General features: G+C 60.3%; 3 protein-coding genes and 1 pseudogene across 12 annotated transcripts; 2 read left to right on the forward strand and 2 right to left on the reverse strand.

The window, feature by feature from the left end:
* On the forward strand, positions 6,573–27,569 carry MAP2K3 (mitogen-activated protein kinase kinase 3). 7 transcript variants are annotated; one of them, XM_021068056.1, is made up of 12 exons: positions 6,573–6,808; positions 16,290–16,356; positions 16,595–16,643; positions 17,557–17,670; positions 17,743–17,862; positions 19,154–19,270; positions 20,086–20,137; positions 21,210–21,337; positions 21,718–21,795; positions 24,178–24,317; positions 26,129–26,174; positions 26,518–27,569. In XM_021068056.1, the coding sequence occupies exons 1-12, from the start codon at positions 6,760–6,762 to the stop codon at positions 26,599–26,601; spliced, it is 1,044 nt and encodes a 347-aa protein (XP_020923715.1). In that variant the 5' UTR covers positions 6,573–6,759; the 3' UTR covers positions 26,602–27,569. The 7 variants fall into 7 exon arrangements, with proteins under 7 accessions (XP_020923715.1, XP_020923714.1, XP_020923717.1 ...); XM_021068059.1 differs by lacking the exon at positions 6,573–6,808 and adding an exon at positions 10,721–14,492 and having other exon boundaries at positions 26,518–27,558; XM_021068055.1 differs by having other exon boundaries at positions 17,557–17,862.
* Positions 34,695–121,609, forward strand: KCNJ12 (potassium voltage-gated channel subfamily J member 12). Of its 4 annotated transcripts, XR_002337425.1 has the most exons (5): positions 34,695–35,569; positions 38,970–39,415; positions 41,418–41,683; positions 48,536–49,389; positions 75,529–76,717. XR_002337425.1 is itself a non-coding variant. In XM_021068062.1 (2 exons), exons 1-2 carry the CDS (start codon positions 49,368–49,370, stop codon positions 118,106–118,108), a joined length of 1,368 nt encoding a protein of 455 aa, XP_020923721.1. In that variant the 5' UTR covers positions 48,556–49,367; the 3' UTR covers positions 118,109–121,609. The 4 variants fall into 4 exon arrangements, 3 of the variants coding, with proteins under 3 accessions (XP_020923721.1, XP_020923722.1, XP_020923723.1); XM_021068062.1 differs by lacking the exons at positions 34,695–35,569; positions 38,970–39,415; positions 41,418–41,683; positions 75,529–76,717 and adding an exon at positions 116,763–121,609 and having other exon boundaries at positions 48,556–49,389; XM_021068063.1 differs by lacking the exons at positions 34,695–35,569; positions 38,970–39,415; positions 41,418–41,683; positions 48,536–49,389; positions 75,529–76,717 and adding exons at positions 82,248–82,827; positions 116,763–121,609.
* Positions 65,852–69,813, reverse strand: LOC110256151 (leucine-rich repeat extensin-like protein 5). Its single transcript, XM_021068065.1, has 2 exons — positions 68,802–69,813; positions 65,852–68,542 (listed from the first exon to the last, which is right to left on the reverse strand). The coding sequence occupies exon 2, from the start codon at positions 68,235–68,237 to the stop codon at positions 67,269–67,271; it is 969 nt and encodes a 322-aa protein (XP_020923724.1). The 5' UTR covers positions 68,238–68,542; positions 68,802–69,813; the 3' UTR covers positions 65,852–67,268.
* Positions 109,917–111,864, reverse strand: LOC110256152 (annotated as a pseudogene).

A 137,268-nucleotide genomic window follows, 5' to 3' on the forward strand; every position in this document is an offset into this window, starting at 1 on the left:
ACGCTTTCTGCGGTATAACGAAGTGATTCAGTTATGCACATATATATATATCCGTTCTTTTTCAGATTCTTTTCCTGTATAGGTTATTACAGTTTTTTTTGTTTTTTGTTTTTTGTTTTTGGTCTTTTTAGGGCCACACCCATGGCATATGGAGGTTCCCAATCGAGGGGTCTAATCGGAGCCATAGCTGCTGGTCTACACCACAGCCACAGCCACAGCACCTGGAGATCTGAGCCTTGCCTGCGACCTACACCACAGCTTATGGCAACGCCAGATCCTTCACCCACTGAGCAGGGCTTGAACCTGTGTCCTCATGGATGCTAGTCAGATTCATTTCCACTGAGCCACGACGGGAACTCTGGTTATTCAGAGTATTGAATAGAGTTCCCTGTCGTGTGCAGCAGGTTCCCGCTGACTGTCCATTCCATGGGCAGGGACGTGCAGATGCCTGTCCAAACGCCCCTCCCCTGTCTGCCCCTTTAGTAACCAGAGATTTGTCTTTGACGTCTGTGAGTCTGTTTCAGTTGTGCAAGTAAGTTCGTTTGTATCATTTTGGAAGATTCCACATATAAGCGATATCGTATGATATTTGTCTTTCTCTGTCCGACTTACTTCACTCAGCATGACAGCCTCTCGGTCCATCCACGTGGAACAGCTTCCAAGATTTGGGAGAGTCTCGTCTCTCCCATTGACTTTCCTGTTCTCTTTGTTCTTGGGAGTTTGGCCTTGACGTTTCCTTACGTTCCTTTGTTTTAGTGGAGCCTTGCGGGGGAAGAGAGAAAACACCTCTGTTCCGTTCACGGCTAACGAGACACCCCCTCAGCTTCTCTCTGAGCACCTGCTGTGGGCCATGGACTGTTTTGTTTCACATGGCTTTTTTGGTCACCCAGGTCTGAGCTCAGAAGACACCTCCTCCACGAAGCCTCCTTGGCCACCCATCTCATGTAGCCACCCCAGTGCTCTGTGCCATGTTACCCCACTTTACGTTTGTTTTTAGCTCTTTCTATTACTCCTTGAAATTTTTTTCCGTATTTCTTTCGTCAAAATAACAATTCCATGCCCCAGCAGGCTCACGCCACGAAGGCAGGGATGCCGCCTGCCTTGCCCCCTCAGCACCTGCTGGGGCATCAGGTAAAACTAGACGCTCAGGAAGTATGGGGTGCATGGACGGAGGGCTGAATCTCAGCCTGGGATGTCCAGGAGGGAACTTCAGCCTCACTTAAGGAAGAAGCTGGCAGCGGTCCGCGTTTCCTGGGAGCGGAAGATGCTGCCAGTGAGAGGGTGAGACCCTCATCGGGGAGAGATGCAAGCCCTGGCCAGGGGATGGCCGAGAGGGGACACACACACTAAGGGGAATGGCTCTGACCCCTCTGAGGCCGGGCTGAGGCCGGTGATGGGCTCAGGGTCACTCAGCTCCTTCCTGGGGAGGGAGGGCATCCTGGGGTCGGAAAGGGCCCTTTGCAGGCGGGCGTGGGGATGCGCCCTGGTCGTGGCCTCAGCCCAATCCCCAGGCACTTCTACTTCTCCTCTGATGGTGGGCATGCCACTTGTCCCCATATTGGCAGTGCTTCTGCCTGAGCCGTGGTGATAAGGCCATTTTCAGGTCCTGGGTTCTAGATGACAGGCTTGAGCCTTTAGATAACGCCGGATACAGAGCAGGCTGTTCCTGATCTGGGCTAAAAGCCTGGCTTCATCCTTCCTGGCAGCGGGACCTGGGCTGCAGCTTCCTTGCCTGTGAGGAAAGTCTAATTAACCACACTGGCTTCACCGGGTCACATCAAGTTAGGGACCCTGTCCTGCCTCCCAGCCATGAGGTGCTGTGCCTGGGGACCTGGGGGCAGACAGGCTCCTGGCCGGGGCTCCTGGGATGCCCAGAGCCCCTGGGCACCTGGAAGGTTCCTGGGGGCAGCCTCAGGCTCCCCACGCAGCCCTGAAGGGCACTGGGCAGGACAGACTGGAAGCCTCAGTCAGGAGCAAAGCACTTTGCATCTTCCCGCCAGCAGTGGAAGGAGTCCAAGGGCACGTGCCTTGCTCAGAGGAGGCTGCTGCAGGCTTGTCGAATGGAGGCTTGGGCAGGGAAACAGCTCTGGCCACAGTCTGGGGTGACCCGCAGCCTTTGACCCCTGGAGCCTGCGCTGCTCGTCCGTTATGTACAGATAATAATAAGAATGTGTATGCACCGTGCTTGGCTGTGAGCCCTCCTACTTCCCCAACGGCCCGCTGTGCACCTGCCATGTGCTGGGGCCCTACGGTGACCAGAGCAGAGTCACTGTCCTCATGCAGCCTGCAGCACCACCTCCACTGCCTGATGCTGGGCCAGAGGGAGCTCACCCCCTGCCTTGGGGCGGCTTGGTTCTGCTGCAGATGCAAGTGGGGCTGTGGCCACGGGCACAGCTGGGGTCCCTGATGAGAGGGGTAGTGCAGGGCAGGGGTCCTGGGAGGCAGCCTCCCCTCCATGTTTCAGAGCTGGGCTTTGAAGGGGGTAGGAATGAGTCAGGTGGGGAAGGCAGGGAAGGGCATTTCCAGCTGAGGGAACCACCTTTGCAAAGAAAGGCTCAGGGAGGAAAGCTGGGGTTGGGGAAAATGGCTGGGAAGCTATTCTCTTCGGGAGCCACAGCAGGGTGTGGAGCTTGGCCAGCCCTACCTGTTGGAAGGCCCCTGGCTTCACTGTGGAGGAACTGAGGGCAGAAAGAAAGCACAGAAGGGGAAGAGGAGTAGAGAAGTCACCGCAGCGCCCAGGGCGCCGCCGCGACCAGCTCTCGTCCAGCCGCCTGGCCAGAACTGGCCACCAGAGGGCACTGTGGACCCAGGCTGAGGAGGCCCTTGCGGTGCCGCGGCTGTGTGGGCGCATGCGCCTAGCTGTACCTGCGGCCTGTGTCTGGAATGGGCCTGAGCTTGTGCTCCGCTCACGGGTACCTGCTTGTGCATCCCCGCTGTGATCACGCGTTGTGTGCGTGTGTGTCTGGGGTGTGTGGACGGAGGTGTGAACTGGGCCCGTGGGAGAGTGTGAGTGAGCACGAGCAGGGGTGCATATAGGTGAGAGCAGGGCCCTCAGCTCGCCTTCCCCAGCCGCAGTTACTCCCCTCCCAGCCGCGCATCTCAAGGCCTCTGCACCCGCTGTTCCTTCCTCCCGCAATGTTCTTCCCCGACAGACTCACCACTGCTCCCTCACCCCCTCGGGGCTGTGCCTACACGTCACCTTCTAGTAAGGCTTGTCCCGACCTCCCTCTCTCTTTTTTTTTTTTTTTTGCTTTTTAGGGCCGTACCCCCAGCATATGGAGGTTCCAGGCTAGGGGTCCAATCGGAGCTACAGCTGCCGGCCTCCACCACAGCCACAGCAAGGCCAGATCCGAGCCGCATCTGCGATCTACACCACAGCTCAGGACAACGCCAGATCCTTAACCCACTGAGAAGGCCAGGGATTGAACCCGCAGTCTCACTGTTCCTAATCGGATTCACTTCCGCTGCGCGGCGGTGGGAGCTCCTCCTGCCCTCCCTCTGTAAGAGTACAGCCCCACTGCCTTCCCTGGTTTCTCCGTCGCACTTATCCTCTGGCCAGCTATAATTTAACTTGGGCATTTTGCTCGTGTGGTTCACCCACCGGACAATCCGTCATCTCCCCGAGGGCAGGGTGTTGCGTCTGTCTCTTCGACGTGGAGCCCTCAGTGCCAGGCACGCAGTCAGTGCGCAATAAATAGTTGTCGAAGGAATGACTGGCCGAGCTCCGGCCATCTCCCCCCGGCCCTCGGCACCCCAGGCCCCACCCACCTTGGCTCACACCACACCCTGCTGTGGCCACTCTCCTTTCTCTGTCTTCCAGAGGGTGTTTGGGATTCCAGGAGTCAGGGCAAGAGGCAGCCTGTTACAGTGACCCTGTCCAATGTCCCGCCTGGTTTCTGAGGGGTCATGGAAGCCCAGCCTCACTGGCTCCTTCGAGGCAGAGGGAGGCCAGCAGATGTGACTGCCGCCAGCAAGGAAGAGGGGAAGGAGCTCTGGGCGGTGCCCCTGCCCAGCATCAGCGTGCCTCTGCCTCCCACCGGGCCCTCACCCGTGGCCCCTCTCGCAGGTCCAGCCCTGTCTGGGGAGACTCTTGCCTTTCCGCCTGCTGAGCGCCTACGGGCCCTTAAAGGTCCAGTTTCAAAGTCACCTCTTCTGCGGAGCCTTCCTGACCTCACCCAGGTGGAGTCCGGCACCGGCCTGGGGCTTTTGCTCATGTGTCTATTTATAGCGCCCCACATGGAGTTTTGTGATTCTTGGGCTGTCAGGCTCCCTGACTAACCTCCTCCAACTGCAGGGCCTTGACTGAGTCGTAGGAGCAGCCCAGCACGGGACCGACCGGAGTTGCTTCCAGTGTCTGCGGCAGCGCTTCCGTCCTCCCTTTGTTCATGCCGCAAGTATTTATTAGGCACCTACTATGTGCTGGGCCCTGAGCGGTGCATCAGGAATTCCACAGGGGGAGTTCCCATCATGGCTCAGGGGTTAACCAGCCCGGCTAGCATCCGTGAGGATGCGGGTTTGATCCCTGGCCTCGCTCAGTGGGTTAAGGATCCGGTATTGCCATGAGCCGTGGTGTAGGTTGCAGATGCGGCTGGGATCCCGAGTTGCTGTGGCTCTGGCATAGGTGGGCAGCTACAGCTCCTGTTGAACCCCTAGCCTGGGAACCTCCATATGCTGCAGGAGCGGCCCTAAAAAGACCAAAAAAAAAAAAAAAAAAAAAAGAGAGAAGAAATCCACAGGGAGCCAGTTGGCAAGATTCCTGCCCAGGAGGGGCTGATGGTCTAGAGTGAGAGCCAGAGTAAAAGCAGGGTAAATAAGAAAGGCATTGGTGGCAGAGTGCTGTGCAGAGAATGAAAACTGATTTGGGGGTGGGGGGTGGCCAGAAAGGTCTTTTGAGGGAGTTCCTTTAAGAGGAGGCCTGCAGGATGAAAGCCCCGGGAATTATGGTGGGAGGTGGGGGAGAAAGAGGTTGTGGGCAGAGGGGACAGCAGCAGCCAGGCAGGGTGGGTAGTGGCATGTTCAAGGGGCAGCACTGAGACCCTTGCACATGGCACAGGCAGAGCAAAGCGGTGGGGGGTACCATGGGAGGAGCAGAAGTCCTAGCGGCCACTGGGGGCCTGAACCAAGAAAACCAGCAGGAGCAGGCCTGCAGTCCCAGGAAGAAGGTAGCTGCTGCCAGTGCCTGTTTCCCAGATGGATAAGCAGCAGGTCCTGAGGCCACATGACCCATTTGGGACAGAGTGCTCTGGGCAGCTCCAGACACCCAGGAGTGGTGAGCGCTTCCTGTAGGAGGTGTCCACAGTGTGTTTACAAACATCTCTTGGGCACCTAGTGAGTTCCAGGCCTGAAGCCAGGCACTTCCAAGGTGGCGGTCATGGACTAATTTCAGAGAGGCCTCGTTGTCCCCATGGGACAGGGCTGTAAGCAGCAGTGTTGGCATTTGAACCCGTAGCCTGAGGAGTCCATAGCTCATGCCTTTCTGCCCACTGCCGGGAAAGATGAGCCAGAGACACAGGAGGAAATAATGATAATTAGTAGGCCTCCCCTTATCTCATCTGACTGTGTGGGTGGGCCCCGAGGGTCACCTCTGTCTTAAAAGCAGGAAGGCTCCACGCCTTTCTAGCAGGTGGTGGAATCTGCTTCCCTCACGTGAGATGCCTGGCAGGTCACACGCTCATACCTGCCTGAAGCCAGGGGCTGACCCTGTGACCTTTGCCAGGCCGGCTATCCAAGTCCTGGTCCCAGTTTGCCAGCTTGGTCAGTGGCTCCTGAAATCCCAAGCTCCCACGTGGGAGCAGAAAGGGCACCGGCCCGACTGGACATTATACAGATGAGCAGACTGAGGCCTCGAGAGGAGGAGGGACGGAATCAAGGGCGTGGGAGAGAGCCAGGACTAGACCTTGGCTGAAATGCTTTGAGATGCCGTCTTACTCGCTAAGGCTGTTTCCGCACGTGTAGAACCGGGCGGGGGCAGGGGACACAGCCCTCAGAGCTACCGACGTTTGCTGACTTCTCCCCAGGTACCACCAAGCCGGCCTTTGTGTCCCCAGCCGTTGCTGAATACGGAATAAACATGCGCACGCCGGGCATTCAGTCAACAAACACCTCTTGCGTGTCGGTGGAAGCCAGGGTCTCTTCCCACCAGCAGCGCCGGGAGGCGGGGACGCGAAAACAGGCTCGGGTGGCCTGACTTGCCCAGGTCAGCCCCGCTATGAAGTAGTCGAATCGGGATCTGACCCCAGCTTCACCCCCGGGGCGCACTTCGAGCCCACCGGCGGCACCCGCCTTCCTGCTCCCCAGGGCCTCCGCCAGGCCGCCGGGGACACCCGGTCGCTGCGCACACTGCGGGGCTCGAGTCCGGGTGGGCGGGGCTTGCGCCTGGTCGGCGGGGGTGCGGAGCCTGACTGGTTTCCAGGTGGCAGGCGGGCTTGACAGGCGGTGGGAGGAGCCACATCCCCGGCCAACGGAGGGCGAGGCTTGAGCTTGACGGGCAGCCCCGGGCCCGCGTTTGATAGGCAGGGGCCGGGCCCCGGAGACCGGAGGACCAATGGGGGTGCGGGGCGGGGCTTGCGTCGGCGCCGTCCGGCCGGGGCCCCAGTCGCGCTGCCCAGTCTGGCCCCGCCGCCGCCTGCCGCGGTCGCGTCCTCGCCGCCGCCCTGGCCGCCGCCCGGGCCGCCCGCCCGCAGCCATGAGCGCGTTCCGCTCGGGCCCAGCCCGTCGCCCCCTGGACTAATCCCGCTGCCGCCCCGACCCGCCTGCACCATGGAGTCGCCCGCCGCGAGTCCTCCCGCCGGCGTGCCCCCGCCCAAAGGTAGGAGCGCCTGGACTGCAGACGCGAGTCTTGCGCGGTCCTCTGGCCCGGCCTCGAACCTCTCGCTCTTCGGTCCCGCGCCCATCCTGGGACCTCGACTGGGTCCCATTTTAGGCTTTGGGGCTGCACCCAGGCCCAAACTCAGGCGGGGGTCTGGTCCTGATCACCCCGCTCCGGGTCAGGAACGTCCATCTGACCTCCCGGTTTGGGCCTTAACTGCACCCTGGACAGGAACTCTCCCAATCCGGGTCCCTCAGCTGGACCGAGGTGGGAGTCACTCTGAGCCCGCGCCCAGCCCGCTTCCACTTCTGGATACCGGGGTTGCATCCAGGCTGGGATTTAACTGGCTCCACGTCTGGGCCCCAGCGGTGCCCCCTGCTGGGGATCTCCCGTGTGGGTGCCCTGGCTAGGCTCCAGCTCAGAACTCCCCGTCTCCCCCCCAACCCCCACCGCGCTCCATCCTCCTAGGCTCCACATTGTGCGCTCCCTGGCCTGCCTGCATCCCGCCCTGCAGCCCTGTCTCCCTGGGAACCTCCCTGAGCCTCCCACCTGGCTCTGCTGCACAGCCCCCTCTCATGGGCTCGCCTTGTCCCGAGTTGCAGCCTCCTCTGCACCAGGGAGCTCACCCTCTCCTGCGCATGTCTCCAGGGTTGATTGGTCCCAGGTCTGTCCCGCTGCCTGTGGGTCCTGGGCCACTGCCAGGCCGGGTGCTGGCTGTGCAATGGGCTTGCTCTTGTCTTCTCCAAGTAGCCGGCCTTCCTGGAAATTTTTGTGAGGTGGCGGCTGCGGCGGCCGGATTTGTCATGCAGAGGGGGAGGACGAGACTTGGAGGGCAAAAGGGGGATTTTTTTGGCAGGGAGAGGCAAGGATGTTTTGGCCTGTCGGAGTCTTGGCGGGCTGGGCTGCGTGAGACGTTTCCAAACCGGACACAGCCCTGATGAATGGGCTGCCCCCCCAGCCTGCTGCCTCATCCCAGCGGCAGGAGCGTCTCTGGGCCCCGGTGTCCTTATCACACCTGCTTCCGTGGACTGTGGACTCTGGGCATGAGACGGTGAACCCTGAAGAGTTTTAGGCCAGTGTGGGTGATGAGGCGAAGGGCTCGCGTGGTCACAGTTTTTCTAGCTGGAAAGGCCTCAGCCATGTGGGATCAAGGCTTTGCCTCTGTTTGGATTGTAGCTGCAGAGTGAGGGGGAGAAAGGCAACAGCTGGAGCTCAGCGGCCCGCATCAGGGGTTGTCCCTGCTTCTCTTTTTCTGGGTGTGTGTGTGTGGGGGGCAGGCAGCTGGAGGGCTTGTGGGGTCCTGGCGAGGGTGTGGGTCCTTGCCTGCCCCTGCTCCTGGCGGCTGCGGTGGCTGTGGGCCGGAGCCCAGCCGGCCGGGTGGGCAGGGTAATTACGTCTTACCTAAGTGGGAGGCCGGATCCCTGACCATTGCCCAACCGCTGTGAGTAACCCAGGAGGCACTCGAGGGGGAGATGGCTGGGGAGGGATGTGCCCTGTGCAGACCTCGTGGAGCTCAGGAACTGGGAAATCGGGCACTTCTCTTCCCCAGCTCCAGGTCGAGGCCTGGCCTGGCCAGGGCTGTGAGATCCGGGGCAGGTCCACGCATCACTCTGGGCCACAGTGTCTTTCAGGGGCAGAGAGAAGACGATGGAAGCCGTGTTTGTTTGTGACGGTCCTTCCAGGTGGGGAAACCCTCGTCGAAGTAAAAATTGCAGGTTGCATAGTTACGGAGGGAGAGGGCTCGTGTGTGTGAAGGGATAAAGCACTTTTGGCAGACGCGCGTGCTGTGTGACCTGAGCTGAGGTGCCGCCCTCTCTGAGCCTCTGCAGAGAGGGGACCAGGCTGGATTTTAGTGTGGGAGTCCAGGTAACAGATGCTGTTGGGTGGGTTGGATGGAGGGTCGGGCCTCCCCAAGGCCCAGGGACCTCGTCAGCCTCTTTGGGGTCCGGGGCGAAATGTAGTGGGGAAGCCACCGTGCCGCTCACCCAGGCCCCGAGAGCTCCCACACACCCGCGTTCCCATGAGCCAGGTGCTGCGCCATCAGTTGTCCACAGTGCTCTTCGCCGTCAGGGAAGCTGAGGCTCAGAGGCTCTCAGTGCCTTGCCCGAGGTCACACAGCTTTGGCAGTGGACCTAGTGTGTCTCTGCAGTGCTCCTCTGGGGGCGTGCCATTTCTGTGCCGGATGCTTGGGCTGAGCTGGTGGGGGACCCCCCCCCAATCACACCTCTGTCCAGAGGCATCTCCTCCAGCCCACGCCTGACCTGGAGGGTGGACGGAGCAGATGAGATGCTTCCCGCGTGCACAGCTCTGTACAGTTGGCATGTTTCATGCTCCCTGCAGTCTGACCCATTTGACAGGTGACAAAACTGAGGTCAGCCAGGAGGAGTGGCTGGACGGAGCCCTCCCCACCCTGGGCACAGGCCACAGTGTTGTCCTCCTTGTCACCTTCTCAAGGAATTTGGACCAGGCAGGGTGTGGTCAGCACTTGACCCTGGAGAGCGTCACCGCTGAGCTTCCTGCCCTGCCCTCTGTGCCACAGGCCTGGGGAGCTTCCTGGGAGAGGACGAGTCCCCAGGCCCCACAGCCCTGCAGTTTTCCCGGGGCCTCCTCGCCCACATGCCACCTTAGATCGGGGTCAGGGCAGGGGCATTTTGGGTTGGCACAGCCTGGGTCTGCTGCCTCTGGCCACGTTGTCCTTGGGGGGCCCTCTGCACCGTACCACCCCCGGGCACTTGCTAGTGATTTCATGTGGCTGCTGGTGGGGACACGGAGGCTGCAGGAGCACCGTGTCCTGGCCCTTCCTGCCGTGCAGCTGCCCCCCCCCCCATCCCATCCCCATCCCGGCTGTCGGAAAGATGGGAGGGTGGCACCTTGGGGACTTCCCCCGCCCCTGGAGTGACGCACAGGAAACTGTCTATCAGCCAGCGTGTGGCCGGGCCTGAAGGGAGCAAAGTTCTCCGTCGCTTGTGTGGGGAGAGGGCCGGGCAGCAGGAGGCTTCCGGCGGGTGAGTCAGCGGGCACTGGGCACTGACTCACCCGCCCGGCATGCCAGCCGGCTGGCTGCTGCTCACAGCGGCAGTGCCGGGCCACCAGTGGGTGGAGGGGCGGTGGGACCCTGCCTCACCGGTCAGCATCTGGCCCTGAGCTGGCCTGGGAGGTGGCCCCCCCCCCGGAACCTCAGACCAAGCTGGGACCCCTGCGTGGGCCCTCCTGGCCCTGTGCCCCTGCCCCCCCCCCCCCTCCCCGCCGGAACTTCCTCTGTTGGGCAAAGGCCCTGCTTCCTCTTGCTGTCGGAGCAGAGGCAGGAACGGGGCGGCGGCTGCTGACAGCCCTTGGCCCAGGGGCCCCTCGGCTCAGAGGTGCTGCCCAGGGCTCCAAGAGGCCAAGGCACAGAGGTGGTGTGGGGTCACCTGAGCTCCCAGCATCAGGGGTGCAGAGTGACTGCAGCCAGGTCCCGGCTCAGCCCCTTTTGCCCTGATGTTGGACGGAGGCATCTGGTGTGCCTACTGCCCGCCGGAAGTGCTTTTGGGCCCTGGCGCTGCCCAGCGCTCCTGTGCGAGGCCTCGGCTTCTTCACCTGTGGGATGGGAATGGGGACACTGTGTGGGGACCTCGCGGGCGGCCCTGAGGTGCCCGGTGTCAGGTGCCGGGGCGGCAAGGCGGCCCTCGCTCGGCCTGTGCAGAGGCTCCGTGACAGGAAGCGGGGGCAGAGCCCGGGCTCCGGGGTGTCGGCCTGTTCCCATTCTGACCTTCTTCCCAGCTTCCCACCTTCCTCACGCGCCCTCTGTGACCTCAGCCTCCCTTCTGCCAAGTGGGAGCAGGTGCTCGTCCCTCGCAGGGGCAGTAAAGGTGGCAGGTCGTGCTTGTCGGAGGACTGTCACCTGCGGTTATTTTCTTGCTGTTACGTTCATAGCGGTCGTTCGTTCGCTGGCGGAGGAACGAGCAGGGCTGGGACCTCTGAGAGTGGACGTGACGGACTTGCCGCTGTGACCCGAGGACTCCGGCTGCGAGGCCTGTGATGCCAGCCCCAGCACAGCAGCTCTTTGCCCACGGGTCCCCGGGCTGGAGCTGGGAGCTCCCGTTACCTCTTGGGCCTTCCTGGGGAGGGCCTGGGGGGACAGAGGGGACTGCGTGGCTGCCACTCTCTGCAAGTCTGCCTCCCCCCACAGTGTGGGGGGGTGTGGGACCGGGAGGAGGGTGGGAGCTGCCTAGGCCAGCCCCTCGGAGGGCGGACCTTTGTCAGTGCCAGGTGTGGGATCCAGGGGTGGGCAAGGAATGCCCTGACTCGGGACGCGTCCAGCTCCGAGGCCAGCTGTGTCGTGGACAGCGGGATGCAGGGCCTTGGCGGCCAGGGGAGCGTTGTCAGTGTCCCAGGAGGTCACTGTTGGGTCCCAGAGGAAGATGGCCACCCAGAGAGCCTCATCCTGGCCGGGCGGGTGATAAGGCAGCCCCCAAGGCTGGGGCCCAGGCCCCCCGGGACCACCCGTGCCTCCCCTTGGCTGGGCCTCTTGGAGGTGCCCACGTGAGTGGGGCCTGCTCGCCCAGCTGCTTCTCTAGCTGGTTCCCCAGCAGCGGCGGTGGAACCCCCCAAAGCCTCAGGCGGAGGCTGTAAAGGGGAGAAGCCTGGGAGGACCACCAGCCTCACCCTGAAGGGCTCCCCCTCCTCCCCAGTCATGGGAATGGGTCCCTGTCACCTCCCCCCGCGCTGGGGACCCCTCTCCAGGGCTGGCCTGGCCTCTCTGGGGAGGCCGTGTCCAACCGGCCCTCTTTCTGGCCCTGGGCGGCTCTGCGCCTGCTGGGCTGATACCCTGCCCCCCAGCCAGGGGCTGCCGTTCCCTTTTCATCTGTTAACTGCACGTGTGTCACCGACTCCAGAAGGACATAGAGAGCATACCTCTCCGTTTTAAAGAATAAAGTGATTTTTTGTTTCTTTTTGCCTTTTCTAGGGCCACTCCCGCGGCATATGGAGGTTCCCAAGCCAGGGGTCTCCTTGGAGCCGTAGCCATGGGTCTACGCCAGAGCCCCAGCAACACCAGATCCGAGCCGTGTCTGCAACCTACACCACAGCTCACGGCCACGCCGGATCCTCAACCCACTGAGCGAGGCCCGGGATTGAACCCGCAACCTCATGGTTCCTAGTCGGATTCGTTAACCACTGCGCCATGAAGGGAACTCCATCATTTCTTTATTACTGTTTTAAATCAAGCTCTAATGTGTGTGCGGTGTGTTTACGTTCACTGTCCTGCAGAATCCCCGGGCGGCGTCCACACTGTCCACGGGGCAGCACTGGTATGTGGTGGAGGGCAGGGACTAGAGCCGTTTGGCTGGGTTCAGGCTTGTCTCCTCCCGCCAGGAGCTGTGTGGCCTGGGCCCACTAGAACCTCAACTGAGGATTCAGTGTGCTAATATGTGGATGCACTCACTGTGGGGCTGCTCAGGGCTGGTGTGCACGAGAGTCTGCGGCTGCTGCTTTCAGTGAATCTTCAGTTCCCCAGCCCAGATTGTGCAGTGCTCGGCCTGCGCAGCCGTGCTGACAGCCCTGCTTCCCTCCTGTGTGTCACTGTGCAGCTTCGCAGGTTTGTCTTATGGATGCATGAGCCAGTGGGTATGACGTGACAAGTGGAGGCCCATGGATGTCGTGGGGGTGTTTGGGTGCAGTCAGAAGGGAGCAGGGGATCCGAGGGACATTGCTCTGCACCAGGTGAGCGGGCGCTTCCTCTGTGCTGGCAGCCAGCAGCAGCTGAGGCCTGGATGGGAGGCCTGCCCACTCCGGGAGCTTAGCCTTGTCTTTTTTTTTTTTGCTTTTTTAGGGCCTTACCCGCAGCATATGGAGGTTCCCAGGCTAGGGGTCGAATCGGAGCTACTGCTGCCGGCCTACACCACAGCCACAGCAACGAGCTGTCTGTGACCTACACTACGGCTCATGGCCACAACACCGGATCCTTAACCCACGGAGCGAGGCCAGGGATCAATCCCACAACCTCCTGGTTCCTAGTCGGATTCGTTTCCGCTGCGCCATGATGGGAACTCCAGCTTGGCCTTGTCTTAACAGCCCCTCACCCGTTCTCCTCCTCTTCTGTAGGTCAAGGCCTTTGCACTCACTGCCCAGAACGTCAAGGGAGGAAAGTAAGGCTCAGAGAGGGTTTGTGGTTTATCCACGGTCACACAGCAGTGCAGCCCCTGATGCCAAAGCCTGCCCTTCCCCAGGGTGGCCTGGGGACACTGTCGTGGCTGCTGCTGAGGTCTGAGGAGCCAGCATCCCAGAGGTTCCAACAAGCCGTTTTTCGCTTCTCTTTGGGACCCTCTACGAAGAGACCAGTGTCCGCTCGCAAATCTGGAGGCTGGAGCCCCTGGAATGCAGAGAGAGCGTCGCCTGCCATCCTGCCAGGGGTCCCCCCAGACCCTAGGTGTCTCTGCCTCCTGGGGTTGCCGAAGGGGTCAGAGGAGATGTGATTCCACTCAGACGGGCCCAGATAGCGCCAGCCCTTGATCTTTCTGCCTTGTCCCTTAGGGATGAGTTCGTGGGGGCGGCTTCCGGCCGGCGCGGCCTTCGTGCGGGCAGTGCTCACAGGCCACACAGCCCCGAGGGGCAGCCTTCCTGCGCCTGCCCCTCTGCCTGGACCACTGTGGCTGCAGAGCTTTGCAGGCCGCGGCCCCTGGCAGCTCAGATCTCACCTCCGAGAGGCCCCCGGGCCCTGCTCCCCTTTCCTCAGAGCACTTGGCGGGCGGAGACCCGCGCAGACGTGCACTCCTGGGCTTTGTCAGTCTGCGGGGCCTGTGGTCTGACTCGCCGCAGCCCTGGCACGTCGCGCCTTGCGGTGGTTGGTTCTGGCCTCTCCTCACCAGGCGCCGGTAGCGGCCCACGTTGGGACCAGCCGTGTCTTCAGGCTTTGCTGCAGGGCCTTGGTTGGAGGTGATGGGGCCGGGGCCCTGTCTGCTCCTTGCTGAGGGGCGATGCTGAGAACTGGGCAGGCGGGACCCCCCCACGTGCTCTGCAGACAAGAAGGGCCCCAGGAGTGGAGGGATGGGTGCCGAGGGCCTTGGTGGCCGGGCCCTGGCCCGGTGGCCACCATGCTGCTGGGAGGACCGGTCCGGCCTGTCGCTCCCCTGTGGGCTGGGTACTGAGGGCGCCTGTGGCAGGTGCCAGGCCTGGCGCTCGGAGGCTCTCAGGAAGTGGGCAGCCCTTCCCCTCCTTGGGGCCCGGGGAGGCTTGGTGGGCCTCTGGGAGGGGGACCCCCAAGGGGACGTCTCAGACATGTGCGGCCCGAGTGCCTGTCCCTGCTGCTCCTGCCTCACAACTCGGAGGCTCAGGGGTCTCTCGGTGTCCTCAGCTGGGGGCCCACAGGCCAGTCACGGTGAGATAAAGACACGGAGCATCGGGTGTGGGCCTTGGTGCGGCAGAGCCATGCAGGTGGGCCTCCTGCCCCCCTGGGGCCTGCCCGTCCCCTTCTCGGGACTCAGTTGGCCCACCTGTGCAGTGGGAGGGGTTGGCCTCGTCCATCTCCCACAGGATAGAGCTGACCTGCGGCGGGCAAGGCCGGCAGGGGGCGTGGGCGTCCTCAGGCATCTGCCCTCCGCGACGGACACGGGCCCAGGTGGTCCAGGATGTCTTCAGGAGAAACGGAAATGACCAGAAGCCCCCAGAATAGCCCAGAGGAGGAGTGGGAATAGTGAATTGGGAGAAGGTATTGCTTTTGCCTGGGAGGCCACGGGCGAGACGGACCGTGACGTGCTGAGCCCTGAGGGAGCGAGGCCTGGCAGGGGCCCGGTGCAGGGTGTCCGCCCCGCACGCACCCCGAGAGCGGGGCAGCCCGGCCGCTCCTGGCCCCAGGGCCCTCCCTCAGGCTTCACCTCTGCCGCCACCACTCACGGCGCCCTTGGCCCGGCAGCCCCCTGACCTGTGGAAGCACTTCTTCCTGGGCCGTAGGCCGGGTCTTATCTTGGGGCACGTTTCCAGGTGGTGCAGCCTCATCTTCCTCGCACCAGGCCTGCTAAGGCAGGGCCCCGAACCTCGCTGGACGGCCCTGATAACCGTGCGAGGTCGTCTGTTCGCCTCACGTCACACTTGAGGCCATGATGCCCAGAGAGGTTAGGTCACTTGCCTGAGGGCACACAGCCTGGAGGTGGCAGAGGGGCAGTTGGAGCCCAGGCTGTCTGGCCCCAGAGTCAGTCTTGGGTCTGAGATGTAACTACAGAGCAGAAGGGCAGGAGAGAAGTGGCCTCAGGAACTGCCCGCCCTGGCGTTTCCTCCCGGTGTGTAGAATGGGCTGGCTTCTCCTGAGGGCCTCAGAGGCAGGAACCTCGCAGGCGTGGAGTGGCTGCGGCCTCCAGGGTGCGCGGGCCCAGCCAGAGCCAGCCTGGGGCAGCCGGCTTAGGGGCCTGGCCTGCCTGTGCCTCTGCTGGTCCTGCCCGTCCCTGGGGCCTGGGCATCCTCCCCTGGCAGGTGGTGGCCTGTGGCCCAAGGCTGCATGTTGCAGGTGCTGGTGGCCCCTGCTGGCTGGAGCCGGTGCGGGGGCTCCTCACAGACGAGCCCCAGAGGGGCCCTGAGGTGCAGCGGGCAGGGGAGAGGAGGCCGAGGGGCCTGGGTCTGCCCTGCTTGGCCCCTGTGGGCCTGGCGGGCTTCCCCGGGAAGGTGGGACCCCAGGCACCCCCACCCCGCCCAGTCTAGCTGCGGGGGCCGGGAGGGTGGCTCTGGGCTCTGGCGCCTCGGTCTCCTGCCTCACCACGGGGAGGGCTGGCCCAGGGCACCGGCCTGCGTGGTGGCTGTGGAGGCGCACTCCAGAGGGGGTGTTCGGCCTGGCCCTTCCCCGCCTGGCCTTCCCGCCCCGGCCTGTTTTCTGATTGAGCCGAGGGAGCACCTTACTCTGGCGGCTCCAGCCGCAGACACCTGCTGTCCGACGAGCGGGAGCGCATGGAGGTGTCTGTGGGCCGGTCCGCGGAGGCCGAGGCGGGAGGAGCCGGGGCCTCGCCCTGGGGCCTGCAGGGGCGTCTTCCTGCGTCTCCTCTCATCCTCTGCCCTCCGTGCCCCTGTCTCTGCGTCCAGGTCCCCTTTACATGAGGACACCGCTGCCCTAATGGCCTTCTTCTCAGGGATCACGGCTGTGTCCAGAGACGGCCGTGGTCACCAGGGTCAGGACGCCACCTCCCGGGGACACGCTCAGGCCTTATGGAAACTTGGGGGCGCCGGCCTGCCTTGTGGGGGCGGGCGGGGCGGCTGTGGGCGCTGGGGCAGGCCGTGATGGAGCTGTCTCGCCTTGGGCGGCTGTGGGGGCACTGCCCCGGGCCATCTTCCAGGAAAACCGGCAGCGCTCGGGCCCTCCAGCCTGGGCTGGGCGCTTGGAGGCCCCAGAGCCCCGTCCCGGCACAGACCACACTGACCTCGCCGTCTGTGTGTGCCCCGGCCCGGGGCAGGCCGCGTCCTCTCCGCCCCGGGAACGTTCACGGACCAGTGGCTGACCCCACACTCACCTTCTCCCTTTTAGGAAAATCCAGGAGGAAGAAGGACTTACGGATCTCTTGCATGTCCAAGCCGCCGGCACCCAGCCCCACGTGAGTGTCCGTGGCTCCTCCCCTGCACCGCCTGGAGAGCTTCCTGGCGGCCGGCAGGGCTGTGGCCTCTCAGGCCACCTGGGGCCTCCTCGCCCAAGGGGCGGACGGATGGCGAGGCCCTGGCCGCGTGTGTGACACAGCCGTTGCGCAGTGACCGAGACGAGGGGCTTGCTGGGCCAGTGCCCGGGCTGGTCCCCTCTCGGGGGGTGCGGCTCACGGGCTCTGCTTTTCCCTGCAGGCCCCCCCGGAACCTGGACTCCCGGACCTTCATCACCATCGGAGACAGGGTGGGTGTGCCCAGCCCGCGGGGCCCTTGCTGCTCCCAGCTGACCCCTAGGGCCCCGGGAAGTGGCTGTGGGGGTGGACAGCACTCTCTCCCTGCTGTTGGCCGTGTGGCCCATCTGGAGCAGGGGGCGGAGGTGGCAAACCGGGGCTGCCATGGAGTCCCTGACCTCAGCGTGGGTGGTGTGGCCACCACGGTTCTGGCCCTTGGGGCCGGCGTCTGGGGTCGTGCATTTCAGTTGCACCCAAGAACCTCCTGAGGGCTTGGGGACCGTGTGTCGCCCCAGGACACGCCGAGGGTCTCTGGGCAGAGGCCTCACTCTGGAGCTTCTCCTCGACCAACACCCCCTCCCGCCTGGGTTCTGAGTCCCCCCACTTGTCGCTGTCAGTGTCCTGTTGGTTCACCTGCTCGCTGCCTTGCGCCTGCCTCTGGAAACAGGGCAAGAGACGGTGGGCGGCCCGGGCCACGCTGCTCCCTGGGAGGCGGGGCCTGTCTCTTGCCTCTTTTGTGTCCCCAGTGCCTCACCAGGGACTCGATGCAGTAGATGCTGAGTAAAAGCTGGCTGGATGCGTGGTCCGGTCTGGCTGCTGCAGCGGCGGGGGCCAGAGGGATGGGGCGGCTCGAGGGCCCCGCGCCTGCTGGGAGCATTTCCCGGGCAGCCCGCTTACCCTCCCAGCAGCCCTTGCTCGTTGGTGCTGTGCCTGTTCTGTGGAAGGCGAGGGGAGGCTCAGTGGGCGTGCAGGACTGGCCCCGGGGCACCCAGCAGGATGCGCTTGCTGCAGGATTGGAGCACAGATCAGCCGGGCTGGTGGCCTTCTCTTTCTGCTGCCCCAGCACCTCTGCTGGACGGTGTGTGGGGGGTGAGGGCTGGCACCTGTCTTGGCCCCCGTGGACCCTCTCTTTCTTCTGTCCCCAAGAACTTTGAGGTTGAGGCCGACGACCTGGTGACCATCTCGGAGCTGGGCCGGGGAGCCTACGGGGTGGTGGAGAAGGTGCGCCACGCCCAGAGCGGCACCATCATGGCCGTGAAGGTGAGCAGCCCCCGCCCCCCCTCCCCTGGGGGCCCCCCCGCCAGCCACCTGACGGCTGCCCTCGCCCCACAGCGCATCCGGGCCACCGTGAACTCGCAGGAGCAGAAGCGCCTGCTCATGGACTTGGACGTCAACATGCGCACAGTGGACTGTTTTTACACCGTCACCTTCTACGGGGCCCTGTTCAGAGAGGTGGGCTCTGCGGGGGCGGGGAAGGGCGGGGGGCGGGGCTGGGAAGGGCAGGTGTGTGAGGGGGGGCCTCTCTCCCGGCCCGATGGCGTGCAGGGCCGGCGGGGGCTGGGGACAGAGACCAGGAACCCACACTGGGCTCCTAGAGTCCAGGGGTGGAGGAAGGGCTCCCCTGCCTGGCCTTGCGCCCTTTGCTCCGGTGGGGTCCCCAGGCTTGCTGGGTGCCCTGGACCCAGGGGTGGGTCCCCGATTGGCTGAGCACCCGTGTCAGGCCCAGGTCCCATGCTGGGTTGGAGCTGGCGGGGGCCCAGGGCGGGCAGGTACCCCAGGCAGCCGGCGTCCTCCGAAGGCCGTCCCGAGGGCTGAGGCGTGGGGCAGTGCGTTGCAGGTGGAGGAGGGAGCCATCTGCCACGATGTCTCTGTGTCCCCAGTGCCTCAGCAGGGACTCGGTGCAGTAGATGCTGAATAAAGTCTGGCTGGATGCGAGGTCCAGTCTGGCCTCTGGGGTGAGCCCTGGGCGGGGGGCCCGGGGCTGAGGCAGGAAGGGTTGGCCAGGCGGGGTCGCAGAGCGGAGCTGGCACAGGAGGGTCCCAGAGCCCCTGCTGGAGGGACTCAGTCACGTGTGTGTTTTAGTCACTTTTCCCTGGAACCTGCCGTGTAATTAGGGAGGCAGGAGAGGCCAGATGGGGAGACCAGAGGTGATGGGGGGGGAAGGCTGCCCTGTAGACCCGGCAGTGGGAGGGGGCGGGGGCGGGGGGGGTTGGGGAGGCGGTGGGCCGGCCCGAGGGGTTTGGGAGGCAGCATAGGGGAGCTGGGAGGTCCGCGAACCCCAGTGTAGGGGAGCTGGGAGGTCCGCGAACCCCAGTGTAGGGGAGCTGGGAGGTCCGCGAACCCCAGTGTAGGGGAGCTGGGAGGTCCGCGAACCCCAGTGTAGGGGAGCTGGGAGGTCCGCGAACCCCAGTGTAGGGGAGCTGGGAGGTCCGCGAACCCCAGTGTAGGGGAGCTGGGAGGTCCGCGAACCCCAGTGTAGGGAGCTGGGAGGTCCGCGAACCCCAGTGTAGGGGAGCTGGGAGGTCCGCGAACCCCAGTGTAGGGGAGCTGGGAGGTCCGCGAACCCCAGTGTAGGGGAGCTGGGAGGTCCGCGAACCCCAGTGTAGGGGAGCTGGGAGGTCCGCGAACCCCAGTGTAGGGAGCTGGGAGGTCCGCGAACCCCTGAGGGCTGAGGGCCGCGGGTCTGTGGGGAGGCGCTGGCTCCGGGCGCGGGCGGGCGTGGCTGAGCCGGTGCCGCCTGCAGGGAGATGTGTGGATCTGCATGGAGCTCATGGACACGTCCCTGGACAAGTTTTACCGGAAGGTGCTGGAGAAAAACATGACGATTCCAGAGGACATTCTGGGGGAAATTGCTGTGTCTGTAAGTGGCTCAGGCCTGGAGGCGCTTGGGGGTTCTAGGGCCCAGAAGCCCAGGCCTGCTTCCGCAGCCACAGCCTGTCCTGATGTGGTGTCGTGGGCAGAGCTGGGCCCCTTCTGTGGCCCCCAGTTGTCCCCTGGCCAGGGTCTCTAGGCCTCTCTGGGCAGCTCGCAAGCCTCCGGGGTCCCAGACGAGGACTTAATGTTGACAACTTCTTGGTCCTAAAAACACTCAGAGGCGGCTCACGGGGCACAGGCTAGGCTGGGGGACATTTGGCGTCCATATGTTTGCCTTCTGAGCGTGCACGTCCCTAGAGCAGGGAGCAGTCCTGGGCCTGAGCAAGAAAGGGCATGGAGTCAGGGTACCAGTGGGTCTCGACCCTGACGGCACCTGCTGACATGTCCGGGTACCCCCGCCTGGGTGCTGAATCAGAATCTTTGGCCCAGTTCCTGTAGGGAACGGCTCCCAGTGTGCAGTCCACTGACTCTGCTGGGGGGCACGGGGGGAGGTGGCAGAGAGGCTGCAGAGCCTGATGGGGTAGGGGCAGCATTCTGGGCGTCACAGGTGTGGGCTCTGCAGGGGTCTTGGGCCACTCAGCAAAGCAGAAGGCTGGTGCCTCTGCACTGCGGTTACCAGGACGCCCGCCACAGCAGATGTGGGCGGGGTTGGGGGCGGGCGGGAGCTGGGGTGAGGAGGGCTGGGCTGGGTCCCTGGGGGTGGGTGACAGGGGCCGTGGGAGGGAGTTTCCCGCTCTGCCGTCACTGGCCAGCGGGAGTAACCGCCTCTCTCCTCCGCCTCCTTCCCGTTCTCAATGGCAGATCGTGAGGGCCCTGGAGCACCTGCACAGCAAGCTGTCCGTGATCCACCGAGGTCGGTGCCCCGGGCCCACTGCCGGGGGCGGGGGGGGGCGGGCCGGCAGGCTCCTCACGCACGCAGCCCACCCTGCCTGGGCCAGGCGGGCGGCCCCCATTCTCAGGAGGAGCAGAGGGGCGATGGGCTGCCACATGCTGCCTGGGCAGCCGAGTGGGCCCAGTGTCCAGGCCGCTGTCTGCGCCTCCAGGCCATTTTCTGCGGCCTCAGTGCTCAGAGCAAGGCTGGGGCGGCCGAACTGTCTTGTTTTGATGCATCTTCCTGCGTGAGGTGTGCAGAAGGGTGGGTCCCGGCGAGTTCTCAGCCCCTCCTGCTCAGCGGCGCCCCCAGCCCCCACACCCCGAGGCGACACTCCTCTGACCTGGCCACGGTGGTTGGTTTGCTTGTTCTCAGGCTTGTGCTCAGCCCAAGGCTTCTGAGACTCACCCCGGCCCTGTGTGTCGTGTGTCCTCTGCAAGCCAAGTGGCCTGCTGGTCCACGCGGAGTCAGTTAGGCTGAGCCCCCTTTAACCACTTGGTGGCCCTGAGGTCACCACCTTGGCAGGTTGTCACAGACCTCTGGTCCTCTTTCTGTGCCTCTGTATCTGCACGCACGTCTCCATAGGAGGCAGGAGGTGTGTGCGTCCTGTGTACGCGCCTGCGGGCGGCTCCTTGCTGCGTCCCCCGGCTCCGTGTCCACCTCGGGTCCTGGGGCTCCGGTTCTTTCTTGCGCAGACCCGCCTCCTGTGTCTCAGCTGCTGCCCTGCGCTTCCTGCTGAAGCTGCTGACCCCTTGGCGGGGACGCTGGAGGGTCCCTGGGCGCTCATGCTCTCAATGACGTGTCCCCCTCCAGCCTGGTGGACCCCGGAGCTAGGGGTCATGCTGGGCTGTGAGGCCAAGCCCCCGCCACAAGGCTGCACAGACTCGTCCCGGGCAAAGCCTCAGAGCCCCGACGTCCTTGCCCACTTGTGGCTGGAGGCCGGGGCTCCTGGCTCTGTGGCCGTCGGCTCTGTGACCTGGGTGGGGCAGCCCCCTGTCCTGCTCCCTGGGCAGTAGGGGCTGTGTAGCCAAGAGGGCGTGTCGCGTCCCCGCAGATGTGAAGCCATCCAACGTCCTCATCAACAAGGAGGGCCACGTGAAGATGTGTGACTTCGGGATCAGCGGCTACTTGGTGGACTCCGTGGCCAAGACCATGGACGCCGGCTGCAAGCCCTACATGGCGGTGAGTGGCTCCCGGGCCCTCCCAGGCCGTGTCCTCTGTCCGTCAGGGGCCCTGAATTTCCTGCCAGAGGAGGGACCTGCTGCGCAGCCCGGCCCCCCGGGGAGCAGCCTTCTCCTCCCGTTTGTGATTGGCCCCATGGGGGTGGGGGAGCTCCCCTCACGCCCTCCCCGTGTCCTGCGGGAGGGCCACCTAGGCAGGGGAGCTGCATGGCAAGACTGGGGCCTCCACCTGGAGCCCCCGGTCCTTGCCAGCATCTCAGCTTTCTCGTCCGCCTCACGGGAGGTGGGACGGTGAGCACTGGCCCCTCAGTTTGGGTGGGGGAGGCAGGACCCTGCCCCGACATGGGGTGGGTGTTCACACCTCCGTGGTCCCTCTCACAGCCCGAGAGGATCAATCCAGAGCTGAACCAGAAAGGCTACAATGTCAAGTCTGATGTCTGGAGTCTGGGCATCACCATGGTATGCGGCTGGGGCGCCCTCGCGGGCCGGGGGTCAGGGTGGGGCCTGTCATGTAATTTGCCCTTGGGAAAAAATGTTGGCTTTCCAATCTGAGAAGAAAATGTCATCAAAAGCTATGGTATCTTGGAGTTCCCCGGTAGTGCGGCGGGTTAAGGACCTGGCACTGTCACTGCTGTGACGCAGGCTCAGTCCCTGGCCTGGGAACTTCCACATGCCGCGGGCCTGGCCAGAAAAGACCCCAAAGGCCATGGTGCCTGTAGGGCTGTCTGCAGGTGCTGTGCCCTCGCCGAGGTGAGACGCAGGGTGAGCTGGCTCCTCACGTCCACCTGACCTGCCTGCTGGACGTCTCCCAGCGCTCCAGGTCTTGTCCAGAAATCGCAGCCAACCCTAGTTCACTGAGCTCCTAGACACAAACGATTTCAAAAGCTAAATGGCACAAACCTTAAAAAATGTTCCCACAAGAAGCACGTTGCCCGTGGGATCAGGGCACTCTCCCAGGGGCGCGGGAGGGTGGGTGGGGTGCATCCGAGGTCCAGGCTGGGCTGGTCCTGGGCCTCTTGCTCCTTCTGGGATCACCCCGCAGAACCCCCAGCGCTGCCTGAGCCGGGGCTCGGGGGAGGTCTGACTGGGCCAAGGTGGGTTATGTATTTAGGGTGCCGCCCGGGCCTGGGTGGAGAATGGGCTGGGGACAGGACGGACGACACTGGGATTTGAGTCCCCCCCAGTGCTGGAGGCCGTGCAGGAGACATGGATGTTGGCACTGGGGCCCCAGCGCTTTTTCAGGGGTGCTGCCAGTGTGGCCGTCATGGTCACGGGGAGACCTGGCCATCCCTGGCACTGGGCGTCCGTCCTGCTTCCTGGCAGGTGCTATTGCAGACAGCACCGTTCCCTGCCCAGAAGCTGTCATTTTTGTGCCTGGCAAAAAATGATCAGGAAAGGGGTTTCCAGGTCCAGGGTCAGGACACGTTCTGTTTTCCTGCTTATAAGCTCTGGTGGTCACAGGTCCTCCCTGCCCCTGCAGACTCCTCGCTTCTGTGTGTCAGAATCAGTGGGAACTAGGAGCAAAGCAGGCTGACCCCGCCCTGGGAAGGGCCAGGGTCACCCAGGCCCTCCGCGCGGCGCCGTCCGCATCCTCCGTCCTCGTCCGTGGGGCGCTTTCATGTCTTGGCTGGAAAGGGGCCTCTGGCCTGAGGACGAGTTGCTTTCTTAGCACAATAGTGGCCTGGCTGCCGTGTCACCAACACACAGTGTGTGCCGGAGCCGAGTCTCTCCTGCTCTTTTCCGTGATCACCGGGCAGGGCGAGGGGCCTGGGCCAGCGGGCTGTTTTCTCATCTTGGTGGCCAAGACGAGAACCTGGAGTTTGTTGTAAACTAGCCGGTCTTTGCCACAGGTGACTCCTGCCAAGCGCGAGCAAGGGGCAGAGTAGCCGGTGCTGCCCGCAGGGAGGTCCGGGTCTTGCGGGGGAGATGGGACTGGCGGCCTGTGTCCGGGGAGTCAGGGAGAAACCGTGATGGGGCAGAGCTGGAAGGCGGGCGGTGGGGACTCTGCGGAGGAGGAGGGGCCGTGGACTTCATTCCCTGATGGGGCTGGTGGCTTGTTGCAGGGTGTGGGCGGCCGTCAGCATGGACCTCAGGGTCTGACGTTTCTCCCGTGGGCGTGTGAGAACCCCTGCATTTCCCATTTGCTCTCCCCCCCTTTTTTTCCCGGGCCACACCTGCAGCATATGGAGGTTCCCAGGCTAGGGGGTGAATTGGAGCTGTAGCTGCTGGCCTACGCCACAGCCACAGCAACAATGGGATCCGAGCCAAGCCTGTGACCTACACCACAGCTCACGGCAACGCCGGATCCTTAACCCACTGAGCGAGGCCAGGGATTGAACCTGCGTCCTCATGGAGGCTAGTCAGGTTCATTAACCACTGAGCCACGACGGGAACTCCTCGTTTGCCCTTTCAGGGGTAACAACCCAGATCAGTGCAGCAGATGCTTAAGACATTGTGGAGGCATCGTGGCGGGTGGCCTGTGGCAAACAGGGATGCTGGTTACCCAGGTTCCTTTGCCGACTGCCACCTTGTGGGAAGGTGTCCCCACCGTTTCTCCAAAGGAGCTGGAACCTAGGTTTCCATGTAAAATCTTCTGAATCCAGATTGAACACCCAGCGTAGCCAAGCCAGTCACAACTCGGGGTGAGAGCTTAGTCTGCTGGCTGGGTCAGAGGAGTAGCTGCTGGGGTCCCCTGCCTTTCTCGCTTTGGCCTGACGGGCTGTGTCCGCCCTTCACCTGCCTCACAGGCCAGCTCTGGGCGCTGGGCCAGGATCCGCGAATGGGCTCCGGGGCTGCAGAGCTGCGGCTGCGCTGGACCCACTGTGGCTGTCTCCCCTGCAGATCGAGATGGCCATCCTGCGGTTTCCTTATGAGTCGTGGGGCACCCCGTTCCAGCAGCTGAAGCAGGTGGTGGAGGAGCCGTCCCCTCAGCTCCCAGCTGACCGCTTCTCCCCCGAGTTTGTGGACTTCACCGCACAGTGGTGAGCCTCAGCCCCGCCCGGACCTCTGGGCCTCCCCAAGCCCAGTCAGTACCCTCCCTCTTCTGGCAGATCCCAGCTCCTCCCTGGGTCCCGTCTCCCTCTCTGTAGGCAAATAATGCCCAAACAACATCAAAATATACAAGGCAGACATAATTGGAGCACAAGGAAATTTGACGAAAATGCTCCTGAGGATAGGTTTTATTTATTTTTATTTTGTTGCTTTTTAGGGCCGCACCCATGGCGTATGGAGGTTCTCGGGCTAGGGGTCTAATCAGAGCTACAGCTGCTGGCCTGCACCACAGCCACAGCAACAGCAGATCCGAGCTGTGTCTGCGACCCACACCACAGCTCATGGCAACACCGGATCCTTAACCCCCTGAGCGAGGCCAGGGATCGAACCCAGAACCTCATGGTTCTCAGTCGGATTCATTACCACTGCATCACAATGGGAACTCCTGCTGGGGGTAGATTTTTTTTTTTTTTTTTTTTTTTTGTCTTTTTGCCACTTCTTGGGCTGCTCCCGCGGCATATGGAGATTCCCAGGCTAGGGGTCTAATCAAAGCTGTAGCCACCGGCCTACGCCAGAGCCACAGCAACGCGGGATCCAAGCCGTGTCTGCAACCTACACCACAGCTCATGGCAATGCCAGATCCTTAACCCACTGAGCAAGGGCAGGGATCGAACCCGCAACCTCATGGTTCCTAGTTGGATTCGTTAACCACTGCGCCACGACGGGAACTCCTGGGAGTAGATTTTAATACAGTCCTAGAAACAGGAGGATGAAGAAGATCCAAAAAGGAAACGAGAAACTTGGGCGTTCCTGCTGTGGCACAGCGTTAAGGATCCAGCATTGTCTCTGTAGTGGCTTGGGTTGCTGCTGAGGTGCAGGTTTGATCCCCGGCTCAGCCCAGCCCAGTGGGTTAAGGATCCAGCATTGATGCAGCTCTGGTGTAGGTCACCGCTGTGGCTGGGGATTCAGTTACTGGCTTGGAAACTTCCATATGCTGTACTGTGGCCAAAAAAGAAGGAAAAAAAAAAAAAAAAACAACCAAAAGCTTAGAGAGGATTTAAATGCATAACAAATTTGTTTTTTGTTGATGTTTAGAACTTTGTACCAAATTAAAGAATGCCCACAGGATCCTTATAAAATTAATTTCCTTGAGGTTACAAAAGAAATAAGGGAAAAGGCAGAAGGCAAAGTCATATAAGCCATGGTCTCTGACTGTAATTAGATAAAACAGGAAATCCATAACTGAAAAGAAAATATCTGTATGGAAATTAAAAGTAAATTCTTCTTGGGTTATGAGAGAGACTTAAAAATAAAATTATAGACTAGTCAGAAGTGAAGACAATGAGAACGTAACATATCAACATCTGTGTGTTATGGCCAAAGAGATACTCAGAGGAAAATTCACAGCCTTTATTTCTTTAATTGGAAAATAAGAAACAAGTGAGCCTGGCTGACTGAGCCATTCTCTTCCAGAACCCATAGTAGGGCACTTCCCCTCTTGATTAGGGCCACCAAGTAAATGACCATTAATGGTACCATTTGGTGTGGGCTCATTGGCAATTCCTTAGATCACCATAGAGGCAAGAAAGCTAACACCCCAAGAAGCGAAGAAGCTTGGTCCAAATCTCTGTAATTTGCATCTTGGGATACTCCCAGAACAGTCCAGCCCCTTCTTCCTTGAGCCCCAGAGGCACATGTGTCCCCTTGCTGCCCAGGCAGAGGTGAGCCCAGCCTGGCCTGGCTGGCCTGGACTCGCTTCTTCCCTGCTAGCCTGGCCCCACACTGTCCTGTTCTCTCCTAGCCTGAGAAAGAACCCCGCAGAACGCATGAGCTACCTGGAGCTGATGGTGAGTGTGGGCGGGGCTCTGGGAGGGGCTGCAGCCTGGGCCCTGCCTCCATCCTTTCGGGAGCTCCATCACTCGTTCACTCGCATGTACCCAGGCCCTGTGGAGGGGGGCAGAGGGCGGCCAGGTGGACCGTGTCACGTGCAGGCGTTCGGGAAGGCTTTACAGGGGAACCGGGCCTAGAAGGATGACTGAGGATTTACCCACTGGTGGAGAAGGCGTTCCAGGTGGAAAGCTGGCGCGGGCAGAGGCCTGGCACAAGGGGGAAGGGACTCGGGGTGTTTAGGAGGGTGACCAGGGCCCCCCGCCCTGCCCCCTCCAAGGTGACGGCCTCTGTCTCCGCCAGGAACACCCTTTCTTCGCCTCGCACAAAACCAGGGAGACCGACATCGCTGCCTTTGTGAGGGAGATCCTGGGAGAGGACTCGTAGGGGCAGGGCCTTGGGCACCCCCGCCCCCGGCCCCGCAGCGCCCCCCAGCCTTCTGCTGGGGCAGTGCTTGCCCACACCCGTAAGCTACTGCCACCCTGGCCTTGGGCGCCCGAGAGGAGTCGAGGGGGCTGCTCCTGCCCGACATGCAGCAGGCCGCCGTCGGTCCCAAGTGCCAAAGAACCAGACCTCGGGGCCCCCCAGTGCCTCTGCCCCTGCTGCTCCCAGGACCCCGAGACCCTGGACTTGGAGGGGCTGACGCCCTCACGGAGAAGGCAGCGGGGCCTTGTGCAGGCTGCTGCCTGGGCCCAGCCCTGGACTCCATCCAAGTTGTATATTTTTTTAACTCTCGACTGAATGGACTTTGCACACCTGGCCCAGGTGGGCCACACCTCTGTTCCAGCATCGGTGGGGGGACGTCGTAGGGGGATGAGCCACGTGAATCCCCTGGAGTCCCCCGACAAGGCAGACGCCAAGCCGCCGAGGCCTTCACCCCAGCCCTGGCAGACAGGCCCTCGAAGGCCACCGGGGCCTCCTAGCCCCGCCTGCTGCCTCTAGGGTGTTGTTTCACTTTTATTTTTTTAATTTATCCTGTTGATTTTTTTTTTTTTTTTCTTTTGCTTTGTGGGTTTGGCTGGTTTTTCTTGCATGGTTTGGAGCCGATCACTTTTCTGTCACCTGCTAGGGGACCAGCAGGCTAAGACCCGCCCTCTCGCTCAGGCTGGGGTCTAAGGTGATGGGCCCAAGGTCTCTGCTCAGAGAGGTGCTAGGGGAGCCACCCAGCTCACTCTCCTTGGGGACCGGCTCGGTAGGGGCTGTGGACTTGCTTTTGGTATTGTTTAAAAAAAAAGAAAATATATTTTTTTGAAGAAAGGACTGCTGGTCCTGGGTCCTGTCCCTGATGGGTTAGGGCAGTTACCTGATTGCTGTTTTAATTTAAAAAAAAAAAAAAAAAAAAAAGTGGGACAAAAGATTGTGTGAGACTGTGTGTCATAGCGGCGAGCCCCCCCTCCTGCTCGGCGGTGGCTGGTGGCCCTGGAAGGGCCCCTTGCCCTGGGACAGGGACAGGGCAGCATGGTCAGGGGACAGGGCCACTGAGCTGCCGGGCCTTGCGTTTCCACCGGGGAGGACCTCAGGCTCCCCCAGGGGCTGTGATGCACCAGACCCTTGCTGAGCACTGGGCAGAGCAGTGACACGGGCCCCGCCCCCTGGGGGTGCCATCTGTCCCACAGCATTGAAGAGTGCACTGGCAGGTGCTGCGCCTGCGCCTGGGCTGTCCCCAGTTCCCAGATAAGACAGGCCCAGAGAGATGAAGTAACCTGCCCGAAGCCACAGAGCCTCTGAGATGGAGAAGTGGGCTTGGGGACAGGGAGTGGCCCTTACAGGGAGTGGGGCAGCTGGAAGAAGGGAGCCTTGCCAGGGTCTGGTCTGGCTCTGTGATCCCGGAGCCTGGCCTGGGGCAGAAACCCTCCTTTGTCAGACGAAAGCATATACATTGGCTCATATAAGCAGGACTGTGTCTGGCCTCAGGCACAGTGGGATCCAGGAGCCAGGGTCCTCTCCTGTGGAACTTGAGTCAGCTGCAGCTGTTTCACAGTCCCCCCCGGGGGGGGGGGGGTCGTCGCACCGGGACTAGGTGGCTCCCTGCCGCTTAGCAGAGGTGCTCAGGGCTCCCGCTGAAGCCCGAGGGCTGGCTCTTAGGGGCCAGGAAGGGTCATGGGCTTGTGCTCAATCCCTGCTCAGGCCGTTAGGATCAAGCCCGGAGTCAGCCCGCCTCCCTGCCAGGATCCGAAGCAGGGCCTGCCTCGCCCGAGGGAAACAGGCGCCTTCCCCCGAGACGCGTCCCCACCCTCACTTGGGCCAGAGGCAGCCAGATTCTCGACCCCAAGGCACAGCGCGGAAAAGTTCAAGGCGCTGTGGCGCCCTTCCCTCCATCCCAGTGAGAGCTGCTCTTACCTCAGGGCCTTTGCAGTGACTGTGTCTTCCGCCTGGAGAGTCCCTCTCCGTCCCCCTGTCACTTCCTCGGGGAGGCTGCCACCCGGTCCCCTCGGTGTTCTCTCTGCTTGATCTGGCTCGGGCTGACTCGCCACCATTGTGTCCCCAGTGTCCACACCCAGGGCGGGCTCATCCTGTGTTGAATGAAAACAGGGATGAATGAATATGCGAACGAGAGGGAGTAAGGCGGGGTCGCCCCGTGTGCGCGCGTGGCTGGGTCGCACGCGGCCTGGCCCGCGCGCGCACGTTCCGCCCTCCCGCGCGCGCACGGCCCTCCGCGCCCGCGGGAGCAGCGCCCCCGAGTGCAGGGCGCGGCCCGGGTCGCTCCTCCGCGGCCACCAGGAGGCGGCAGAGCCCGGACGCCGGCCCGGCGCCCGCCCGCCCACCGCCCCACCCTCCCTCGGTCCCGGCGGCGGGGCGGGCTCCCTGGATGGGTCCGGCGCCTGCGCCCGCGGGACCCCCGAGGGACCCCCGCGGCTCCGCTCTGCGCCCCGCCCCGAGCGCGCCCCGTCGCCCCGGCCGATGGAGGGTGACCACGGCAGGCCTGACTCACGTTCTCCTGGGCGCACGGCCCTTTCCAGCTGGCCAGTCGTCGACAGTTTACAGAGAGCGCTCCACAGTTTCCAAAGGACGTCGCCGATTCCCCAGCGCGGAGCTGCTCACCCAAAGTTTGCAAGGTAATCGACCATTTGCCGGGCCCTCCCCTGGCTTCCAGCTTTACAGCTCCGCGGGAGCTCCCAGGCTGCCGAGCACGGGCCCTACGCGAACTTTCGAGGTCGTAGAACTCCACCAGCAGGTTGTTGGCTTCCTCTTTAGGGGACCTTCAGCTTTTACAGAGGGTGTGGCGGCACCCAGGTGGGAGACGTGCGGCGGCGAAAGGGCCCCCTCATCCCTGTTCCTGGGCTGGGAGGTGGAGTCATGGGCACAGGGAGGCCACAGGGCGCCACCTTCCTCCAGGGGGCAGGGTCCTGCGGAGGGTGCTATCCCAGACCTGGGGCTAATGAGCCTCTGGCCTGACAGAAGCGGTGGGGGGAGGGTGGGGGTGGTGCATGGACTTTCAGAGCCTCCTGGGCCAGCATTAAAAATACAGCGGCCAGGGAGTTCCCGTTGTGGCTCAGCGGTTAATGAACCCAACTGACATCCATGAGGACGTGGGTTCGATCCCTGGCCTCGCTCAGTAAGTTGGGGATCTGGCGTTGCTAGTGAGCTGTGGCATAGGTCGCAGATGAGGCTCGGATCCTTCTTCACTGTGGCTCTGGTGCAGGCCAGCGGCTACAGCTCCGATTGGACCCCTCGCCTGGGAACCTCCATATGCCGCCGGTGCGACCCTAAAAAGATGAAAAGACCAAAAAAAATATACAGCCGTCAGGCCTGGTTGGGAGCAGCCGGTGGCCTTTGAGGGAGGATTTGGCCAAGTTCCTTCTGGAGGCAGGGAGGGCAGCTTCCTTGTTGGCTCCGCCTCTCCTGTCCTCAGACCCTGCTGTGGCTCCCACCTGCCCCAGTCCGAGCCCCCACGGTCCACACCAGCCAGCACTCCACCCCCCGCCCAGCACCCTCTCCCTGTATTCAGCCACAGTTCTCAGCCCTGCCTCAGGCCCTTGGCACCAGCCGTCTCCCCGGGCCAGGACCCTTCCCCAGGACATCCTCCTGGCTGGCTTGGGGCGTTCCTGCCCCTCTCCTCAGAAATGCCGCCTCCTCACAGGAGGCCTCCCCGACCACCCTGTCCCTCTGTCCCCTTGCCCTGCTGTATCTCTTCACATAAGTTTATTTACGCTCTTGTTCTCCTACCAGCTGGCCCTTCCACTGGACGGCGAGCGCTTCCAGGGCTGAGATGGGTCTGTCTTGCTCACAGCCGGGCACGGATGAGGGTCAGGCAACGACAGAGGAAACAGGGCAGGTGCAGGGAAGGCGCCGTCAGGCTCCAAGACCAATCCCAGAAGCAGTGGGGCCCAGAGAGCTGGGCCCTTCCAGAACTGTGCTAAAACTTGGGCTGGAGGTGGCCATGGGGCTGCGGTTCTATTTGGGGGGGCGCTATAGGTCCTGGGAAGGCTCCCTAGGACCAAGGCAGCACCTCGGCTGTACTGACTGGGCACTCTGTGCCTCGGAGAAGGAAGGCGATGAGCTCGTGGCCACAGAGCTGCAGAGAGGGCCTGCCTCGCTCTTTGAGGCAGGGTTGCCTGCCTCGTCGGCACAGCGGTCCCAGGACCTGTGATTAAAGTTTAGCCTGTAGGACAGCTCTGGTTCAGGGAAAGGGGAGGAGGCCAGCGAGCGGCTCCCACCACTGTGGTACCTCCGCCTGTGTCCCTGACCGCTTTGTGGCTGGGACAGCGGCTGAGAAAGTGGGGCAGGTGTCACCTCCTCTCCGGGGGAAGGCCTTAACAGCATCTGGCCAAGCCTCTCTGGGAGGCAGGGATCCCTCCCCAGGCACACCCCTACTGGAGGCCGAGCCCTCGGCTTGCACACCTCCCTGACGGGGAGCTCATTCTCATCCAGACGTGCTTCTTGGAGGGATCCGAGATTCTTGTCCTGGTTCTACTCCCCGAGGCTTGTGACGTCAGAGCCTCGTGTGTAAACTCTGGCACGCTCTAAATGTGCATCTCTTTGCCTCTTGAATCCTTTGGGAACCCAGGTGGGAGGATCTATATATATGTCAGCTGTGCTATGTTTATCGTAGCTCGTTTATTCTCAGGCCCAAGACGGGCGGGTTCTCCTAGAGGTCACAGGGCGCAGTGAGGCTCCAGCCTTGCCCAAGGCCCACCAGACACTGAGGCAGAGCCGGGGGAGCCACGTACCCCAGGGGGCCCGCCCCACCCCCAACCCTGAGCGAGCCACCCGCCCAGCTGGGTTTAGCTGCATCCACCCCCTCCAGCCTTGCAGAAGCCGTGGGCTGCTCTATTTCTGTCCTGGGCTGGGCTGGTGGCGGGACTTGGGTGGGGAGAGCTTGGGAGACAGTGGCAGCTGCCACCTCTGGTTGGGAATGCACAACCCAAGAAATTCTTCGTTTCCTGGCTCCCAAACCCTCCATGGCTCCCGGCTGCCCATGAGATCCGAAGAAGGGAAATCCAGCACCACCTTTCTATAGCAAAGCCTGCTCTGGATTATTCTCTGCAGGGCTGGGCACATGGAAGGTGTTACCTGAGCACCTACTGCATCTGGAGCTGGAGCCAGACCTGGACAAACCTGGCCTGTCTGAGCCTTGACATCCATCAGAGCATAAACTAACTTATGAATGCTTTCAAGCAGCGTTTTCCCCCTTTCCCCCGTTATTCCCTAAGGAGAAACAGTGAATTAAATTCATTAAATCATTCGAATTAATTAAACTTAATTATAATTAACTCAATTTAATTAATTAAGTTATTTAATTTCTCCCTAGTGAGAGATACACGACTAAAGAGCCAGATTTTGCCACAAATACTTGTAACACCTATTTTTTTAATCCCCCGAGAACTGACTTTTGCCTCCCCTGAAAATACCTGGCTAGGAGGATTTTATTCTGTGCTCAGTGTGGTCAAAAGGGGACACACAGGGGTGGGACCCTTGCTGGACTCTGGTCGTGGGGGCTTCAGCCTCAGAAGACTCCATGTAAATGGGGAGAGTGGCAGCAGAGTGATTCGGAAGCATGTAGCCGAGGAGTGGAGGGCACAGCCGGGAGCAGCCTGTGCAAAGGCCCTGAGGCCAGAGGGGATTCGGTGCCGCAGAAAGGAATCGGGGGATGGGGGCAGATGGCGAGAGGCCCTGCAAGCCATGGCATAGATTCTGCACTTGATTTTCAGGGCATAAGGGAAGCTGCTGCAGGGTGTTAGGCTGCGGACGGATGCAGCTGGATCGAATGAGGAACAGGGGTAACAAGAGCTCACCTTTCTGAAATGTCCTCACCCCTCTCTGCCTTCCGAGCCCTGCCCCAGGTCCCGCCCCCCAGAATCTGACGGTCACCCGTGCAGTGCGATTGTGAAGATGCCACCGCATTTCTCAGACCCAGTTTCCTCTTTTGCAGATTGAGGGGATGCGTGTCCGTCTTACAGGATGGCAGGTGGTTTCCAAGAAATGCCACAGAGTGCAATGCCAGTCGTGGTCCTGGCACACCGTAGGTGCCCAATTAATAGACCTGTCCCTCTGGTTCCCAGGCCACCCCTTGGGTGGGTTGTGAGATTCAGGGCCGTACTTCTCATCTTCAGATTCATCTCCTTCTCACAGCTGCCTTTGAAGCAAACCTCAGTTCCCCATGGTGCTGAAATGGGCCTGCCTTTTAAGCCTTGGTCTTAAGGTCTGTCCTGGGGCAGTGAGATTTCACAGGCTGCTGTGGTGGGGGCGCGGGGGGCAGACTTGCCCATTCAGTGAGCCGGAGCCCCCAGCTGGAGCAAGGGCAGAGCCTGGCTGGCGTCCGACCCTTAGCGAGTCACCACTTCTTTCAGGGCTCAGCTTTGGTGCTTGTGAGTCGGAGAGGCTGCCCCCGCAGCCTGTGTCCTGTGGAGTCTCAATGGGGAAAGCTTCGACGGGGAGGGCAGGGCTCTGGGGGCCAGGATCACTCATGCAGTCACCCCCTTCCATTCCTTGCTCATTTTGGTCTTTTTGCCAGGAATTCCCTTCAGAATTTGTGGTTTCAAGCAACACAAAGTGTCCACCACAAGTAAAGGGGGCATTTCTTGGTTCAGTCTCAGGGTTTACGGAGTGGACGAGAGAACATTTGGGGGCTAAGGGAGCTGCAGGAGCCTGGGCATCCAGTCCACTATGGTCAGGACTCCATTGTGGTCCTTACCCCAGATATTAAGCTTTAAAGTCCCAGGCAGGGCAGTTCCCGTCGTGGCGCAGTGGTTAACGGATCTGACTAGGAACCATGAGGTTGCGGGTTTGATCCCTGGCCTTGCTCAGTGGGTTAAGGATCCGGCGTTGCTGTGGCTGTGGTGTAGGCCAGTAGCTACAGCTCCGATTGGACCCCTAGCCATATGCTGTGGGAAGCAGCCTTAGAAAAGGCAAAAAGACCAAAAAAAAAAAAAAGTCCCAGGCAGAAGCGGCTAACTGACCAGACCAGAGTCTGGTCCTTTCAGCTTCTGCAGTGGGAGATAGGACGCTGCCCACCTGGGACTCTGCCCAGAAGGATCACTCCCAACTAAGACGGGGTTAGGATGCTGGACAGCCAGCCCAGCCCAAAACACAGTCACTCCACCCCTTTTTGCTAGTGAACTCCTACTCATCCCTCAAAACTCACTTCCACAGGTATCAGTCACCCCCCTCGCGTGGTTCCCACAGCCCTCTGCTTCCCTCTGTCTAGCTCCAGTCACACCAGGTGGCCATGTCCACGTCCGAGTCTGCTTCCTACACCAGACCTGCTCCCTTGAGCCTCAGGTTGATCAGCATGTTTTGAGCACCTGTTCGGTGCCAGGCACCATTCCATGCCCTCCGCATGAGTCACCGCATTGGATTTTGACAACACCTCTAGAAGGTGGCTTCTGTCACCATTCTCATTTCACAAATGGAGAGACCAAGGCACAGAGAAGTTAGGCAGTTGTCCAAAGTCACACAGCTGGTGAGGGGCGGACCAATCTAAACCCCAGAAGCCTGGCTCTACGGCTGATGAGTGAGGCTGACTCCATCACCGTGGGGTCTGGCTTCTGTGCTGCTCTTCCACTTTCAGGCCTTTGAAGACAGTGACCTTCCCTTCGGAAGTGGGTTAATCACATGAGTAGACACAATGCCATCGTCCAGGGAGTCCCCTTGTGGCTTAGCGGGTTAAGGGTCTGCTGTTGTCAACTCTGCTGCTCGGATTTGATTCCTGGCCCGGGAACTTGTCAAACTAATGCCAATGTCTAAGTGAAAAGCTCTGCGTTATTCGCATTTGAAGTTGTTCAAATAAAGAGAGTAGACAGGTCCCAAACACTGGCATTGCTATTTTCAGAAGTGAGCAGGGGAAAGCGCTGGAAGGAGTAGAAGACGTTATGTCTTAGGCCAGTGGGGCCAAAGGCAGTTCCTCCTTTTGGAGAAAGTACCAGCCTCACGAGCGCTGCGAGCAGGTTCGCCCCGCAGGCCCCGCCCCGCGGCCCCGCCTGTCGCCCCGCCCCACGGCCCCGCCCACAGACCCCGCCCCGCCCGCCTGGCCCCGCCCCCCCAGCCCCGCCGGCGCCTCCGCCGCGCGTCCCAAGCTTTCCTGGGCCCGCGCTGCGTCCTGCTTCCCAGCTGCGTCGAGCTCCCGGCGCCCAGGGGGAACCGCGTTGAGAACACGTCATGTCTCGCTTCCGTGTGGGCTTCTACGAGGATTTCCTTGCAACTAAACCCTCTCGGTGTCTGCTACCGGCAGCACCTCCGGGAAACAGAGTGGGGAACGGAGGCGCTGACAGGTCAGGTTTTCAGTGTGTGAGGTGCTCGGTGGGTGACGCGAACAGTGACTACAGGGGTCCCCCCTTTCCGCTGCCCCCTCCGCATCAGCTCTGCTGGCTCTGCACAGAGTCTGGGGTCTGTTTCCCCCAGGTTCTCGCAGGCTTTTCTGTAACACTGCTCCTCCCCGACCCACCCACCTCAGTCCCTCCCCCGTAGCTGTGTGGCCTTGGGCAAGTCACTGTGCCTCTCTGATTCTCTCTGTGCTGGGCTTATTGCCCTCTCAGCGCAAACGCCAGCTTGGCTTCCTTGGCAACCGGATCCCAAGTGGCCCGGCATCTGCCAGCACTCTTGGCTAGAGGTCCCAAGGAAGCAGCCTCGGGGTTGTCGCTCCACTCGTCTTGGGGGCTTCCTCCTGTGCGGAGCCCTGGTGGCGCCTTGCCAGAGCCTGCAGCCCTGCTTACGGAATCGCCTACCTGATCCTCCCCACCAGCTTGGCTGCTGGCCACTCCCATCTCAGACCTGCTTCAGAGACTCGTCCTCCGGCCCTGGAGCTGCACAGCACAGCCAGGGTGCCTGGAAGCTGACCTCTGCATCCCTGGGCAGCCCCAGCCTGTGCACCGCAGCTGGAGAACCCAGCTCCTGGCCTTAAGGGGCACAAACTCAGGTGTGTTCCACACTCCAGAGCTCCTGGGGGTCGGGCCTGGGCCGGGCCAGAAACCGCTGCTGGTCTGCTTCTGCTCTCCTGAAGCTCTTGCGTCTGAATCCTCGCCTCAGACTCTGCTTCTGGGAGAATCTGGCCAGACAGCTTGCTGGCACTGGGTGCCGTGGGTGCATTTTAATCAAGTTAGTTTGTTGGTTAGGATCTAGGTTTGGTGGCTTGTTAAAAACACCGACAAAACCAAACTCATGATGGTTTGAGGCACAGAGCCATTCTCTTCCCTCCTGTAACAGTGTAAGGGTCAGTTCCCTGGAGCCAGGCCCAGGTCCCTTCCACCCTGGGTGTTTGAGATCATGGTCCACAGGACCCATGGCCGTCCCAGCATCGAGCCCGCGCTCCGGGCGACGGGGTGGAGAAAGAGGTGGGGAGGTGGCACATCCCCTCTCTGGAGGGCACATGCATCCCTGGCTCACATCCTGGGGGCCATGTTTCAGTCACACAGTCACCATGCCACAGGGGAGGCTGGGATGTGAAGTCTTCCTGGGCAGACAGGCACGGAACCCAGGGGTCCCGTGGCCTGGGGAGGCCTCGAAATGGGGAAATCTGTTCAGTCCCGCCCCAAACAGGAGGACAAAATACTACTCTACAGCTGGAACCGAATTCTGCCTTCAGACACAGTGGTCCCTGTTTAGGCAGATATGCTCAGGATGCCGTGGCAGTGGAGGGGCTCCTGGCCGGCAGGGCCAGGGTGGTGCGGGGGAGCCAGGATGCGGGGAGCTTTCCTGGCGTGTGCAGTGCAGCAGCTGCTGGGGAGGGAGAGGCACGCAGTGGCCAGGAGGCGTGGCCCTCGCTGGGAAGGCCACCCTTGTCCATTCTTCTGTGGAAGAGTGACCTGCTGTGGCCTGGGTGGCGGCGGCGGGGGGGGGGAGAGTTGCCGAGCAAGGGTGGGGTGTTGATGTCTGAGGGGGTCTCCAGCAGGCGGAGGGCACAGATGCAGAGACGAAGCGAGCTGCGGATGAGAGACGCAGGACCCTGGGCGCACGGGCTCCGTCAGCCTCCTGGGGGTTTCTGGAGGGTTCTCCCGAGGGGTCAGGGTCAGGGCATTTGAAGGTACTCACAGGGTGTCCCATGAAGCCGATAAGGGTGCCATTCATTTTCCACATGTTTGCAAAGCTGGAATCCTGCCCGAGGTACAGCCGGGCAGCCTTGGCTCACTCAGCGTTAGGGCGGGGGTGTCCGGGCCCGGAAGCTCTGTCTTGGTGGTTGCCCAGCAGTCCATCGCCACGGTGCCCATTCGTCCCCAAGAGCCCCTGTTGCCGGAGGTGGCCTCCAACTGCAGGCTTTGGCCCAGTACCGGACCCCCCCTTGAGCGGGCAGCTCGGCTGGCCTTGCAGGTGGAGATAGAGTCGCAGGCATGGTTCCCAGAGCGCAGTGGGGTGGAGGGAAGGCGTGGTGTGTGCAGCCCAGGACTTCCTGGCCAGGTTGTGCCCAGCTACCCGCTGCCCGTGCAGCCTGGGGAGCAGGCAGCACTCGGATTCACTCTTTCATTCCCAGGCGTTTAAATCGCAGTGTGTTCCTTGTAGAAATTTTAGAAGATACTGAGTAATTTCAAGAGAAAATTCAGGGAGTTCCCGTTGTGGTGCAGTGATTAATGGATCCGACTAGGAACCATGAGGTTGCGGGTTCAATCCCTGGCCTTGCTCAGTGGGTTAAGGACCCAGCGTTGCCGTGAGCTGTGGTGTAGGTGGCAGACGCGGCTCGGATCCTGCGTTGCTGTGGTTCTGGTGCAGGCTGGCATCTACAGCTCCGATTAGACCCCTATCCTGGGAACCTCCACATGCCGCGAGAGCAGCCCTAGAAACGGCAAAAAGACAAAAAAGAAAAAGAAAAGAAAATTCGAGAGTTCCCTTTGTGGCTCCGTGGTAACAAACCTGATGAGTAACTGTGGTGTAGGTCACATGTGGCTCAGGTCCCGTGTGGCTGTGGTTGTGGTGTCGGTTGGCAGCTACAGCTCTGATTTGACCCCTAGCCTGGGAACCTCCATATGCTGTACATGCGGCCCCCCCGCCCAAAGACAAGCAAGAGAAAATACAAAAAGAAAAGAAAACTCATCTATAATCCCATATGCCAGAAGTATTTATGGCAAACATTTTTAACAATTCATTTTCATTGTGATACGATTGTCATATAACATTGTGTGAGTTTCCAGTGTACAGCTAGCATTTTGATTTCCCTCCTGCCAGCCTTTTTATATGTGTATATATATTTTATATGTGTATATATATTTTTTTTGCCTTTTTAGGGCCTCACCCAAGGCATATGGAAGTTCCCAGGCTAGGGGTCCAATTGCAGCTGCAGCTCCCGGCCTGCACCACAGCCACAACAACCCTGGGTCCTTAACCCACTGAGCGAGGCCAGGGATCGAACCCGAGTCCTCAGGGATACTAGTCAGGTTAGTTATTGCTGAGCCACAGTGGGAAGTCCCAGCCTTTTTATACATGAATTTTTTTTTTTTTTTTTGGTCTTTTTTTTGCTATTTCTTGGGCCGCTCCTGTGGCATATGGAGGTTCCCAGGCTAGGGGTCCAATCGGAGCTGTAGCCACCGGCCTACACCAGAGCCACAGCAATGCGGGATCCGAGCCGCGTCTGCGACCTACACCACAGCTCACGGCAAGGCCAGATCCTTAACCCACTGAGCAAGGGCAGGGATAGAACCCACAACCTCATGGTTCCTAGTCGGATTCGTTAACCACTGCGCCACGACGGGAACTCCTATACATGAATTTTAATTGTGCAAAAATGTATACACGTACAGTTTGTATTATGAAAGGTTCAAACATACACCGACTTAAGCTGAGTAGGGAGCCTTCAGGACACACGGGTCTGGTCTCATCTTGGGCCTTGTCACTGTTTCCCTCCCACATTGTTGGGACAGCGTGTACCTTCGCCCGCACGTGTCTCAGATCATCCACAAATGTGTTTCTGAAAGATTCTGACTTAAAACACAATGACAGGGAGTTCCCGTCGTGGCGCAGAGGTAATGAACCCAAATAGGATCCATGAGGATGCAGGTTTGATTCCTGGCCTTGCTCAGTGGGTGAAGGATCCGGTATAGCCATGAGCTGTGGTGTAGGTCGCAGACGCGGCTGGAGTCCCGCGTGGCTGTGGCTGTGGCGGAGGCCGGCAGCTGCAGCTCCGATTGGACCCCTAGCCTGGGAACCTCCATATGCCGCGGGTGTGGCCCTGAAAATAAAATAAAAAAGTTAAAATGCTGTTGCTCACAACGGTCTACATCCTTGTGGGCAGCAAAGACCTGCAGCCTGTTCTGCCACTTGTGCGAACGGCAGGAACCGCCGGCCGTCAGCAAAGACACACTACAGACCCCGGTCGGCATCTTCCCTCCCAGGATTCGGCGCCCGTGTCGGCAGGACGAAGATGTTGCAGAAGACGGACCCTCACCCGGAGCCCAAGGAAATGGAATGATGTTTCGCCACGTGGGGGTCTGTGAGCAGCTTTTGGCAGGAGGTGCTCTTGGCAGGAGGCCCCTTTGTCTTGTCACCAGCCTTAACCCAGGCGCCTGCAGGCTCTGCTCGTCTCTGGCCGGAGCACCCCTCTCACGTCTTTGGAGCACACAATCCCTTGCCCAGCCCGCCCGGCCTTTCTGTAGATCCAAGAAGCAGCGGTGAAGAACCAGTAGTTAGCAGGTGGCCAGAGCTCTTGCCCAGCATCCCCGCCAGGCATCTCATGAGCAAACAGCACATCGCGTGAACATGTCGACATCTGGAGGGGATCGCGAGGCGTGACAAGCCTGTTGGTGGTGGGGGTGCTGAGACTTTGACCTCAATCCCAGCGGTGAGCTTGTCCCTCTAAGCTTCCATGATCAAGTGGCATCTTCAGAGTTGGATTGCGGATGCCGTGCCCCCATCTCCCCGGATTGCGCACTTTCTGACCCAAAGGAACCTCCTCTTTTGTTCGTTCTTTCTTTTCTTTTTTCTTTTTGTTTTCTTTTTTTTTTTTTTTTTTTTTTTGCTTTTTAGGGCTGCACCTGCAGCATTTGGAAGCTCTCAGGCTAGGGGTCGAATCAGAGCTGCAGTTGCCAGCCTACACCACAGCCACAGCAACGCCAGATCCAAGCCACATCTTCAACCTACACCACAGCTTCTGGCAATGCAGATTCTTAACCCACTGAGCGAGACCAGGGATCAAACCCCCGTCCTCATGGATCCTAGTCAAGTTCATTTCTGCTGAGCCACGACAGGAACTCCTAAAAGGAGCTTTCTACTCACAATGGCTTCTCTCGAGCACTGATTTTTGAGTGGCGAGAGCTGGACCTGATTCGGAAGCCCAGGACGTGGCTAACCCGTCTGTGGTTGCAGACTGGCGATCTCCCGATTCCGCCATCCCGGCTTCGTTTGCGAGCTGACGTTTCTAAGGAGGCGAGTTGCTTTCTCGTGTGTGGCTTCCGGGAGGGGTGGGGGATGCAGTTCGTATGGGGAAGCAGGGTATATTCTGGCTTGTCCCTCGAACGTTTTTCTAAGTTAAGGTGGACGTCCAGTGGCCATCAAGTAGGGATTAAAAAGCAGTTATGGAAGTTCCCGTTGTGGCACAGCAGAAACGAATCCGACTAGGAACCGTGAGGATGCGGGTTCGATCCTTGGCCTCACTCAGTGGCTTGAGGACCCAGCATTGCCATGAGCTGTGGTGTAGGTTGCAGACGTGGCTTGGATCCCGTGTTGCTGTGGCTGTGGTGTAGGTGGGTCGACAACTACAGCTCCGATTCGACCCCTAGCCTGGGAACCTCCATATGCCGAGGGTGTGGCCCTAAAAAAAAAAAGCAATTACAACGCATGGATTCAAAGTTGTTTTGTTTATGTTTCAACTGATTGTGGTCATCACCCCGCGTGGAACCATTCGAAAGTGGTTTATCCTTGGTGGCAGTTAGGAAACACAGCTACGACTTCTTGAACGCACATCTCAGTGACAAGTATAGTTTTGTCCCCTCTTGACTCTGGGCAGCGTGTGGCAGGCGGGTCCCTCAGGGCCTGTGGAGCTGGATCGCGATGCGGCAGAGCCTGTGTCGGCCGAGTCCCCGCTGACCCAGCCTCCAGGGCAGCCCGTCCTGCATCCGGGGCAGCGGGACCTCCGTCAACGCCCGGTGGCCCTGCCTGGACTCCTGACCACGGGGTGCCTTACACAGTGAGTGACGGTGCCGGCGGCCTCGGGGTGGCCTGGGCCCGTGGATCTCAGAACCCTCCCCGCTCCGCACCCAGCACGAGGGCGGGGCCCACGGGGCACAGCCGCTTCGCCACCTCACGTTTCCCGGGATGGTGTGTCCTGGCCGCCACTCCGGAGATTTACAGCCCAGTGCTGGAGTTTCCTTTCTTAGGCAGCCTGAAAATCTATGTTCTATTAATAGGTGAGTTATGACCATAGGATCAATACGTTTTGCCTTAGTTCTGTCGTCCTGTTTTACACCTGCCCGTGCAAGTTGTTTCAACAGTGTGTCTTGCACTGTGGTTTGTGTTTTCTCTCCCTCTCGACGTCTTTTTGGGGCTTGAGAAAAGTCCCTGTTTTTCTTCCAGCTGCTGGTTTTACGTTAATGTCTGTCCATGGTCCGATCGGCCCCCCCGCTTTTCGTCTGTCTTCCCTGTAATGAGCAACCCCGGGACCTGCTCTAGAGCTCTTCCCACAGCCTCTGATTCGCGTCACGGTCCTTGGGCTCTCAGACATCAACTGCAAGGCTGTCGCTGAGCTCATCCTGATCTTTGGATGCTCCCCCCACTTTCCCTCCACCGTTGTATCTGGTGGGACCATCCTTTGGCCTTAACCGCACAAGTTCCCCTGTGTTCTGCAGGTTTAAAACTCCTACCAGACCCTCGGGTCATGCTTCTCTGGCTGTCGTGGTGGTTTGAGGCTCGTTGCCGGGTCAACTGCTCAGGACGTCACCTGTCGGGGTGACGGCCCCCCAGCTCCTGCTTGTTGACAACAGTTAGTTTGGGACCTTCACACGTGCGAGTCAGTTCGGCTGGACCTGCCGTCCCCCCGTCACCGCGGCCTGAGTGTCTGATGCGCCTTCTGTGGCTTCTGGCAGCGAGTGCTCATGACAACCCGATTTTCCTGGTAAGTGGCTTCATCTTTTTTCTGCCTGAATTCCAAAGGTAGCCATGGACTACGTCTCCCTGGTGAATGTTCTGGATCCGTTTTTCTAGACACCCAATGTTGTCTCAAATCTTTATACATTTCAGGAAAGTTTTTAATTTTTTTTATTTTTTGCTTTTTAGGGCCACCCCTGTGGCATATGGAGGCTCCCAGGCTAAGTGTCAAATTGGAGCTGTGGCTGGATCCTTAACCCACAGAGCGAGGCCAGGGATTGAAAAATAAAAAAAATAATTTAAAAAAAAGAATTGCTGGGTTATGTGGCACGTGAATTTTGACACTCGAAGAGACTGCCAACCTGTATTTCAAAGTGACTGTGCAATTTTGTGTCCCCATCAGCCATCTCTCAGTCTAGAACCTTTTTTTTTCTTTTTTCTTTTTTTTTTTTTTTTTGTCCTTTTAGGGCCACACCCGAGGCATATGGAGGTTCCCAGGCTAGGGGTGGAGTTGGAGCTACAGCTGCCGGCCCACACCACAGCCACAGCGACGCCAGATCTGAGCTGCATCTGTGACCTACATTGCCGCTCGTGGCAACGCCAGATTCTTGACCACTGAGCGAGGCCGGGGATTGAACCTGTGTCCTCTCGGACACTATGTTGGGTTCTGAACCCTCTGAACCACAGCTGGAACTCCTGCTTACGGCATTTTTTTTTTTTAATCCGGAGTCGTTTTAAACTGTTTTGGCATCTAGTCTGTCAGTGGATTCAGCTGTGACTTCCGTCTTTGCTGTTATGTTTGGAAATCCTTCCTCATCTAACGATTATAAAAATAGTCGCCTAGATCTCTTTATTTTCTTAAAGAGCTTCAGTCTTTACATTTAGCACTTTATATATTTATTTTTAACTGAGAAATCACTTAACAAAGAGTCTAGGACGCGCGTGGCAGGTTAGCAAATAATAGTAATAAAAGTGCCCAAAATAACCCAGAGGAAAAGAAGCCACAGAGGAGGCTCGGCATTCGCTTTATTTCATTTATGTGGAGTTAAACCTGAACAGGCCTGTTCTATAGATCCTCTAAGATCACGCCCGGCAAAGCTGCCAAGGACAGTGAGGACACGGCCAACACCGCGTCCCAGGGGTGGCTTCTCGGGGCGGACGAAATCAGGCAGGGACGCTCAGGGCCTCCAAGGGACGGTGACGCTCCATTTCGTCAGATGCTCGAGGGCCCACGGGGCTCGTCCTGCGATGCTGGCTTAAGTGGGACCCTGTCCTTTTGTATGCGCAGCTGTATGTGTATGTGCCACCTACCCTTTCAGAGTTCTCTCTCAGTGGTGGTAAAATACACACGATCTGAGCCATGTTTCCACGCGCATTTCATGCCTACCTTGACCATTTTTAAGTTGCTTTCATTACTGGTAAGTGATTCACAGTGTCGTGCAGCCACGCCAGCCCCGTCAGGGGTGCAGAGCCAGGACCCCATCCCCCCCCTTCCCCCCAGGCCAGGCGGCTGCCCTTCTACTTTCTCTGAATTTGACTCCTCTACGTGCTTCGTGAGAGCAGAATCATACAGTATTGTGTTTTTGCGACGGGCTTAACTTCACTTAGTGTTTGTTCTCAAGATTCACCCTCGTCGTAGCCTGTGTCAAAAATTGCTTCCATTTTTTTTTTTTTTTTTGCTTTTTAGGGCTGCACCTGCGGCATGTGGAGGTTCCCAGGCTAGAGGTCAAATCGGAGCTCCCGCTGCCGGCCACAGCCACAGCCACAGCCACAGCAGATCCTCAGCCTGCGGAGGAGGCCAGGGACGGAACTCGCGGCCTCATGGTTCCTAGTCGGATTCGTTTCCGCTGCGCCACGACGGGAAGTCCGTCCACGTAGACTTTTCAAGACATGAATAAAGATGTCAGCTCTCTGCCTCTGCGTCTGCCTCGCTCATTTGCTGGGACGTGTTGGGGATCAGGCGAGGGAGAGACAGAAGCCCTCCTTGGACCCTCTGCTTCTGAGAACTGGCAGAAACTCACTCTCGCGGGCCGAGCTTTAGTGCAGCTTTTCGCCACGTGTAGGGCGTGGCAGAGACGCCGAAATACAGCCTGCATTCTTTTGCTCATCAGGGAACATCGACTGAGTCCCTGCTGGGGGCCAGGCGCTTTTGCAGGGCCTGGGGGTACATTGCCATGAGCATGGTATCGAGCCTGTCGTCGCTCTGCCAGTGACCGGTGCCATGTGCTGGGGTCAGGGACCAGCTGGGGTTACAGGAGGAAGTGGGGGATGTTAGGAGAAGGTGGCCCTAAAACATGGTCGGGGTTTGGAGAGAGAGAGAAGAGGAAACAAGTCCCTCAGAGGCCTGGATTGAATGCACATGTTCCTCGCGTATCAGGGAGAGCAGAAATCCCCAGCTATGGTGGCTTGAATAATAAACACACTGAACCGGAGTTCCCTTAGCGGCTCAGCAGGTAACCAACCCGACCAGGATCCATGAGGATACGGGTTCGATCCCTGGCCTCGCTCAGTGGCTTAAGGATCCGGGTATTGCCATGAGCTGCGGTGTAGGTCGCAGACGGGGCTCGGATCCTGCGTTGCTGCGGCTCTGGTTGTGGCCAGCAGCTGTAGCTTTGATTGGACCCCTAGACTGGGAACCTCCATGTGCCTCAGATGTGGCCCGAAAAAGCAAAATAAATAAATATATAAATAAATAAAATAAAACCTAACCAAACAAAAAAAACCCCACACTGAATTATCTCATGTAAAGAAAAGTTCAGGAGTTCATGTCTTGGTACAGCAGAAACAAATCCGACCAGGAACCATGAGGTTGCAGGTTCAATCCCTGGCCTCCCTCAGTGGGTTAAGAATCCAGTGTTGCCGTGAGCTGTAGTGTAGGTCACAGACGCGGCTCAGATCCCAAGTTGCTGTGGCTGTGGTGGAGGCTGGCAGCTGTAGCTCCAATTCCACCCCTAGCCTGGGAACCTCCATGTGCCTCGGGTGAGGCCCTAAAAAGCAAAAAGAAAGAAAGACAGAAAAGTTCAGAGGCAGCTAGACCCACGGCTCAGTGGAGTCCCAATCTCCCTCCATTCTTCTGTCTTGCCCCCTGTAGTGTGTTGGCTTTGTTCTTGGGCTTATTGCCTTATAGCCGCAAGAAGGCTGCCTCAGCGCCAGCCTTCACACCCTTTCGCTTCAGCCTGCGAAGGCTGGAGGCAAGGGGGGACCAGTGTGTTCCATGTCTGCCCCTCCCATGTCTGCCCCTTTGTACCAGGAGGGTCATCTTTCTCAGGCTTCCCTGATGTCGCCCTGTTCGGTGGAGGTCACGTGACAACCGCAGACCAACCACCGGCAGTGGGGAGTGGGATTCTGTGGCTGCTTAGACCACTCGGGGCGCATCCTCTGGAGCTGAGAGCTTTCCGTGATGACGGAGCTGGTCTGGGTCTGTGCTGCCCAGCGTGATAGCCACCAGCCACTCAGTCTGTGAGCACTTGAGCCGTGTGGAGCTAGTGAGACTGGGGAACTGCATCTTTACTAAATTTAGCTTTAATTAACTTAAATTTAAATAGCTGCTTGTGGCTGGAGGCTGCGGAATGGAGAGCACAGCTTGGATGGGGTCTGGGTTCAGTATCCAAGGCGAGGGCAGACGCTGCTGAGCGCGTTAGCAAAAGGTCTGCCCGGGATGGTGCCCAAACCTGGGCAGGATCAGGGGTGCGTGACGGGGCGGGGGGGGGCTGGGAGGAGGCGGCCCTACACCGAGGCCTTGGAACGCAGTGTCTCCAAGGACTCGGATTTCCAGCCTCCGCTGTGTTTCGAGCGGGGTCTGGAGACGGAGGCGCTGACGCAGCAGCGCGGTCCGCGTGCCCTTTGTCCTCTGCTGAGCCGCCCTCAGCCCCCATCGCCCCACAGGCTGCGAGGGGCCCCGTGGGAGCGGTCACCCCTGCGCCTGGAATGATGCTGGGGTTGGGGGGCGGTGCCTGGCCAGGCCGGGCTCCCCCAGAGCCCGCAGTTCTCTGCTGAGGCCTCTGGAGACAGAGCTGGGAGCGGCCACAGGGCCCAGCCCATAAGTCAGGGAAAGTCAATAGAAACGCGGTTTGCGTGTATTTTTAGCCGTGCGCTGTGAGCAGAGAGGGCAGCCTGGGTCTGTGCCGTGGGGAGGGTGGGTGGCCAGGGGTGGGCAGGGGTGTCTGCCTGGCCAGGACTCCGGAGAGGTGGGGGCTCTGACGCAGAGGTGGTGACATGGCCAAGGTCACACTGTGGTGGAGGGACCACCAGACTCCAGTGCCCTGTGGTCTGGGGGCGCCCGGGGAGCACCTGGGCTCTGGCGGGAGGACGGAGCTCTGGTCCCAGCTCCACCTCTGGCCGCAGTGGGACCTTGGGCTGCTTCGCCTCCCGGTGCCTCAGTGTCCTCATGTGCGCAGTGGGGCCACAGCTCTGCCTCGTGGGGGAACATGAGCCCAGCCGTGGCCTAAGACGGATGCTGCAAACCGCCAGCCTCCGTGCAGCCAGGTCTGTTCTGGGCATCTGCCGGACCCTCCACAGCGGCTGCGCGAGCCCTGCAGGCGAGGCTGGCTCCAGGGCCCTTCTCAGCCGCGCTGTTCTCATTCCTGACTCCAGGCTCCTCGGGCCCTCGGCTCCCACCCTCTGCCGAGGCCCAGCCCTACCTTCTCATCCTGCTTCTGCTCCGTGGAGACCTCTATGCCTGCGGCGGTGTCAGGAGGTTCTGAGTCTGGCTGCTCGTTCATTGGTTCACGCACTCATTTATGCCTCCACCGGCCCTGCGCTGAACCGGGCGGCCAATTTGGAGGCAAGTGCAGCCCTGCGTCTGAACCCTCGCTGAGCACTGTCTGCGTGGCTGGTCCCCGGCTGCCCTGGAATCCAGTTTAAACTGCCCCGCCCAGCCACTCCCAGCTCTGGCCCTGGGTAGGAGTCATGGGCTCAGGCCGAGGGGTCAAGGCTTGTTAAAACACAAACTCCAGGAGTTCCCGTCGTGGCACAGTGGAAACGAACCCGACTAGGAACCATGAGGTTGCGGGTTCGATCCCTGGCCTTGCTCAGTGGGTTAAGGATCCGGCGTTGCCGTGAGCTGTGGTGTAGGTCAAAGACGCGGCTCAGATCCAGCATTGCTGTGGCTGTGGCGTAGGCCAGTGGCTACACCTCTGATTAGACCCCTAGTCTGGGAACCTCCATGTGATACAGGAGCAGCCCTAAAAAGATAAAAGGCCAAAAAAAAAAAACCAAAACAAAAAAAAACCCACTCCAGAGATCTCCACAGAGAGATTTGCAGCCTGGGGTGGGGCCCACGGTCCCTAAGTCTTATACACCCCCAGCCCCCTGGGCCTCACCCAGCGACTCAGAACAGCAACCGGGTGAATCGGTGTGAAGGGACACGGTGCCTGGGAAGTGGGTTTTCCTGGAGGCGTGTAGTCAGAGACAGTGCCTGAGTTGAATTTCTTCCGACGTGCTTTAACTCAGGTCACGGCACATCCACACGCGCTCAAGTCTCTGCTGGACCCGCCGTGTGGGGCTGGAGGGTGGGGTGTGCGGAGCATGGTTCCTGCCCTCCAGAGGGTCCCACGCTGGCAGGAGAGAGAGTGCCGAACCGACTGTTTCCGCTCAGGGCCTGGGGTGGGGGTGGCACAGAGGGATGGGTCCTGCCTTGAATCAGGAGGCGGTGAGCAGGGGCCAGAAGGAGATGAATGTGGCCGGGCGTTGAGGATTGCATACGAGCTGGCCACCGTCTAGCAAGGAAAGAGGAAGGGGGCGCCGGGCAGAGGGAACAGCAGTTGCAAAGGTGTGGCAGGTGCAGAGAGCGCCAAGCAGCCCATAGTAGTTGGGGCTGCAGGTGCACGGAAGGCGGGGCCCGCCAGCAGGAAGTGAGGTGGGCTCTGAGGTCCGCCGCCTCCCCTTGGCCGCCACGCAGGCCACGGCCAACCCTGGACGTTGGAGAAGACCCTCCTCGAGGCCCCAGACTGAGTGGGGAGGAGGCTGACCCAGGTCCTGCCGCTCTGTCTGCTGGGGCCCATCGATGGTGAAGTGCCAGCCGCAGAGCATCGGGAGCGGTGAGAAGCCCCGGTGGGTGTGAGCTTTATCTGCAACAGCACACCTGCCTGGAGGAACGGCCTTCCACCCGCACGCACCCCTCACTTCCCGTGGCTGCAGCCTCTGACTTCCTCGGGTTGGGCCAGGGGGCAGGAGGGCCCTTTGCAGGCGGAGGTGTGGCCCGGAGTTTTGGCCCCTTGAAACCTCAGCTCTGTGAGGTGGGGTCACCGTGTGGCTCAGGCAGCTACCGCGTCGCAACAAACATCCCTGAACGGCAGGGCTCTTCCTCGCTCACCACCTTCGGGTTGGTGATTCGGTGATTTGGGGATGGGCTCGGCTGTTTTCCATGGGGCTTGCGCCCTGCCGGCAAACTCTGCTGGGATGGTTGGGCCTCACTTCCCAGCAGCCTCCCGATGCAGAGGCGGAAACCTGCAAGCCCTTCAGAGGCCAAGTCTTGTCCAGGCCTCACCTCTGCCTGCCCTGTGAGTGCTGCAAAGCCCGTGATTCAAAGCCGTGGGAGACAGACTCCATCTCCTGACGGAGGATGCTGCAAAGAATTTGTGGCCCTATTTTCAATTTACGTGAGGTGAAAAGCTATCGTGCATTCAATCAACAAACGTGTTCTGAGCTCCCGGCCCTTATGCCGAGTGTTGCTGGGGCTACAGAGGGAAGTCAGACGCTGTTTCTGCTCTCCAGAAGCCTCTGGTTTGATGGGAGAGGCAGACACAGTAGATGGGGGGCCAGCCAAGGTGCTAGAAGCCGAGGGAAGGTTGACCCAACACAGAAATGGGGTCCCAGCGGTAGGGTGTGAGAGTCAACTCTAATGGGCTTTAGACACTAATTTTGCGATTATTCACCACAGGTGCTGGTATGAGCTTGGCTCTGTGTTACTAGCTGAGGCCCAGGCAGCTGAAGTCACTTAGTCTGAGGTGGGCCTGGCTTTGTGCTCCCGTCCTGGACCAACCGGCTTTGAGCCCCGTGATTCCGTGGCTGAGCTGTCGACCTTGCGTGCGGGCGCCTGGGGAGCGGGAGTCTGGACTCAGGAAGGGAGGTGGATCCCGGGGCCCCAGTCCCCCTTGCTCTGGCTTTGCTGCTGGACGAGCCCCCCAGCCCCCGCCCCAACTTCCTGCTGTGCTTGCTGGCAGCCGCGCTGGGAGGGCGAAAAGGGACAGGTCACTGAGAGCTGAAGGCCCCGGACGGCTGCGCGACAACACCCCTGGCTGGGCACCCTTAGGCCTACTCTGCGGACGAGGAGAGACACAGGTGGAGTGGGCGCCCAGGATGAGGTCCTGCTTGTGCCCCAGAGCCGCGGGCTCGGAGGGACCCTTTACTCTCATCACCTGGGCTCGTGCGAAGCGCAGGTGCTGTGCTAAGGGCGTCACACGCTGTGCCGCTCTTGGGCCTGGAACCGAAGCTGTTGCCCGCCGGTCCACAGAGGAGAGAGGAGGCGGGACTCGGCTGCCTGGCCAGGCTGGGGGCTGGGATGGGACCCCTGGATCTCGAGCTCTCGCCTGACACCCATCGCTGCTGAGGAAGCAGAGGCCCCCAGGAAGAAGGCGGCTCTCGCGCTGGTCCCCCTGTGGCTGAGGAGGAGCCGGGATGGCTGTGGCGCCTTGGTCGAGGTCGAGGAGGAGGCAAGTGCCGTCTTTCCCCGGGACTGTTCCCCCAGCAGACGGCGTGGCATCTGCCTCGGGATGAGGAGCCGAGTGGAGACAGGTGAGTGAGGGCCTCCGGGCCTCCAGGGGCGCGGGGTCGCGGTGAGGCGGACACGGTGCAGGGCGTGTCAGCTCCCACGGAGACCCGTCACGGTGGGTGGCACCTGCCTCGGTTTATAAACCCGCTCACCTGAGTGCAGGGTCATGAGATGGCCCGGGGCCACTGAACGGGGGCGAGGGAGGGAGCGCGGGCCGGCCGGGACTGTGCTGTGTCGCACTTCGGGGTGACACCCTAGGGGCGACGCGGCTGCCCAGCAGGGACCGTGTATGGCGCAGGGCCCGGCATGTTGTTGGAGGTGATAGGCACACGAGTCAGGTTGTGCAGGCTCCGTCTCAGTGCCCTGCACACCCCAGCGCGGCCCTGCCCGGGGCGCCTTCCGTGGCTGATGAGCTGCAGCGCTGAGTCGTCTCTGCGGCTGGGTCCGTCATGATGACACGTTTATTACCGGCGACACTGGCACAGAGAGCTTTTGCGTCTTGCCCAAGGCCTCCCAGCCGTGAAGCGGCTGGTGGAAGTTGCCCCCCACAACCCCAAAGCCCTACTCCCTGGGCTGCACCCCCCGCCCCCGCCGACCGGCCCCCTCGCTGGGTCTATTCATCCCTCTCTGTAGGGTAGCTTAGGCACTGGATGCCATCACCTCAGGCCCAGGCCAGCAGGTGTGACCTCTCATGGAGGTGACCTCCCCAGGCCTCAGTGTACCCGTCTGAGAAATGGCCTCATAAGCCCCATGGGGGTGGGGAGGGGGGTCTCTGCGAGCCCGCCAGCTGCCCTGCTGTGTCCTCCTGGCACTGGTCTTGGAAGCCTGGCCCCGTCCTGCCCTCTGGCCCCTTTGTCTCCAGACCCGAGGGGGGTTAGGGGCCTGTCTGGCCTCCCCCGCCCCCACCCGCCGCAGGCCCTTCCTTTCCCTTTGAACTGTCCGTCTTGCTGGGGAGGAAGCTATTCCCAGCCGAGATGATGCAAAATTTATAAAGCGTGGTTGGTAGGGCTGCATCCGCCCGGCTCAGGCCACACTGCTGCCCTCTCTGGATGGTTCCTCCTGCGTGTGCACAGGTGTGAGTGCGCGGGTGCGTTCGTGGGTCGGCCCCTCCCCTGCCCCCCCCCCACCAGGGCTCCTGCGTCTCCACTCTTGGGGGACCTGGGCTCAGCACAACCAGGCTGCCTGGGGTGGAGCAGCGTGGCCTGTGGCCGCTTCCACGTTTGAGCCAGATGCCCGCCTCTCCAGCTGAAGAAGGGCTGTTGCAAGGCTTAGACGTACCCCTACGCCTGTGGAGGCCGCCCCCTGGGTCAGGACCCATTTGCGCCTGGCTACACCCTGCAGAGCAGCTGCTGTATCTATCCACGTTTATGGACTGGGAGAAGGAGGCAGGGAGGCTGACTGAGGCAGCGAGGGCCCCAAGGGTGGAGGCCCGGGCAGCAGGGGACCTGGGATTTGAACCCTGCCTGGTGCTACCTCCTGCTGCTGACCCAGTGCAACCCCCCAGCTCCGTCAGGTTGGTGTCTGACCTTCCCCTGAGGGTCCCAGAACAGAAAGCGTGTGGGACTAGCATCTCTGTATATGGCTAGTGTCCAGGCCCTTCCCCGCAAGGCCCAGGGAGGAGACGCCAGCTGGCCAGGGACACAACAGGACGGCCACTGCGGCTTCGTGGGGTGGCCATGGCCCCAGACTCAGCCAGGCTCAGAGGCTGTGGCCCTTGCTGGTGGTGGCTGCAGGTTTTCACAGGAAGCAGGGCGAGGGTGGCAGCTGTGGCAGCTGGCCTGCCCCAGATGCGCCCACGAACCCTCCCGGGTCCTCACTGTGGCTCTAGAGCTGGCACTTGCTCCTCCCTCCGGGGTGGAGAGACGGGCCCAGAGAGGGCAGGGGCCTGCCCTAAGGCACACAGCTCACACAGGAGGCCCTCGCATCGGGGTCACCTGCTGTTTCTGCCGTGGCCCTGCTGGGGACCTGGTGGCTGCCCCCTTCTTTCTGAGGTCAAAGTTAGGTGACATAAAGTTACCCCTTGAAGGAGTACAGTTCCGTGGCGTTGAGCACGTGCTGTGTGGCGCCAACTGCCCCCTCTCCAGCTCCCAAGCATCTTCACCCCCCAGGAGGAGCACCCTGCACCCGTAGCTGGCACCCCTCCCCCCAGCCCCCCACCCTCCAGGCTGCCTTTGGTCCAGACGCTCGTGGGTGTCAGTGGGATCCGTGTCTTTGTCCTTTGCATCTGGGTATTTTGCTCAGTGACCCCAGGTTTACGCAGGCTGCAGCCGGGTCAGAGCTCCCTTCTTTGCGGTGCCGCGCACTCCACGGTGTGGACAGTCCGCCTTTGTGAATCCGTTCATCCACCCAGGTCCCGGGGCCACCGGCCCTGGCTCTGCACGGTCACGGCCTGTCACGGGGACTCAGCCCCGGAGGCCAAAAGCCGCGAGACACTCACGGCCCATCTTCTCGGGCATCGACTTTCCTCGAAAATCTGGGCCAGGATGTGACGCTTCCCACGAACGGGCTCGGGTGGCTTCTGCAGCAGGAACGCCAGCCTCACATGAATTTTTCATCCTCCTCAGAGGCGTCCAAGAAGTGTCCCGGCTTGGATGGGCCAGGACGCACGGGGGTCCCCACCCTGGCCGCTCAGAACCCAGGGTGCAAGTGACTCTCCTGGGCAGGCTCCTGGGGGGTGCTTGTAGGGGGGCCTTTGCTGTCCCCTCCTTTTCCAAAAGGAGGGGGGCTTCTCCCCCCCTGAGACCCCAAGGGCCGGCGAAGGAGCTCGGGCCCCTCCCTGCCGCTCCAGCCTGATTGGGACCGTGGCGGGGGGCGGGGGGGTGTGACTTTCCTCTCCCAGAGGCCTGGGCTCCACTCAGTTTGTAGGCCCCCCACTCCTGTAAACATCGCCCTGACTAGGGAGTCTGTCTGGCCTGGTGCCCCTGAGACCCCCGGGGGTACATACCACCCCCTCATGTGCAGGTGGTGATGCTGAGGCCTCCGTGGGCAGCTTAGGATCTCGGGGAGGGTTGCTGGGGCGTGGCCCCCTTGGTAGCCTTGGAGCTCGTGTTCGTGGGACCGGGGCGGGGGTTGGGGGCAGACGTGATGAAGTCCCAGGCGGAGACGGGTGCTGGGGGGGCAGATAACACTGGGAAACGGGAGGGCAAAGGCTGGGGAAGGCCTCTCAGAAGAAGGCCCGTAAGTGGCCACCTGGACACAGTGCGCCATCTGGAGGGAGAGCTTTCCAGGCAGGGCCACAGGTGCAAAGGCCCTGAGGTGGGCTCGCTGGGGGGACTGCCCTGGAACAGACAGAGCGTGCAGCCTGGTCCAGCCTGTAGGCACATTCAGCCCAGTCTTCAGACAGATCTCATTAGGGTTTTTTATTTATTTACCTTTTTTTTTGGTCTTTTTAGGGCCACACCCATGGCATATGGCAGGCCTACACCACAGCCACAGCCACGCAGGATCTAAACCGCATCTGCGACCTACACCACAGCTCACGGCAGTGCTGGATCCTTAACCCACTGAGCGAGGCCAGGGATTGAACCCCCAAACTCATGGATCCTAGTTGGGTTTGTCTTTTTTGTCTTTTGTTGTTGTTGTTGTTGCTATTTCTTGGGCCGCTCCCGCGGCATATGGAGGTTCCCAGGCTAGGGGTTGAATCGGAGCTATAGCCACCGGCCTACGCCAGAGCCACAGCAACGCGGGCTCCGAGCCACGTCTGCAACCTACACCACAGCTCACGGCAACGCCGGATCGTTAACCCACTGAGCAAGGGCAGGGATTGAACCCGCAACCTCATGGTTCCTAGTCGGATTCGTTAACCACTGCGCCACGATGGGAACTCCCCTAGTTGGGTTTGTTAACCACTGCGCCACGAAGGGAACTCCTTGAGTACAAATCTTTTATCAGATGTGTATTTTGCCAATATTTTTCTTTCAATTTGTGGCTTGTCTTTTGGCTTCTGAGTAAGATCGTTTATAGAGTTTAAACTCTTACATTTGTAAAGTCTGCGTGCAAAGTTTCATTTATTTATTTTTTTTGTGGATAAGCTCTTGGAGTTTTGTGTTAAAATTCCCCACCAAGCCCAAGGTTCCTCAGATTTCCTTCTATGTATTTATCTACAGTTTCTTATTATAGTTGGTTTACAATTGTGTGTCAGCTTCTCCTGTACGCCATAGTGAGCCCGTCAAATACATATACATTCTTTTTCTCCTGCTATTTTCTGTGATGTTCTGTCCCAAGAGATTGGACGTGATTCCCTGTGCTGCACGGTGGGCCCTCGTGGCTTATCCATTCTAAACGTAACAGTTTGCATCCACTGACCTCAAACTCCTGCCCATCCCACTTTCTCCACCCTTGCCCTTGGCAACCACAAGTCTATTTTCCATGTCTGTGAGTCTGTTTCTGCTCTGCAGATGGGTTCATTGGTGCCGTAGCTTAGATCCCACATGTAAGTGATATCATACGGTATTTGCCTTTCTCTTTCTGACCTAGTTCACTTTGTATGAGAGTCTCTAGCTGCATCCATGTTGCTGTAAATGGCATTGTTTTATTCTTTTTTATGACTGAGTAGTATTCCATTGTGTATATGTACCATATCTTCTTAATCCATTCATAGTTGATGGACATTTAGGTTGCTTCCATACCTTGGCTGTTGTGAATAGTGCTGCACCGAACATAGGGGTGCACGTGTGTTTTACAGTGAAAGTTTTGTCCAGATGTATGCCCGGAAGTGGGATTGCTTGATTATATGGTAGTTCTATGTTTAGTTTTCGGAGGTACCGCCATACTGTTTTTTGTAGTGGTTGTACCAATTTACATTCCCACCAACCGTGCAGGAGGGTTCCGTTTTTTCCACACCCCCTCCAGCAGTTGTTATTTGGATATTTGTTAATGATGGCCATTCTGACTTGTGTGAAGTGGTATCTCATTGTAGTTTTGATGTTCATTTCTCTAATAATCAGTGACGCTGCGTATTTTTTCATGTGCCTGCTGGCATCCATATGTCTTCTTTGGAGAGATGTCTGTTTAGGTCTTTTGCCTGTTTTTCGATTGGGTTGTTAGTTTTTTGCCTTTTTGCCTTTTCTAGGGCTGCTTCCCCTGGCATGTGGAGGTTCCCAAGTTAGGGGTCTAATCGGAGCTGTAGCTGCTGGCCTACGCCAGAGCCACAGCAACATGAGATCCGAGCCGCGTCTGTGTCCACGACCACAACTCACGGCAATGCCAGATCCTTAACCTCCTGAGCAAGGCCAGGGATCGAACCTGCAACCTCATGGTTCCTAGTCGGATTCGTTAACCATTGCGCCACGACAGGAACTCCGGTTGTTTGTATTTTGTTGTTGAGTCTTTTGAGTTGTTTGTATATTTTGGAAGTTAAGCCCTTCCTTGTTGATGACATTGTTTGCAGCTGTTTTCTCCCACCCATGGGTTGTCTTTTTTGTTGTTTTTGTTATGGTTTCCCTTGCTGTGCCAAAGCTTATAAGTTTGATTAGGTCCCATTTGTTTATTTTTGTTTTTATTTCTATTGCCTTGGGAGACTGACCTAAGAAGATACTTGTATGGCTAATTTCAGAGAATGTTTTGCCTATGTTCTCTTCTAGTCTTATGTTTAAGCGTTTTTGTTTTGTTTTGTTTTGTTTTTTTTTGTTTGTTTGTTTTTTGTCTTTGGTCTTTTTAGGGCCACACTGGTGGCATATGGAGGTTCCCAGGCTAGGGGTCAAATCAGAGTTGTAGCTGCTGGCCTACGCAAAAGCCACAGCAACACAGGATCCGAGCTGTGTCTGTGATCTACACCACGGCTCGTGGCACCACAGATCCTTAACCCCTGATCAAACCCCCATCCTCGTGGATGCTAGTCGATTTGTTAACCACTGAGCCATGACAGGAACTCCTTATGTTTAAGTATTTCAGCCAGTTTGAGGTTATTTTTGTTCTTGATATGTTCTAATTTCACTTCATGCAGCTGTCCAATTTTCCCAGCACCACTTTCTGAAGAGACTGTCTTTTTCCCATTTTATAGTCTTGCCTCCTTTGTTGAAGATGAATTGACCGTAGGTATCTGGGTTTATTTCTGAGCACTCTCTTCTGTTCCATTGATCTATATTTTTGTTTCTGCACCAATACCATACTGTTTTGATTACTGTAGCTTTGTAATATTGTCTGAAGTCTGGGAGGTTATGCCTCCTGCATGGTTTTTGTTGCTCAGGATTCCTTTGGCAAGTCTGTGTCTTTTATGGTTTCCGTATAAATTTTTGGATTGTTTGTTGTAGTTCTGTGAAAAATGTCATGGGTAATTTGATAGGGATCACTTTAAATCTGTAGATTGCTTTCGGTAGTATGGCTATTTTAACAATATTAATTCTTCCAATCAGGAACATGGGATCTTTCCATTTCTTTGAATTCTCTCTAATTTCCTTTACTAATGTTTTATAGTTCTCAGCTTATAAGTCTTTCTCATCTCCTTGGTCAGGTTTATTCTTATGGTATTTAAATTTTTGGAGTGATTTTAAAAGGCATTTTTCTTGACATTCCTTTTCCAGTATTTCATTTATAATGTACAGAAATGCAGCTCTTTTCTTCTTTCTTTCTTTCTTTCTCTCTCTCTCTCTCTCTCTCTCTCTCTCTCTCTCTCTCTCTCTCTCTCTCTTTCTTTCTTTCTTTCTTTCTTTTTTCTTTGCTTTTTAGGGCTGCATCCATGGCATATGGAGGTTCCCAGGCTAGGGGTCTAATTGGAGCTACAGCTGCCAGCCACAGCAAAGCCAAATCCAAGCCATATCTGTGACCTACACCACAGCTCACGGCAATGCCAGATCCTTAACCCACTGAGCGAGGCTAGTGATGGAACCTGCAACCTCATGGTTCCTAGAAGGATTCATTTCCACTGAGTCACAATGGGAACTCCTCTTTTTTTATTTTATTTTATTTTATTTTATTTTATTTTATTTTATTTTATTTTTTTGTCTTTTAGGGCTGCACCTGTGGCACATGGAGGTTCCCCAGCTAGGGGTCCAGTCAGAATCGTAGCTGCTGGCCTATGTCAGAGCCACAGCAATGTGGGGTCTGAGCCATATCTACAACCTATACCACAGCTCATGGCAATCCTAAATCCTTAACCCACTGAGCAGGGCCAGGGATTGAACCCACATCCTCATGGATGCTAGTCAAATTCGCTAACCACTGAGCCATGATAGGAACTCCAAAATGCAACTGATTTCTGATTGTTAATTTTGTATCCTGCTTCTTTGGTCAATTAATTTATAAGGTTGAGTAGTTTTTGTTGGAGTCCTAGGGTTTTCTAACTATAGTATCATGTCATTTGCATATACTGACACTTTAGCCTTTTCTCTTCCTATTTGGATAGCTTTTATTTCTTTTTCTTGTCTGATTGCTTTGGCTAGGACTTCCAATACTATGTTGAATAGAAGGGGTGAGAATGGGCATCCTTGTCTTGTTCCAGACTTTAGCAGGAAAGCTTTCAGTTTTTCTCTGTTAAGTATTATATTGGCTGTGGATTTGTCATAAATAGCTTTTATTACGTTGAGATATGTTCCCTCTATACCCACTTTAGTAAGAGTTTTTGTCATGAATGGATATAGAATTTTGTCAAATGCTTTTCCTGCGTCTATTGAGATAATCACTTGATTTTTGCCTTTACATTTGTTTACATGGTGTATTATATTGATTGATTCACATATGTTGAACCTTTCTTGTGAACTTGGGATGAATCCCACTTGGCCATGGTGTCTGATCTTTTTTATGTGTTGGATTTTGTTTGCTAGAGTTTTGTTGAGAATTTTTGCATCTGTATTCATCAAAGATATTGGCCTGTAATTTTCCTTTCTTTCTTTTTTTTCTTTTCTTTCCTTCCTTCCTCCTCCCCTTCTTTCTTTCCTTTTGCTGCCACCCCAGTGGCGTATGGAAGTTCCCGGGCTAAGGGTCAAATCGGAGTTGTAGCTGCCAGCCTATGCTGCAACTTGTAGCAACACCAGGTCCTTAACCCACTGAGTGAGGCCAGGGATTGAACCTGCATCCTCATGGATACTAGTCTGGTTCATAACTCACTGAGCCACATTGGGAACTCCTCTTTCCTATCTGATTTCCTCATTGACCCATTGGGTTTTTTGTTTTTTTTTTTGATAGGCAAAAAATAGATTTATTAGGGTAGGACGCTTGTGAGAGATGCAAGCAGACAGGCATAGAAGCTCTGCTGGTGGGCTACAGTGTTATCATCCAAGGGGAGTGTGGGTCGGAAAAGCCTGCCTCTTCTTTTTTCTCCTTTGGTTTTTTAGACTCAACCATGTTGTTGAGTCTCTTTGTAGTTATTTCTTCTCATTTCTCTTCCTACTGTTGATTTCTAGTTTCATGCCGTTGTGGACAGAGAAGATGCTTGAAATAATTTCTATACCTGTAAGTTTGTTGACTTTTTTGTGTTAGTATGTGGTCAATCCTAGAGAATATTTTATGGGCACTTGAGAAGAAATTCTATTTTTTGGGGATGTAGTGTCCTAAAAATATGATACATCTAAACGTTCCATTGGGTTTAGGATCTCTGTTGCCATATTGGTTTTCTGTCTAGAAGATCGTTCGCTGATGTGAGTGGGATGTTTAAGTCTCTTTCTGTTGTTGTATTTCCATCAATTTCTGCATTTATGTCTATTAGTATTTGTTGTATGTATTTGGGTGATTCTATATTGGGGCATGTGTATTGATGAGTGTAAAATACTCTTCCTATAGTTATCCTTTTATCATTATATAGTATCCTTCTTTATCTTTCTTTTTGGCCTTTGTTTTAAAATCTGAAATGAGTATTGTATCCCCCCCTTTGCTGTCATTTTCATTTGCATGAAATATCTTTTTCTGTCCCTTCACTTTCAATCCCTGTGTGTCCTTTGCCCTAAAGTGGATATCCTGTAGGCAGCATAGTGTAGGCTCTTGGTTTTTTGTTACCTTTTTTTTTTTTTTTTTCTTTTCCCCACATCCATGGCATGCAGAGGTTCCTGGCCCGAGGATGGAGCCTGAACTATAAGTGACACTGCCAAATCCTTAACCACTAGGCCACCAGGGAACTCCCTCAGCCTGTATCTTTGAGCTCTGTTGTGGGTCAGGCCCCTGGGGATCAGGCTGTGCTGAAAGTCCCAACCGCTCCTACCCATGGCTGCCACAAAGCCTCCTCCCTGGCACCCCTTGCCCTCAGGCTACTGGTGGGTTTGACAGCGGCTGGACCTTGCAGGGTAGGAAGGGCGGTTCTGCCTTTCCTTCTCTGTGTCTTCGGGGCCTCTCCAGCTTGAGCTGCACCTCTTGTGTGGCTCTAGCTCCCACCATGTGGCCCTGTCTGGGATCTGATCACCCCATCTCTCCCCTCTATGCCCCCAGCCCGGGGTGGGCAGTGTCCTGCCCATACTTACCGCTGTTTTTCACCTTCTGCGCGATTTACCTTCTCAGAGTCTTCCTCACTCATGGGACCAGTTCCCTAGACACAATTCTCTCGGCCTGAGAGACCCGGGGGGCTTCTGTTTCCTGGTTGGGTCCTTCCTGCTTCCCCTGGCCGATGTCTTGGCGGCCCACACTGCAATGGTCTGCCTCTGAGGCTCCGTCCTTCCCAGAACTATGAGCAGCCGGCTTCTTTTCTGGGTGACCTGTCTTCCTACAGAGTCATACCCACGTATGAATACTTTCCACCTTACGGTTCCCCTGTGAGCTGGATCCACAAGCCCTTGCTCCGTTTGCAAATGAGGCAGGGGAGGATGAACCATTTGCCAGCAGCCGCATCTATTCCTGCAGCAGTGGGGTCTGAACCCTGGCACCTGGGCAGCCGTTGCGGGGTAGGTGAGAGTGAGGGCTCTGTGTGGCTTGGGGCCCAGCTTCCAGGCCTGGAGGCATCTGTCCTGAGGGTGACCTTGCCTCAGTCCCAGCGGGGCAGTGAGGCACCCATGATGCCAGGCTCACCCGATGGTCCTGGCTCCAGGGTGACGCCACCCTAGAGAGGAGAGAACCCAGCTTTGTGGAGGACACACACTCTCTCGAGGCCACGGAGTGAGGCGGGCAGGGCTGTAGACCCCAGCCGCCAGACCTCCGATGATGTCACCCCCCTTGGTACCACCTCCCGTGGCTTCCGGAGTGGGTGGGGCCCGGGCAGGTTCAGCAGGCCAACTCAAGGGCGTCACGAGGTGCCAGCTCCAGGCCCTGCCGCAAGCGTGGCCCTCCCTGAGGTCCCTCAGTGCCACCTCACTTGTGCAGGGTGCATCCTGCAGCCCCAGCAGACGTTCCGGCATCCGGGACTGGGCACAGCCTACGTGGCAGCTTGGGAGGCTGCAGGGGGTGGGGGGAGGGGGCAGCCCTCCAGTCTTTGGACAAGAGGACTAGCCCAGCCCCTGAGCCTGCCTTGACCTCTTTCTCCCGCCCCCTCGGGAGCAGGTGTGCGGGCTCTGGGCCCTGGACCACGGACTCCTCCTCCCTCTTGCTCCCAGAGACCCGGCGCCTTGCACACGCAAGGCCTCACTCCCCAAGCTCAGCCTGTTTTAGGGCCAGGTGTGTGGGGGCTCAGAGGGTCTGTGCTGTGGCCTCAGCTCTCATCCCAGGCCTTGTAGCTGAGACCAGCCCTCCTGGCAGCGACTTCTCACCCCAGCAGCTCCAGGAATCTCAAAGGCCTGGCTTGTGAGCTTATGGGGTCCTGTTACATGCTCTGAGAGAGGCTGCCCTTGGAGTTCCCAGTGTGGCTCAGCAGGCTAAGGACCTGACACTGTCTCTGTGAGGATGTGAGTTCGATCCCTGACCTTGCTCAGTGGGTTAAGGATCTGGCATGGCTGTCAGCTGTGGCATAGGTCACAGATGCAGCTCAGATCGGGTGTTGCTGTGGCTGTGGTGTAGGTCATAGCTGCAGCTCCATTTTGCCCCCTGGTCCGAGAACTTCCATGTGCTGCGGGTATGGCCATAAAAGAAAAAGAAGAGGCTGCCCAGAGAGGCTGAGACACCTCCTTTGGGGCACACAGCACCTTCCCCGGCTGTGCTCTTGCCTGCAGACCCTTCCCACACCTCACTCCTCTCCGCTTCTCCTCTTTTCCGAGAAACTCAGAACGTGGGGGCCAAATGGAGCCCAAGCGCTCAAGTTGTGCCCATCCTGCTTGGGCTCACACAGAAGGATGCCCGGGTGGACCCCAGACAGCCTGACTCCACTGCCGCTGGCGGGCCAAGTCCTCAGAGGGCACGGGCAGGACCCTGCCTCTGGAAGGCAGGGCTGCCCTATAGTGTGTGGGGGTGACTAGCCGTTCAGAGGTCCTGGAAGCCCCTCCCCTGTCCTTCCCGCCTGTTTCTTCACGTGGGTGTGGGACCAGGTGTGGTGGGAGTACATTTCTGTCAGCCCTGTCTCTGAGCCCAGAAAGGGGGACGCTAATGAGAGCTGAGTGGCTGGCATCAGGATGGCAGCCTGGAGGTGGGCCAGTAGTGGGGCCTGTGCCCAGCTCTGGGGGGTCAGTTTTGGCTCCTGCAGGAGCCAGCAGGAAGGACGTGGCCACGGGGCACACAGGGGCCAGCACGCAGCCGCCGCTGACGGCCCCCACCAAGCGGGGCAGTGCTGGGGCAGCTCAGGCTGGAGTCCCGGCTCGGCACACACAGAGCTCACATCGTGGCTCTGCAGTGAATGAACCCGACTAGAATCCACGAGGATATGGGTTCGATCCCTGGCCCCGCTCAGTGGGTGAAGGATCTGGTAGGTTGCAGACGCAGCTCGGATCTGGTGTTGCTGTGGCTCTGGCGTAGGCCGGCAGCTACAGCTTTGATTGAACCCCTAGCCTGGGAACCTCCATGTGCTGCAGGTGCGGTCCTAAAAAAAATAAGACAAAAAAAAAAAAAAAAAAAAAGCCATGTACACAGAGACACCACGACAGCGAAAGGTGCCACGGCCTGGGCCCAGGGCCACGCGTGCCGTCCCTGGGATGTTTCCCGCCTTCTCCTCATTGGAGCCCGTCTGTCTCTGCTCCTCGGTGGGACTTGCCGCTGCTTCCCCGCTCACAGGCTGTGGGCGCTCCTCCTGCGCCATCAGGTCCTTCCGTGTGGGTGGCTGTCAGGGCTGTCACAGTGCCTGCCGCACACATGCCAGACACTGTCCCCTCCTGCTGGACTTTGGGCCCTTTCCACCTCGTGGCAGTAAAACGATGCTGCTGTGGAGCCCTGAGGTTCCAGCCTCACGCATAGAAGTTATCCCCAGAGGGCTGGTGTGCTGGTGTAAAAAAGTTTCTTTTTCTTTCTTTCTTTCTTTTCTTTATTTTTTTTTTTTGCTTTTTAGGGCCACACCCGCTGCATATGGAGGTTCCCAGGCTAGGGTTCGACTCGGAGCTACAGCTGCTGGCCTCCACCACAGCCACAGCAACACCAGATCCGAACCACGTCTGGGACCTACACCACAGCTCACAGCAATACAGGATCCTTAACCCACGGAGCAAGGTCAGGGATTGAACCTGTTGTCCTCATGGATTCTAGTCAGACTTGTTAACCCCTGAGCCATGATGGGAACTCTTTGCTGGGGTCTTTAAAAATCTGATGGTGGGAGTTCCCATTGTGGCTCAGTGGATTAAGAACCCCAGTGGATTAAGTATCCACGAGGATGTGGGTTCCACCTCTGGCTTCTCTCACCGTGTTAAGCTGCTGTGGCTGTGGTGGAGGCCGGCAGCTGCAGCTCCGATTTGACCTCTAGCCTGGGAATCTCTACACGCCGCGGGTGTGGCCCTAGAAAGAGAAAAAAAGATCTAATGGTGAAAACGGTGCCTGCAGGAGTGTTGAATTTGGGTCACGCTTTTTAGAGCTGGCAGGGTGGAGGGAACGACCCCTGGACTGGGGGTGGGACGGCATTTTAAGGGCCCCCGGTCGAGGGCAGGCAGGCCTTCCTGAAAGACTGATGTCCTTGCGAGGTGGGTAAGTTGTTGCCCAGGTGGAAAGGGGCGCTCAGGCAGGGGGGCCACTGCCAAGGCAGGGAGGTGTGGCAGTGAGCGTGGGTTTGGGGGCAGGAGGGGACAAGGACGGGCCTGCAGGAGCCTCAGAGTGTCCTCTGGGCCCTGGGGAGCCCGGTCAGGAGAGGGAGAAGGGAGGACCCGGGGGAGGCAGCTTAGCCAACGCTCTGGAGCAGAGGGCACTCCATGTTTTATTCATGGCCTCGCAGAGCCATCAGTCACCCGCGCCTGCCGCCCGGCCCGGCACCGCCTCCATCATCCTGCCATCTCGGGCTATTTTAGGCTTGGCCTCCCTGCGGTCCAGGCCCCTCTCCCAGCCCGGGGTGGGGTGCTCGTCCCGGCTCGGGTGACGGGCCAGAAGCCTCGGGCCTGTCCCCGCTGGGCATTCGGGCAAACTGAGGTCCGGAGGGGAGGACCCAGCTCCCGCAGCCGAGGCCCGGGCTCTCGCCTCCCACCGGACGTCTGGGGGTGGATGGGGCTGGTTGTTCCCACTTGACAGAGGGAAGCTGGGGGGTCGCCCCCAGACCACACCGGGCCTCAGAACCCAGGCGACGCTGGAGCTGGTCCCCACTGGCCGCCTTTCCCAGCTCTGCACCCCCACCAAGCTGCGTCTGGGAGAGCCCGCTCTGTGCCTTCTCCCCACACCCCCCCAGACGTGTCCTTCCTTCTCTCCACACCCCCCCCAAAGTCTCCTCTGTGCCAGCCCGGCGTCGGCCACCAAGGCCATGGAGAGGGGGCTCCGGGGCAGTGCTGGCACCCAGACCGTCCCATCTGCTCAGTGCAGTCGGTGAAGCACGGGGTCCCCCTCGGAGGAGTGAGCAGCCCCGAATCCCAGAACCTCCGGGTCCTGGCGGAGCTTCCTCGGAGGACCCACCAGCCCAGGCTCAGAGAGGCCACAGAGCGCAGCACGGCCGGGCGGGGGAGGGACAGGGCCGAGGGAGGAGGCATGAGTGATCTGTGATGGTTCTGTGCCCGTGGCGTTTGGGCTGTGAGACTCGCAAACCCAGCACAGAGCACCCAGCCCTCCGAGCCTGGGGTTGAGGAGCCCGAGGGAGGAGGAGACAAACAGGCACACTCGCTGCCGCCTCCTTACCCGCCGCAGTGATGGGACGAGTGTGCAGGGCCGCGGGGGCCCGTGGAGCTGGCTGCCCCCAGCCCCAGGGTGGCCAGACACGCGCTCCAGACCACGTGTGGGCCCGTCACACCCCCACCCCGCCATGAGGGTGGGGCTCGCCCGGCGTGGCCTTCGACGGAGGGCCCTGGCATCCCTGGGCCCAAGAGCTGTGCCTCATCTGGCTGCCCCAGGAGACCAGGGAGGCTGGAGCCGAGTGGACAACAGGTGAGGGGATGGCAGCGAGGCTCTTGTCCCCACCGGTACCCTGGTGCCCCCGTGAGCCCAGGCAGAGGCCGGCGGGGTCCCCCCTGCGCTGACCCTGAGTGTGCCAGGCCCGGGCATCAGCCCAGCGCCGTGTTCTGATTCGTCTGGGCCCAGGCACGCCGAGCCGTCCCACTCTTCACGGACGTGCTGGCCTTTCAGGGCATCTCTCCGGGCGTGTCGCCTTTAGGAGGTCAGGGCCACTGCGGGGTTGCGCACCCTCAGAGCCCGCAGCTGCGCCCAGCACGCAGCAGGTGAGCGACAAATACTGTCGACAGAGTGACTTGGGCACACGAGCGACGGGCAGTCCCCTCTCACTGACTCCTGGTGCCCCCACACCCATTCCCCGCCAGCCTTGTGACTCCCTGCAGGGGGCCAGGGACAGTGGTGACCGAACAGCAGCCCTGCCCTCGTGGGGTTGATGTTCAGGTTAGGGATTGAAAACGTCAGCAAGAGTGCCTGCTGTGGTGCAACGGGATCGGTGGCGCCTGCGAAGGGCTAGGATGCAGGTTCGATCCCTGGTCTGGGCAGTATGTTAAGGATGCAGCCAAAGAAAGAAAAAATACACACATACATACATAGGTACATAGATACATATGTTCAGAGAGTCCCTGGCAAACTGGGATAAACTGGTCACCTTCCTTTTCCTTAAAAAAAAAAAAAAGTATCAGGAGGAGGCAGTAGTTCCTTAAAAAGACAAATGCAGGGGAGTTCCTGTTGTGGTGCAGCAGAAATGAACCCGACTAGTATCCAAAGGGATGCAGGTTTGATCCCTGGCCTCATTCAGTGGGTTAAGGATCCAGTGTTGCCGTGAGCTTTGGGGCAGGTCACAGACGTGGCTTGGATCCCACGTTGCTGTGGCTGTGGTGTAGGCCAGCGGCTACAGCTCCGATTCATCTCCCAGCCTGGGAACCTCTATATGGCGAGGGTGAAGCCCTAAAAAGACAAAAAAAAAAAAAAAAAGAAAAGAAAAAAGGGGGAGAGAGGGGCCAAGCACTGGGTGGGAGGGGCTGGAAGTTGAAACCAAGCCGTCTGCTCAGGCCTCCCTGAGAAGGTGACAGTGGAGCAAAGACTTCACAGGTGCAGGTGAAACAGTATCTGGGGAAGAACGTCCCTGGCAGAGGGCCCAGCAAGCGACAAGCCCCCAAGGTGTGGTTTCACCTCAGCAAGTGACAGTGGCTCACTTCCCACCCTCTCAGGAAACCCTGCAGTTCCACCTGCTGAATCCCAAATCCAGCCACTCCACCCAGACACCGTCGCTGCTCGATTGGACTTGTCCAGCAGCTACCTTGTGGCCTCCGGGTGCCACACGTGTCCACCCAACCTCTGGCAGCTGGGCCTTGGGACATGGCCAAGGCCTGGGGACTGTCGGGGTAACGGGCTGTTTCCTGTCGCCAGGGCTCCATCCATGCAGAGAGCTGATGGGGCTCAGGGCTTGTGTCCAGGTCCAGGCTGTTTCAAACACAAGACCAAGAATCCGAGGGAGCCCAGGCAAGGCGCTGAGCCAGCCCTGAAGGACTTCCTGGAGGAGGAGCGTGTAGGTGGTGCGGGTTCAGCAGCAGAAACAACCCGAGCCTAGGCCTGGAGGAGGGGACAGGGAGTCCTGCAGGCTGAGCCAGGCCGAGGGAGGGTGAGAGAAACAGGGCCCCCCATGGACCTTCAGGCTTTCCTCTGGGGCCAGAAGCACCACAGGCACTTTTGCCTTCATAAGCCCCTTCCTCTATGACAAATAATTAAAATTAAGTTCTATGACCGAATTGGTATAAAGATGAATATCACCCCCCATCCGTCCACCCCCCCACCCATCCACCCCCCCATCCATCCATCCACCCCCCACCCAGCCAGCCACTTATTCACCTAACCACCCACGCACCTATCCATTCACCCATCAATCCGTCCACAGGCCTATCCACGCACCTCCCTGTCCGTCCACCCACCCAGCCATCCTCTTGATCCACACGGCCACCCATCCAACTGGCCATCTTTCTCTTATTTTCATTTTTTTGGTCTTTTTGCATTTCTTGGGCCGCTCCTGCAGCTTGTGGAGGTTCCCAGGCTAGGGGTCAAATTGAAGCTGCAGCTGCCGGCCAACGCCAGAGCCACGGCCGTGCGGGATCTGAGCTGCGTTTGCAACCCACACCACAGCTCACGGCAATGCTGGGTCCTTAACCTCCGGAGCGAGGCCAGGGATCGAACCCGCAACCTCATGGTTCTAGTCGGATTCGTTAACCACTGCGCCACGACGGAAGTGCCCGTCTTTCTCTTCTGTATACTCACCTTTCTGTTCACTCATCCACCTGTGTGAGGAATGTTAATCTGTTCACCCTCCATCCATCTGTCCATCCACCCACCCGTCCACCCACTCGTCACCCATCAATCCATCCACTAACCTGTCCTCGCACCTGCCAGTCCATCCACCCGACCACCCCTCACCTATCCCTTCACCCATGTATCCGCCCACTCACCTCTCCACCCGTCTTGACCCACGCGGCCACCCCATCCAACAGGCCAGCTCTGTCCCACATGCACTCACCTATCTGTTCACGCATCCAACTGCCCACGTGTCCATCTGTTTTATTTCTCCATCCTTTTCTGCCTCGGTCTCTGCATTCATCTCTTGTCTGGAGGGATTTTTCTAGCATCTGACTCCAGCACAGATTCCTTCACCTCCTACTGCTGACAGATCCAACCCAAACTCAGACTTATCTGGGCTTCAAGGCCCTGCCAAATTATCTCTTCTCTCCTCTCACCATTCCTGCCGTGGATCCTAGAAGTTCTGTGGGCCCTGGGCACTGCCCCCACGGTGCCCAGTGGGTGAGCTGTCCCCAGACCGTCCTCCGCTGGCCTGGACTGGAAGCTGCTCCTGGGCCCGTGGCCGGGCTCCTGCAGCCAGGAGAGGAGGCGGGGATGAACCGGACAGGTTCTTGTGGCCTCAGTGCTCCTGCTGTCACGAGGGGAACGAGGCCGGCCTCCTCCCCCACCTTCCGAGCTGGTTCTAGGCTCTGAGCTGCCTGAGAACAGTGTGGGGGGTGCTCGTCTGGGCCTCACCGCCCCCCCTCTACTTATCCACTTTACAGCCCTGAGGACCTTGGGCCAGGAGGGGAGGGCCTGCTTCTGGAGGGGGCCTCTCAGACCCCATTAAGACTGTTAACAGCCCCCCGGGGAGCCAGGGGCCACCAGGTCGCTGCTGCTTGGCCATTAGCAACCCATTAGCCCTCATGCAGCCTCAGGCCCTCACTTCCTGGCAGCTCCTGGCCCCTCACACCAGCCCGTGGGCCTCGGAGGCCCCGCCTCTGGTCCAGGCCTGGCCCGTTGTGGGGGGTTCTGAGGACAGAGGCTGGGAGAGCCTGCCAGGTGTGAGCCGGGGGTTGGAGCCCCGGGCAGGTGGTGAGGGCAGGGCAGGAGGTGTGTGTCGTGGGCCCGGCTGCTCAGCACTGAGTCCCTTCTGTCCCTTTGTGTGCTGTCCTCTGCCTTCTCCCTTTATCCAGGGATGCCGCTGCCAGGTCAGACAGTCAACCAATGACTGCCCATCACACCCTGAGTGCGGGGACGCGACTTGGACTCTCGTAATCACAGAATCCATTCATTCGCCTGCGAGTTTTTATTAAGCGCCCGCTGTGTGCCAGGCCCTGTGCGCAGCAGTGAGAGACAGATATCCTGGTGGTGGGGAGGTTGGAAAATGAACTTGCGAAGGAAAAAATGGGACAGGGTTTGAAAGGAAAGTGCCAGGAGACAAAACATGGTGTCTCGTGAGAAAAGGGGCGGGGTGGCCTCTGTGGTCTGAGGATGTGGGGGGCTCTGGACATGAGAAGGAGCCTGGTGAGTGGAGAGCTGGGGAAGGAGGCTTGGGCAGCAGGAATAGCACGTGCAAAGGTCCTGAGGTGGGCAGCAGGCAGGGGAGCAGTGGGGGCAGAGGGAGCGGGGAGGGGGCTGAAGAGGGGCAGTGAACGGCCCTGAGTCCGGCTGCTGCTTGTTGCGCTGAACCCCCGTCACCCGGTGCCCCCTCAGGCTGCGGGGCTGGAAAGGGGTCAGAGGGGAGGCGTGGGAAGTGGCTCCTTCCTGTGTCCTGGTGACCCCGGGGCTCTAGCCGCTGAGGGAGTGGGGGTGGGGATGGACTCAGAGGCTCCGGGACCCTCTCGAATCTTAGCCGTGGACTCCCCAGTAGAACTGGGATGAGAAGCCTCACAGCGAATTGGCCTGGGACCTGGCAGGAGGCTCGGGGACCCGGTCTTGCTCCTTGTGGCCTCAGCCCTGGCTCACCCCAACCTCTGCCCAAAACAGCCTGTCCCCTGCCTGGTCCTTTGCCGTGTGGGCTGGGCCCCTGAGGCTTCCTGGCCCTTCTCCTGCCCCAGCGGGTTGGAGGGCGCAAGGGGCCTGCTGCGTCGAGGGCACGAGCCCCGTGCCGCCCCGGCTGCGAGCTTGGCCACGTTACCCTGCTCCTTTGCGCCTCCTGAGGTCCTGGTGAGACGCCAGCCGTCGCCCTGCAGATTTCCTGGAGGGAGGCCCCGAGGCTCAGAGAGGGTCCCGTGGGCCTGGGTCGGGAGCAAAGTCGGTCTCCCAGGGGGAGCAGCATAAAGTGATGTCTCAACTGGGGCCCTCGAGGGGAAAAGCGGTTGAAAGCGCTCAGTTATTTCATAAGGAGCCGCCAGCGCCACCAACACCGCCAAGCCGATGCGTGCGCGTGAGTGCACATGGGTGGGGCGCATGTGCCGGGGTGCGAGGGAGGGTCGCGAGGCCCCCAAGGTCCTGCCCCAATTCCCTCCCCCGAGGGCCTCGCGGGAGCGTGTCAGGCATCGCGGGGGACACTTTGGAGAGGGTCCCCGCAGCTGACCGTGCCGGGTGCCGAGGACGTGGACGGATGGAAGGAAGGGGGAGCGCCTGTGAAAGACAGACCCGCCTCGTTCCCGGACTCCCCACAGCTCTCCTTGGCCCCATCCGCCTCCCGAGAAGGTCCCAGGCCCAGCTTCGCTGGCCCAGGGGGTGCTTGCAGTGTCCCCCTGTGACCTCCCTCAGGCCTTCCCTGTCCCTGCTCTGAGCCACTCTGTCCCACCCGGCCTGGCACTTCCTGCTGCCGGCACCGCGGCTTCCTTTGTTCACGGCTGGAGAACTCGCCTCCATCAACCACCCTGTGTGTCACCTGCTGGCAGGCTGTCCCCCGGTGTCCCTGGTGTAGTCAGCGCCTGCCAGGGCCTTGGTCATCACGTCTGTTCAGCTGGGGTGGGGTTGGACTGAACGTGGGAAATGCGAAATGCCAGAGCCAGGCGGGGCGGGAGCCGGGCAGGGTTTCCTCAGGGGCTGAGGGGGATCAGCCCCCCAGGGGCTCTGCCTCCAACACAGCCTGACCCTTGGCAGGTGCCCAGCAGGAGGAAGGCCAAGCTGGACGTTGTGGTTTCCTTTTTATACTTAACATTTTACATTTCAAACGAGTTTTTAAAAGCATGATTTTGCCTTTGCAAACATGCCTGGGGGCAGAACGGAGGCTGGGATGCCTGGACCTGATGGAGAGCTTTGCTGGGGCCTGGTCTGGGGCCTCCACCGCCCACCTGTGGATGGGACACCCTGTCAGTGCCCCTGGTCCTGGGCCCGGAGGAGGCCTCCCGGGAGGGCCGGGCTCCCGCTGCACAGGCTCAGGGTCAGGACATAGCTGGACAGGGCGGGGAGCAGCCCTCCACCTCCGAGGCAGGCGTGGGGGCTTCTGGGAGACCTTCCCCACACCCCACCCTGGTCCAGGGTCAGAGCCTGGGTGCAGCTGCTGGGGCAGCAGGAAAGGAGCCAGTCCCCCGAGGCCAAAAGCCAAGGGGTGCAGCTCGAGGCTGCCAGGGACCACAGCCGGCGGCCCTGGGTGGGGCCTTGTTCCGTTTTATAGCCGGTCAGTGGGGATGGACCTGGCCGGAGGGGGGCAGGGCAAGCCTCACTCACTCCTTCCCTACTGCCTGTCCTCCCTCAGGTCCTTCTTTATTCCAGTAAATGTTTTCCTGGCTCCTACTGTGTGCTGGACGGCTTGCTCGGCGCTGGGGACACACTTTTGGCCCTCCAGTGTGTGGGGGGGGAGGAGAGGCAGTCTCTCCAGCACCTTCCAGAAACACGGTTGAAAATCATGTGACAGGAGTTCCCGTCGTGGTGCAGTGGTTAACGAATCCGACTAGGAACCATGAGGTTGCGGGTTCGGTCCCTGCCCTTGCTCAGTGGGTGAAGGATCCGGCGTTGCCGTGAGCTGTGGTGTAGGTTGCAGACGTGGCTCGGATCCCGCGTTGCTGTGGCTCTGGCGTAGGCCGGTGGCTACAGCTCCGATTCGACCCCTAGCTTGGGAACCTCCATATGCCGCGGGAGCGGCCCAAGAAATAGCAACAACAACAAACAACAACAACAAAAAATAATAATAATAATAAATAAACCCAAGGAGGAAGACCTCGAGACACATGCTAATCAGACTGGCCAAAATTAAACCAAATACTGAATAGAACTTAAAAAAAAAAAAAAAAAAAGGAAATCATGTGACAGCCCCCAGCCGGTGGGGGCGGGGGCGGGGGGGTCTTGGGGGAGGACCCAAGGGGCCTGGGCCGTCAGGCTCTTATTTGCTCCAGAGGCCTCTCCTGTGTCCCTTTTGAAGCCTGCGTCAGCTCAGGTCACTACTCTGCTGGAAACTTCCCCAGAGCTCCCCATTCCTTGGAGACAGAGGCCAGGGCATCCTAAGGCCTTAAGGCTCCCAGTATCGCTCCCCACCCCCCGCCTCTCCCCCCTTGCTCCGTCTGCTCAGCCCCGAGGGCTTCTGGGGCCCACCTGACTCGTCCAGCTCGGGGCCTTTGCACGTGCTGTTTTTGCTGCCTGGGCTGCCCTTTCTTTTCGTTTTTTTTTTTTTTTTTTTTTTTTTTTGGTTTTTTGTTTGTTTGTTTTAGGGCCGAACCTGTAGCATTTGGAGGTTCCCAGGCTAGGGGTCAAACTGGAGCTACAGCTGCCAGCCTACACCACAGCTCACAGCAACACCAGATCCTTAACCCACGGCGTGAGGCCAAGGATCGAACCCGTGTTCTCATGGGTACCAGTGGGATTCGTTTCCGCTGCGCCGCCACAGGGGCTCCTTGCCTGCCCTTTCTTCAGTGACTCTCATGGCTCCTCCCTCACCCCATTCAGATCTCTCGCAGCCAAACCTTTTCTGGCCCAGCCCGAAATGAGCCCCCCACACACACACCCCTGCTTTATTTTTCTTGTCACACTCCCGACCCTCCGAGTCCTCACTCAGCTCGTTTTATTCCGTCGCCGGCACCAGAGACTCCCCGCTCAGGAGCAGGGCTTCTGTTGGTTTTGTAACTTTCCTGTCCCCGGCAGGTGACACAGTGCCTGACGCAGTGGGTGCCCAGCAGATGTGACCTGACTGAATGGACGGCTGATTGGTTGATTGATCACCCGCGGGGCACCCGTCTGGGCTTGGCTGGGAGGAGCGTGAAGGGCTGGGGGTGGGTGGCTGCCAGCTACCCCCCCTGCCCTCTTCCCGCACGGCAGCCCCAGCCAAGTTGAAGTTCGGGCCCGACTATGTCAGCAGTGGCAGAGAAAGAGTTGGTACTAGGAAGGGCGAGGCCAGAGATTAGAAACATCTCTGGAGGTGAGAGATGAATGAAAAAGCCGATGCAGAAGGAGGAAGGCAGCCGGGGACAGGCAGGTGAAAGAGTGGGCAGACGGTAGGTGAAGGGGTAGATAAATGGATCAGAAGGCTGGTGGACGATGGAGGGATGGACAGATGAGCAGATGGATGGGTCAGGTGATGGGGGTGGGCAGGTGGAGAAAGACGGCGGTGGTGAGAGGAGCCGCTCTCATCCAGAGCGACATCTGTGTGCCTGCCTGCGGGTCGCACACTCCGTCTCAGTTCCCTTTACAACCTCGTGAGGGACGTATTCATGTCCCCAACTTGCAGGTGAAAAAACCTGAGTCTCAGATGTGAACTGACTCACTCGGGCCTCATAGCTGAGGGAGTTGAGGCCAGGTGGGTACCCAGGTCAGCCTCCAGGGCTGCCCTGCTCTTTAGGTTGGGGTCACCTCATTTCTGGGGGCAGGCAGCCCTTCTGGGCATCTCCGAGGCTCCCACCTGCTGGCCCCTGTGGGAGGAACCTGTGGACACTGGCTGGCTCCAGTCTGATGTTTACAGCTTTGCTTGGCTCCGTCGAAGTGAGACGGCGAGAGCCGTTCACCCACAGCCCTCCGCATGCTGGCACCCAGGAAGGGATGAGGGTGGGAGGGTGGTGGCATGATGCCAGCAGACAAGGGAGGCCATGCCTTCTGGCCCCATGGCTCCCAGGGCCTGTGCTCAACTCTGCACCTCAGTGCCCGAAGGGTGCAGCAGGCACCCTCCTGCCCAGCGTGCTCACGGGACACTGGGAACGTACTACGAGTGGGACATGGGGTGCTTGGCGCGCAGTAGGCGCTCAGCTTCTACTGATGCTGTTCCAGGTTCTTCCATGTCCTTGAGGGAACCCTGACCACGTTACCCCTGAGCCTCCGTTTCCTTCTCTTTACAGCAGGGAAGGGCTGTCTACCTTGCAGCTTTGTCAGGAAGATTCTGTTCTTTTGTTGTTGTTTTCTAGGGCTGCACCTGCGGCACGTGGAGGTTCCCAGGCGAGGGGTCGAATTGGAGCTGGAGCTGCCGGCCTGCACCACAGCCACAGCCACACGGGATCCGAGCCGCGTCTGCGACCTACACCACCGCTCACGGCCACGCCGGATCCTTAACGCATGGAGCGAGGCCGGGGATCCATCCCGCATCCTCATGGATCCTCGTCGGGTTCGTTAACCCCTGAGCCACGCTGGGAACTCCGAGGGTGCCGTTTTCAGGAAGCATCTAGAAAGGCGTGTCCCTGAGCAGAAGTGCATGGACAGAGACCTGGGGGTGGGGAAAAGGTGAGCCACGGGCAGGCGTGGGAAAGGGCGTGGAGTAGAGGAAGCGCCAAGTGCACAGGCCCCGGGGTGGGCGGGAGCCGGCGTGTGCTCAGAGAGGGAGGGCCCCAAGGTCCGAGGGGCAGTGGGGGTCTTGAGGCTGTGGCTGCGTTGGGGAGGTTCAAGCACAGGGTGTTTGCAGGCCCCTGCGCCCCCTCTCCCCGGCAGAGCAGCCCTCCCCTGGGCCCTAGAGGCTCAGCTGTGCCCTCCTTCTACCACCCCCTCCTCCAGCCCCTGGTCAGGGCTCAGGCAAGAGCTGGCATTAGGAGCCATGGGCACATGGGTCAGGCGGAGACGGACCCCAGGAGACTGCAGGTGGGCACTGGCCAGCAAGCCCGGTCCCCGTAACCCAGTCCCTAAAGGGACTCGATCTTCTGTTTGGAAACAGAATGTGGTCCAGGATTTTCCCGAGACGGAAGCCACGGAGGAGGGCAGGACACAGCCAGGCGTAACCTGAACGGGTTCCTAAAGCAAAATGACAAAATCCTTCCTCCGCCTTCCTCTGCCTCCTCCAATGGTGCTGGGGGCGGGGGGTGTCCAACCTTTAGAGCCCCTGGGAATGGAAGGGGCCCCGCCCGGGATGGGGGCCGGGTGGGGGCCCGTGCCTGCCTCCCCCAGCGTGAGCTATGTGCTGACACAAAGCCCCGAATTCCTCATCTCGCTTCCCTCACTGCACCCATTTTGTGCTAAGCCCTGGCTTGACTGAAGGGCCAGGAGGGATCCCAGGACAATAGGCCCCAGCTCGGGGCCCTGACCTCATGGCCATGTGTGGACGGGCGATCTCTGCACACCCCACCCCGCCACACACACACACACGCACACGCGGCCAGAGCCCCCTGCTCAGGCAGCTGAACCCTGCTGCTCAAGGACAAAAGCGTCCTGGCTGCTTGCACACCTCTCGGGATGTGGCACTCGCTGCCTCCCCTGGCAGCCGCTGGGATGCTGGGGAAAGTTGTTTCTTCTGCAGAGAGAACTGAGCAGAAAGGGGCTGAGCTTTGGCCTCCAGGAGGCTTCGATTCCGCCCCCCCAGGCCCCCTGCCAGCCCTTTGCTCTTCTCTCTGCTCCTTGCGGCCCTCCAGACGGTCACGCTGGAACTTTAGGCACTGAGGACTAGGGAGGACTTGAACCCCAAAGCTTCTTTCCCGGGAAGGGAGCAGTGCAGCTGTGGCAAGCCTCTGCTCTGGGGCCAGCCACTTCGTGGCTGTGACCTTGGCTTTATCGTCTCTGTGCCTTGGTTTCCCGCAACTGCAAAATGGCCAAGATGCACCAGGATGGAGGTGCCTGGAGATTTGGTGCACTGGACCCAGGGAGGAGCGGAAACACCCTGAGGTCTGGAGGTCTCCCCAAGAGGCAGGGACCCGGTGCTCAGCTGAGCTCCCTGCTTTGGGAATCCCAGGAGGGGCTGCTCTCTCCATGGACCCCCCCCCCCCATTCCAGAGCCCTTATTGTGAACGACTCCTTCGTCCACCCAGCTCCTGATGGGGACGGGGCTACCCCACCCGGACTCGTTGTCATTCGAGCTGCCTCATCTGAGTACCAGTCTGGGGTGTGGAGAGGCTGGCTTTTCAGGGGCTTTTGGAGCCTCAGCCATGATGCTGGGAGGGGGCAGAGATCTGAGAAGAGGGCTCCTGGCCGACTTGGAAATGGTGAGGCCGTGGTGCATGCATGAGGCTTCTCAGCCACAGACCCCTGCCTGGCCCCCAGCCCAGGGCTCAGACACCCCTTCCTTGGTCTGACCCCCCCCCCCAAAGGTCGTAGAGACACTGGAAGTTGTGCAGATGGATGTGCAAAGCCAAGATGGGGGAAGGGCAAGCTCGGGGCTCCGAGGACCGAGGCTGCGGCCCAGGACTGAAGTCTCTGCTGGAATGAGGTCAGCGGGTTCGATCCCCTCTTGACGCCGTCCCTCTGGGGGCTTCCGGCCCTTTCCTGTGCCCGACACCGCCTCAGGATCTAGGTCTTTTGTTTTTCGTTTTCTTTTTGTAGGGCCACACGTTCGGCATATGGAAGTTCCCAGGCCGGGGCCTGAATCGGAGCTACAGCGGAAGCCACAGCCACAGCAACACTGGATCCGGGCTGAGTCTGCGACCTACGCTGCTGCTCACGGCAACACTGATCCTTGGCCCACTGAGCAAGCCCAGGGATGGAACCTGCATCCTCATGGTTACTCTGTTGGGCTCTTAGCCTGCTGAGCCACAACGGGAACTCCCAGGATCTTAAATGCATCAGATTACACCCAGGATCCCAAAGGAGCCAGTTATCACAATGGCTAAAAAGCGCATTGCTGATATGGTCAAATGTGTGTTGTTTTATGAAGGCGTTGATGTTGCGTTTGAGTGGCAGGTTTCATCCCAACCATAATCTGGGGCCAGAGATGAATGTAAATGACACTTGGAGAGGTCTGTGACCCCAAGGATGGGATACAAACACGTCTGTCTTTCCTTGCTGATGGAAGTACCCGTACGGCCGCTCTGCCAGGGTCTGCTGCCTCAATGCACAGTCGAAGGAAATGCTAAATTTCACTTGTAAGAGAGTGATAGTCTCCCCATGCAAACTCAGGGACCCCGCGTTCTACCCCTGACATTTCGACTGCTCTCGCCATGCCCCCCCCCCACCCCCTCCGGCAGGAAGAGCAGCCGCACCAATCATGCCACATTCACTGACGGACGAGAACAAGTGGCTGTTGCCGACCTTGCGTCGGTGCACAGAGACCTTGCACGGCTCCAGACAGCGGGTCGGTGTTTTCCCTACATCTGACCCTGAGCACAGCCCGGCAAGGCAGGACCTCGTACAGTGCCCGCTGTGCAGAGGACTCAGCTGAGGCACAGAGAGGTCAAGCAGCTTGCCCAAGGTCGCACAGCTTGTGAGCGATGATGTCAGGGTTTTAAGCCAAGCTTGTCTGACCCAGAACCTGTGGCCATTATCGAACCCTCTGTTCACAGGGACGTCCCCTGGGGCTGGGCTCCGTGGATTTACCGTTGATCCTGGGTTCATCATCCCCAAGCCTAGGCAGGCTAATGGATCCTAAATGCAGTCGATACTGATTGCCCCGAGCTGCGGATGGGCCGGCCTGGTGGGAGCGTGTCCTTCATCCTTGAACGTGGACCGGCACGGAACCCTCGGCCGAGGGAACCGAGCACGCAGAGGTGTGTCAGGACCCTAGAGGCAGCCGGGGACCGTGCCTGTCCCTCCTCCAGCAAGCCCTCCTGGCCCGTGGCGCGAGGGCGTGCTCTCCCCAGAGTGAGATTCAGGTCGTCACACGTGTGCATTAATCACGCAGACAGGACGGGGTCGGAGAGCCCCCTGGGGAGTCTGGGGGCCTTAGGAGCCCGCCGTGGAAGGAGGGGGGCTTCCAGGCCCCCCTCCCCAGCCCCGGGCATCGGGGATTGTCCCTCTTTCTCAGCTTTGGGCTGTTTGCAAAGAGAATCAATGTGAACACGGTTTAAGGGCACAGCAGACTCACAGCAGAGCTCACCCCCTCTCGCTCCCCTTACCTCCGAATTCTCCTCCTGGGAGCCAGCTTCTGGTGTCTTTCCAGAAGCTTCTACCTAACACCCTAGGTGTGTGTGTGTGTGCCCGTGTGTGTGTAAGCACAAGTCCTGCCTAGATAAAAATCTCAATAATCGTATCCAACCCTCTGCTCGGTGTTTTGTCATCATCTCTTTTTTTTTGGCTACACCCGTGGCATGTGGAAGTTCCCCAGCCAGGGACCGAGTCTTTGCCACAGCAGCAACCCAAGCCACAGCGGCGACAAGGCCAGATCCTTAACCCACCGTGAGACCGGGAACCCCTTTTTCACTCTGCCTGAAAGAATTTTTCCCAATAGATTCAATCAACAAATATTTCCTGAGCACCTACTAGGTGCTGTCTTGTAGCCAACGGGCCAGCCCATCCTCACTCCCCACAGCTGGATGCTGCCCCTCCGTGTGCCCGGGGAGCAGGGCAGGCTGCTGCTAGCATGGTGAGACCCTTGGAGGCTCGCCAGGGTCCCTGTGCACCAGCACATGAGTAGGACGAATTCACAGCATAAAGGAGGGTGCTGTCTTTTCAATTTTATTTTTTTATGTGTTTATGGCCACACCCATGCCACATGGAAGTTTCCAGGCCAGGGACTGAATCTGAGCCACAGCTGTGACCTACACCACAGCAGTGGCAATGCCAGATGCTTTAACCTCCTGCTCCCGGCTGGGGATTGAACCTGCACATTTGCAGCCACCTGAACCGCTGCAGTCAGGTTCTTAACCCCCTGCACCACAGCGGGAACTCCAGGTGTGTCTTCTTACCTTGGCCAGCTGTTACCAGACTGCTGCGGAAATGTCAGGGCTTAGGCTGCGGGCAGGGCAGTGGGGTGTGTTTGGGGAGCGGAGAGGAGGAGCCCCCAGGTCGAGGGAGAGCCAGGCTTGGAGAGGGACAGTGACCCTGGAGAGCCGTGACGGGGAAACCCGGGAGGGCGTGGGTGCCCAGAGGAGGCAAGGAACCTGGCCTGGGAGGCTGGCACGCCAGGGAGGCTGCGGGAGGAGCCCCGGGGGCGTCCTGAGTGCCAGCCCTGGGAAAGCACCTGCTGTTCACGTCTCCACCCAATGACCCGGGGACCTCGCAGGCGCTGGGACCCGTGTGGGGAGCACTGTGCCCATTCTACCCAGGGGAAACGGAGGCTTGGAGGGGGACGACAGGAGCGAGACCCCAGAAATCCAGTCTCCTCTCTTCCCCGCTGCCCGCCACCAACCCTGCTGTGGATGTTCCTTAAATAGAAGCTTCCACCCAGACTGATCCCTGGGAATGGACTCCGGACACCAGCCTCGTCCTGCCTTGTCACTTTCTTGCCTTTACAAGATTGCTTGCTTAGAAAATGCTGAGGCAATAAATGCTTTCTGCACGAAGTTAAAAAAAAAAACCGTCCTGAAACCCACCTGTTGCATGTGTGCAAATGACTCTCATTCCTCAGCGTGGAGGCTGAGCCTCTGCTCAGGTGGCTGGTGAGGTGCTGCGGGGTGGGGACCCGCCAGGTGGACCTGAATCCAGAGCACTCAGAGAGCAGGTGTAGACAGCGGCCTCCGCCCAGACGTGAAGGAGGCACAGCGTCTCCAAACCTCCAGATTTTTTGCTTTGCTGATGCAAATATATCTGTAAGTTTTTCTTAACATAAATAGGATCGTGCAAAAGGCCCTGTTCTGTCTCTGGATTCTCTGGGGAGGTGGGGCGAGTGGGCGGGGCGGGGTATCTCGGCCAAATCCAAGTCCTTCTCCATCGTCAGGCCTTACAGATCTACAGGCCCAATTCGGAGCGGAGGAGCCCGAGGCCGAGGCCGAGGACTGCGGCCCTGCCCCTCGTGAGGAGGGGGGAGGCCCACCCGCGGAGGGATGCCCGCCTGCCCTTGGGGCCCACAGCAGAGGACGGATGGGCCCAGGGTGGAGGGGCTGGTAATTGGCCGGATTATCCCAGCGGGGAGGCCTCCTTGGGGGAAGCTATTTTTAACTCTGAGCGCTGAAGCCACCTCCCTCTCTCCCTCCCTTGGCCTTTCTTCCCTTCCTCCTGGGGCCTGCGGCCGCACTGCCCCTCTGGAGGAGGGCGGCAGGTCGCAGCAGGTCACAGGGCAGGGTGGCAGGTGGCCCTGCCAGAGAGGAGGCGAGAGGGGCTCAGAAAGCGTGGGGGCACTTGGAGGGCCTGCCAGTGCCCCACCCGGCGGCACCCCTGGAAGGGTGTGGAGATCCTGCCTCAAACTGCTCCAGCTGCAGAAGGGAGTTTTCCCATCGCAAACTCAGAGTTCAGGTGGATCGAAGGGCCCCGAAGCCCTGGAGTCTTGTTTCTCGCACCCTCAGCCCTGCTCTCCTCTGGGCGGGGGTCTTACCCTATTTGGGGCAGAGAGGTACCCGTCGCCCCTGGGAAGAGTTTCCCAGCTGACCCAGCCCAAGTCTTAGGGCGGGTTCTGGCTAGTTGGCTTCGGTCACATGTCCAGCCCCAGCCAATCACAGTGAAAAGCCCACAGCCAGGCCTGGGTCCCCTGCGTTCTGGGTGTTCTGGGCCGGCTGTGGCCCCAGGCCCACCTACCCCGGGAAGCAGGTGGTAGAGGGTGTCGGATGGGGGTGGGTGAGCTTCCCAGGAGAGGGGCCTCAAGAGGGGGAGGATGTGGGCCACAGATGCCTCCAGAGTGGCACAACCAGGACAGAACCCAGCCGGCGCTCTGGAGGTACTGGGCTCGGCGGTTCAGCCCAGGGCCTCCAGACAGCTGTGGCTCAGGGCAGCCGGGAGGAAGGAGACCAATGCCTGCTTCCTGACGGAGCGGGTGGGACTCACTCTCCTGTTTCCAGCGCTGGCCTCCGTTTCTGCAGTTCCGCTCTCCTCAGACGGATGCTGCCGGGTCAGCCCGGGGCCTGCAGGTGCCTGTGCCAGGGGGAGCGCGTGGCCCAGAGCTCGCAGGCACTGGCTGTCCTGACCCCTCCCTGCCGTCAGTTCCCCTGACGAAAGACCTCAGCCTATACACCTGCCGTGTCCTCCCCAGGCAATCCCTCTCCGCCGGTTTGGGGGCCCTGGGCCGTGAGCGTGCTGGGCAGACATACCATGCTGCCCTCGTGCCGAATGACATTCCTTCGAGAAGATCCGCAGTAAACTGAGATGCCTCAGAGAGTGGCCAGCTGGGAAGAAAGTAAAATGAGGGCCGGGAGACTGGGCAGGCCTCTCAAGAGGTGCCCTGCGCTGCCCTGGAGAAAGGACAGGCTGCGGAGGGAGCCCAGCAGCAGAACCAGGCTGGCGGCCCATGTGGCCTGGCCGGCCGAGCAGGGCTTCCAGGACAGGGAGGGGAACCCTGGGACTGTGGCTCTGGGATGCCATGAGCCTCTTTTATGTTGGAGGGGCTCCTGCTGAGGAAGGAGAAACCTGGGCGGGCTCCTGGGAGGAGGCAGCCCTCGGGGTGGGAGGAGTCTGCGGAGCATCCAGGCAGCAGCCTGCGGGGCAGGGGGAAGAGGGACCAGTGAGGCACCGCCCGGTTTTTGCATCTCAATCGATGGTTAATTTATGCTGGTGTTGTTATATTAAGATACAAGTATTACGAGAGTCCACTGCCTGCTCAGAGCAGCAACGCCGGCCTGCGAGGGGCCCCCTGCCCGCCCCACCCCCGATCCGCACGGCCTGTGTCTCTGGACCTCACTTTCCTCAGATGAAGGAGCGGTTCCTAAGGGGCCTGAGAATGCCCAGGTCAGCCGCTGTCTCTTGAAGTCAGTGCGCCTGGCCCCCCGGGCTGGGAAGGCTGGGGGGGCTGGGCCCCGCCCTGGGGGAGGAGGAGATCTCTGAGCGAGGGAAAGCTGGGCGCACTCAGGGCCCTGGGAGAGGCGTCGGAGCCAGAGCCGCTGTGTCTGGGACAGCAGCTCCTCGCGTCTCGCTGGCTTCTCGTGTGGCCCTGGGCGTGGAGTTCTTTACAGAGAAGGAAGTGGGAGCTCACAGGGGACGTGTCCGGCAGGAAGACCCGGGGCAGCTGCCTGGAGAGAGTGCCACTCTGAGCAGCCCTGCCCGGGACGCGGGCCTGCCTCCCACAGGGCAGCTGGTGCCTCGTGTAGCCCAGCCAAGGGCTGTGTGTCCAGGGCCCGTAGCCGCTGCTGGTGGGGAGCACATAGGCTTAGGAATTGAGTTCCCACCCAGCAGGCAGGTCAAGAAAGAGGGAAGCAGAGCCTAAGGGGCAGCAACCCTAGGAGCTAAGCTGCAACATCTGTGGGACCGTCTATGCCGGGAGACCTTGGGCGAGAGACTTGCTGTCTCTGTGAATGGGTCTGATAGTGGCTCCAGGGGAGGCCGGGGCCCCAGGGAGAGAAGGCTTGGCTTACTCTTACACTGGCCCTCTTGGTGAGCAGCTGGGTGGGGGCTCGGTGTGTGTGTGTTGGGGGGTGGATTCTGGGGCTGAGGATGCTCTGGACACACCCTCTTGTCCCAAGAACTGCCAGATCCCAGACACAGACGAGCCTCAAGGTGCCAAGACCCTTTGCCGGAACCACCTCCCAGCCAAGGGCACCCGGGCTCCTCTGGGGACCCTCGGTGGAGCCCTACAGGCGGGGTGTCTTGGGGACCCTTCCTCCTCGGGCCCCTTCTGGGAAGCAGGGAGGGCGGGGAGTTGGCAACGGCCCCCCGGGGGGTCACTGAGGAAGGCGTGCTTTTGGTCCCCTGGAGGTCGTCTTCTAGGAGGGAGAAAACCAGGCCTCTGGGTACTGGTCAGGGGCACAGTGGGGGCGTGGGGCAGCCTGGGCCCTCCTGGCATGCTCCCTCTCCCCACCGCAGCCCCAGCCGCCATCAGGGCAAGGGGACAGACCCGGCTCCGAGGCCAGGCTCCACCTCCAGCAGCTCTGCGACAGACGACAGACGGGTGCTCCTGAGCTTGTAAAGTAGGGCCGGGCGTTGACAGGGACGTGTCGCAGCGCGTGCTGCTCCGTCAGTCCCGGCCGTTGTCCCGGCCCAGAGCGTGCCGAGGACTCTGGGTGTGGACCCCTCCTCTCAGCCCTCACAGTGGCTGCACAAGCACTTGATGATGGGAAAGTGGGGCTCGGAGAGCTGAGGGGATCGGCCTCCATGGCCGGACGGAGGAGGAGCTGGTGTGGCTCCCACCCTGGACAGCCTGGGGTGAGTTTCCCGGGTGGCCCAGGCCAGGTGAATATACCAGCTGCCTGGGGCCAGGAGCCCAGGGCCAGGAGCCCAGGGCTGGTGCGGCCTGCAGACCGCTGTCTGAGCTGCCAGCCATCTGGGCGGCGGCCAGAAAGCCATCCTCCTCGGTTAGAATCCTGCAGCCCATCTTCCTGCTGTGCAGACACATAATTATATTTCACATTAAAGGGGAAGCTGCAGGCCGAGGGGGCCAAGGAGCCCTTTGAGGCTTGTGCTCTGGGCACAACCCTGCCTCCTTGGCCCAGTTCCGTGGCCCTGGAGCTGAGCAAGGGGTCAGACTGGTGGTAAAATGGGGTCTCCCTCGGCCAAGGCCCAGCTGGGCAGGTCTGTCTGCGGGGATGAAAGGCCTGGGCCCTGCGGAAGGCTGAGAGATCTGAGGCCCAGACAATAGGCCCCAGGAGGCTTGGAGGGCAGGGCGCGTGGGGACAGGCAGAGGCAGGGGTGGCAGGAGAAGAGGGTCACGCGGGGGTCAGGTCTGCAGAGGAAGGGGGCAGGAGGAGCAGCACAGAGAGAAAGCAGGAGATGGAAAGTCAAGCAGAGAGCACGATGAGAGCAAGAGAGATGCTCTTACAGAGGGAAAACGCGTGTGGCCGAGGGTGCGCGCCTGGTGTGCAACAGGAAGGGGTCCGTGGGAACGCACAAGCTGGGATCCGTGTGCACACGTGCGCTTGTGGAGCTCCTGCCCTGCACGTGCCCGTGTGAGTGGGTATGCACCTGTGCATCTGCAACCATCACGCGTGTCACCGCATCCTTTTTGCATGTGTGGATCCAGCCGCCTGAGCTTGTGTACTTGGTCGTGCGCACACGTGTGTGCAAGATTTCCTTGCCCGTGTGTGCGCTCGCCGTGCACCTGTGCGCGCGCGCGCGTCTCTGGGAGGACAAGCCTGTCTGTGTGTGTGCGCGCGCGCGCTCCAGCGCGCGCTCCGGCGGCTGGCGGTGTGTCTGTGTGTGGAGGGGGCCGGGGCTGGGGGACGCAGGGCCGGGCCTGGGCCGGGTGGGCGGGGCAGCGGCGGCGCGGCGCGGGGCGGGCGTGCTCTCGGCGGAGAGTTAGAGTTGTTGCCGAGCTCGGTTCTGGTGACGGCGGGGCGCGGAGCTGGGTGCGCGCCGAGCCTCAGCCTCCCGCCGCCTCCTCGCCCTCCATTCCGCTCCCCCGCCTTCCCCGGCCTCGCTGCTGCCACCGCCTCCCCGGGAACGCTCGCCCAGGGCGAGGGGCTGGAGCGGCCGGAGCGGGCGCGGAGGAGCCGGGCGCCTGGGCGTAGGGGAGCGCGCCCGGCCCAGCCCGGGATCGGGTATCAGCGGGCGGGGGAGGGGGGCGCCGGCCGCACTCACAGCCGGACGGAGGGACGGACACCCGCCGCGCCGAGCAGCGCGTGCGCCCCGCGCCCGGGGACGCCGTCCAGGCGCGCGCCCCCGGCCCGCGGCTGGACCCGGGCGATCGGTGCCCCGGCCCGACGCGCCCCTCCGTGAGATGGAGCGCCCCCGGGGGCTGCCCTGAGGCGGCGGCGGCGATGCAGCCAGCGCGGCCGCTGCCGGGGCCAGAAACGGCCGCCCGGAGCTCGGAGGACGCGGAGCGCGCCGCGCCCGGGGCACTGACCGAGGTAAGTGCGAGGGGCCCGGCTCCAGCTCCGGGCAGGCCCCCTCCCCGGCCGAGCGAGCACGAGGAGGTGCTGCCGCGGGGAAGGTGGGGCGGCAGGGTTTGGTCGCCCTCCGGTTTTCTGGGTTTTTTTTTCCTCCCTTGGTGAGCTCCCGGAGGAAATGCTGACTGCGAGCTTTTCTCCCTGCCGTGTCTCCAGCGACCGCCACCAGGGAACTTTGCTCCTTGCTAACCTTCGTCCTGGGGGCGCTCCGGGAAACTTTGAGGCGCCCTCGGTCCCCCTCCGGACGACTTGCACGAGGGGGCTGGGGAGGGAGCCTGGCGAGGCACTTTCGCAGGCGGCATCAGTCCTACGCGTGACCTTCCTCTGAGACCCCCGACCGGGTGGGGGTGCGGAGGGGGGCGCAGACCCGGAGCGGTCTGGAAAATGCCCCGAGGCCCCAGCTGTGGCTCCCTGGAGTCGTCTCTCTTCCCACCTCCTGTGCTCTGATGGAGAAAAAAATATTCTGGAAATGGTGTTCTCCGCTGGCGAGTGAGCCAGCCGCACCTTTTTTTTTTTTTTTTTTTTTTTTTTTTTTTTTTTTTTTGGCTTTTAGAAGTCGGCCTTGATCACGGAGTGAGTGGCCCCTCGGCTGAGGGAGAAGCCCAGCGGGGTTCGGGCCAGGGTCCCTCTCCTGCTGTCTCTCTGGATGTCCTGGGGCTCGTTGGCAGCGGCTGCTGGGTGGGGAGCTCCTGCGGGGCTTCAGATGGGAGTAGAGGCCCGATCGGGCGTCAGCGCGGCCGGCTCTGATGGAGTGTGCACATGTCATGTGAATGTTTTAAAACCTATGTTTGGAACCGGAGGTCACAGGAAAGTGTTTCTGTGGAGACGGTCTTCGGTTCTGGGAGGTTCTTCTGCCTCCCCACAGCCTGGGTGTGCTGGGACCGGGGACCCCAGCTCCCCATTTCCCAGGCGGCTCTTCGTCTGGGAGCCTTGCGCAGCCTGTGACGGCTGCTACTTTCTTCTTGGCTCCCTGTGCCCCGGAGGGAGCCCGGGAATGAAGGGCTGGCGACCTCCTGCCCCCCATACCGGTGCCTTGGAACCTGGGTTCCAGGCTCCGTCTCCGGGGAGCGCAGAGGCGCCCACACGCCGCTGAAATCAGCAGCCGCCTCCTCGAAGGTGCAAACCCAGAAAGGCGGAAGCCTCCGGCCTGCCTCTCACCCCCTCCTTAGGCGCCAAGGGAGGCCGGGCCCTGCCTGCTGCCCGCTCGCTCGCCCCCAGCCCCAGCTTGGGCAGGTCTCCGCGCTGGATCACCACCTTGTGGCCCAAGAGGGTCAGGGAGGGGCCAGCCCCTGGGGCCTCTGGCCTCTTTGTGGCACACCCCCTCCTCCCCTGTGAGACAGGCACCCTCACTTTGCGCTGGGACCCCCCCCCCCGCCCCAAAGAGACTCCACAGCCGAGTCTGCCCCTCACTTTCTGGCAGCCCCTCCCCTCCGGCCAGGGGACGGGGTGTTGACAGCTCCCAGAAGGGGCCTTGGAAGGGCTCCGGTCAGGCCCAGACCCCTGAGGGAGAGCAGGGAGCAGGAGGGGGGGGCCTGGCTTGAGCACCCTTGGGCACGAGAAGGGGGCTCTGGTGTCCTGGACAGCAGGGGAGGTCCCTCTTCTCCTCCGGCAGACTGCTGATGGAGAAGCTGTCACCTGGCATCTGCACTCACCTGGCCAACATGCGTGCCGGTCCCAGACCCCCTCTTGGTGCCCCCACCAAGTGAGGGCGGAGCAGAGCCCCCCTAGCCCTGAAGGGCAGGGCCCTGCTCTTGGGGAAGGGGGCAGAGCCCAAGTCTGTGCTCCATCCCCAGACCCCCCTCCCCTGGCTGCCGTGTCAGGCCCCGCCCCTCGAGGCGCGTGCCTGGCGGAAGGATGTTCAGGGCACTGTGCTGTGCTGGGAGGAAGAGGTGCCCAGAGAGGGGCAGAATCTTACCCAGAGCCACACAGCAAGTCAGAGGTTTGAGCAGAAACCTCCACCCAGCTCTCCTCAGGCTGCCCTGCCAGGTTTCCTGCCCCAGGGCCTGAGTAGCAGGACAAGGTAACATTGGTGGCCCTGAGGCAGTGAGATAATAGTGCAGCGGTGATAGTACTGACAACAGTAGCAGTGACAGCAGCGTCCTGCAGTTACGCACCTCTGGGACCTGCTCTGCCTGTGGGCCTCCCCCCGCCGCCCCCCCCCCGGCCTGGCCAGGCCTCTCTCTGGTGCCCTGGGCCTCGGCTGGCAGCACCAGACATGGCACCCAGAGCCCTTGGTGCTGTGTCTGGGGTAGAAGCAACTGCACTGTCACTCCTAGAGACCTCTGTGGCCCTTGTCTGCCTCCAGGCTGGAGGCCGCTGGAGTCCTGCAGAGCCCAGGATGCCCAGCCTCAGCCCCACTGCCCCCAGCTCAGGCTAGGCCTTTCCTCCGACAGGTGCAGCTGCCGCCTGTTGCTGGGCCCCTGCCCGGGCTTCGCCGTGAGTGACGCCTGGGCACACCTGCCCCTCCCCTGGGGCTGCAGCTGGAGCCCTGCCTCAGGCTGGCGTGGAGGAGAGACTGGGAGGGAGGCGTCCTCCCTTGGGCAGCAGGACGGGTAGAGGCTGGGCTGGCCACTCGGGAGGTGTGGTGGGTGCGGGCACAGTGCACAGGATGGCTGCTCCGGGGGTATGTGGCAGCGTGATGGGGAGACGGCCAGGGGAAGGCCAGAGATGAAAGGAAGCCAGCCTGAAACTGGGCCGCGGGCAGGGCAGGAGGCCCGGAGGCTTCAGTGGAGCCGTGGGGGTGGGGGCTGGGCCCAAGCAGGAGGGTTTTCCAGAGGATCTGGGGCTGAGGGCAGAATTGGAGCCCTCGCTGGGCACTGGCTGAGGGCCCAGCACGCTGCCAGCTGATTTAATTTCCTAATGGTCGACCAGTGCAGAGGGTGGCATTGGCTCCGTGAGGCCCGGGGAGGCTCTGGGAGAAACTGGAACCTGTGCCTTTCGGACCCAGAGCCCTGGTGCTGTGCCAGGGCCAGAGCTGCATCTTTCCGCATCCCGCAGACACCCGCCTGGGGCATTTGTGTGCCAGGCTGGCATCCCCTCCCCTGTGTGCCCAGGGCTGGTCCCCGCAGGTCCTGGAGCCTGCTGGCCACCGCAACTTCCAGGCTGCTGTGTCCTCAGGGCCTGTTAGGGCCTGGCCTGCAGCAGGTGCTCAGTCAGTGTGTGGTGGGCTGGGTTGGGCTGCTTTCCCTGCTGCAGAGGCCGCGGTGGCAGCCGTGGCGGCTGTAGGCTCCGGAGTGGAGACCCTGGTGCCCGACTGCGCCGCGGTGGCCCCAGTGCAGTGTCCCCCTGTGAAGGTCTTTGCGATGTGGGTTGACCCGCAAGGGCCTTGTCGTTTGGGGGCGGCTTTCGGGCAGACAAGGCTGAGGGAAGCGGCTCGTCTGACATCGACCAAGCCACTCCTCCTCTGGGGCCCCAGTTTCTCATCCGTGAAGCGGGATCAAGGCCCCGGGTGGGGAGGTTTGCGCGCACCTAGGGGGGCTCCATGAAAGAGGGCATGTGGGCCCCTGGGCTGCCAGAGCCTGGAGCAGGCCGGCCTGTCCTGGGCCACGGGGAGCCCGGAGGCCGAGGGGCAGGGGCGGGCCTGCGGGAGCTGTGTCCTCCGGGCTGCCCTTCCTGCTACACATCTTCTGCCCACCCCACCGGGGCTGCAGCTTGTGTCTTCCTGCCCAGCTGCTGAAGTGGCAGCTGCAAGAGCGGTGTGAGGCTGCAGGGCCCTGCGGACCCTGGTCCAGCCCCGAATTAGCCTTCAGCCCTGTTGCGCCGGACACAGTTGCATTTGCATGGCCCCCCGTCTCCAGTCTTGGGCTCAGGACCCTCCCCGCGCTGATCCGCAGGGCCCTGCAGCCTGGTGCCCGCGGCTGCCTTCGCTTCCCACTTCCCCTCAGGCCCCCCCGCCTCCCTCCGCCTCGCTGTGCCTTCATCACGCCAGGCCTGCTCCCGCCCCAGGGCCTTTGCACCTGCCACCCGCTCTTCCCCAGACTCGCTTCTCCAGACCTCCACACAGCGCCTCCCTCGTCACCAGCAGGTCTTGCCCGAATGCCACCTCCTCCACGAAGCCCTCCTGGCCTCCCTGGTAACACGCAGTCCCCCATTCTTCCCCTGCTGTTTTCCTCGGTGGAACTTAACACCATCTGCCGTGTCGTGTTTTGTCCTGTTTGCTGCTGGTCTCCCTTGGGATGTAGGCTTCTCGAGTGTGGGGCTGGTGCGTCCCCAGCACCGGCAGCAGGACCCAGTACTGAGTTGGTACCTACTTGGCAGTGAGTGGGTTGACTCCCCTGGCATGGTGCCGACACAGTGAGTGCCCAGTAGCAGCAGAAGCCAGAGTCGCCGTCCCATCGGCAGATGAGAAGACTGAGCCTCGGAAAGGTGACATCACGTCCCAGAATTGCGGAGGTCGTCAGGGGCAGTGCTGGCATTCGGACCTTTTCTCTGAGCGCTCGGCCTGCCATCTGTGGGCGGGGAGGGAGCTGGCATTTCTTTCAGGCCTTCCTCTGCTTTGAGCTTTCTAGCTGGGACCCCACCTGCTGCAAGCTCAGAGCCTTGCTGTGTGCCTGGAACCTGGCCTGCTTCTGGCTCAGGGTGTCCGTACCCCGCCCTGTGAGGGCATTGACCTGTCCCTTGGCAGAGCTGAGACGCTGGGGCGTCGGGTCAGGGCTGCTCAGCTTGCAGCCGACCTCTGCCCTTGGGGCCTGGGTGGTGCCGGGGTCACTGTCTCGCTTTCCTGCCCTGCGAGGCGTTTTCAGAGGGCCAGTGGCCATGCGTGTTGGGGTCAGTGGGTTTTCCCTTCACTGCCAGGTCTCTTTTTTTGAACATGACACCCAGGTTGCAAATTTGCCATTTTCATCTTTAACCGCGTCCCATTTGTGAAAAGAACCTACGAGCTTTCTAGATGGCAAAGCACAGCCCCTTGTGTTCGCTTGGGACGTCCCATCGCCCCTGACGGGTCAGGGCTGACGGTCAGGGCTGGCGTGCCTTCTGTGGATGCGCTGTGGGTTCCCAGGCACCCATCCCTGGGGCAGAACCAGAGCCCTCCACGCCGCGAGGGGTGCCCTGTGGGAGAGGGCAGTAGGACGTCCCCACCGTGAGAGGGGCAGCTTGGCCAGAGGTGGCACAGCTCTCTGGAAGCGAGTGGGGACAGTGGCTGAGAACTTGTGCCCCTGGAGCCTGCTCATGGCTGTTTGGAGCTTCCCTAGGAGAGCTGGGCCGGGAGGGGAGCGCCTGTGCGGACAGAGAGGTGTGTGTGCGTGTGTGTGAGACAGAGACAGAGAGGCTGAGTGTGAGGTCAGGGACAGGCTGTGTCCCCCCCGCCCCCGCCTCCCCCTGACTCCTTCCAGCTGCAGCCCAAGCCCCCGGAGTTGGCGGCTCCAGCCCTGCAATTCTCCAGCACTTAAAGCAAAAATAAAAGGCTGCCAGCAGCTGGCGTTCTGGGTGGTAGCAGCCGCGCCGCCCCTGCCCCGACCCTGTGCCTCTGGGCTCTTGGTTCCGGGCCAAGCTGGGCCAGGCTGCCACTCAGGCCTGGCAGGGCTGAGGGGGCCTAGGGGGGCCGAGGGGAGCTGGCTCTATCCAGCCTCTTCATGGGACGAAGGCGGGCGAGGCCCGGAGTGTGGGGCCCGACTGGTCCCGTGGAGGCAGACGAGGATGGACGCCTGTGATGCCCGAGGTGCCAGGATCCTGGTGCAGGCGAGGGCTCCACAGCAGGGCTTCCCAGGGGCCTGGGCTCTGGCCTTGTGGGAGCGGGGCATGGACAGGACCCTGGAGCGCCGTTGCATGACAGCCTGGGGACCTTCCCTTCCCAGAGAGCCCTGGAGATCCTGGCTCGTTGAATATGCATGACGTTGGAATTGAGCGTTATCACACCTTCCGCGTGGTGAACTCTCCGCGGGCACCTGCGCTTTGCCCTGGGGCCGGGCTGCTGGCTGATGTCCGGGTGGCGGGGGCGGGTGAGGAGGGGAAGAAACCAGCGGACAAAGACATGAAGGAGCCTGGGCTTTGTCGTGTCGTTTCGTTAATTCTTCCAGTGTTTAGTGGCCAGCGTGTCGCGTGCTCGTGGTAAAGCATCAAACAAATGTAAGGCTAGAAAGGGAATTTCTTTCGCAAACCCTGTCTCCCCCTCACCACCCCCCAGAGCCTCATGCTCTTGAGGCGACTGTCATGAGAGACGCTTCCGGATGGTCTGAGGGCTTCACGACCGTGTGGCTGTGGCTCCGCACTCAAGCCAGCGTTGGCACGTCCCTTGCTGTTGCCCGTCCCCTCTCTCCCTTTCTGGGTTTCCTCTTCTCTTCATCCCTCGGAGGCTGCAGGCGTGGGTGGACCCAGGGGCTTCCTCGCACTCTCTCTGTTGGTGGCCGAGGGCTCGCGGGCTCCCGGGACTGTGGTGACCGCCTTCGGGGTTTGGCCCCTGGTTGGGTCACGGCCTCCTGGCGACCGGGAACCTGGGACTGCAGGCTTGGCCTGTGTCAGCTCCGGGGAGGGGCTGGATCTTTGCTGGGTACCTGCTTCCTCAGACCTCTTGGGAGGCCTTTGGAGAATCTGGATCCCCTGTTCTGTCCCCGGAAGTTCTGGTTCCGAGGGCCTGGGCGGAGACTGAGAGTGTAGTTTCCCGTCTTCCTAGCAGTGCAGCCGCCACCTTAGCCCCCACAGGGCAGCCACCTGCTGCCTCCAAGTCCCCGACCCCATCTCTGTTGGGGACTTTGTCACCCCCTGAGCCATCTCTGAGCTGCATCAGCTTTGAGAGGAATCAGCAGGGCCCCCACCTGGCCCCCCCGAGGGCCTCTGTGGAAAGGACCCAAGAGGCTAAGAGGAGAGGGTATGAGCCACCCACCGCACTTGCTCGTCTTGAGCCTCCTTGCCCCCCCGGCTTGTAAGTGTCATGCTGCTGTCTGGGAATTCGTTTTCTTGGCCTCTTTCGGCCTCAGCACTGTGGTCAAGGCAGCCAGGGTGGTGCCCTCTCTCCCCACCCCCTGCCCCTCTGCCCTGCAGGCCGGAGGCTCGACCGTGCCCATGGCCGCAGCCTGCTGTGCCTCAAGCTGTCAGCCGCACCTGCCGGGCCAGGGCAGCCAGGTTCCCCCCAGGCCCCAGGAGCCTTCGGGACCACTGGAGGGGAGGCCTCCAGCAGCCCCTGGGGCAGCCGCAGGGTGGCCCAGCCCCTCCCCGGGGGCTTCGTCGCAGAGGAGACCCCGCCACCCTCTTCCTGTTTTTTGCCGGCCCTAACGGCCACAGGCTCTCAGCACTCACGGGGCCTGGCCGCGGTCCGACAGCAGATGCCCTGGCCCAGAGGCTCCCGAGCCAGGTGACCAGGGTCCTGTCCAGACCCAGCAGCCCTCCTGGTGGGTCTCGGGACCTCCAGTCACTGTGCCACAGATCAAGCCTGGTGGGCGGTCAGTGGAGGGGGGACAGCACCTGGGGAGCTGTAGCCCGAGCCTGTGGCCTCGGTCTGCTCACCTGGGAACTGGGACCATGAGGGCAAGTACACCTGACATTGTGTCTGCACTGCTCTGCCCGGGGACCGTCTGTCACCCAGGTCCAGAGCAGAAAAGAGGCTGGAAAACCGGGAGCAGGGCATCTGCATTGCTTTCTCGCGGCTGCTGTCAGTAGCCACCACAGCCGGGTGCCTTAGGACAGCACAGCTCTGGAGGCCAGAGCCTGAGATCGAGATGCTGGGAGGCCCTGGGAGGGCCGGCTCAGGCCTCTCTCCACGGCCCTGGCTGCCAGCGGCCGTGGGGCTCCGTGGCTTGTGGCCGCATCCTCACGCGCATCCTCTGCGCCCGCCTCCCGCGGGCTTTGGCGCCTTGCCTCTCCTCTCCTCTCCTGAGGACGCTTGCCGTTGGCTTCGGGTTCGCCCACATCCAGGAGGGCCTCACGTCCAGGCCCTCGGTCCAGTTACGTCTGCACAGACCCTCCATCGAAGTGCGGCACATTCACAGGTGCTTGGGGAGCCGTCACTGAACCACTGCCCACAGTCAACCTGGATAGGCCGCCCTGGGTCCTCACGTCTTTTTAGGAAGAAAAAAATGGCAGCAGTGTGTCTGGGAGGCACAAGCACATGTGCTTGGCCTCCGCTGCTTACCTGCTGTGTGTCCTTGGGCAGCGTGCTCAGCTGTTCTGTGTCTCTCAGTTTGTTCATCTGCAAACTCGGTCCCGCTGGGCATCAAGGTCCGGTCGGAGGAAACGCTCAGGACTGTGTTGTAGCTACCACCTTTTATTGGTACCCCAGTTGGCTGCATGACGTGCAGATGCCCCTGGTATTCCCGGCGCTGGGCTGGATTCCGTTTCAACAGCCCTTGGCCATCGTCACATAAAACGATGCCACAAACACCTGGGTTGGGGGGGCGTTGTGCCAGAGCCGTCCAAGCAGAAAGCTCTGGATGTGGCCCTGCTGGGTCAGAGGGCGTGTGCCTTCGTGACTTTCGGAGCTGCCCCCGCTGGGCCCTCCAGAAGGGTTCACCTGTTCCCCGCCCCTCGGAGCGCTGAGCGTGCCTGGGTCCCACCGTGGCCGCGGCCATCCTGCCTCCTCTTCGGCGGCATTCCTTGGTTTCTCTTGTTCTAGAGCCAGTGGAGCGTCTTTTCACGCTGAACCCCTCTCTCGTTCCCTCGCTGGCTGCTGCGTCCCTGCGGAGAAGTTAGTTCCCTGAGTCTCATCTCCCCCCCCGGTGGAGGTCTCTGGGTTTTGGGCGGTGCTCCTGCTGGGTGCGGTGCCCTTTCTCATCCTAGCGGGTCCTCCTGATGAGCCTCAGGGTTGGGGAGCAGCTGCCGCATTTCCAGGTGCCAACGGAGGGAGGGGGCTGGGTTTCACTCCTGCCGGCCCTCTGCTGGCCCCATCCCCGGGTGGCCGGGCGGGGTCCCTCTGGAGGTGGCTGGCGCACTGCTGAGCCTCGATGATCCCTTGGCCTGAGGCCACGTGGCCCTGGCGCCTCGGTGCCCTTGGCCCTTCCCTTGGTTCCCGCTGACCGTCAGGATGTTTTGGGGGCTGCATCAAAATGCCTGCCTGTGGGGCGTTCAGCAGCCGGGCTGTCACTGGTGCCTTCACTTCTCAGGAAGTACCGTGATGTTTCACTGAGACTTGGCACCCAAACATCGTAATGGAAATGACTGTTTACCGCGTGCCTTCTGGTGCCAGGCGCTGCGCCCGTGCTTCCCCGACATCATCTCATTTAATTCTCAAAACGTCCTGGGGAGGAGCGGGGCTTGAGGAGGAGGCCTGAGGGGGGCGGGTGGCCAGAGGGCATCTCAGCCCCGCCGGAGAAGCCAGATGGGGCTCAGTTTCCTCCAGAGGCACGGGGTCCTCTCAGAAGGGTGCGCCCTGCTGGCTCACCTTCGGGTGGAGGCCGGGACCTGGGCTGAGGATCCGGCAGGTGCAGTGCTGGGCCTGGGCCGGGTGGGCTGGATTGAGATGGGGCTGCCCCGCCCCCAGTTGCCTTGTGACGCCAGGCAAGTGCGTCACCTCAGGCTCGCTTCCCTACTCTGGGAAGTGGGGCGAGGTCTGTGGTTTTGTGAGCAGGTGTCTGGAGAGGGAGGGTCTCAGTGTCCCATCCGTTTTACAGGTGGAGAAACTGAGGCCCCAAGGGGGGGAGGGGCTGAATAACCTGGGGACCTCCATCCCCTGTGAGCTCAGCGGCACAACACGGGGCTCGTCCGGTCTCCCTCGTTTTTAGCCCACGGAACCAGGGTAGAAGGATGCCCTGTTGTCTGAGCACCTGCTGTGTGCTGGGAGGCTCGTGCAAGGGAAAGATTTAGACCAAGGCCCTGCCGAAGTTCTCGGGCTGGGGGTCACCCCCCTCCCTCCATGTCTTAGGCAGAGGTGGGGCTCGCATCTCCCCATCAGCCCCTTGTCCCCGGACCCGCCACCCCCCCGCCCAGCCCCCCACGGCTGAGTTTGTGCTTCTGTGGCGCACAGAGGTGGGTGGCCGAGTCACAAACCCGTCCGTGAAGGCTGCTTGATGACCCAGGATGTGGCAGTGCGGCTTCGGGGAGACAGCAGGGCTGCCAACCACGTCTCCATTCATTCACTCGCCCGCGTAACTGTGGACCAAAGTGAAATGAATCCACGTGGCCTGAGCGGACGTCTCTGCAGAGGGCAGGGGCTCTGGGGCTGGTGGAGCAGAGAAAGCTGCTGTGGCACCCGCGTCTCCCAGGTGGGTGTCCAGCCAGTGGACCTTCGAGAGCCGTTCAGAACCATCCCTGTGCCCTGGTCCCCCGCCACCTGCCCCTCCTGGACATGCAGGAAACAAGGTTTCAGGGACCCGAAGCCCAGAGTCCTTAATATTAGAAACTGCTGCTTTGGAAAGATGGTATCAAGAGAATGAGCAGACGCACTCAAGCTACAGACTGGGAGCAAACATTTGCAAAGGACACACCCGACCGAGGACCGTTATCCAAAATATCACAAAGCGCTCTTCAAACTCAATAGCAAACAACACGAGGAAAAAATGAGCCGAAGCCTTGAAGAGGCCTCCGCAGCGAAGACGTGCCGATGGCAGGTCAACACAAGAGAAGACGCGCCACGTCATGCATCAGCAGGGAAACGTGGATTAAAACAACCACCAGTCTACACCCCTTTAGAGAGGCCGGGGGGATGGAGCAGGAGGAACCCTTCCCTGCTGGCGGGAATGAGAAGCGGTACCATCGCTTTGGAAGAGAGTTTCGCGGTTGCTTACAGAACTAAACATCCTCTTGCCGTGTGATCCGGCAGGGATGCCCCCTGGTAGCTGCCCAAGGAGGCCGGAAACGTACCTCCACACAAAAACCCGCCCATGGAGGTGATGGCAGCGTGATTCGTGGTTGCCGAAACTTGGAGGAGACATTTTCTTCAGGAGGTGAACAGAAACACGCGGGGCGGCCTGACGGCGGCGTGTCCTTCAGCGCCAGAAAGAAGTGAGCTGTCGAGCTGTGCAAAGGCCGAGCAGCCCTAGGCGCGCACGACTAAGAGGAAGGAGCCAGTCCTCCGGGACGACCCGCTGTGCGACGCCAGCTCTGGCGTCTGGGAGCGGCAGAACTCTGGAAGCGGCGGGGAGCCCAGCGGTGGCCAGGGATGGAGGATGGCCATGGACGGGCAGAGCACAGGGCTTTAGGGCAGCGGGGCTGTTCTGGGCGATTCTGCAACGCAGGGCGCAAGGCTTTGTACCTTTGTCCAAACCGCAGAGAGCGCCGTGCGGAGCGAGCCCTAAGGTAAACCCTGGACTTGGGGTGATGACGTGTCAACGTGGCTTCATCGATGGCAGCAGGTGCCTCGCTCTGTTGAGGAATGTCGGTGATGGGGGGACGCTGTGCACGGGTGGGGCGGTGTGGGAGCCCCCGCACCCTCCCCTGAAGTTGGTGATAAATCTAAAACTGCTCTGAAACCTACTCCTGGGGACAAAAAGGGAGTCCCTGCCCTCGTGTGTTAGCAGGTGTAGACCCCTGACTTAGTGACTGTGGAACTGTGAGGGGAGGGCCGGGAGGGCCAGGAGGCAGCGGTGACACGCACAGCAGATTCCAGGAACGGCGCCGTGGCTGTGGAGCGCGGAGGGTGCCAGTTCCGGCTCGAGGCTTGGCGTTTTTTCTTTCCCATGCTGTGCGGCGGCTGCGAGGAGTTGGCTCTTGCTCTGTGTCCCAGTCCGTCGTTTGAACCAAGGCGACCTGTGTTGAGTCCGTGTCCTGGGGGGGAGGTGGGAGTAATGGGAGCCCAGCCTCACCCCCCGCCAGGGTCCCGCAGGCCCTGCACACAGTAGGCGCTCAGCGTGTGCTCACTTGAGGGTTGCGGATGTGGGTGTGTGTACCCAGCAGGGCCCTGTCCAGCAGGGGAGGGTGGGTCTGCCTGCTGCCGTGAGGACGGAAAGGCAGGCAGGGGACAGGAGCCCCCTCCCTCTGCACCCCCCAAAGGCTGCAGCTGCTCCACGCGGGAGGCGTGGGCCCAGCTGATCCCCCAGCCCCTAATCAGCCTGTCAGCACCGAGGAGCCGGCAGGAGCCCCATCAGCGCTGCGCCGGTGCCTCGATTTGGACAAGGTCCAAGCCGCCTGGCTCCCCCTGGCCCTGAGACGCTGGTGCTGTGGGTGGAGGGTCTCACGGCCCCCCGCCGTCCTGGGTGTCCCCCCTCCTCACAGCACAGCAGCCTCGGGGGTTTGGAGGGCAGGGCCCGGGACCAGCCGTGTGGCTGGGGTCGCGCCATCTACATGCGCACTGGGAAGCGGGCGCCTGGCTGCGCTTGGCTGCAGCTGTGCTGGGGCCCTGACTGTGTGGAGGGCATGTGTCTGAGTGTGTAAACGGGTGAGGAGGCATGTGCTGTGACCGGTGAACTGGGTGTGACCATGGCACGGGGCGGGGGGGGGCAGTGCTCTGACCCCCACCCCGTGCTGTGCTCTGACCCCGAGAAACTTCTGGCCCCTCCCGTGCAGCCCACCACACTCTCAGGGGCCGGGGCTGCGTCTGGACCAGGACTGGAGGTTCCGTTTGGCACGTTCTTTCCCAGGGTGACCCTGGAAGGTGCTGATGCTCATCCTAGCCCCGTTTACAGACGCAGGCGTGAGGCTCTGAGAGGTTTATGGGGGCTCCTCTGAGCCCTGGTCTCGGGGTCTGGCTCTAGCTGATGGGGTAGCCTTAGGAGCCTGGCTGTAGGCCCTGCCAGGCCTGGCCCTGCTTGCCCCGGCCCAGGCTGCCCTCCCTCGAGGGCACAGTCTTGGCAGCTCCCTGCTTTTGTGCAGGGTCGGCGGTGCCTTTTCTTTTTTCTTTTTTATCTTTTTAGGGTCACACCCGTGGCACATGGAGGTTCCCAGCCTCGGGGTAGAATCGGAGCTGTAGCCGCCAGCCTACACCTCAGCCACAGCAACGCGGGGTCTGAGCTGCATCTGTGACCTACACCACAGCTCATGGCAGTGATGGATCCTTAACCCACTGAGCGAGGCCAGGGATTGAACCTGTGTCCTCATGGATGCGAGTCAGATGTGTTTCCGCTGGTGGGAACTCTTGCTTGTTCATGAGGCACCGCTGTCCACTGGCTGTCCATCTGGGGCCAGACCCTTTAACGCTGTGGGCGTCTCTGGGCTGACCTGCTGGTAGGAGGTGGAAACCGGATGGTGGGAGGCTGGGGAACCCCTGCCCCCATCTGTCCACAGCTGATGGCTGAGTGCCGGCTCTGCCAGTGCCAGGCTTGTCTTAGTCCCCGTAGGACCCATTACACAGATGAGGCCACGAGGCCGGAGTGTGCAGTCAGTCCCATAAGCCTGACGTCTGTCCCCACACCCCCACTATTTCAACTTTCAGCCCCCACGTCAACCTCCGAGGACCCCGTGTTTGGGCCAGTGGCTGGCAGAATGTGCCTGGAGGGGCGCCCTCACTGTGGGGCGTCGCTGGTCACTAGGGCCGGCCTCTACTGCCACCCCTCCTGGAGGAGGGGCCTTAGGAGCCCGGCTACAGCCCACACGGTGTCTCCAGTGTTCACGGGCCGCCTCCCTGGGGCTCAGCTCCCTCCTGGGTGAACGTAGACCTTTGCAGCTTGAGTGAGCCCCCCAGGTAAAGTCCTTGGGTCCCAGGTCTGGCGCGTTGTGGGCAGGTGTAAGCAGTCTTTGTGGGCTCTGCACACAAGTCAGCCCTTGCTCTGCGCCTGGCCTGCGCTGCGTGACTCCAGATGAATCAGATCTCGAAGCTCAGGTCTCCGGGGTGGGAGAGCCCTAGTGTGGTCAGGGCTGTGACAGAGAGAAACCCCGGGGCCCAGAGGGTTGGGGGAGGCCCCAAACCCAGCCCGAGGACCGGGCCAGAAGTTGCCAGCAGTGGGCATCCTGCAGGTGGGGACTGGCAGGGAGCATGGTGCCAGATGTGAGCCGTCAGAAAACGGTGGCTCATTTTCTTTCCAGAAGCTCCTTCTGGGCCCTGCTGGGGCCACAGAAAAGAGGTGCCTGGAAATGTTTGGGGACTCCTGGGGCCGGCAGGCCTGAAAACAGACCACGAGCACACAGTGTGGCCAGGGCTGGAACGGATGGGTCCTCTCCGCAGTGCCTGGCACAGAGATGCCGCTGGTAATGTGGTGACGGTAACACTGCTGTCTGCCAGGCATGGTGCCAGGCTCTGCGTGAACTCATCTGTCCCCGCAAGAGTCACGTCTTCCCCGTGTTAGACGGGGACCTGAGGCCCAGGGAGGTGAAGCCACCTGCCCAAGTTCTTGCCATATCTGATTTGAACGAAGTCGGTGCGCCGGCGGGGGCTGTGGACTGTCTGGGGGAGGGGGTGCTGTTCTGGCTGCAGCTGAGGCGGGGAGAGCGTGGGGGGTGCCGTGCCATGTGGCCCTGGCACCGCCCTCTCTGGCTCCTGGCAGGCAGGCACGGGCTTGGGGTGTCTCTTAGGGGTGCCCACTGCCCTGGCCTTGGGGTCAGGGTGGGGTGAGGGGCTGTTTGGCTCTCACGTGCCGAGGCTGGAGCCGGGTCTCGCACACACCTGGGCAGCCCAGGGGAGAAGGCAAGGCATCCTTAGCCGACAGGCAGGGACGCGGGGGCTCGGAGAGGGGGCTGCAGGGGTGAGAGACACACACCAGAGAGTTGGAACTTGAACTCGGAACCAGCGCACCGCCACGTCCGTTTAGCTTGCGTTTAAGCAGGTGGGCAGCTTTGTGCTTTGCGGACAATGTGAATGCCACCTGCTGTGGCCACTTGCCGGGCAATGACTGTGCGAAGACCCTGTGTGAGGCACCAAGTCTTAAAGGCCCACCTCGCCCCCCTCCGAAGGCCTGTCGGTGCCCATTTGACCGCTGAGGACACTGAGGCCCCAAGAGGCAGCCAGAGCTCTAGCCAGCTGAGTTCCCGGGATCTCAGGAGAAGCCAGGGGTTGTGGCATGCCCCTGGGATTGGCAGGTGAGGGCCCCTTCTCTGTGAGGGTGATGGCTGGAGGTCAGCGCCAGGGGGACTTCACACCGTCCCCGTGCTGACGGCTGAGCCAGGCCAGCCAGCCCTCCACTTGGTGTCTGGATGGGGGCCGGGCAGAGAGCCAGGGTCACCTCCCCAGGTCAAGGCCCCCCACCTGGCTTAACTTCAGGTAGCAGGGGGGACAGGGTGCCCTGAGCCATTCTAACCCCCCGGGGCTGCTCCCGGATGCATGGGGGCATCAGCCAGGCCGTGGATTGGGGCACAGGATCAGGCAAGGTCATGGCCTGGCTTCCATTCGTGGCTGTGTGACCTCGGCAAGTCATGTTACCTCTCTGAGCCTCAGTTTCCTCTTCTGTAAAGCAGGGGTCGTAACAACGCCCACCTCAGAGGGCACCCTACAAGGGAGGTCAAATGCTGTGCAGTAAAGGCCCTGGCTTTGGAGCCACTTGCTGGCTTTAGCCCCCACTTCTGCGTCTGGCAGGCTGTGTGGCCTCGGGTAAGTCACCGTAGTTCTCTGAGCCTTTTTCCTCGTCTGTTGGATGTGGATAATAGCAGACTCTTCCTTCTAGGGCTTTCTCTGGACACGATGAGGCAGGCATGGCACAGCCTGTGCATGTGAGCAGAGGTCCTGCCACAGGCTCTGGAGCAAGGGCGCCTGGTGGCAGCATCCACCTCCCAGACCCTGGCGTGCGGGGGGGGGGGAGTTCGGCTCCTGGCTGCCGGGAGCGAGTGCCATGGTTCTGTCCCCATGCGCTGGGTCTGATGAAGCATAAATAGCCCGCAGTGTCTGTGAGCGAGGGTAGGGAAGCGTCTGTGACCGGGCCCTCCCTCCCCACCTGGCAGAGGCAGCAAGGCTGCTGAGCTGGCCGCGGGGATGAGAAGGAGCAGGAGCTCCTGAATAAGTCATCACACGATCTGGGCTAATGCACTGGCCATGAGGCAACGTGCAATTTGTGCCTTAATTGTCCAGACAGGGTGACTTCTGTGCCCCTGGTCCGCTAAGTGCCTGGTGTCTAGGGCGCCCTCTTCTGGGGCTTGGTGGATCTGCCGGGGGCCCACCTGGTCCCTACTTGCTGCCCTCCCAGATGGGCCCCCCCGACCCCGGGACTCTGATGGGATCCCACATCCGAGACACATCAGATCCCACATCAGAGACTGTCAGGGACTGTCAGCCCTCTGGGTCCTCGGACCTGGGTCCTGGCTCCAGCAGCCCTCGCCTGGGTTGGGGGCCGGCAGGCTGGGCTGGGGGGAGCTGTGCGTGGAGCCTGGGACTGAGCTCCCCCCTCCAGCCATAGAGCTCCATCTCCTCTTTGTACTCTGCGGTTTGATTTTCTTTTTTTCTTTTCTTGCTTTTGAACTGAGGCTGTCCCAGCTTAGCCAGATCCTGCCCTGTTACCAAGGTGACCAGACCATCTCCGCCGTGGCCACTGCCGGGGTTGGGCGAGAGACCTGGGTGCATGCACACGCATATGGCCTGAACATGCATGTGTGCTTGTGCTGTGCCTTGTACACACGTGTGCACACACAAGGCTCTAGCGTAGGCATATGCGTGTGCAAGAGCAGACAGGCGGAGACTCAGCCCAGGGTGTGCAGTCTCGGCGTGGTGTTTGCTTGAGGACACCGTCTCTGTCGCTTTGTGTGTGTTCCCTCGGAGGACGGGGTGCACAGCCAGCATGTGCTGCCCCCAGGCACGCGCCCTCTGTGTGTGAGCAGCGGGCTGTCCGCTTCATCCCTTGCGCCTGGTCTCTGCGTCAGCACACCGGGTCTGGCCACACAGCTGTGGGGTGAACATGTCCCGTGCCCGCCCGCTGTCCTTGGTGAACCCGCCTCCACCTGCTGCGGCGCCCACCTTCAGCACTGCCCGCCACTCTGGAGGCTCCTTTGCTCCCAGGAGGATAACCGGGTGAGCATCCTAGGCGCCCGCTCGGACTGCCGTCCCTCTGGCATCACCTCCAAAATAAGCCACCTGCTCCCAGATCCTTGACTCAGGATCCGTTTCTGGGGAAACAAGTGGAGCCAGGTCTGCGCACAGCCTGTGCTCCTAGAATGACGTGCACCCACTCCCCAGACTGTGCGCCTGTGCCGGACGTGTGCACACACCAGCGCCCTTGCTGGACCCTGACCTGGGCCCTTGGCCTAGACTAGCAGCTGCCCTAGGCAGGCAGTAGAACTGGGCCCCTTTTACAGATGTGGGGCCGGAGGCAAAGGTTAATCTTATGAACACGTGCCTTGGAGGTGGAGGCAGGGCCGTGAGAGTAGGCAGCAGCTGGACCCTGCGCAGGAGGAGGCCACGCCCCCACGCCCCCCTGCTGGCTGGCATGGAGATGAAGGTGGGGCCAGCCTCATCACCCATGCTGGCCACTAGGTGCACGTGACCTCTTCAGGATGCCAGCTTGAGGAGGGACAGCCCCAGGCACTGACCGGCACTGGATTCTCTCTCTCTCACCTGTTTCTTCCTCGTGGGGAGTGTCCTATAGGGTCGTTGAGAGGTGCACACAGGTGGTGCTAAATAAAAGCTTCAGGCGTACGAAGGCTTCCCCTGGGGGTCTCCGTGGCCATCCCTCCTGCTCTTGGGGCAGAGACCCGCTGCTCACTCCTTCTGCACCAGGAGCCCCCCCCCCCCGCCCCGCCCCCAGTCTACTTCCTCTTCCTGGACACAGGCCTAGGGAGGGCCAGTGCTCAAGGCCACGTAGCACCGGGCCCCTGCCCCACCAGTCGTGGGCTCTCAGCAGCCCCTACTTCCCCACAGCACCAGGCAACACGAGGGGGAGGCAGCCAGGGAAGGCTTCCTGTAGGAGGGGCCCTGAGCCTCTTGGAGAGATTGTGGTTTCTCCTGGAGATCTCAGGGCCAGACATGTGGTCAAGTCCTAGGTCTCTGTTCCGATGGCCCTGCAGCTGGATTCAGTTGATTCCGCTCCCAGCTCTGTGCAGGACTGGCTCTGTGGCCCCCGGCAGGGTGCTCACCCGCTCTGAGCCCTGGCCTGCTGCCACTGTGCAAAGGACCCGTAGCATGAACTGGCATAGCTGGTGCCACAGTGTCCATGTGGGTGCACGGCTCCAGCGGCTGGAGTTGGAAGAGCGTGTGAGGCTGCAGTGGGTCAGAAGGTCAGTCACCCTCCAGCTTCGTCCTCCCATCCCGAGCGTCCGTCTCCTCGGGCCATCAGGCCGAGGAGGACCTGTACCTCACCCAGGACGAGATGATGCTGAGAATTGCATCTGCTGAGGCAAGGGTGCTGCTGTCACTCTTCATGCGTTCTAGAAAAATCCTCGGGTTCGCGTTGGCGGCCTGGGCCCCGGGAGGGACTCCCTGTGACTTTGGGTTTGACCTGAGACGCTGTGGGTGGGTGCCAAGCTGCCTCCCACCCAGAGGTCATCTCACCTCTTGGCCACCCCTTCCTGCCGCGGGCCCTCTGCCTGGAGCCTGTGCGGGGGCCCTGGCGCCCGGCTCTCCGCCAGCCGGCCCGCACTTCCCCAGGCCGGGCAGCACCTGCTACAGCTGGATCCCTCCTCTTTTGTTCATTTGCTCCCGAAGGGTCTGTCTGTCATCCTACCTGATGCGAACACCAAGGGGCCGGCACCCCCCGTTCACACCGCACTTGGTGCTCGAGGGAGCTGCTTGTGGGTCAAACGAACAGGCAAAGAGCGAAGAGGCGGCGGGTTACCCCCACCTGCAGGCGAGGCCCCCCGTCTCCACCTGGCTGCCTGTAGACGCTTTCTGACACCCACTTGCTCAGGGTAATGCTTTCAAATGCAGGAGAAAACCCGCGTACAAGAGGAAACAGAGACATGAGCTTCTTGTGAAAATAGGATTTGAAAACGTGTGAGACAGTGATGAGCAGGCCGTTGTTGAAAAGCCCCTCAGAGGTCAAGACCCAGCAGAGGCTGTGGCCAGGGCCTCCCTGCCTCCACGCACCGCAGAGGGAGCCGTGTCCACTTTGCCGAGAAAAGGGGGTGTCCGCGTTTTCCCATGAGTGTTGAGTTCACGCTGCCTTGGGGCCCATCTCTGGGTCCCCAAGGAGGACCTCCTGGCATGTGCCACCTTGGGGCGGGGGGCACACAGCCTGCAGGGATGGGGTCAGCCTACTCACCTGGCCCAGCTCTGAGGGGACGCTGACGACAGCCATGCCCCCGTCCTGCAGGGGTCCCCTGCTGTGAGCAGTTCCCATGAGAGAAGGTGGGAGACCCCGCTCCCTGTAGCAAGGTGAGCAGGGACCAGAGGGGGAAGTGACAGGGCCGGGCCCAAGGCAGGTTGAGGCCGGAGTGGTCTTGGGATAGCCTGACGCCCCGCCTGCCATCTTGCAGTGCAGGCCCTCGAGGGCGCTCTCAGGTCACAGGGGCAAAATCATGAGGGGCCTTCTGAGGCCTGGTTCCTGTTGCCCTCAGCCTCCTCCCAGACCCTGGCCCCATGCTCAGGGCAGTCAGACCCAGGCCCCAGCCTCAAGGGAGAGATTTGGAGGGATAGGAGCAGAGGCATGGAATTGGGTATTGAAGGATGCATAGGAGTTTGAGGGAGCAGGAGGAAGAAAGGGCTGTGGGCAGAGGGTCTGGCATGTGGCAAGGCAGGAGGTGGGAGGCCTTTCCTCCAATGCCGTCTTTGTGGATTTTTACGGCCACTGGCAGGTGAGCAACAGGAGACTCCGGTGCTCCCCCAGCCTGACGGCCGCCACCTCACCCTGGGACCCTCTGGCCCAGCCTACCCGCCTCCCCCCCAACCCCGAACACTTGGAATGGAGCGACGTTCCAGCCTTTATCCTGGTGTTTCCACTTCCACGAACCCTGCCCCCCCGTTCTCTCCTCCACAGGTCTCAAGTCCAGTGGCAGCCCCCTCAGCGAGGCCTTTCCCGACCTCTGGAGTTACTCGGCTTCTCTCTCCCCAGCCTGTTTTTGGTCTGCCCTGCCTACCAGCGCGTGTCGGCTGGTGGCGGGCTCAGCAGGTGTCTGCCCCGTGCTGGCTGGCTGCTCAGTGCAGCTCTGGAGAGCAGGTGGGCTGAGGCCTTGGCCTCGCTCCTGGAGCTGAGCTATAAAGGGGCCCTTGGGTCCCCCAGAAGGCCCACCTATTGTCCCGACTCCTGAGCTCAGGCCACGCCAGGGTGAACCCGGCCCCTCGGAGGTCTGTCAGGCCGCCTAGAGCATTTTCTGATTCCAAAATAAAGCCAGATTTACGAAACGAGGAGGAAAAGGGAAGCTAAGAAAACCGCTATCCCCATGCCCTCAGCAGGTCCCTGGGGACGGAGGCCAGGGGCCCAGGCATCACCCTGGGCTCAGCCTGCTCCGAAGAAAGCAGACGGCCCCTCTGTCTGGACGCAGAGGGACAGAGGCAGGACACCGGGGGCTGGGCTCAGCCCTGCAGCTCCTGTCTCCTCCTCTGTCAGAGACCCTTGGCCGCTTCGAACACCCTCAGGTCCGACACCAGGCGCCCAGCAGAACCAGTTCAGGTCCGGGGGGCTTGGGCAGCAGCACCGGGGCCGGACATCTTGGGGGCTGCGTAGAGGAGGCGTCCTTTGAGCTTGAAAGATGCGTGGCTTTAGGGGCGGCAGAGCCGGGCATTGGAGGGCGAGGGGCTCTGAGGCGTGGGCAGTCCTGAGACGTGGCTCACTGGGGACCGCGTGGTCGCGTGACCACGTGACCTCAGCAGGGCGCCAGCCCCAGCGCGCGCCTCATCCGGACTGTCCTTCTCTCTCGCTGACACTTAAGGACCTTTTATGCATCGAGTAATCAATCCTTTTTATAACAGACACGTATCGTTGGCCCTTTATTTTGCTTATAACGGGGTTTGATAAACAACCTCCCCAGTGTTTTTACGTGGGCAGATTTTCCAGCCTTTTCCAGGTGGCTCCTTGTCACTGTGTCCGAGGCCTTTTCTCTCCTGTGCACATGCTGGGCACTTAGAAAACGTCTGAGACTCGAATTAAGTTGAAGCTTGAAAAACTACAGCTGGGGTTCCCGTTGTGGCGCAGTGGAAACAAATCTGTCTAGGAACCACGAGGTCGCGGGTTCGATCCCTGGCCTCGTCCAGTGGGTGAAGGATCCGGCATTGCCATGAGCTGTGGTGTAGGTTGCAGACGCGGCTCCGATCCCGAGTGGCTGTGGCTGTGGTGTAGGCCGACAGCTGTAGCTCTGATTCGACCCCCAGCCAGGGGACCTCCATAGGCTGCGGGCGTGGCCCTAAAAAGCAAAACAAAAAGCCCCAAACCTACAGCTGGAAGAAAACTAGCCACCATGTGCCTCCGCTCTCTGGATCCCTCCCTCGGAGTTCCTTCCCACCGTGTCCGACGCTCACCCCTTCCTGCTTGGAGGGGAGGGTCGGTCCCCGACCACTCCGTGACCCCTCTTCAGTGTGAGTCGGGGGCTCAGGGATGCGACAGTGGGAGTGGCTGGGGGACCAGGAAATTTCCAGCGCCACGTGTTAACTTGATGAAACCCGGCAGAGAGAGAACATCATTGGTCTCAGCTGACAGATGAGGAAATGGGCTCAGAGAGGTTATATGACTTGCCCAGGGTCACCCAGCAAGGGACAGAGGCAAGACTTGAACCCAAGCCATCTAGCCCTGAGTTTATATTCTCAAACTATTCCCCGCCCCGCCCCCCGCCGTTGGGGTCAAGTCCAAGCTCATTGAAATGACATCCAGGGCCTCTCAGAGCCTCAGTTCCCCCCACATCAGCGCAACCTGCACTCGTGGGCACTCAGGACGCCTCCGCCCTCCCTGTCGTTAGGGTGACAGGGTGCCTGCCTCTCTCTACCCCCTCAGCCCCCAGTCCTTAGGACCGGAGTGTTGGGGCTGGAAGGACAGCCCCCTGTGCGCAGCCAGGAATAGGGAGGCGGAGAGCTGGGTGAGCCGTTGCCAGGGCCAGGCGCGAGGGCAGAGCTCACTGTGCCGTGCTCGGGCTCGGGCTCGGGCTCGGGCTGGGTGCTGTCCATGAGACCCTTACCCTCGACGGTCAGACACCCCCTGGGCTCCACGGCTCTGACTGTGGCCCTGACGACCCTGCTTGTTGTGGCTGCTGGTCCCTTTGCTGTCTGCCTGCTCGGCAGGGCGACCCTTGCAGGCAGGGGCTTTCTCCACTCCATCCACACGTCCCTGGACCCAGCTGAGGCCAGCGTGGAGCAGGCCCTCGGGAAAGGCCGACGGCGAGAGGGAGGCCCGGAGAGGGACAGGGCCCTGCCCCGGGTCCCACAGTGAGTTCCAGCAGAACTGGAGCCCCACGGAAACCCCTCCAGGTCCCACTTTCTCCTGGGACTCAAGCCCAGGAATGGGGCAGCGTCTGCAGTGGCCACTCTAGGAAAGGGTGCCCAGAGGCCTCTGGCCTCTGCTGCTCCCAGGGGCCTGGGGCCAAGGACACTCTGTCCCTCCTCCCCCCTCCCCCCGAAGGATGTTCTCAAGATAAAAATACCCTCGGAAACGCTCCCCAGTGCCTGGCCTGACCTGTCGTCCACTCAGGGGGCCAGAACTTCCTGCCCTGGCTTCACCCGGGGTCAGAGCCGGGACATCCGCCCTCCCGGGCACTTGGCACAGCCTGTCCCTGTGTCGGTCAGGGCCTCCAGCCCCAACCCCCAGGGCACAGAGTTTGAGGGCCCCGAGGGGTCGCGGTTGCTCGTGGTCAGGGTTGGCCTGATCTGCCAGCACTGACACCCCAAGCACAGAGGGACAGGGCGGCCAGGCCTCTGCCCGGTGGAGCCCAGGGCTCTCCTGCCTCGCTGCCTGTTACTCAGGCCGCACGGGAGGCCCAACTGTCCATCAGGCCGGAATCCTGAGCCGGTTGTGAGCTGCTGGGAGGACAGGCTCCTACCGAGCGTCTGCCGTGTGTGCCAGAGACCGGGGCGGGGCCTGGCTTCACCCCTTCACAGCCCCCCCCCCCGAGGTAGGAGGGGTCTGCCCATCAGCAGATGAGGAGCCTGAGGCCCAGGGACGTTCCCAGAGGGAGCTGGGGGTGACCAGGGCTTGAACGCAGGACCGGGGGCTGCAGGAAAGGCTGTCCTCGCTGAGAACGATGGTGGCAACAGAGCCACGCGGTGCAGGGCCTCTGCCCAGCGCCTCTCCCCCACCACACTGCAGTTCGGGGCCTCAGGGAGGGAAGGGCCTCGCCCTTGGCCGCTAGGATGGCGGGTGGCAGGGGCCCGGGGCTTCGCACACTTGCTGGCAGGCGGAGGACGTCTTGCTGGGAGGCTCAGGTCACCCCTGTGTCATGGGCAGACCTGCCCCCGCTCTAGACCACCCGGTCAAGGACTGTGACCACCAGCCAGGCTCGTGTTTGCGAACTTTAGAGGGTTGGGCCCGCGCTCGCGGGCTGCGGCGGCCACTGCAGGGCAGAGGGAGCCGTCGACAGGGCGTCCGTCGTCCTGGGGTTTGTCTCGGAGCTGCCCCTCACCCCGTGGCTTTGTGACCTCGGACAGGCCACTTCTCTGCTCTGAGCCTCCGTTTCCTCCTGCATAGAGAGGAGCTGGTTTTCCTTCCCTCCCGGGATTGGGCAAATCTGACCGGAATTACGGGTCCGGAGAAAAGCCCTTCCGCGAAGTTGGGAGTCAGGAAGGAGAGAGCCTGGGGCTGGTCCGGCAGCCGAGAGGAAGTGAGGAGGGCGGGCTGGCCACCTGCTCCCCCTCGGCTTCTCCGCTTCCCTGTGGCCCCGTGCCCCTCTCTGCTCAGTTCCAGGTCTAGGTGACTCAGGGCCAGTGACCTCACCTCTCTTGGCCTCAGTTCCTGTCTGTCCCTCGTGGGGGCGGGAAAAGTTGGAGTCACCAAAGCTGGGCGCCCAGCATGTGGGCCGGGCACCGTGCGTGTCCACTCCAGGGGAGGGCAAGAAGTCAGCGACCTGGTAGAGTTCCTGTCGTGGCTCAGTGGTAACAAACCCGACTAGTACCCATGAGGATGCGGGTTCGATCCCTGGCCTCGCTCAGTGGGTTAAGGATCCAGCGTTGTCATGATCCTTGGACCCCACGTTGCTATGGCTTGGACCCCACGTTGCTACGGCTGTGGATGTGGTGTAGACCAGCATCTGCCGCTTTGATTTGCCCCCTAGCCTGGGAACTTCATATGCTGCAGGTGCAGCCCTAAAAAGACAAAAAAAAAAAAAAAAAAAAAAAAAAAAAAGATATCAGCAACCTGGGAACAGGTCCTTGCCATGGAGTGTTCAGCTCTGTGAGGGGGTCTGGGGTGGACCCTCCCTTGGGTTTTTTGTTTTTTTGTCTTTTTTAGGGCCACACCTGCGGTGTATGGAGGTTCCTAGGCTAGGGATCGAATCCGAGCTGTGGCTGCCGTCCTACGCCGCAGTCACAGCAACACGGGATCTGAGCTGCGTCTTCAAACTACACCACAGCTCACGGCAGCACCAGGTCCTGAACCCACTAAGCAAGGCCAGGAATCAAACTCCGCCTCCTCATGGGTGCTAGTCGGGTTCATTAACCACCGAGCCACGGCGGGAACTGCCCCCCTCAGTTTTGAGAGGGGAAGGGCTGAGAGGCCGTCAGAAGGCCCGTGGCTGCTGCTCTGGGAGTGATGAGAGAGGGAAGCAGGGAGCTGGGAACCCGGAGTCTTGAGCTGAGAGCCTGGCCCAGGGACCAGCCGGGCCCTCCTCCGACAGAGGAAGCAGAGGGCTGGGCTCGGGGATGACCCACCCCAGGACACACAGCTTGGCTTGAACCCACTGTTGTCATCCTCCGGGAGGCTTATGACTTGGCGGTGACTCACTGACAGTTCCTTTAATCCCGGCCAGGGAAGCCAGTATTGCCGTGGGTCACGCCCGCACTGGCTGTGGGAGGGTGGGTCCCTAAAACTCAGAGCCCCTGCCCACTGCCCTCTCCCTGCTGGAGAGGCGCGCAGGGGTCTGGCCGTCCGTCCCAACGGGGCCCCGTGGCTGGTGCTCGGAAGGCTCTGGGGGTGGCAGCCAGGAGTGCAGGTGAGGCCCTGTGTCCTCTGTGGCCTTGGGGGATGTTCCACGGCATCTGTTTCAGGAAGGGGAACAGCAGTGGCTCCCGCTTGGGCGTGTTGTCAGGCTGACATGAGTTGACGTCTGTAAAACACTTGCCACCGGGTCTGGTGTGAGGAAGAGCCGATAATTTCCAGCTGTGACTTTCTCCGGGGGCCCGTCTTGCTCTGCCCTGCTCTGTTTCTGAGCGGTTGGGATGCACCGACTCACAGACTGAAGGCTGGAGCATCGGGGGTGTGCGCTGGAGGCCCCCCGACCTCCCATGGGGTCCTGGGCGAAGCAAACAGAAATGGCGGCTCACGGGGAAGTTTCTGCCCTTTGAGTCCCTCTAGGAGAATGGCGCTGTCTACAGCAACTTGGCTTCACTCTGTCAACTTTAGGGTCTTCCAGCCCCTGAGTCCCCTCCAGCTGGTGCCTGGGAAATGGCAGCCGCTGCCAGCGCAGGCTTGAAGCCAGTCGCTTGCCTGGTCAGCACTGTTACTTAGAAGAGAGGAGTTGGGAGGTAAGGTTGAGGTCACCGGTGCGCCCGTCCATCCAGTCAGCCATTCAGCCAAACACTCATGTGTGCGGCCACCTCCCACCCATCCACCTCCTCACCCCCCCAGTCACCCACCCACCCACCTGCCCAACTTCTCATTCACCCGTCGTCCGTTAGTTCCACACATCCCCCATCCATGTCCCATCCGTCTATTCAACCTATCCAGCCATCTTTCCATCCATTCACCCCAGCCATTCATCTACTCCTCCAGTCACCCGTCTGTCTGCTCACGCATGCACGCATCCATCCATCCATTCATCTGTCCAGCGGTCCATTCATCTCTGTCCATCCATCCACCCATCTATTTATCTGTCCATCCATCCATGTATCCATCCATTCCTCTCGCTATCCATCCATCTCTCCATCCTTCCATCCATTCATTCATCCATTATCTGTCTAGCAGTCTGTTTCTCTGTCTATCCGTCCTTCCATCCATCATCCATCCATCTGTTTATCTGTTCATCCATCCGTCCCTCCACTCATTCATCTGTCCATCCATCCATCCATTCATCTGTCCAGCTGCCCATTCATCTCTCTATCCCTCCATCCTTCCATCCATCCATCCATCCATCCATCCATCCATCCATTTATCCATCCATCCATTCATCTGTCCAGCTGCCCATTCATCTCTCTATCCCTCCATCCTTCCATCCCTCCATCCATCCATCCATCCATCCATCCATTTATCCATCCATCCATTCATCTGTCCAGCTGCCCATTCATCTCTCTATCCCTCCATCCTTCCATCCCTCCATCCATCCATCCATCCATCCATCCATTTATCCATCCATCCATTCATCTGTCCAGCTGCCCATTCATCTCTCTATCCTTCCATCCTTCCATCCATCCATCCATCCATCCATCCATCCATCCATTTATCCATCCATCCATTCATCTGTCCAGCTGCCCATTCATCTCTCTATCCCTCCATCCTTCCATCCCTCCATCCATCCATTTATCCATCTGTCTGTCAACTCATCCATGCACCCACCCACCCATCTGTCTATTCAGTCATTCACTAATCCATTCTCCCAACCCATCTAATCATTTTCACCCACCTAACTCTCCAACCCTCCAGTCCCCCTCCATCCATCCATCCACCCATCTGTCAGCCCTGGTTATCCATACACATGCTCGACCACCCACCTGGTACCCGTCTCCTCATTCATTGATTCTCCCATCTTCTCAGCCATCCTTCTATTCAACAGCTTATGTCCTCATCCTTTGTCTGATCAGTGAGCATTCCCTGAGTGCCCCTCTGGGCCAGGCCTGCACCAGCATCTCTGGACCTCCGAGGTTGGCCAGAGATGGGGCCTGGGCGAGGCCAACTCACACAGGATGTAAAGTAGCTTGGGGTCTAATAGGAGTAGCCCAGGGCCAGAGAGTCTAAGAAGGCTAAGTGCTGGGCTTCAGCTGATTCCCGAGAGGCAGGAGGATTTCCAGTATCCCCATCAGCTGCAATTTGGAGGTCGGACCGCACTGGGGTGGGGGGGCAGCCCAGGAAAATATATCAGGAGCCTGTTGCTGTGTCCAGATAGGAATGGCCTGGACAGGAGGGGCTGGGGGTGAGGAGTGGGTGGAGAGCTTTGATAATTCAGGAGGCAACAGGACCTGGTGAGGAAATGGATTTGGGGTTAAAGGAGAGGGGGAGGCCCAGCTTGTGGCTGGGGTACCTGGGCAAGTAGTCAGGCTGACCAGTAACCCCAGGGAGGGGAGAGGGAGGGGGAAGAAGGAGGCTGGGGGGGAGGGAAGGGGGAGGAAGTTTTGGAGAAGGGGGAGCGTATTGGCCATGTGGGGCTGCTGGACATGCAGGAGGGGAGCCTGGCTCAGGGGTCTTTGCTGTGGGGGGGCTGCCCATCCATGAGGAGGGCCGGGGAGTGAGGGACACTGGGAAGCCGTGGAGGGCAGGCGTGGGTGGGAGCTGCTCACTGATTCCCTGGCCTGCCGGTGCAGGGACAGAGCCTGTCCAGGGGCCGGCGCAGGCTTCGGGCAGGAGGACTGGTGTTCATGGTTGGAAACTGGGCAGGGGGCCTTGACGTGGCCCATCTGCATCCCCACCCTCGGCACTCACGACACGTCTCAGGCCGCGACGGCTCGTCCCAGAAAGCCTGCATGGTGTTGACCGTGAATGTTTGCGGGCCATGGGGACCGAGGCTGGCGCAGCGGGGCGTGGAGGGGCTTTGCACGGGAAAGGTGGGCAGGCACGAGAGCCGGCCGTCTCATCCCCAGACTGAGATACGAATGTCGGCCCCCCAGCTCTTGGCTGTCTCCAGAGGCTCCGCACTGGACCCCCTCGCTCTCCCCACCGCTCCCGGCTCCGTCCTGGGGGCCTGTCCTCTGAGCTGCCGTGGTGCACCTCTGAGCCTGGCCCTCGCCTCTCACCCCCCGTGTGACCGAGCCCCTCTCGGAGCCTCAGTCTCCCCGTCTGCGAATGAAGGATTGGATTTTTCAAGCTCTGTGCTAAAGCTGACGGCTGGTGACTGGGTCAGGATCCTGAGCCCCTCACGGGAGGCGGGAGAAAACGCCCTGTGATGGGTTAGTGGTGTCTGCCGAGGGTATGGGCTGGAGCGGGAGGTGAATGTATGTACAGACCCTGGGTGTGAAAAACTATTGTGCTTACACAAATGGCACACGAGCGAATTCAACAATCCATGTGCCTGCATCTTTCATGCCCACGACAGGCCTGAGTCAGAATGAAGACCAGTTTCACCAGCAGCTGTGGAGCATGAGAAGCCCACAAGGTACCCCGGCACGGGCACATATGGCCCAAGTAATAATCTGTTGTTAAAGCGGAAACAAATTTAAGGCCATCCAAGTTCACGTGCGGGATAGGACTCCTTGGGAGCCCATCTGTTTGTGTTTGAAATGTGTGACCTTTCTGCTACCGTGTCGTCTTAAACACCTGTTTTACAAAATCCAAAAGGAAGGTACAGGAAAAATCAGTACAGGAGAGGGTTTTATTAGATCAGAGCAGCCTGCAAAGCTAGACTTCGGATGGATTAAATAAAGCCGAAACACTAGCAGTGTAAGGCTGGCTCGTTCCTTACTTGTCGGAACCAGCCTCACACGAGGAGTGAGGTAATATATACAGTCGTTTTCAAGTAGATTACTTTATGTTGCTCTAATACGTTCCTTCTCCTCCGTGCACTGTTAAGCTAAGCAAAACGCGACACGGACCGCTACCTACAAAGCCGTGACTTAGTGCATGAAAGGAAAGAAAAAGCAGAGAAGTCACCGATTTAGGTGACTTCATGGGAATTAGGAGGTCCGTGCAATCGAGCTCTTTTAGTCCGCCGGCTGGCTGGCTAGCGACAGGAGCCGGTCTCGGCTGAGGAAGGGGCGTGTGGCCGCCAGTGACCTCTGACTCATCCGGGGCTGCAGTAGGAAATGGCTTGTTCACGTTTGCTTTAGTCGTGGTATAATCCCCAGAAGCAAACGGTTTCTGCCCTTTTCTGCAATCGCGTCCTTAAGAAATCTGAACCTCCTGCTTTTGTGCTAAATGAGGATACCTGGCTTTTAATTTTGCTTCTTCAGTTCTCTCTGGACGAGGCACTTTATCTTGCATTTGCTTCTGCTCCTCCACGGAGGCTGCCTGGGGGGCTTCTGCAAACATCCTATTCCCTCGTCTCCCTCTTCTTCCCACGTCTTCTTTATCCATTCATCTGGTTGGTTTTTTGTGTGTGTGTGTGTGTTGTATTTTTAGGGCTGCACCTGCGGCATATGGAGGGTCCCAGGCTAGGGGTCGAATCAGAGCTACAGCTGCCAGCCTCCACCAGAGCCACAGCCACGCAGGATCCGAGCCACGTCTGCGACCTACACCACAGCTCACGGTAACACTGGATGCTTCACACACGGAGCGAGGCCAGGGATCGAACCTGCGTCCTCGTGGATGCCAGTCAGATTTGTTTCCGCTGAGCCCCGACGGGAACGCCTCCATTCATCTGTCGATGGTGGCGTAGGTGGCTTCCCTGTCTCGGCGACTGTCAAAGTGCTGCCGTGAGCACTGGGGCTCGTGGATCTTTTCCAGCTATGGGTTTCTCCAGATATATGCCCAGGAGTGGGACTGCGGGATCATATGGTAACTCTATTTTAGTTTTTAAAGAGATCTCCATACTGTTCTCCAGCAATGTACTGCACCAATGTACATGCTCACCAACAGTGTAAGAGGGTCCCCTTTTGTCTGCACCCACTCCAGCACCTGTAGTTTGTGGACTTTTTGATGGCCATTCTGACAAGTGGGAGGTGGTACCTCACTGTCATTTTGAATTGCATTTCTCTAATGCTGCGTGGTGTTAGAGCATCTTTTCATGTACCTCTTGGTCATTCCTTTGGGCCATCTGTATGCGTCAGGTAACTTTTATTTTGGCCACGCCTGGGCCAGGGATGGAACCTGTGCCGCAGCAGTGACCCGAGCCTCTGCCGTAACAATGCCAGATCGCTGACCCGCTGTGCCTCGAGGGAACACGTGTGATTTTTTAGAGATTCTTCCAATTGCAGGGCTCGACCAGGAGGCGGCGCATGCCTTGTCGCTGGATGGTCCAAGCAGGGCCTGAGGGACCCTGACTGGGTGCTGGTGGGAGCCTTCCCTCCGCTCTTGTGTGCTGAGATTTGGGCTGCGTCTTAAAGCCACGTGGGATTGCAGGGACCTTGAGCACGGAGGCCAGGATACAGCGTCGCGTCCGCAGTCTGACCCCTGGAGCCTGGGGGTGATGGGGGGTTGAGTTCTGTCCTCCCCAGCCACCTCAGCCTAGGAGCTCACTCCTGAAAGGCTGTGTGACCCTGGGTAAGTGATTCCGTCATTCTGAGCTTCAGTTTCCTCATCAGGAAATTGGAAGAATGGTATCATGTTGTTATAAGGGATTAAGTGAATTAATTGGCGCTCTTGGCAGAGTGGCAGGTGGAAGGCGCCAGATTAATGCTGATGACTCTGCTGCTTCCTCTGGAGGGTCCCGGCCATCTGAGAGGCCCCTGAGGGAGGGGACCTGGAACTCCTCCCCTGTTCCCCCAAACCGCTCCTCCCCCCCCGGCGACCCATCTAGTCACTGCTTTCTTGGCACTGGGAGTGTGTACCCAAGCCTTGCCCGGGGTTCCTCCCGGATGTTGCCGAAACCTGAGGCCCAGAGCCTCGGGACTGGGCACGGGTGTCCAGCTCCATTCGGAGGCACCTCCCCGTGACCTGTCATGCCCCACCTGAAGGTCATGTGTTAGCCGCCTCTCTAAAAGCTCCCAGCCCCGGCTGTGCAGGTGCCCCGAGCTCGCTGGGTACCACGAGGCTGTGCCCAGGTGCCGAGGTGGCAGGGAAGCGGGCTCCGGAGACTCTGGGCTCTGGACGCTTTGTCACCCTTCGGGACTCTCCAGGTCCAGCCCCCGGGCTGGCCTCACTCCTGTCTCTGCTGCTGAAATCACCTGGTCTGGCTCAGGTAGTGCCTCCCCCCACCCTCACCCCTCCCAGCAATGCCTGGGGCCCCCATCGACCAGCCTGGGCATCTGACCACTGGGGTCTTCTCTTCTGTCTTTCACGCCTGCCTCCATCCCAGCTCCTGGGCTGCTTCGTGACCTGGGCGGGACAAGCCAGCCTCAGTTTTCCCATCTGTTAATGGGGAGCTGGTCTCCTTGCTTGCAAATCCGATTTCCTCTCTTATCTGATCTAACCACGTGCACCCTTGAGCAGGAGCCAAACAGCCCTGTATGTCCTGGGCTGAGGATTTTGATGCTCATTTCTTTTTCTTCTTTCTTTTTTTCTTTTTTTAAGGCCGCACCTGTGGCATGTGGAGGTTCCCAGGCTAGGGGTCCAATTGAAGCTGCAGCTGCCGGCCGACACCACAGCCCCAGCAACACAGGATCCGAGCCGCGTCTGCGACCTACACCGCAGCTCACGGCAACGCCGGATCCTTCCCCCACGGAGCGAGGCCAGGGATCGCACCTGCGACCTCGTGGATGCCAGTCAGATTCGTTTCCACTGCGCCCCGACGGGAACGCCTGACCCTCACTTCTTAAATCGAGTCCTTAAAGGCCACAGGGCTGTGCGACCTCCTTGCCTGGGGCGTGTGGAGTGTCCCCGGACGTTTGGCAAGTTTGTGGTCTGTGCTTCCCTCCTGGATCCTCTTCTCAGCCTTCCTTTGAGGTGTTAGAGTCACCAGGTGCCCGCGAGGGACTCCCTGCAGCCCGAGGCTCTCATGCACGCGCAGCCGTCGGCTGTGTCTGTTCCTTGGCTTCCAGGCGACCTTGCTCCGGGTACCAGTTTCCAGCTCCGAGAAGCAGAGGAAGGGCTGTGAACATGACCCTGCTGGTTTTCTCGGCGGTTTTAGGGGGAACGAGTAGAAGCGTTGGTTCCCAGGCCGTGTGACACACGGGTGGGTCTCCGGTACCCAGCACAGTGGTCACGGTGACACCCCCACCCGCCTGGGAGCTGGCCAGGCACCCCAGGTGGGGCCCTCCTGGCCTTTGATTTTTGCAATTCCGTCCCCTGCAGGCCTCGAGCTGCTCAGAGCCCCACCTGGAGCTGGACGTCCCTCAAAGCCTCCCGGCCACACAAACCCGCACCTCGCGATCTGCCGGCCTCCTGCCGGCATCTGAGTGCCCCCAGACTGGCCACCTCCCCCTGGCAGGCCCAGGGATCCAGGGCTGATCTGTCTTCTTGGCACAGCCCCCAGGGTGCCCCCCATCGCCGGCTGCCTGCCTCCTGGCCCAGGCACAAGCAGCGGGCACAATTTCAGCCTCAGGCCTCGGCTCTGCAGACCCAGGGTGAGGTGGCCAGCTGGAGCCGCTGGGGGGGGGGGACGGCTGCGTGAGGAGGGGCCCCTGCAGAGCCCAGGGGTTCCCCGTGCCAGACGCTAGATGGACGTGGTCCTGAGTTCAGTCCTCCCCCCGGGGGTTGTGGGGCTGCGGGGAAGCGTCTGACCTCTCTGGACCTGCAAAGGGTGGAAGTGGCCATGGCTGCGACCTCCTTGGGTCGCCAAGAGGGTGACCCGGAGCTTTTACTGACAGCTTGGCCTGCCCTCCCTGTGGCTGGACGAGCTGGTTTGCTCCGGCAGGGAGCACTGTGCACCCACCAGGCCTGGGCATCCGGGGGCACTGGTGACTGAGACAGACCCTGGGCGGGGGGTGGTCTCCAGCCTGGCTGGTCGTGTGGGCGCCACTGTCCCCCTCTCCTAGGTGCTTGGAGCAGAGATCGGAGGTGGTCCCCCCTGAGGCTCTGGCTGCACCTCGTCCCACAGACCGGAGCTGAATCCCCGTGTTGCCTGGCTGTCCCTTCTGTTCCCTTTCTCTCCTGGTGACTGGGATGGATCTTCCCTGGGGCCTCAGTGTCTCTGGGCTCTTGAGGGCTCCCAGGCCTGTCCGGCTCTGACCTGGCGTGACGGGGTGGGGGTCGGGGGTGCGTGGGGTGCATTGGGGGGGAGCACCCCCAGCTCCTCAGCTTTCTGCCGGGCCAGCCCCTCTGAGCACTCGGTGGTAACGGCCACATGGCCTCAGCACCCACGGGGCCACGTGGTGTCGGGACCTCCAGTCTGCAGGTGCCTCCACCTCCCAGCGACAGGCCAGCCCAGAGCCTGTGTGCCTGGGGCCGGAGGCCACCACCAGCCATGAGAACAGGGTTTGTTCGGCTGTGGGTACAGTGCCGCCGGCGGGGGTTTGAGGGTGGCCCGGGACCGCCTGGTGTGAGTGTCTGTGCCGGCCAGGTGCTCTGCCGAGTAGGCGGAGGGCAGTGACTCCCATGTGCTCCCCACGCGCTCTTGTTTAGAGCTGAGGAAGGCAGGGGTGGCGGAGGTCCCCAGGCTGAGGTCAGAGGTCAGTGACCCCCCCCGGTGCTGATTCACAGCCCCCTCCTAGCACCTCTGGCGGTGGGGAGGCAGAGGGCAGAGACTGTGGCACTGAGAGCAGGCACCTGGGGGGAGGAGCGTGAGCGCCTGGGGCGGGTGGGACTGGGTTTGGGGTGTCCGTCAGGCTAGGCCCAGGTCTAGGTCCTGGGGTGAGAAGGCAGCGAATGAGCCCCCCCTGCCCACAGGGTGCCTCGTGGTGGGGTGCCGGGTACCGTCCTGAGCGTATCACTGCTGCTGCCACCACGACCATTGAGGTCAGGCATCGATACTGTGGGATTAGAGTGGGCTTCCGGCTGGGGTGCGCAGTTTTCCTGGGGTGCGGTGAGGCCCCTGGAGCTGCCTTGAAGCCAGGGCGGGGGAGGAGTGTCCTGGCGGGCCTAGGGGCGAGTGAGGGGGGAGAGGGAGGTGAGAACTGAGGGTCCATCCCCGAGGAGAGCTGGCGCCTCGTGGCTGCCGCGGGCATGGTGCTGGTTTGGGAGCAGGGAGGCCGGCGCGGCTGGTCTAAGGGGTGATTGACAGGGACTCAGGCTGAGAGGGTGCAAGCTGGATCCTGATTATATTTTGCAAGCAGAGCCCTCGGCGGCGGGAGGCAGGGGATGGAGGATGAGCCAGGGCTCTTGCCTGGAGCCGCGGGGAGGAGGCAGTGACCATCCCACCACCCCCAGGAGGCGGGCCAGGAGCCGGTCGGGCTAAGTCCGCGTCCCCTGGCCCCGACCAGGGGCCCTGGGCGGGGGGCGGAGGCGGCGGGCGGGTGTGGCTGCCCGCCAGCTCTGCCGTCTTCTCTGTTGCAGGAGCTGCCCTGCCCGGAGCTGGCCTGGGGGCGAGCCAGGGTCCCCCCACCCCCGGGATGACTGCGGCCGGCCGTGCCAACCCCTACAGCATCGTGTCGTCGGAGGAGGACGGGCTGCACCTGGTCACCATGTCGGGCGCCAACGGCTTTGGCAACGGCAAGGTGCACACGCGGCGCAGGTGCCGGAACCGCTTCGTGAAGAAGAACGGCCAGTGCAACATCGAGTTCGCCAACATGGACGAGAAGTCGCAGCGCTACCTGGCCGACATGTTCACCACCTGCGTGGACATCCGCTGGCGCTACATGCTGCTCATCTTCTCGCTGGCCTTCCTTGCCTCCTGGCTGCTGTTCGGCGTCATCTTCTGGGTCATCGCCGTGGCGCACGGGGACCTGGAGCCGGCGGAGGGCCGCGGCCGCACGCCCTGCGTGATGCAGGTGCACGGCTTCATGGCGGCCTTCCTCTTCTCCATCGAGACGCAGACCACCATCGGCTACGGGCTGCGCTGCGTGACGGAGGAGTGCCCCGTGGCCGTGTTCATGGTGGTGGCGCAGTCCATCGTGGGCTGCATCATCGACTCCTTCATGATTGGGGCCATCATGGCCAAGATGGCCCGGCCCAAGAAGCGGGCGCAGACGCTGCTCTTCAGCCACAACGCGGTGGTGGCGCTGCGGGACGGCAAGCTCTGCCTCATGTGGCGCGTGGGCAACCTGCGCAAGAGCCACATCGTGGAGGCGCACGTGCGGGCCCAGCTCATCAAGCCCAGGGTCACGGAGGAGGGGGAGTACATCCCGCTGGACCAGATCGACATCGACGTCGGCTTCGACAAGGGCCTGGACCGCATCTTCCTGGTGTCGCCCATCACCATCCTGCACGAGATCGACGAGGCCAGCCCGCTGTTCGGCATCAGCCGGCAGGACCTGGAGACGGACGACTTCGAGATCGTGGTCATCCTGGAGGGCATGGTGGAGGCCACGGCCATGACCACGCAGGCCCGCAGCTCCTACCTGGCCAACGAGATCCTGTGGGGCCACCGCTTCGAGCCCGTGCTCTTCGAGGAGAAGAACCAGTACAAGATCGACTACTCGCACTTCCACAAGACCTACGAGGTGCCGTCCACGCCCCGCTGCAGCGCCAAGGACCTGGTGGAGAACAAGTTCCTGCTGCCCAGCGCCAACTCCTTCTGCTACGAGAACGAGCTGGCCTTCCTGAGCCGCGAGGAGGAGGAGGACGAGGCGGACGCCGACCCGCACAGCCACAGCCCCCAGGCCAGGCATGACTTCGACAGGCCCCAGGCCGGTGGCGCCACCCTCGAGCAGCGGCCCTACAGGCGGGAGTCAGAGATCTGAGCCACGTCGGCCGAGGCGCAGCATCCTTCCCGCCCGGGGGAGGCCCCGTGTCCTGCCAGGGCCCCGGGCCCGCGCAGAGGGGGCTTGGGCCCTGGTCGCAGACTCAGTAGCGTTTTAGATGTCGTACGCTTCTTCACGGTGGCCTCGGAAGGTTGGCAGGAGAGTGGGCAGGCGGAGCGGCCTCAGGGGCCGGAGCGGGCACACGGGCAGGGAGGCGGCCCCCTGGGGGCCGGGCCGCAGGAGCCAGGGGCTTCCGCCTGAGTCGGAGCCGCGGAAGCGGCTCGGCAGCCGCCCAGCCTCTGTGGGTGCAGGCCAGCAGGCTGCGTTGCGCCTCACTGGTTTTTAACTTGGGGAGAAACACCGGGTTTGGCTTTTCTCAACCCTTAGTTTGAGTGAGACTGTTTACAAAACAAAACAATTAACATGTGATTGAAAAATTTTTATAATTCATGGGGGGTGGGGTGGGGAGGACGATTAGAGTTCCATTAGTCTGCTAGGATGCAAGCAGAAGGAGCCCAAGCCTGGCCTGGCCTCCTCGGTGAAGGCCGCGTGTGCCAGGGGCGAGGTTCTCTAGGCCCACAGGGTGAACGGGCTTCCGTTTGGGATGGCGAACCAAGGCCGTGTTAACAATCGATCGTAATAAAAGCTTTCCAGTGTTGCCGGGGTGGCGGGGGTGGGGAGAGGGCCAGGAAAAAACCAGCCTGAGCTTTTGAAGTTTGACTCTGTACCTGCGGGGTGCGTCTCCGGGCCGGGTTGGGACCTGCCTGCCACGGAGGCTCTGCTGTCCCCACACCAACCAGTCTCCCGGGTTGCTTCTCTCTCCTTCTCTGCCGGCAGCCTCCACGCCTTCCACGGAGCGGGGGCAGTTGCAAACGTAGGAGAGGGGGGCTCCCTGGGAAGGGGAGCCGGGCCCCCGACTCCAAGGAAGGAGGTCAGCCCCGTCCCCACGGGGCCCCAGGGGGAGTCGTGCCTTAGAGACCCCGGGTGGTCCAGTTCCACTTGTCTGTTTTTATGGGACTCACCCGTCCTCCCCGCTGCCCCTGACCCCCCCCCCCCGCCACGAAGTCCCTGCCAGCTCCACTGTCTGCAGACGCCGGGTCGACCTGGCACCTGCACCCCCCCTGCCCCCCAAGGTGGCAGCACAGGTGAGCCCGGGGGGGTGCCCACCAGGCTGCACCCCGCTGCCGAATGCAGAGGGACCTCCTAGGAAAGTCCACTTTCATCCTTGTCAGCCACACGTCCAGGCACCTTGATCAGGAAGGGGCTGGGGGCCTCTCATTTGTCACTGGCTTGTGGCTCTGCGGGGCTAAGAGCTGCCCAGGGCAGGCCTGTTCCTGGCGAGGGAAGCGGCTGGCGGGAGCCAGGCCCCAGGACGGAGTAGACTGCCCTCCTCACGAGCGGCCAGGCGGGTCAGGAGTTGGAAAGCCCAGTCCCCAGCCTGCCTACCTAGGCTGTTCCAGGACAGCTCACCACCAAAGGGGCGGGGCTCCAGCCCGGGCGGGAGACGGAGGCTGCGTGCAGGTGGGTGAGGCCCACGGAGAGGCGGGGACCTGCGGTGGTGGGGCCTGCGACCTCTTCCCCCTTCCTCTTCTCCTGCAGCAGCTGGAGGCCCGGCCCTGAGGTCTGAGCCTGGCTCTCCACTCCCACCCAGAGACACGCCTGACCCACACCCCGCCCTAGCCTCAGACCCCACTCTCATTTCTGGTCCAGGAGGATCTCCCCGAGGCAGGTGGGGGCAGCGCTTTCTTCTCAGGATCTGCTGGAGGGGCCTTCGCTCCCTCCGCACCCTGAGCCCGCTGGCTTTCTCACTCAGCCTTAGTCCTGGGGGGTGATGTGGAGTCCCTGTGGGTCACCCCCACCCCCCACCCCCACCCCCCACCCAGATCTCAGGCTGAGCCGGGAGGGGAGGAGGCAGTCTGGTCCCTCGGGGCGGGCACACGGGCCTGGCGGCCCAACCCCCGACTCAGCCCATCCCGGGTAGAGCCCTGGACCCCCCAAGGTCCTGGCCGACCCGGGGGCCTGGTGCTCCTCCTCTCGGGCCTGCCTGCCTCCAGGCCCCGTGCCTGACGGCTTGGGCCTCGGTCCCTGCAGGAGAGCCATCCCAAGCTGCCTTTTACTTCTCACCAAAGGCAGATGCTACGTTTTCGAACTCTGCTGCCCTCTTTTTCCCTCCTCTGTATTTTATTTATTTATTGATTGATTGATTGCTTCTGCTAAAGACCAAAATAGTCTCCCTCTTTAGTGCCCTTGAACCGGGAGGGCGGATGGGAGGGGCTGTGTGTGCAGAGGGAGGATCACGTGGTCCCTGGGGCGGTGTGCCTGTGTGTGCAGCGTGGGGCCCACGCTCACCCAGCGAGCGTGCGGCGTGCCGCGTGCTGCGTGTGTGCCAAGCGCGCGTGTACGTGATACGTGACCGGTGCGCTGTGCAGGTGGGTGTGTGCCTGCCCCGCCCCCGCCCCCGCCCCCCGCGGTGGTATTTCCGGGAAGTTTCCTGCCGGCCTGGGCCCGGTGGTGCAGAGGCTGGAGTGGCCCAGGGCCCTCTGCCCCGAAACACCGAGCTGCTTCCGCGGAGAGGGGCCACGGGGCAAGCGTGTGTGTGCCCCGAGGCGTGACTTCCCACGTGTCTGCGTGTGAGTGAACCGGTCCCGTGTGGCTTTGCCTGTCTGTGCAGGATCGTGTGAGGTCATCGTACAGGAGTGGACACGTGTCGTGCAGGTGTGTGCACACGGCGACCTGCGTCTGTGAGTCTGCGCTGATGGCACCTGAGCATGATACGTACGTGTGGGGACACACGCACTCACACGTTCCAGGTGTATCTACCTGTAGGTCTGTGTGCACTCGCTGTATACTCAGGCTTTTAAATGTTTACGAGGCTGGAGGCTGGCACGCCGCACTCAGGATGGACCCCGGCCGTGGACGTGGGCACAGCTGGACCTGGTGGTCCCACCAGCCTCTGCCTTGGTGATGTCCACGTGGGTGGGTACGCATGCTGCACGTGTGGCAGGGTGAGGCTTCTGTGTCCTGGGCACGAGGTGACACCTACACGTGTGCAAAGGTGAGCACGTGCACACGAGTGCATGTAGGAGGCCCGTGTACACGCGTGTGGTGCCTGCGTGCAGCAGCCGGCCCGGGCTGCAGGCTGTGTGCCTGGCTTCGTGAACCTGTGCGGGTCCCGGAGCGTGTGAGCATGAATGTCCGTGGGGGGTGGCGTGTCCACGTGCAGGCCCACGCGGGTCGCTCAGAGCCCGGTCCCCCGCCCCGTCCCCCCTGGTGCTGTGCCGCCCGGTCCCCGCCCGCCCGCCCGAGGGCCCCGGAGGGGGGTGGGGGGCCTGGTGGGAAGGAGGCTCCTGCACAAGGGGTGTCTGCCTGTGTGAGGTCACGTAGACGTCGACTCTATTTTAAACGGTGAAATGAAATCTCATGTTATTTTCCAATACGTAGCAGTATCGAAAGACATAGGCCACGAGGCTAGACCGCATTAAATGCATTTGACCTCTTTGAGTGCCGCTGTGTGGAGACGTGTGTTTGCAAGGCCCCTGGCCCCTCAGCCTCCTGCGTCCCAGGGCGGGGGTTCCCCAGAACCTGGCGGGGGAGGGGGGAGAGGCCAGAAGCGCCTCCTCGCAGAGCCCCGCGTGCCCTCTCAGCTGTCCCACGCATCCTGCTTCCCCTCGATCACCAGCCTGGGCCGGACCTGGCGCCGTGCCACCCTCCTTCCCCCTGCAGGGCAGTCCCTCGAGGGACTCGGGGGTCGGGGCAGGGGTGGGGGGAGGCCCCCGAGAGGGCCAGCCCTGGTTCTTGCCGAGGGAGAGGAAGTCGGGGGGGCCTAGGGGCCTGGGAGGGGTTGAGGCTGGGGGGTAACGGGACAGAGGGCAGAGAAGTCGGGGAGAGCAGCGGGGCGAGCACGGTCTCCCCGGGGAGCAGAGTGCCCTCTGTCCTGGGGGTTTCGGGGGCTTCTGGCAGGGGCCCACAGCGGGAACGCTGTCACCCCCATGGCATCCTGCAGGGCCCACGCGCTGATCCCGGAGCAAGGATAGGAAGCCCGACTGGTGCGAGGGGCCGGGCGGCTGTGACGGCCTCCTGCCAGGTGTTCCCTAGGGTTGGACCTGGAGGTGGTTGGCTTGATGGGGGCGGTGGTCTCTTCTCCCCAGCCCTGGAGCTTCCCCTGGGACCCCAGCACCAGACTCTAGGCCGTTTGTGGTCTCCCCACCTGCCCTGGAGCTATTTCCACAGCCCCAAGAGGAGCACCCTCTGGGCAGGAGGACCTGGCGCCCGTTGGAGCCGGATGAGCATTTACTGCTCAGACTTTCCAGCTCAGGAGTCTCCGAGCCGTGTTGGCTGTGACCCTGGGTCCGACCCAGGCCACTCACCTTGTGTGGCCTCCAGAGGCTTCCTTCCCCTCTGGCTTCAGTCTCCCCAGCGCAGGAGAGGGCGTTCCCAACAGTGGCAGCCCCTGGACTTGGTGAAGAGAACGGGGGTGGGGGTGGGGTGGGGGTAGCCCGTTATATTCAGCAAGTGCTTTGGGGCCCACTCTCCACGAGTCCTTGGTGGGCGGTGGGTGTGGGGGGAGGCGACACAGCGCCCCTGCCCCCCACCCTCCTGTGCCCAGCAGCTCCCCCTGTGCTCTCCTGCCTCCCCAAGGATGAAGTGAGTCCAACTGAGCATCTGCTTTACAGCAGGTGCGACTGGGTGGGTGGGGTGCTGGGGGTTTCCTGAGCACCTCCTCGCGGCACTTTGAGGTCCCAGGGCCGGGCTAACCTTATTTCTGCAGGAAGTCGGTTCAGGGTCAGAGAGGCCCTTGCCCAAGGGCACTGGGAGTGTCGTTATTTGAGTGGGGGGGTCCAGGCACGGCCTCAGCGCCCCCCCCAGCTGTGGCCTTCATGTCAGGTCCTTGAACCCAGATGCCGTCACCCTGTCAGACAGGAGGGGCAGCCCAGCCAGCGGTGTGCCCTGTGTGTCCTCCCAAAGCCATCCCCGGAGGTGGAGGGTCCCTGGGACTTGGCAGGAAAACAGGAGTGGGCTTCTCTTCAGTGCCGAGGGGCCGGGGCAGAGCAGGGGGGCCTCGGAGGACACACCCCAGCGCCCCCTCCACCCAGCACCAGTCAGGTCTTAAAGCCAGAATCAGGCCTTTTAACCCCCTGCCCAAAACCCTCCCTGGATTCCTTCCGCGCTGAAAATCAAGTCCCCAGATTCTCCAGCCTCTGGAGGCCTGTCCATCTCGCCCTGCCTTCATCCTGCCCGTCCTGTCTCTCCTCACCCCCCGCCCTCCCCAGCCGCTCCTCTGCTCTATGCACCCTGACTCCCTTCAGTTTCACTGAAGACACACTTTCCTCCACCCCAGGACCTTTGCACCTGCTGTTCCCTTTGCCTGGAGCACTTTTCCCTCAGCTCTCTCTCTCCACCCCTCCCTGCTCCACTACTGGCTCCACCAGGGCAGGGGTTGCCATGTCTTTCTTGCACTGCTGGGTGCCCAGTGCCCCACTGTATTTGTCTGAAAGATGGTGGATGGACGGAGGGCAGGTCCTGTGGGTGTCCCACCCAGAGAGGGATCTACAGGCCTCACCAACCTGCAGCCCCTCTTCAGCTTCCCACTGACCCAGCGTGGGCAGAGCCCGGCCACCAGGCTTGCTGGGGACAGAGCCGCTCAGCCTTGGGGGCAGGGGCAGCTGAGCCAGAGCTAAGGACAGGCAGGGGGAGAGTGGGGAACGGGGATTGGAGTCTCCTGAGGACTTGCTTCCCTTCTCCGTGCTGCCAAGAAAGCACAGAAGGAGGCGGCCCTTACCCCAGGCTGGACTGGGTCTCGGAGGCCTTCTGCTGCCTGAGTGTTTGCGACTGGCCGTCTCCGGCTGCCGTCTCCCTACATGAGAAATGGGACTTCTGTTCACTCCTTCAACAAGTCCTTGAGAATTGCCGCTGTGTGTCGGGCCCTGGCGCTCTGGTAGGAAGCAGGACAGGCCCGGCTCCCGACGTCGCGACGTCACGCTAGGGGCTCAGCAGGACAGACGTTCAGCCGGGAGTCCCCAGAGGTGGAGCCTGCAGCAGGGACGCGTGTGCACAGGGCCCACGGGAGGAGTGCCGTGTGGGGCGGGGGAGGGGACCTGAACGGCAGATGCCGGTTCAGCTGAAGGCCAGCCCGACCCGACCCTGGGTGCAGGACAGCCTGGGAATTGTCCCACCTTTTGGGGTGGAGGGGGACTCAGCAGTCAGCCACTGGCCGCCCCCACTCTGCTGAGTGGGAAGTACAGCCTCTCAGTCATTTGGGCCCGAGATGGCTCCTGTTGACCCAGAAGGTTCTCCAGAGCAGGGGACAGCTGAGAGCCATTAGCAAATGAGGCAGCAGCTGGAGGGCCGGGACTCCTCCCCGGTAAAGGGACCAGGTGGGGCCCAGGCCACGCCCACTGCCCCAGCGATGACGACGTGGCCCCATCCCCGAGGGAGAGAGACACACAGGGTGTCGCAGGATGAGCAAGGGGAGGCCTGGCTGGAGGGACCAAGGTGGGTCCTCCAAGGAAGTGGCATTTCCTCTGAGCTTCCCGGGAGAGCAGAGGTTTGCCAGGTACGTGGGAGGAGCTTCCCAGAGGAAGGGCCAGCACCTGCAAAGGCCCTGGAGTGGGAGAAACCTGGAGGAAGTTGAAAGAAGCAGCTCGGCGGGGGCGGGAAGACCCCACCCACGGCCCCGGCGTCTTGCCGGGCGCTCAGCCTCCCTCTGGCCTCTGTGGAGGCCTCCCTGCATCGCCCTCCTGGAACGTCAGCCTCTCGGGAGAGGGAACTTCCGTTCCATCTTGTTCAAGCTGCGCCCCGGAGCCTGGAACAGCCAGCACCTGGCGCTCAGCAGGTGTTCCATCCGTTCTGGCTGCTCCCCCAAGACAGACAAGAACGGCGAGGGGAAGAGGTCAGTACAGCTGCCCTCGGCCCGGCGCTGGGAGGGGCCGGGGGCCTTGCCCGGGGGTTGGCTGTGGGTGCCCAGGAGGCCTCCTCTGGGTTGCTGCTAGCTGCTGGGGTGGGGGTGGGGGGGCAGGGCCCAGGGGCTTTTCCAGTTTTCGGTGTTGTGGTCTCCTTCTCAGAAGAACCTTCTGAAATGCCCCAAAGCAGATAACACATGGTTGAAAAGGACGCCCATTCTCGTGCCAGGCAGTTACTGAAACACAAACGGAGAAGTTCTTGGGACCTTAGTAACCACGTTTTCTCACTAACTGCTGACGCCGGCCTCCTGTTGGTGAGCGCAGCCTCACTGCCCGGGGCGGGGGGGGGGTCCCAGAAAGTCACCAGCAGAGAAACCATTCTGTGGACACGGCAGAGGCGCCCCATCCCTGCCGGGGGAGAAGCGTCCATTTCCATCGAGGTGAGCAGCAGGGAGCGGCAAAGGCTTCTCCCGCAGGCCCCGTGCCTCCGGGCGAGCCCTTTGAGGTGTGAGAATGAGGGTCCAGCGGCGTGGAGACAGGCTGCCGCTGAGAGGCAGGGCAAGGGGACCCGACACCGTCGTCCTAGCCAGCCAGTCTCTGGAAGCCGTGTGGCTCTGTCGTGGCACGAAAGCAAACCCGTCAGCTATTAGTTACTGTGTTCAAATACAGCCTCAGTTAGGAAGACGGACATTTGAATTTCATCTGTGTTTCACAGGGCACAAAATTTTACTCTCGATTTGGTTTCCCGCTCCATCGTTAAACAATAAAAATCCATTCTTAGCTGGAGGGCCATACCAAACCAGGCTGTGGGCTGTATCCCAAGCTCCCAGAGGGCTTCTTCCTCCCCCGCCCCGGCTGCAGCCAAGGCATATGGAAATTCCCAGGATAGGGGTCGAATCAGAGGCCAGGGATCGAACCCGCATCCTCATGGAGACTAGTCGGATTCCTTCCCGGGGTGTCACCATGGGAGCTCCCCCAGAGGGCTTCGTCAAACTCGCATCCCTGTGGGTTCTGATTCGTCAGGCCTTGGCAGTCCCAAATGCGCATTTGTGAGACCCCAGCGGCTGTGAGAGCTCCACCTTGAGAATTGCTGAGTTCTGCCTGGAGGCTGGCGCCCCAGGGGTTTGTGCCTTCAGCCCTGGCTCTGGCACGGCTCTCCCTAATCGCCCAGGGGCGAGATTAGGTGGCCTGGCTTCCCCTGGGATCTCCAGCGGGCGCCTTGCGAGGTGGACTGACGAAGGCAGAGTGACGCGAAGCAAACAGAAGTTTGTCGATACATGCGTCACCCATACACGCGGGAGGACTCCGGGGTGGGTAGCTCAGGAGGGGGATTGCAACTGGGCATCTCAACACTTTACAGATGAGGAGGCCGAGGGTCATGGAACGGACGGGCCAGCGACTCATTGCTCAAGGCTCATCTGTACCTCGTTTTTCTAAAATTTTTTTTTTTGTCTTTTGTCTTTTTTTTTTTTTTTTTTTAAGAGCTGCACCCGCGTCATATGGTGGTTCCCAGGCCAAGGGTCTAACTGGAGCTGTTGCTTCTGGCCTACACCAGAGCCACAGCAACATGGGATCCGAGCCGCATCTTCGACATACACCACAGCTCACGGCAACACCAGATCCTTAACCCACTGAGCAAGGCCAGGGATCAAACCCTCAGCCTCCTGGTTCCCAGTCGGACTCGCTTCCACTGCACCACGATGGGAACTCCTAAATTTTTTTTTATTGTAATTTTTTACCTAGTCTCTTCAGCTTTTAGCATCGTGGTTGATAGGTTGATAGTCCCTGTAGTTGCTAAAGGCATCCCTTAATTTTTTCTGTTTTTTTTTTTTTTTTTTTTGGCTTTTTATGGCTGTACCCGTGGCATATGGAGGTTCCCAGGCTAGGGGTCGAATCAGAGCTACAGCTGCCGGCCTGCACCACAGCCACAGCAACGCGGGATCTGAGGCAGGTCTGCAACCTACACCACAGCTCAAGGCAATCCTGGATCCCCTGCCCACTGAGCGAGGTCAGGGATCAAACCCGCATCCTCATGGATCCTAGCCAGATTCGTTTCCGCTGCACCACCCCGGGACCTCCTGCCCCTTGCTTGTGACGCACGCTTTGTCTTCCTCACCCGCCCCCCCTAGTGCAACACCCTGACCTTTGAAATCTCTAAAGTGTGTTTTCAGCCCAGATACGTTTCTCCAGCCCACAGCTATGGCCTGGTCCAGGCCACTGTCATTGCTAACTTGGATGCCCACAGTTGCCTTCTCTCTGGCCCCTGCTCCCTCTACCTCTGCCAAACTTTGAGTGCCCTCGGCTTTGGGTCTGGGCGGCCTGGGCTCCCTGACCTTCCTGGACCTACTGGGGTCCTGCTTGAGGGTTGCTCCAGCAGGCGGAGTTGGGCTGGACCTAAAAGAGCAAGCCAGCAGCCCCGGCCCCAGGTCCATCCTCCCAGTGACCATCCAGCTGTGGCCCCTCCCCGGAACCTCAGTTTCCACAGATGCCGTCTTACCCATGAGGGTTGATGTCCTCTGAGGGCCCTGAGCTTCAGGCCAGGCTCTGCAGGCCTCTTCCTCTCCCTTCCTGGAGCAATCCTCTGATCAGAGCTGGAGCCTGGGCTGTTCTCATTCCCTAGTGAGGCTCAGCGCAGAAAGCAAGCTGGAGCTGAGACCACAGCTCTGGGCCAGGGCAGGGTCCCAGGGCCATGCTATAGAGCAGCGCAGTGGCTTAGGTTGCGCACTGCACAACCCCAGGGTGCCAGTCACCACTTACTCAACCACGCACAGCAAGGGCAACCTCCAAGGCCTCTTTCCTCACTGCCTCGGGGCTCAGTGCGGAGGGATCCACAGTGCGTGTGGAACCTGCGGGCTGGGGTGGCAGGGGCACAGAGGGGAACTGCCGCTGCAGACATCAACTTTTTTGTGAGCCCACTGACTCGGCAGAAAATAACCGAAAGGGTGGTGCCGCCTCATACCAAGATATGCACACACCCCAAACGCGCCCACCTCCACACCCACACCCACCCACCCACACACACCCACACACACACACAACATGCACACGAGTATATGCAGCATCACACGGCAGTGGAGAAGAACAGCCCTGATGCACACACCACCAGTCACGTACGGAGACCAGCTCAAGTTCAGGAACAGAGGTCCATCTGTGGTGACAGACAGCAGGACAGCGGTTGCCTGTAGCGGGCAGGGTGGCCAGTAACAGTGTTGGGGGTAGAACTCAGTGGATGGGGGCTCAGAGAACAGGCAGCATCTGGATCTGGGGGTGGGCCTGGGAGGAGAGGTTCTGAGGCCGTGTCCTGCCCGGCAGAGGGGTTCATGCTGCAGCTCATAGGTGAATACCTGAGGCCACGCTGCCCTGCCCTCCTAGCCGCAGCAGGAGTGGTCCCCCCAGTGGAGCCTACGAGGGGCAGGCGGAGAGGAGAGGATGCTGGGGGGCTAGGTGGGCTGGAGACAGGAGGGGGAACTGGGGGGAACCTGGCCTGTGGTGGGACTGACCCTGAGGTGGCAGACAGGTCACGTGACCCTTGAGGCCCTCAGTGTTCGGGGATGCTAACAAGGCCTCTGGCCATGGGTTCTGGCTCTCCCAGGAATCCCTTAGCACAAACCAGTGCCCCCACCCCCATCCCAGCCCCTCAGCACCAGTTCGCACATGCCCTGCCCCCTCAGAAGAACAGCTGGGCTCAGCTGCTCAGGCCACTTGGGTGGGTGGTTAAATGTGCATTAATAACCTCTGCTAAATAGCCTTGTCTGGGAGTCAGTGAGCCCAGCTCTCCCCAAGGAGGCCCCTGTGTCGCAGCCCGAGACAAGTGTCCCACGTGACCAGGAGGCACCAACCTGTGGGCTTCCAGCCACTGGGGCTGTGTGAGCTTAGGTAATTTCTGGCACCTCCTACTAAGCCTCAGACTGCGCCTCCGTCCACCCAGCCAGGTGGCCCTCACGGAGCACCGGCAAAGCCAAGGCACTGCGACCTCTCCCGGCACCCGCTCGGAGGCAGGGACAGCGAGGCGCAGGTTTGGTTCCTTCAGCAGGCGGGCACTTTCTCCAGCCTGACCCAGAAGAGATACAGAGGCTGCACACCAGGTGGGTGGCAGAGAACAAGGGCCGTCAGCAGGGCACTGGGTGGGGCGACCCCAAGAGTGCGAGTGGGCCTCGAAGACCTGTGACCGGATGTCTCTGTGCCTCAGTTTTCTCCTCTGTAAAATGGGGCTGTAATGACAAAGCAGTGTGTGAGGGTTAAAAGAGTAAGAAACAGGGCAACAGGCAGGGGGCACCCAGGAGGGGCAGGCCTGGGCTCAGGAGCAGGGCCAGGGCCAGGGTCCGAGGGAGAAGAGACACAGGCCAGGGTCTGCTGACTCCAGGCGTGGTGCAAGCAAGGAGGACCCTTGGAGGGCAGGACTTCTTGAGAAAACCATTCTGACCGCCGTGTAGGAAGTGGCACAGCGAGGCCAGCATGGTGGCCGGGAAGAGGGGAGGGAACGGGGTCCGGACAGGTGGTGGGCTCTTGGGCCCCGCCGGGCGGAGGGGACTGAGGCATCCGACTGACGGTGTTGAGCCAGGTCGGAGCCACCAGGTGCTTGGGGAGGGCCAGCAGAGGACCAGGCCTGGGCCAGAGAGGGGGGCAACTCTGGGTGTTCAGATGCCAGCAAATGGCACGGCCACTTTGGAAGTCGGTGTGGGGGTTACTATGAGGTCGCACATCCGTTCACCGTCAGGCCCTCCATTCCGCTCCCACGCGCCGCTCAGACAGATGAAGGTTCATCTGCACACACACACTCGTAGGTGGATGCTTGGAGCAGGAAGAGACCAGGACGGGCCTCACCTGGGAAGGGGCCACGGGACTGTGGCCACCCCCTGACGGCATCCTCTCGAGTGGCAAAGGGTGGGCTCTGGGCAGGTCTGATGCGGGACACGTCCCAAAGGCATGACCTTCCGGAGAAGCCAAACTGTGGGAACGGAGGATGGGCAGCAGCGTGGCCCGGGGCCGGGGCCGGGAGGGGCAGTGGCACAGGGCAGGGGCGGTTGGGAGGGTGAGGGCACGTGCTGTCCTGCTCGTGGGGAGGCTCAGACGTGTGCCTTACGTCAAGGCTCGCGGGACCCTACACAACAAAGGAGGACTATAGGTCAACTCTACCGTAACTCTTTTTTTAAGGGAAAGAAAAGCCGATGCCAAGAAAACTTGCTTGGTGAGACATCAGTGTGCCCTGATTTCAGAGAGGTCAGGTCTGAAGGTCTAGCCTGGGGAGTCCCCAGAGTGATGTCAGGGAGGGCAGGACACGCCAGGAGGGAGGGGGAGTTGGCACCGGACAGGCACCCGGTGACCCCAAGTCAGGGGAGGTGGTGCTTCAGGGGCTAAGTGGGTCCCAGAGACCCTCGGGCATCTGGGCTTCTGGGAAGAGAGGCTGAGTCCCCTGGGACACTCTGACAGCGACTAAAAGCCGAGGGGACCGTATGATTTACCGCTCCAGCCATTAACGAAAGGAGGCAGGATTAACAGCAACGGCACAGGGAACGGTCCTGGGCAGACCAGCTGGGTCCCACGCGGAGGCTACCCAGGCAAGGGGGCCTCCCCAGCTGCACACCTCCTGCCTCCGCACCCCGTCCTGTGGAATGCTTGCTCTCCCCCCACCCCCCGCCCAGAGGGTCCTGGGCCGGAGCTGGAAGGGAGCGCAGGTTCAAAGCCCTGGTCCAGCCTCAGTGGTCCGTCTGTACAAGAGGGTACTGGTGTGAGAGTTCAGGGGCCTTTGTAGCTTGAGGGTCAGGAGAGAGGTGTCTTTAAGGTGCCGTCATACAGGGCACCCCCGCCCCGGGTGAGGTGCTTACACGCAGCATCTCACACACTCACTCCCCTGAACACAGCACTGCACACATGCCCTGGTGCACGCACTCACGCCATCAGTCAACACATCACACATTTCCTCGCAAATGTTAAGCCAAGTGACATATAAACAGACAGCTGGAAAGACAAATACAGCCTGCAGATAAAAGACAGACAAAAAGACTGACAGATGATGTCTGTGTGTGTTGATACACACAGACAGACATCCCGAGAGAAGAGAAGTTATGTAGATAGACCGAGACAGATAAAATGACAGAAAGACCAGAAGACACAGAGCCTGATAGACGGACAAAGATCAGGTCAGAAAGATGGACCCTTTAATAGACACATGAACGAAGACACATGTAGAAAGACAGAGGAACAACGCAGAGAAAAGCAGGCAGGAGAGTGGAGACAGACCAACAAGGGAGGCCGACACACGACAGACCGTAAAACAGGCCGTGGATGTGCAAACGTGCATTGCACGTGGAGCCGGGGACACGCAGCTACAGCTACAGAGAGAAACGCAAGCCAGCGGGACAGAGGGTGAGAGGCAGCAGTTTTCCTGCCTTTGAACAGTTGCTCGACTGGGCCTCTGCAGACGGGGCCGCTGCTGGACCCCACTCCCGGGAGAGGAGCCGTCATGAGCCCACTGGGGGTCGGGCGCCTGGGCTCAGGCTGGCATGCTCCTGTTTGGGTGACTTGCGATGACATGAAGGGCAAAGCAGCGTCGACCCGGAATTTTATGTGGGATCAGAATGCTTCCTGCTTCCTGGATATTCGCTCAAGGCGACACATCAGGACCGTCATGTTTTTATTTTATTTTTTGCTTGTTTTGTGTTTAAGGGGAAACACCCCTAAAAACCCTATTCTGAGGCCTTTTTCCTGGACTCGATCTTGAGGAGGGATTCCAACCAGAACCAGCAGAGGGCAGTAGATCATCAGTCCCTAGACTGTTGCTTGGCCTGTGGACAGAAAAGGCGAGGCTTTCCTGCGTCTTTGGTTCTTAGGCATTTGGTTGATCAACTCAACACTGCGACCCGCGCAGGTCCACCCCTAATGCACCTGCCGCGTCTTCGGTTTGCACAGCACTCAGACTTGCTGAGCTCGCTCAGATCCGGTACCTCATTAGATACCAGAGGACACAGCTCTTCTTCAAAGAAGGGTGGAAAATCAACAGAAATCCACCCAAAATTAATATTATGGAGGGTCCAACGAGGTTATATTGGATTGAAGAAACAACCATCCAGAATGAATATCTTACTGAGATTATCAACTTTAAACTTATTCTTTGCTGTTTATTTATTTATTTTCATTTGTTTCAGCTAAGAAATTAGTCTTCACACGCGATTTCATATGATACTTGTCTTTCTCTGACTTCACTTGGTATATAATAATAATATCTAGTCTGTCCATGTTGCTGCAAGTGGTGTTATTTCATTCTCTTTATGGGTGAGTCATATTCCTTTGTGTATATACACAACTTCTTCACCCTTTCATCTGTGGATGGACACTTGGGTGGCTTCCATGTCTTGGCTCTTGTAAACAGTGCTGCTGTGAACATTGGGGTGTGTGTATCTTTTCAAATTATGGTTTCCTCCCGATATCTGCCCAGGAGTGGGATTGCAGGATCATCCCGTGGTTCTATGTTTAGCTTTTTGAGGAGCCTCCATACTGTGCCCCCTAGTGGCTGCACCAATTTACGTTCCCATCAGCAGTGTAGGAGAGTTCCCTTTTCTCCACGCCCTCTGCAGTATTTATTGTTTGTAGACTTTTTTTTTTTTTTTTTTCTTTTTTGGCTGCCCCAGGACACATGGAGTTCCCCGGCCAGGGATCGAATCCGAGGCCGGAGTTGCAACCTCTGCCATAGGCTGTGACACAGCTCCGGATCCTTAACCCACTGCACCAGGCTGGGAATTGAACCCATGTCGCTGCTGCTGCAGAGACACCGTCGATCCTGTTTGAGCCACAGTGGGATCTCCTGTAGGCTTTTTGATGGTGGCAGTTCTGACCAGTGTGATGTGGTACCTCCATGTAGTTTTGATTTGCATTTTTCTCTAATAATGAGTGGTACTGAGCATCTTTTTATGCGCTTTTTGGTGATCTGTGTGTCTCCTTTGGAGAAATGTCTGTTCAGATCTTCTTCTCATTTTTTTGACTGAATTGTTCTTTTTTAAAAAATATAAGTGCATGAACTGTTTGTGTATTTTGGAGAGTAACTGCTTATCAGTTGCTTCGCTTGCCAACATTTTCTCTTGCTCTGTCCTTTTTCCTTTGTATTGCATTATTTACTAAATTCTGCATTCACAGACACACATTTGCTGTTCAAAAAGAATGACTTTTGAAACCTAAGTAACCAGACGGACAGTGCCCGGGTAACCTGGCCTCGCCACCCAGCGGCTGACGAGAACTAGATACGCACTCTTCAGTATTTAGAGGCGCCCCTGCCTCCCCATCTCAGTGCAACTCGAGATCATTAAAATACTTCCTCAACTTTTCTGACTTTGGATTAGGTGGGACTAGGCTGGTCCACACGAGGAAGATCAAGCATGTTTTTCTTTAAACAGGGAAGTTACAAAACAGAAGCATCCCATTCAAACCAGCTTAGAGGCGTCAAAGTCTGCTGGGCTATTGCTGACTGTGAAGAATTAAGAAACAGGAGTTCCCGTCGTGGCTCAGCAGAAACGAATCTGACTAGCATCCGGGAAGACACAGGTTTGATCCCTGGCCTCTCTCTGTGGGTTAAGGATCCAGCGTTGCCTTGAGCTGTGGTGTAGGTCAAAGATGTGGGTTGGATCTGGTGTTGCTGTGGCTGTGGTGGAGGCCAGCAGCTGTAGCTCCGCTTTGATCCCTAGCCTGGGAACCTCCACATGCCGTGGGTTCGGCGCTAAAAAGACCGAAAGAAAAAAAAAAAAGATTTAAGAAACAAACAAGAGGACTCAAGCTAGAACAAAGTGCAGACCACACGGTCTTGAAGGTAAAGGGAAGTCCTTTGTGCTCCCTTAATGATGCCCCAAAGTAGCCACACCTGTATTCCCTATGGGTCTTGCCAGGTTCTGAACCTCCAATCAATGCAGGTACACATTAGACACTTCTCTTTTCTTCCTTCCTTCTTCTTTTTTTTTTTTTTGCTTTTTAGGACCATATGGAAGCTCCCAGCCTAGGGGTTAAATCTGAGCTGCAGCTGCCAGCCTACACCACAGCCACAGCAATACTAGATCTGAGTGGCCTGTGACCTGCACCACAGCTCACGGCAATGCAGGGTCCTTCACCCACTGAGCAAGGCCAGGGATTGAAACCGAGACCTCACGGATGCTAGTCGGGTTCGTAACCCACTGAGCCACAGTGGGAACTCCACATTACGTACTTTTTAATACCCAGTTTTTCCACTCAAAATTATGTGTGAAATTCATATTATTTCATGTAACAATGGTCCATTTCACCACTGCCATGTGCTATAGTGCTATGGTTTGAGTGTACCAAAATATATGGATCTGTTTGCCTTGGGATGTAAAATTTCTAATTGTCTGATTTTTCTAGCTTTTGCCTCCTTGCATGTCTTTCCGTGACCATAAGCAATAGTCCCCCTCAGGCTGTGTCACCAGGGCTGTGCCTGTGTGTTCAGCTGTCTAGATATCGCCAAGCAGTTTCCCCAAGTTGTTGTTTTACCAGTGTACACTCCCATCAGCAACGCTTGTCTTGCCAGTCTTAAAATTTGTATTTAGTCTTTTTAATTTTAGCCATTCTGATGTGTGTGCTATGTATGACATACTCATTTTAATTTGCATTTCCTCAACAGTAATGGTGTATAATTGGCTTTCCAAGCCTGCTTAGACGTTTGAATAGCTTCTTTTTTGAAGGGCCTGTTCCTACTTTTGATTGTTTTAATGGGGCTCTTTTTTAAAAAATTCATTTGCAACAGTTCTTTAGATGTTCTGGGCATGAATCATTTACGGGATAAATGTATCGCAAATACATGCTTCCAATCTGTGGCTGTTGTTTTTTACTTTAATCTTAACCAAGTCCAATTGAACAATCTTTGACTTGACGGTTATTGCTTCTTTGGAGTTCCATTCGAGAAAGCTTTTCTGACGCCAAGTTCATAAATGCTATAACGTCAAGAAGAGGCACCCCTACGTCTTCCTCTAGAACCTTGCGGTTCCACCTGTCCTCCGGGCAGGACTTTCTGCAAGGTCGGAGTCCCAGCTCTGAGTAGCCCTCTGCCTGCCCAGCCCCGGAGGTATCCGCATGGCCAGCTGATGGCCCTTTCCCAAGGGCGTGGGCTCTGCAGGCCCCGAGTCTTGTCCTTGGCACATGCAGCCTGGCAGACGGCGCCAGCTCCCTGCACGTGGCCTCTCTCGTCTCGGGCGACGCGGTGTGTTCCCAGGCCTCCAGCCGCCTCTCTCCAATCCCGACAGGCACTGGTCTCAGACTAACTGAACTGGTTTCTGTTTGCCCAACGGGACAGTGGGGAAATAATTACCACTCTGGAAAAGGAAACTAAGGCGACGTGAGGTTCTTGTTACCTGTCTGATGGGCAACCATTGAGAAGAACATTGTATGAATGTGTCAGAATATCCGGGGTGGTCGGACCACGGGGCGATAAATCCACAAATATGCTAATTTGAGGATAAAATAGTGCTATTTTTTGAGGAGCCATTCGGCAGTACATATTGGTATAATGCACTGAATTTGACCCGTGAATTTTCCTTCCTGCTGCCCCCGCCTCTAGAGAAGGACTCTCACTTGAGTAGGAAGATGCCCGTTGGCCTGGTCACCCGCACATGGTTTGGGTGTAAATGATCCTAAAGGACCTTTGCAGACTGGCACCTCCGATTCGACTTGAGGTCGGTCTGTACAAGCTGAACAGGACCAAGGTCCAGGACAGGTAAGATGGAAAGTCCATCTGTACAGACAAGCAAAACTGGACACATGTATGATCCAGAAATTATCTTGTCCTGCTGAGCGTTTCAGGCACGAACCACTCAGTCTGGCAGATGAGTGGCACCGTGAGTCTTTTTGGTGTTCGGAGGGGACCGCGCTCTCTTGGGGTGCTGCTGGACAAGCTGCTTACCCGGCCACGTGGCCCTGCAGAAAGGCTGCTGGCCAAACCCATAAATCCGACACTGCTCAGAATCTTTCCTTGTTTGTTCCATTTGTCATGATTGTGCTGAGAGCAGGTGTATCCTCGGGTCTGAGACCTGGGACACAAGAGAAGAGCCTGAAGGCTGGGCAGCCAGTGCAGAGCTGCCCCAGTGACAGCTGGTGACAGGCAGAAGTTTACCTCCCACGGCAGCTGCCCTGGTTCTACTCCAGTCCGTGTGTCATTTTATAGAGCAGAGGGATTCTGCAGATGTAATTAAAGTTACTCATCAGTGCGCTTTTAAGGGATAAGAGCAGGGTGGCCTAATTGAATCACACAAGCCCTTACAGACAGACAGCTCCCTCTGGCTCGAGGCTCAAGGGTAAATGAGGCACATCAGGAGCTCAGCTGAGAGAGACTGCTGAGCCATTAGGGGTGAGTAATGATGAAAGCCGCAAGCCCCAAATGAAAGCGTTAAGCTTGAGTCAGTACTGCGATGAACTATGCAAGAATCTAAAGCTGGGAAGGCACTGGCGCCCCTGTTCCGTTTCCCCCACGAAGGGTGCGCCTGTCGTGGGCCAGGTGGAACACACTCAGGTGGCATCCAGGATGAGAAACCCTCTTAGCAGCCATCGAATTGTTTCACTTCATTTTGTGTCTCCTTTGCAAAGAAAGGGTCTGTTGTGTGGGCTGCGCTCGTCCTGAAAGCACACACTCACATGCCCGGGTCGGAAGCTAGGCTTTGTGCCTGCCTCTCAAGGCACCTGATATTACGGCGGTATCCGGCTCCAGCAGACAGACCCTCCGTTCTCCTCTCTCTGACTGAGACCCCGGGTCTGGGCAGGCCCAGGTGGCACCTGTCCCTCATGGCTGTCCACCTCAGGAGATTGACTGTCACCTGGCACATGGGTTTGCAGCCTCCCGAAGACCAAACGTTGTGGCTGATGGGAGTCAGGCACAGCCAGGTGTTCACGTTCTTCCCCGTGAGCAGACGACACCCATGTGCTGCTGATGCAGGCGTCCGGGAAGCCCTAGGGAGCCACGTCACATCCCGAAGGTGACAGTGAGGGCACCGCTTTGCTCACAGGGGCATCCTCAGCCCTGGCTCAGGCCGCTCGGGCTCTGGCTCTGCAAGGTTTTGGCCACAGGATGGCTGGAGCACAGAGCATGGAGGGCAGGAGGCATTTGCTGTTGTGGAGAGGCATGCTGGCTGTGGTGGCCAGAGGAAGAGGCCAGAAAAGTGTGAGCGGCAGATCTGAGAAAGCAGAGATCGCAGCAGACAGGGCATGTGGTGTCTGCTTCCTGGGGTCCCGGAGCCGTCACTGCTTTATCCTCCAGCGAGCCGTGGCCGGATCCTG

This window comes from Sus scrofa, chromosome 12 (genome assembly GCF_000003025.6).
Source record: "Sus scrofa isolate TJ Tabasco breed Duroc chromosome 12, Sscrofa11.1, whole genome shotgun sequence".
NCBI lineage: Eukaryota > Metazoa > Chordata > Mammalia > Artiodactyla > Suidae > Sus > Sus scrofa.

What these genes read in the sequence shown, in the direction of transcription:
- MAP2K3 (XM_021068057.1), top strand. Translation starts at nt 17,206, where the DNA reads ATGCGTGGTCCGGTCTGGCTGCTGCAGCGGCGGGGGCCAGAGGGATGG. An exon ending in GCTGTCCGTGATCCACCGAG is followed by an intron (nt 20,138 to 21,209) that starts GTCGGTGCCCCG and finishes GCGTCCCCGCAG; the next exon opens with ATGTGAAGCCATCCAACGTC. An exon ending in GTGGACTTCACCGCACAGTG is followed by an intron (nt 24,318 to 26,128) that starts GTGAGCCTCAGC and finishes GTTCTCTCCTAG; the next exon opens with CCTGAGAAAGAACCCCGCAG.
- KCNJ12 (XM_021068062.1), top strand. Translation starts at nt 49,368, where the DNA reads ATGAGGAGCCGAGTGGAGACAG. An exon ending in GAGGAGCCGAGTGGAGACAG is followed by an intron (nt 49,390 to 116,762) that starts GTGAGTGAGGGC and finishes TCTCTGTTGCAG; the next exon opens with GAGCTGCCCTGCCCGGAGCT.
- LOC110256151 (XM_021068065.1), bottom strand. Translation starts at nt 68,237, where the DNA reads ATGCTGCTCCCCCTGGGAGACCGACTTTGCTCCCGACCCAGGCCCACG.